Below are 121,896 nucleotides of genomic sequence, written 5' to 3' on the forward strand. Positions count from 1 at the left end.
GATTTTGTTTTTATTTTCATTTTTTTAATTTGGTGCATGCCTTGTCCATGTCAAAAGAAGTCCTTTTGCATAATTCGTTTTTCCTCACAAGACTCCATACAATTTTGGCTAGTCATACAAAATGGGCATGTAAATATGGGACCATTCATAAACCACGTGGACACTTTAGATGGGGGGGGGGGGGGGTATGGCGATTGTCCACGATCCATACAAAAAAGTTTTTTTTTGTATGGACAATTGTCCACGAAGGAGGGGGGGGGGGGTAACAGATTCCCAAAAAAGTGTCCACGTGGTTTATGGATGGTCCCTATATGAAATTTTGTTTAATGAGAATATATTTTTGATCGACTTGGTATCTTCGGCAAAGTTGTAGTTTATAATCAGGACTTTTCGAAAAAAAATCCGATCTTTTTTATTTAATTTTTTTCACTTAAGGTTGAATTCTCATAATAAGTATTTATCAATTTCGAATTTTGTTTTAGAGGACTAAACTGCCCATGTTCACATAAATGTCCCATATGCAAAAACAGCAAGCTGAGAAAAACGCATTTGGAGTTTTTCCCACACATAAGGCTACGTGTTAAGTTTTCACGAAAAAACTGGATTTCCTCCTGATTTCTAGAACAAAGAACTGGATGTTATAGGCTCTTCTGAAAGAGCACACGATTTTGAACCAAACTGCATCAATAACTTAAAAGTGATCAAAATGCATGTGGGACATTTATGCGATCATGGGCAGTAAAAAGACATCTCCTGAGGCATAGAGCGTGATGGTGCCAAATCTGGTTTAGAATGCGAACAAAAACATTAGTTAAAAATCATTTTTAAAGCAAAATCGAATTTGCAATCGAAAAGTATATGCACCGTTTTTAATGTTATATCTATTTTTAAGAATATTTTTTTTATAGATATTAGAGTTTAAAATTTTTTTTTGAGACCGTGTGTAGTTTATGGACACGTCCTTATTGTGTACATTCTGAAGAACAATACGAATGTGAACCTTTTGTGACGAATAAAGATCTGACGATCACTCTCTTCTTCATCCAGCCACCGTCCTAGACGGTTGGTCTGAAGTGTAGTGCAAGCTATTGTTTCATTTCTGCTGCTATCCGTTGGTCATCTGGGAACCTGCAATCAATCAACACAACGTGCTATGGGTCCTACTGCTTTGCGCGATCAAAAATAATTTAGAAAAAAAAACTTGTTTAAATAGCTAAAAATTTGAACTTTTGTAAAACTTTCTGATTTAAAAAAAAATTAAAAATCAAGCCATTTTTTGAAAAGTTCTAAAAACAAACAATGTTCAGAACAAATTCCGATTACAAAATCGGACCTGTCGTTTCCAATATTTCGTTAGTTGAAAACTAATTTTTATTTTGATACGATTTTTTTGTGTGGCTACAGTATGTAAAAAAAGTACTTACACCCCTTGGGCACTATGCACATTTTGTGATGAAACATGTAAAAAATTTAAAGTTTGACAGGAACCTAGTACTACGTTTTGTTCAGAAACTCATGCCAAACATTTTGCTACAAAAAGCTCATGAAAAGATGATTTATATAAAAAGTTATATAACAAATACTATTACGAAAATAAAAAAGGTGCAAAACAAGTTTGTACACCTTCCGAAAAATTAACATGAATAATGTTATTTGTTGACAAATCATAATAAATCCAGTCTCCCAACTCCAAATAGGGATCTTTGACTGATTAAAAAAATAATTTGGATTGAATATAAAGTTTACTAACTACTTAGTATAAAAGTTTATATAACTCTGGAAATTCTATATAAAACTTATCTAAACTTAATTTTGCAAACTTTTAATACAACTAAATGTCAATATATTACCATAGAATTGCTAAATAAACATTTTGGAGTGGGTATAACACCGTTTTGGGGGTATTAGTATCGATAGAATAGATTTTTCGTTGGAATTTCGTACCAACCCGGAATTACGTCGTAGGAAAATCCGCCGGCATCCGAACCGGTACACGATTTACAAGTCAACCTATGTGGAATCGGAAAGGGCATAAAATTTCCCTAAAAGAACACCCAGTTAGCAAAATCTAAACGTAGAAATATGTATCCTCCCTGCAAAGGCTTATGAATTGATCTCAGTTGAAAGGTTCTCCAAATCTCTGAATTGCAAATGTAACATCCTGGAGCAGAACTGTTAAATTCTAATAAAAACACAATTAATTAATTAAAACCTACGTTTTTAAATTCCTGGGCAAAAAGTAAGTTTGATCCACGAGAACAAAAATTACGAATTCCATACATTTTTGGCAGGTTGCTCAAACGAAACCATAACAACGTTTTTGCTTAGGTATTTAAAAACGTGGGTTTTATAGAAAACCTGGATGTATGGGTATCAAAAGATCGGAAATTTTATGCCCTTGCTGATGCCACATAGGTTGACTTGTGAATTGTGGACCGGTTCAGATGCCGGCGGATTTTCCGACGACGTAATTCCGGGTTGGTACGAAATTCCAACGAAAAATCTATTCTATCGATACAAATACCCCCAAAACGGTGTTATACCCACTTCAAAATGTTTATTTAGCAATTCTATGGTAATATATTGACATTTAGTTGAATTAAAAGTTTGCAAAATTAAGTTTAGATAAGTTTTATATAGAATTTCCAGAGTTACATAAACTTTTATACTAAGTAGTTAGTAAACTTTATCTTCAATCCAAATTATTTTTTTAATCAGTCAAGGATGCCTATTTGGAGTTGGGAGACTGGATTTATGGTGATTTGTCAACAAATAACATTATTTATGTTAATTTTTCGAAAGGTGTACAAACTTTTATGCACCTTTTTTATTTTCGTAATAGTCTTTGTTATATAACTTTTTATAGAAATCATCTTTTCATGAGCTTTTTGTAGCAAAATGTCTGGCATGAGTTTCTGAACAAAACGTAGTACTGGGTTTCTGTCAACATTAAATTGTTTAGATGTTTCATCACAATATGTGCATAGTGCCCAAGGGGTGTAAATACTTTTTTTACAAACTGTATACCGTAAACCGGGGTGACTTTGATAGGATTTCAATTTGTTTTTGGAATATTTTCCAAGAGGTAAGGTTTTTCTCAAGATTATTATTTTTAAAACATGTACTGGGGTAGGCCACACAAAGTCCATGCACTATTTTGGAAAAAAGTTTTTTCAATAGTGTTTAGAAAAATAGTTACATTAAAAATGTTCATTTTAAATTCCGGGGTGACTTTGATAGTCATAGTTTTTCTTGTTAAAATCATATGTAAGATGTTCAAACTTTATTTGTACGTTAAATGTACTATCACTAAAGTAGCTGATATAGTTTTTAAGAAAAAAAAAACAATGTTTAATATTTAGTTAACTTTGTTTATAAGCTTTTTAACAAAATACATATAAATTTTAGGTAAAATTGTTAAAATGTCGAAATTTTGCCTGAAATTTGTTAAAACTAGTTTTGTTTATAAAATTACCGATTTATATTGCATTTTATACTGAATTAGAAGCAAAGAATCACAAGTTTTCACATTTGACATGAAATTTGTTCAACTGGAATTGCCTATAAATTTGGAGATTTTTTTTAATTGTGTTTCAAAAACACATATTATTTATTATTTACAAACGTATTTAACCTTCTCCTAGTGGAAAATTGTCCAAATAATCCAAAAATGCATTCCGTTTTCCGATTCAAAATCATGTTCATTGAGAAAATTATGACACTTTGAGAAGTTTAAAATAATGGCTTTCATCAACATTTTCTCAATTATAGTTAACTAACTTTTCAAAAATTTCAAAATTTTATGAAAAGTTCTTTTTGGGTACTTTGAACACGTCTCTACCACGGTCAGTATGATTCCAAACCATTCCGTACGTATTTTAATTGTACTCTTCATTGTGCGGAAAAATCGCAAACCTATCAAAGTCACCCCGTTTTACGGTATGTCAGAAACTAATTTTCGATATTTAAAAAAAAAAACCCTAATTCATATAAAAAAAATCAAAATTTCAAATATACATTTTGGGAATTCAACTTTTAGTGATAAACAGCTAAATAAAAAAAAAATGTTCTTAAAATGAAAAAATGATTCTAATGATAAGCTACAACTTTGCAAAATTTTAATAGCTTGCCAGATTTTCAACATTTCAATGTAAAATGGCTTAAAAAATGCATTATTTAGCAGTACAAAAAAAATGAAATAGTTTTACCAAAATATTGTTTTTTTAGGTAAAAAAAATATTTTTTCTTGCGTTACTGTTCATTAAAAATCACATAATCACAAAATAATTTTAATTCAACCATGTTTAAAATTATTATAAACGCAAAGAAATGCATTTTAAGTAGTTTTAAGTTAATTGCACATAAAATAACATTAAAATTTTGAAGAAAAAAATTGCAACAGACTTACATCATTTCGTGAAGAAAAAGCACACCTACAAAAGATATTTTTGAAATGCGTAGAAAATTTCTTACAATTTTTGATCGGACTGCTGGTTGCTGAGATACATCATCCTTAAGTTTAAATTTTGTGTGATCTAAGCCCTCATTTTGCATTTCGAGATATCTCGGAAAATTTGATGTATTTTTTACGATATTTTCAGCTCTTTTTAATTTCTCACATTTCTATCTTGTATGCATAACAAATAGTTTCGATTCGAATTAGAAGTTAGATTTGATTAGCATAGAATAGCAAATAAATTTAATCCCGCTGCGCAAAATCCGGCAAAATCTCATCAATTTCGTACGCTTGCAATTCCACAATTTCCAGCCCTATCTCCGATAATAAATTTGCTTATCTTTTGTCTTCCTCCCTCTCTGCCTTCCCAAAAACCTGCACGTCAAATGCACAATCTGACCACGTGACATGGCCGCCTCCACCACGACGAACACAAACCGGGCTCGCTCGTCATCCAGACTGTCGGTCAAGCACTTCCTATCGGACGTGGACCCACCACCACCGAGCACCACGGCATCCAGCACAGTGACGACGACGTTCGTCCACGAGCAGGGTCGGATTTCGGAGGAAATCGCCCGCCGGTTGACCAGCGTGGACTCGCCGCTGTATGCGAGCTTTGTGTGTGTGTGCGGTCCGAAGCCGTTCAACGAGCTGTGCTGCCAGCATTTGGAGCACGCTGGCCACAACATGACCCATCTGCACAGCTTCCAGGGTTAAGGGCGGAGGACGGGCGGACATTGATTGCTGCTGGCTGGCCGGCGCACATGGTCTGTGATGATGATGGATCGAGGTTAGTAGGAATGAGGCAGGTTATTTCCATAGCGCAAACTGGCTTTTAGATTCTGAGAGGATGATGCTGAAAATAGAGCATGAAGCTCTGGGGGGAATGCAAATACCATACGCCAGATTCTCCGTAATGCACCCTTCGTTATTATAAACATTCTATACGGGTGCTCTGAATATTTTACATTTTATGGTAGTAGCACAGAACCACACTTCGTGTTCTTGACACCCTCTGGGTATCAATATGGTAGCGTTTCAAAAATGAGTTTTAATTTACAAATCAACTGAAAAATAAAAAAATGTGTGCACATTAGGGTGACAAAAAAAATTAAAATTTTGGAAAATCTCAAGAGATACCTCTTGGTTTGATTCTTTAGACAAAAGTAAGTAACTATCCCAATAGGTCGTTGAAATATGTATGGGAAAATTCGCATGCGCCCTTGGGTAAAGTTGTAAGGAAAAATGAGATGAATTCCTTACAAGAATCTAACACTTTGGTAATTTTGGGAGGGATCTGCGCCACCTGTCGGTGAAATCCCGAAGAGAGGTTTCCCCTCATACATTTTCTTGATTTGCCTCATTCAAACTTAAAATAAAGAACAAATTAAAAATTTGAGAATTAAAGTTTTTCGTATTATTTTGAGAATTCAAACTTTTGTAAATTTAAATATAAATTTTAATGATATTATTAATTTTAAGAATAAGAACCCAAGGTTTAACTTACTGAATCTTTTAAGAAAGTACAGTAAACTTGGGTGAATCTTATTGAAAACGAGGTGATAATCGGCAATTCAAGAGTAAATTGATTGAAGTTTATTGAAAATATAATGATTTATGAAGAAAACTATGACGAACGTTCTTAAATGATTAACAAACACATGTTTAGCCCATAAATAATATAAGTTTAAATATAAAATAAATGTTATTCATTAAAATCAAGTATTTTCTTTACTATTTGATCATTTTAGAAAGTAAGGCGTGATTTTCTTCATAGACAATGTATTTTCCATGAACATGAATCAATTTATTCTTTAATTACCTAGTTTCCAAGAGATTACGTGTACAATATAAATTGGAAAAAAAATTAAATTCAAACTGATATATCCAAAAATAGACAAGAAATGTAGATGGAAGTGTGTACTTTCAGATGCATTGTTCGGTTTTGCGCCAAAATGCGCCGCTTTGAAAACAAAAATACTTGAAAATAGGCTCAAAATCACTTAAAAATAGTTATAACTAGAGGTGGGCAAAACCGCTCTTTTTTAGGAGCCGCTCATTTTCGTTCGCTCATTAAAAAGAGCCGCTCTTTTGAACGGCTCTTTCGCTCTTTTTCAAAATATGGATGAAAATGATATTTTGTAGGTATGGTGCGATTTTAAAGCTATTTAACATTGGAATAATATAAATAATTTGGAAAAAATAACTAAAACGAGAAGATGCCCTTGAAAACCAAAGGGCTTAACGGTCTCATTGTCAACATTTCTACTCGAACCTAAACGTTTGAATAATTGAATGGCATCCAAAATTAAATTTGGAGAAATTGCTTTCAATTTTAAAATTGCGTTTATCTCTGCCAAAATTGAACTAATGCTGATATTTTATTTAGAGAAAAAAATCTGTTATCTCTTTTCTACATTTTGATTTGAACTACAAAGTCTATGAGTTTATTCGGGCAAGAGGATTTAGTTTATTTCCAAAATCTCTAAGCTATTTAGAAGACTTTTGGTATTAATTTACAAGGTAAGCTATTTGAAATGCTGAAATTTGTATTCGGGTAATACTTTAATATACGATAAGTAAAATGAAAAGTATCGTCATTTTGTTTATAATATCATTTCCTTTTGGAATTTAAAAAAATAGAAAGCTGAAAATATGAGCTTGAAAAGTGACGATTCAGCTCTGAAAATGACGGGAAATAGCCCCTCTTTAACCTGCCGATTTTTATCCTAAAGTACCGTCATCAGGGGTGACATTGGGTCTGGGGGGGTGAGATTGAGTCATACAAAAATGTCGAAATTTGTATAAACCAATTGCACCCTTCAGACCCAATGACCCTGATGACGGTACTCGAAAAAGTACACCAAGGAACAATGTTGGGATACTTTTTATTAGTATTGAAATATTTGAAATTATATTTTCAATGCTCAAAAACAAATTTAACACAACAATTTGTTGAAAATTCAATCAAACGGAACGGTTCTTTCAAAAGACCGGAGTTTAAAAAAGAACCGCGGATCTTTTTTTGTGAGCCGTGGTTCGTTCGCTCTTGTTAATGAGCCGGCTCTTTGAGCGGCTCGCTCTTTTTTTGCCCACCTCTAGTTATAACTCCTCAATAAAGGCTCAAAAACTTTTGCTGTTAAACTTTTAAGTTATCACCAAAAAAATGCCATATTCGATTTTTTTTTGCAAAAATTGCGTATATCTAGTGTAGATCATGAGCTAGAAATTTGGCGTCTTCTTCAAACTTTCATAAAATTGTCTCCTCTACAATCGAAGCCTTAAAACGTCATCCAACAAATTTGAGTAACTTCTATTTTTATATTTCATCCCGAATATATCATGCATCGTTGGCCCCCTAGTAAATTTTTGTTCAGCCCAGTTACCGAACAAGTACTGTAGTTTCTTCAGTCCCTCCAAACGGCATACTTGGATGCTCTTCTTTGCTCGATATTCTTTCTGGATGGATTAATTCCTCGAGTTTCATGTCTAAAGCTTTTTTTCTTGGTGTTTTTGAAATTCCTGACTCAAGGCGGTTTTAAAAAACACCCAAAAAGCGAAAATTGGAAATTTTGTTCATTAAACCTTTTCAAAAAAAATCTCTAGATTTGGTCCAAAAATACTTTTCAATTGTCAATTTACTCGCTTTCTCATGACTTGCCACGACATTTTTTTTTGCAAATCGAAGCTTTAGACAAGGAAGATGGATAAAAATGTTAGGTTACGCGGGTTTTCAAGCTGTCAAAAAAGTTATTGAAAAACGAATTTTATATGAAATTTTCCTGGAGGTTTGTTTACCATGCGAAAAACTGAATAACGCTTTTAACATTAAGATATTTTTTTCAAAAAATCTATTTCAACTAAAAGCGTTTTTCGGTTCAGTTTGATAACTTCACAACCCTACAGAATAAAATCTGGTTACATTTGCCTGGATAATGGTTAAATTTAATTTTTTTTTTTGATTTTTGATTTGTAATTTATGGAACGTTCTGTAAACTGATTTTTTTTGATGATCCCTTCGATATTCGACCAGAGAGTGGACTGTGGCAAAATGTTTGAAATACAGTAATCTAAAAATAAACCTTCATAACTAAATGAGATACCAAAACTAAATTTATTTTCTTCCACAGATACAATCATAAACAACCGGATAATAGAAAAAAAACCAAGATTATCCTGCCCTCCAACAACAACAACATCTACGCCAAAACCGAGGAGATTTCCCCTCTGAAACGAAAGTTATACTACAATTCCCATCACATCACACAGGCATATATCATTAATTACAGGAAAAGGTGAGCTTTCAGAAAGCTCGACAAAAAAAGTGGCGTGGAATCCGTTAGCCGAAAGTAGCTAGACAATATCGTGAACATTTACTTCGTCGAAAACAATTTGTTATGAAAGAGAAAAGCGATAAAAAACTTGCTGAACAGGAAATGAGAAAATCAGAAAATTACCAAGAAACGGGACGAAAAACCATTATCATCTTAATGGAACTTATAGCACCGTTAAAAGACACCCAAACCAGCAGCATCTTCACACCAATCAACATAATAGAAAAAAGTAGCAGCAACAGTTAAAAAAAACAATGTTGTAAAGTGCACATTTTCTGGTCAGCTTTAGGAAGAGAGAAAAACACAAGCAAAAAGTAGATGAGCACGCGAAAACACCGCCATCAATGTCGCACACACAACACACCAAAGTAGTTGAAACAATCTGAAACTTTGATTTTTGTAACCATGATAGAAGACCAAAAGTGACATTTTTGTTTCTGTTTCTCATTACGAAAAAAAAGATAACATTTTAAAATCGCGGAACAACAAGTAGTATACAGGACAAAAGTATAACAACAGACAAGTAGAGCAGAAAATATTGATATTTCAGTGAAATCATCATCAAATGGTTCATATTTAGCGTAATGTAATGTACAGTAGCGAGCAATGTTGTAAAAAGATGGAAAGTCGGAGAGATTAGTGGTGAAATAAATTTATTTATTTTGAAATATTTTTTTTCTATAACATTTTATTTATCTAATTGAGTAATCATGTGTGCAAACCATCTATCTGAATTTGGTAAGTGATTTTATTGCAGCAATTTTTATTTAACTAAAAGAGTTTAATTAATTTTGCTGTGACGATGACAACATTCAAATTCTAAGCTAGAAATAACAATTCAGGAACATTACCACTTTTAGCAATTATCTTGGAATTTGAAGCAGTCAACGACGTTAGCAGCAAAGTGATCCATCAAAGCGCCATCTTTTCCCAACCCATCCACAGCGTTCCCGATCCTATCATCAACTTGTTTACCTGACTAATTTGGCACTTTTCTAATATTTAGCGGTAATTAACGAAGGAAAGAAAACACCAAATAATCCACTTAATTAATTCGCCTCACGCAGCAGCAGCAACTTTAGTTCAGGTAGCACGACTCGTACGTCGGAACCATGTACTTGATGTTGATGAAGGCATCCTCGCCACCGTGCCGCTCAAGCACCTGCAGCGTCTCGTCGATCAGGTCGCCCACGTTCAGGTTGTTCTTCTGGCCGTAGTCGATGGCGTCGCCCGAGTTTACTGGAGAGAGGTGGTAAGAATGGATAAGAATTGAAGCTCAATTAATTGGACAAAGATTGGTTGGTTGTTGCATTGGCTTTGGGTCATCTTGACGAATTATTGGAACAATTAAGTTTGCTGATTTGGAATCAAAAGGAGACATAGCTTTTTTTAATAAAAATATACAAAAATACAATGTAAACTGTATTCCAAATAACGTACACTCGATTGTACTAAGCTATCTGGAAAAAAATGTAACTCCAATTTTAATACATCTATTCAAAAAGGATTTTTCTTATTATTAGTTGCTTTGCTTTGTTTTGCTTATTTTTAGTTGCTTTGCCGTTTTCAATTTATAAATATAATTTTCTGGGGTTGATTCAAAAAGTTTTCCTTTTCCATCCTTTTTCAAGATTCAAAACTGGAAAAAAAGATTTCATGATTTAAGAAGGATAGATAAAGTCAATAAGAGATTAGACATTAGTAATTTTTGAATTGATGGGTCTTTATTAATATCAAATTAAAATTTCAAACTAGATGTTGACATTATGGTACTATTTTTTTTCAATTTTAAAGATCAATTTGGCATCATACAAGTTAGTAACAAAGATTACAAACGATAAAAAGAACTGATTTTTCAAATAATTTTGTCGGCTTTTCTAGTAAAAAAGTGACGCTAGAAGACATTTTGCAGTTTTTTTGTGTGACAAGAAAAAAAAGGGTTGAATGTGAAAAGTATTATCATAACAAATACTACGCAGTTCACCTTATTTTGCCGAACTTATCAGATTGTAGCCTTAAAAGCACATTAATGGATAGATACAGTATGTAACAAAGTCTGTACACCCCTTGAGCACTATGCACATTTTGTGATGAAACATGTAAACAATTCAATGTTTGACAGAAACCTAATACTACGTTTTGTTGAGAAACTCGTGCCCAACATTTTTTCATGAGCTTTAGAAAAGTTGATTTCAATAAAAAGTTCCATAAGAAATACTTAAACAAAATGCAAGAACAGTTTGTACACATATTTAAAGTTATTTGTTGATAAATCATCATTAATCCAGTCTGCCAACCCCAAATCGGCATCTTTGACTGATAACAAAAATAATTTGGATTGCATATAAAGTTTACCAATTACTTAGTATAAAATTTCATACAACTCTGTAAATTTGCAAACTTTTTATTTATCTGAATGCCAATGTTTTACCATAGAGTTGCTAAATAAACATTTTGGAGCGGATATAACACCGATTTTGGGATCAAAGTGCATAACATTTCCGATCTTTTAAAACCCAAACATCTACGTTTATAATGTAAATAATTTGAAAAATATCAACAATATAAAAATATTTTTTTAAGTTTCAGGAGATTACGTCAAATGGACCCGAAGCAGACGGAAATAACGTGGGGATAACATTTTTTGATATTTGAAAATACCAGGCCAATAACATATTATGTTATTTATAACAAGATTTGTTATTCGTCGTTATGAAATTTTTGTAATTGGATAGTAATTGTAATAACAGACAAATAACACTTTAGTTATTCTTCTAACAAATCTTTGTTGTTATTTTTTGTTATTTTAAACAACTAATCCGATCATCACAATAACAGTTGTAGGTATTCTTCCCTAACAAAAAATGTTATTCCAAAGTTGTTTTTGCTTTTAACCAATATCAGACCGATAACAAATTTTGTTATTATAACACAAACTGTTATAAAACCCTTATGCAAAAATGTATTTTTCATGAAGAATCCATAACAATTTCTGTTATTTTAACAGTATTTGTTATTGAAATGGCATGAATTTTGTTATTATCGTCTGCCCGGGATCCGAAGTTAACTGCCTTTCCTGACTACCATTCTGGAAAGTGTTTCACAGTCTTTATCAGATTTAACTTTAAAAGTTTAAAAGGACAGTAATGGACAATCATTTTCGATAAAAAAAATACTTCGGAATATATATAATACTGCGGAAGGTTGAAAACATACGTGTTTTAAGCTACATGCCACGACAGTTCAGTTTCCATAATGGAGCGGACGAGTTGGATCTTGAAATTGTTCATATTTTGTTCAACTGGATCTACTATAGCACTGAACCCGATCTACTATCTCCCATCAGTTATTAAAAATTTGACAAAAGTCGAAACTGGCGTACCACACTTTGTGTTCTTTGAAACTTCTACAAAGGATCTCTTCGACATTGAACTAGAAAAAATGTTGAGTGCACCTGAGCTACAATTTGTTACAAAAACAGTTTTCACCAAGAGCAAAATAGCAAAAAGTATCGGGAACATTGCTGTACCAATGTTGGTCGTAATACAAGCAAGCGAAATTTTAACAGGAATTAAGGAAATCATCTAAGTTCTTTATGCATTCAATCCTAGAACCAAAATAATCGTTTTATTCAAGCAAAGAGACGATTTGATAGCAATGTATAAAATGCTGACAAAATTATCTTTCTACAAAGCGGTGTTTTTAGACGGATCAACAAATCGCTTGTTTCCAGCCTATAAGAGTAGTTTGTACCAGATTTCGAAAAGACGTTATCTACACGGAAAGCCGATAACTTTCGCGACAGAAGAAACATGTTTAATTTACGGGCTTTATCGGTAGTTTTCGGTGAAATTAAACTCACAAATTAGAAGAAAGAAATGAAACTGATAGGTGGATAGATGACTAGTGTCTTAGAAGAAGATTGAAAAGGACGGAAACTAAGTCAGCGAAAGGGCCATATGAGAAAGCGTACGTGTGTGATCAGGTCTTTTAACCTTCTAATTTGGCTGTGTACAAGTACTGAGTCGCAACCTCAGTAAGTTTACACAGACAAATCATCCCTGTGTGTCATCCAAATGACTCCAGGACGTTTGGATGACACACAGGGATGATTTGTCTGTGTACACTTACTGAGGTTGCGACTCAGTACTTGTACACAGCCAAATTAGAAGGTTAAAAGACCTGATCACACACGTACGCTTTCTCATATGGCCCTTTCGCTGACTTAGTTTCCGTCCTTTTCAATCTTCTTCTAAGACACTAGTCATCTATCCACCTATCAGTTTCATTTCTTTCTTCTAATTTGTGAGTTTAATTTCACCGAAAACTACCGATAAAGCCCGTAAATTAAACAATGCAAGGTGATTAAAACAATTTGGGTAAATTAACAATCAGTCCCAATACTGAGCAAAGAAGAAACATGTATGACAACTTTGCAGCCATGCGTTGGGTGAAGTAAACCGCACTTTTCTTAAACGCAACAACACTTGCTTCAGAGCACAATTGCCGAGGCACACAAGTAAAATTATACGATGAATGTTACACAAATTTTGTCCTCAAAAACAAGGTGGATGTCGATCTGACGGCATATGCCCTTAAAAATATCAACCTAATTCGTTTTCGCTATTTAGTAAGCGCAAAGATGTATGATATGGTCTTTTTGGTTCCTAAAACGCCACTGAATATTTTTCAACTTTTTACAAAGCCATTTAGCTGGCCGGTTTGGGCCACACTAGTAGTGTTACTAATCGCTGTTGAGGCTTTGCATCGGGCATTTCCATCAATGTTTCGTAATGATCCTCTATTAAATTTTCAATTTTCTCTAATCTGGAAAAGGTCCATAAAGCACTGATTAGTTTAAGGTTAAACTAATTTAAATATAAATATTGTTTCGAGTTCAACAAATTATTTTTTTTTTCTACATCTACTTTGTCTACAGTGGGCAACACTAACCCGAAAAATTACCGAAACATGGATTCTCGCAAATCATGGTATGCAATACACCAAATGCTTCATTTTTCCACCAGAAATAATAAATTCCACCTTAACCTTCGGGAAGTCGCGTGTTTTCGCCTTTCTTACAAGTGCCCTTACAAACTGTGTACAAAGTACACGTACGCGACCTCCGGTGGGTTAAATTTGGACAGATCCGAGGTGTATAATCATCAAAAATATTTACAGCGGCCAACATTTTAATGACAAAAAATACTAAAACTTAACTTAAAAGGTAATTGTTTGGTATAAAAAATGACAAAAAACACTAAATATTCAAAAAGTTATTGGACAATTATTCAAATCTGTAAATAGGCAAATGATAATGATTTGAGTTTGTAGGATAGACTTACAACTTTAAATAGAAAACAATGATAAAAATACTAAAAATCAAAGAAGAAAAACATAAAACAAAAGAAGTGATTTGCTTCGTAAAAATATGTATAAAAATCTAATCGAGTTTTTTCACTCTAATTACATGTTATTTTCGGTATTAATACAACCTATTCCAAAACAACAACCACTTTTGGGTCAACAAAAATCCCATTATACACTAATTCGGTTCCAAAAACCGATCCCTCAACTAATTAATAAAATTAATTATCATCACCGCAAACTCTCCCCATTTTCCCCTCGCCAACCAACATCCCACCCCCCAAACCCACAATTTAATCCCACCAGAAGAGCGATTATTGACGGTGGCACCAAAACGAGCCAGCCTGACTGGAGTCCTCCCAGCACCAAAAAAAATAGATTAGCTATCAAAGATCAATATTTAAATTAGAACCGACCACATCGTCATCAGCATCGAACCGGGTTTTTGTGGGCGGCGAGAATCGGAGGGAAGTTTCAATTCGACCCCTTTTCCGAACCAAATTAAAATGATTATCTTGTTTGGGTGGTGAATTTAATTTGGGAAAAGTTTGCTCAGCGAGTTTCTAGAAGTTTGGATAAATGTAATTTAAAAATTGTGTTTGTTTTCTTATAAGCTTCGATTATCAAATTGCTATTTTTGCCTTTTTAATTTTTTAAATATATTAGTGAAATGAATATTGAAACATATGTATAAAAAGTAAATCAGTCCAGAACAAATGAACTAAACTAGTCCAAATGTTTCCTTAAATAATTCAAGGCCAACTAAATAGACTGAAGCAAACTATCGAAATATATTACCCTGCCGAAGGAATAAACAAGCAGATACCATCCAAATGAACGGCACTGTCAGGGTCATCGAAAAAGAGAACCTTCGAAACTAATTGCCACTGACACGCGATTTTCCCAGAGGCAGTTCTAGACGTTTGTAGAAGATAAGTGGCTCCAATTCAGAACAAATGGGGTTGAATTTGTCTGTAGAGGAAAGGAGAGCTGGGATTCCAAAATATACAATTTATTTATTTTTTGTTTTGACAAATAGTAGCAATAAAAATTCTGGCAACCAACAAAAGTGACTGACAAGAACTTTGAAAAAAAAATGAAAAGATCTAAAGAAAAGGGCATAATAAAAATAATGTTAAGATAAAAATGGTCTAAATAAATTAAAATTTCCAAGATCTAACAGTAATAATTACTGAAAAAAAATGAAAAGTTGAAAGAAATTAAACAGATTCAAATCAATCAATTTTTTTTCAAACTATAGGATATTTAGTGCTTTACAATTACAAAGCATATAATTGATTTAATTTCTTTATAAATATTCTTCAAAAACGGTTAAAAATTCATTTAATTTTCAAAATTTTTTGAAACGTGAAATAAAAAAAAAGCAATCCAAACATTTTTTTATTGAATAAAATCTCGATAATATTCGATTTTTTTTTGTTTAAGATTGTTGTAAATGATAAAAAGAAGGGATTGTTTTAAATTAATTTTAAAATGTCCGTACCCCATACTCTGTTTGAGGTGCTCCAGTAACCCCATGCTCCCCTAAACCAACCCAAAGCCTCCACATCGATTACTGCTGCACAATACTCACTATTTTTCACTTTGTAGGCGTTGAACATGGGCAGCAGCTGCCGGTAGAAGGGCACCAGCGCCGGTCCGATCAGATCCGAGGCCATCACCAGCTGCTGGATGATCCGCAACGTGACACACATGACCTCGATGTGGCGTGTATTGAGCGCATCTACACGGAACAAGCCAAATAAATCAAAGTTTTTGAAAAACATTCAACATTAAACCCCGGTCGCGTGACTAACTTTTGATCGGAATAATTAGCTGCGGTATAACTGGGTAGATTTTGTCCCCACCGTGGGAAATGAGGTCCTGAACTCCCTGTCGGGCGTACGTTTTGTAGGGGTGGCGAATTTCCGAAAGGCCGTCGAAGAACAGCGGCAGGTACAGGCCATAGTCTAGCTTGTCGATGTCGACGGTCCAGGCGATTTTGTCCCCCCCGGTGAGGTACTCCATCTTGATGGGCAGGTCGCCCCGGTCGTAGTACATCCGGAACGAGGTGGCCTTCTGCTGGAGCAGGTGCTTGTCTGAAAGTGGGGGAAATGGAAGAAACAAGTTTTTAATAGACTTCAATCATTATTTAAATTTAGAAAATCGTCGTGTCGTGCTATCTTGTCGCACGCGCATTTTGAGCCAAATTGAGTTGAGAACTAAAATTCGATTTCAATCCTGAGATATTCAATAAAGACCGAAAAAACTCTGTACATTTTTGTCACTTTTCATATGAAAGAAGTAGTGCGTCCATCCCGGAAATTCTCGGGATAAAATTCCCGGGATTTTTCCTAAACCGGGATCCCGAATCCCCGATTTTTTTTATAATTTGTCCCTGGAATTCCCGAAACTGAAAAAAAAAAACAAATTTTTGTCTAGAAATTTAGATTTGGTTGCGGAAATCAATTAACAGTTGAATACTAGGGGAAATTCTCGTATGTTTGGCAGGTTAAGCTCTCGCTCCTAACTCCATCCAATTTGCTGATTTTCACTATTTAAACAACTAATTTTGCAAAACTTTTGATAGAAACTTGCTTGCTCACTTCTGATTGAGCTATTTATCACTCGATTTCAATTGAAAACGCTTTTAATTAGCTTTAATTGAATGTCAAAGTTCTGACCTGCCAACATTAGAGGCACGCTGGAATTAGATGCTGTTCCCCTAAATAATCGATAAGAAATTTAAAGCATTATAATTTGTATTCGGCATTTATCAGCACTAAATTGGATTTTTAGAGAAAATTGTTAAAATTTTAGCGTCTTAAATATTTTCTATTTAATTTTATACAATAAAAAAAAACTGGATAATAAGTACGTATATTTATGACCATAAATTGGAAAAAAATATCATATTAAATTATTTTTCATCAAACACCGGCATCTGGGGCAAATCAGGACAAATGTAACTATATTGACTAACATTTCAAAAGGGACAAACATTCAATATAACGCTCTTTTTAAATGTTAGTCTTGATTTTAAAAAAATGTTGTTTGGGAGCGTTCTTTTATTACGTAACGCAAAATTTGGGATTTTTGACCTCCCTTCCCTCCCCCCCCCCCCCCTACATAATAAATCGTAACAGATGAGCGATCCCCCCTACCCCCTGTAACGCGTAACACAAGGTCTTTTTGCAAATTTTTAAGAATGCTTATATGAAAATTTTGCGTTACGTAACATAATTTTTCATCACAACCCCCCTCCCCCAATTTTCGTAACATTTCGTAACAGACGCCGACACCTCCTCCCCCCACCCCCCCTAACTGCGTTACGTAATAAAAGAACGCTCCCTTTTCGAAAAGATCGCAAAATTTCACGAATGTTTCATATTTTAACATTGAAAATCGGACCATTATTGCTGAGATATCGACATTTGAAAATGGTGGGGTGTTTGGGTGAAACTTAGAAAACATAATATTTCCTGTTTTTTAATCTTTGCATGGCAATATCTCAGCAACTGAGGGTCGTATCAACAAAGGTCAAAAAAGCAAAATATAGAGAATTTTCTCAGCTTTTCAAAAAACAAATTTTTAGAGTGGGCAAACATGTGCACTAATTTAAAAAAAAATAACTGCGACTATTTTCAAAAAAGTTACCTAAAAATGGCTATAACTTGATAACGGTGCACTTTATCAAAATTTCACTGAAGTACTATGATTGCAAATTCTATTTTACATCGAAAATGAAGTTGAAAAATGTTTGCGACCAATATTTCGATTTTTTTTTGAAAAAATCAGTATTGATTCAAAAATTCATAACTCGGTCAAAGATTTTTTGCACATTCTGGAAATTTTTGAAAAGTTGGCATTTGATGTCTCCTAAAACATATCAGAAAATAAAAAAAATAAAAATAGTGTTTTTTGCAAATCAAGTTTTAGTGACAAAAAGTAAAATTAGAAATCACCAAAAAAAATTACTGAATGTCATTTTTTTCAGTGTAGTACTTATCCATACCTACAACTTTTCCGAAAACTCCAATTTGATCAAAAAAATTCTTCAAAAGATACCGATTTTTGAATTTTCATGTATCATTTTTTTATGGACAGCTGCCAAATTTGTATGGAAAATTATATGGACAAACTAATGACGCAAAATGGCTTCTTTGGACATACCAAAGACACCAAAAAAGTTTCAGGCAAATTAAAAAGTACAAAAAAAATCGAATTACCGAAATCTCAGAGAGTTGCACTGATTTTTAGTTGGCCAAAACTTTTGAGTTTGATTTTAAAATGACAATTTGTATAGTTTTATAGGTTTGCCTTAGTCTATAGTTGATTATGAATAATAATTGTTCTATTCAAGATCCTTACAAAATATGTTACCCCAATAAAAGATCCAAACATCCAAATGCTTTTTAAAGCTTGTGAAAACCTGTAACCATGACAATTCGTAAACTTTCAAACGTTTAACAAAACAAAATGGAAGAGCATAAGATTTATTTTGAAAACGTTTTTAAAACGTGCAAGTTACAAGCACTCTGATAGCAAAGTGAAATTTGAAAGCTGAAAGCTGTTAATACGACACAGTTTAAAATTTTTGAGTATCAAATTCCAAAGTTATCTAATTAATCCTTAAACAGTTTTTATTACATGAGGTCAAATTAGGTATCATGGATTTAAATTATTATGATAACCATAAAAATCAAAACAAAACAATTAAAAATCAAAGAGTGAAAATCTCTTTGATTAACTATGTAAATTTTGGAACAACTCATTTCTTTAGATTTAAATTGTACTGGAATTCACTTATTTTCATTTCGAATCTTCATATCAATGCCCTTGTGCCCTCTATTACTAAGCTTGCTGGGAATCATATTTAGTTAGTACAAGAAAGCACACGGGCATCGATATTTAGTGTGAATGAAAAACGGAATGTTCTGGAGTCTCTGGTCTAGAAAATTGATTGAGTGAACGATGAAGGACACTGTTTGGCCTTGTCTATTTATTTTGAGAGAACTGTAATCGATCCGATTCTAATAAAAACAAATCATAAAATAATAATCCTTACAAAAATCGTGAAAAAATATTGTATCAAATTACTCACCATGTTGACGATACTCACGTTTTTGCGCCTTGGGCGGACCCATCACCAGCGTGTTCTTCTGCAGGGACTCGATGGAGAACGCTGGCACGGGCCGCAACGACGGGGCACTTTTCACCGGCCTTCGAGCCACCAGCTTCGCCGAGGTCGCGAACGGCCGAGCTTCGATCGTGTACGAGGCCGAAGACGATTTTGTCGCCATTTCTTCTTCTTTTAGATGTTTTTCTTTGAAGAAGATTTAAACTCTTCCAGTCGATGAAACTCGTGGTTCGACTACCTTGAGGCGACTAATGTGATTTTTATCTTGATTTTCTTGACTTTTTAAAAGCAACTTGTTTCAACTTTGTTAAAAGTTTGCTCAAATTTCACCTAATCCAAGCAAGCCAGAGGGAAAAATGGGGAGTGAAGTAATTTTCCTTCCAGCTGCTCCCGATCCGAACTCGGTCGCGATAACAAACAAACAGCGAGTTTCGCCGTCGACGAGGAAAATGCTTTTACATCGAACTGCTTTCGCGCTTTTCGCGAATCCTTTCACTGTTTGGTACTAGGGATAAACGATTGAATGGCTTAACTTAATTCTGATTCAAAACTTGAAACATAAAAATGCATGTTCGAGGTTGATAAAGTTACCAAAAAATATTGTCATAAATATATTTTTTAGTAAAAGTCAATTAGAACTAACTAAATGTATAAGAAATATCACAAAGGACTGTTTTGCCACTACAGGATGGCACACCTAAACAGGCCAGGAAGGGAAGGAAAAGCCTACTCCGACAAGCTGAAACTGTTTTGTTTTTCGGCTCACCATGGTAACCCGGTTGCGCAAAAGGCTGCGATTTTCCTCGACCGAATTTTGTGCATCTACCGCGGGGGTTGTAATTTTGGAGCTTTAAATTATTTTAAGAAATTTTTTTATTAACAGATGTGACACAAAAAAAAACCTCATGATATTTAGAACAAATATATTTCAACATAACACATTTTATTACCGGAATTTGGTTCCATACGGTACTAATTTTAACAAATTGTAGCAGCGAAAGTTGACTGGCATTGATTCAAACGAACTTAGTAGGCCGGTTGTAATGCCAGAATCGATCGGGAACCAACACGGTATTGGCACAGCTCTATTTAGGACTGGTTGGTTGGCTAAAGAATAAGAAAGGAACAGCCTTGGCGGGCAAGGACGGCGTTGCAAGTTAGTCGACGTAAGGGTGGAGACGCAGCATGGTTTGTTAGAATTGTTGGAATTATAGAAATAATTTCTAGGGATCAGTTCTAGAGTAGAATAGCACTAGATTTTTATCATTTTGCAAAAATCATAAAGAATCAGAATGCAAAACAAACTGGTCTAAAATTTGCAAGAAAAATTCAAAGGAAACAAGTCCCATTTTAAAATAACAGTAATAATCTTTACAACTAAATAACTTATTTCTTAGAATTTATATCAAATAAACTTTGTCCACCAATTCATTTTTTCCAAAGAAAACATACAAATTAGAAGCCTGCTGAGATATTGCCATGCAAAGATTTAAAAGCAGGAATATTGATGTTTTCTAAGTCTCACCCAAACAATCCACCATTTTCTAATGTCGATATCTCAGCAACTCATTGTCCGATTTACAATGTTAAAATATGAAACATTCGTGAAATTTATCGTTATTTTCGAAAACAATATTTTTTAAATCTAGACTAACATTTCAAAAGAGCATAATATTGAATGTTTGGCCCTTTTGAAATGATAGTCTTGATTAAAAAATGAAAATATTGTTATCAAAAAGATCCGAAAATTTCACGAATGTTTCATATTTCAACATTGAAAATCGGACCATTAGTTGCTAAGATATCGACATTAGAAGTTGGTGGGTTGTTTGGGTGAGACTTAGAAAACATCAATTTTCCAGTTTTTAATTCTTTGCATGGCAATATCTCAGCAACTAAGGGTCGTATCAACTAAGTTCAAAAATGCAAAATGCAGAGACTTTTCTCAGCTTTTCAAAATTATTTTTTTTCAAAAGTGGGCAAACATGGGCACTAATTTAAAAAAAAATGATTACAGTCATCCCACATATTCGAAACACCCACAAATTCGGAACACTTTTATGATAATTTGTGAAAAGCATGCCAAATGCATCTTTTCTGTCGACCTTACTATTTTTAGGACCTTTTTTTGGACATTCTCTTGCTATTTCACTAGTAAAACCAGTTCTTTTTGAACAAAAAACTGCATTTCGAGACAATTTTATTCAGAGCAGAAAAACACTGCCTCCAAATTGCCTGTTCCATAATTGTGGGATGTTATTGTGCCTCCCAGAATTGTGGAACACCTGAATTGAACAGATATTTTCACAAAAAAAGTTATCAGACCATTCATAAAACATTACAAAGCTTTAGTTTCATCGGTTCCAGTGTGTGAAGTCCTTATTTTGTTGAAAATGTGTACTCCTGGAGAGATCCAAAGTTTGTTTACATCCGTAAGAAAAAAGCAAGCTTCCCTGCACCGTGCGGTACACGCGGTTCACTTGCAACTCGGGTTTGCTTTGCTCCTGCTTTGTTCGGTTTACACCCGTACCCGACTCACACGAACCGAGGGTATTTTGGTTCATCGTACCAGCGCACCACGACACTCTCGGTTCGCCGCGTCGGTTTTGTGTCTGGCACTCACCCATGGCATGAACCCGGTGTATGAGCCAAGGTGCTTCACTCGATACGAGCCGAGGTACGTGCCGTGGTACGCGCTGGCGGTACAAAACGGGTTCAATACCACGGCGCGTACCACGGCACGCTGGGTTCATGCCATGGGTGAGTGCCAGACACAAAACCGATGGGGCGAGCCGAGATTGTCGTGGTGCGCTGGTACGATGTACCAAGATACCAATACATAAATGGGTTCAGGCACGTACCGAAGCTAGAAAACCAAACCCGCGGTGTGCGTTGGCACTGGCGCATGGGAAGCTTGGAAAAAAGTGTTCCGAATTTGTGGATTTCAAGGGTCAATGTTTTTCTTTGAAAGCTTGATATAAAACGTAAAAAATTACAGTCGGTCAATACATCAATCGAAAGATCGCAAGAAAAGCTTTCACATGAAGGTAAAAGCATATCATTATGTTCAAATATCAATTTGCTTTGATTTTTTGAACATTGGCCGATCTGTAAACTGTTCCGAATATTAGGGATGACTTTATCAAAATTTCACTAAAGTACTTTTTGATTGCAAATTCGATTTTACATCGAAAACTGGAGTTGAAAATTTTTTGCGACCAATATTTCGATTTTATGAAATAATCAGTATTGATTTAAAAATTCATAACTCGGTCAAAGATATTTGCCCGCTCTGAAAATTTCTGAAAAGTTGGCATTTGATGTCCCCAAAATCATATCGGAAAATAAAAAAAAATAAAAATAGTTTTTTTTTCTTGCAAATCAAGTTTTAGTGCCAAAAAGTGAAATTAAAAATCACCAAAAAAGTTTTTACCGTATATCATTTTTTTCAGTGTAGTCCTTACCCATACCTACAACTTTGCCGAAGACACCAATTCGATCAAAAAATTCCTTGAAAAGATACAGATTTTTGAATTTTCATATATCATTTTTGTATGGACAGCTTCCGACAGCTTTTCAAAATCCTTCGTGACTCAACTCGGAGTGATGGAGAGCGATTGGTCTGTCTGAGACGAGCAGATAGAGAAAGAGCGAGCGAGAGAGTATTCATTAGTGACTGGCGTAGTAACGACGAACGGCGTGAATTCATCGGAGCAGATTTGCGTCAGGAACGATTTTTACTCACCAGCGAATTGAAGGGGCGGATTTGGTTTCCATGTTTATAAAACAAATTAAAAATCACTGCGAAGGGTTTCGGACAGATTAAAACAACCTTTTATTATTTAAATATATATATATATTTCTTGCAAGTCTCTAGATAGGTTAGTGTTGCCCTTCGGTACACACACAAACACACTGTACTGCTTACTTCCGGAGGGTACGAATTTTTATTCTTCCTTGTGTTCACTTTACCTTCCTTCCTCAGTAATACATGTTTATGTGTAGTGAGTTTTTTTTTTTTTTGCTTCAATAGGTTATGTGTGTTATATTACATAATTTTAATGTGGTACTTTTTAATCTGGTTGCTTCCAGTGTGTGTTTTATTGAATTTCTGTTTCTTTCGTTAAATGTTCTTGCTATTTTTTTTCGAGCAGGGTATTTGTTCCTATTAACTGTTTCTTTCCTGTTTTCATTCGTTTAAATTATAGTTAATAAAATCATCGGTAGTAAGTTGATTCCTATAAGCTCAATTAAGAAATTACATATTTATAAAGTTACAGCTAAAATTAGGTATAAATCGCATTGTTTCTTGTTCTCCTTCTTTACAAACGGGAAGCAAAGCATGGCAAAATATTAGTAATTCTATCGCTTACGCACAAACTCAGGAAATGCACCGTATAATACTATTTATATCGAACTATTGGGAGCTTGCCGTTCCGATCGGTTGAGGTTAAAGTATACAATACGTTAAGGTTTAATTTTTGCGTTTAAGTAGATCAGATCTAGCAGAGTTCTTTACTGAACCGCGCACTGGTAACCAATAATTAATACAATATTTTAGCGGAGTTATTACGAGGAGAAATAAGTAAAATATGGGAACCTTTTCTTTATTGTATTGGGGTTAGTTTCCGTTTCCGGTAGGTCTGTAGTGGTTATGATTTCAGTTGCTTACATACTATAAAAGCTACATTTTTTGCTTGCTTGCATTTGGAAGATTATTCAAAGTTTATTTTTTTCTTGTTTTGTCTCTACACGCTTGGTTTGCTATTTTAAGAATCTTACCAAATAAACGCTAAATTGTTTTACTTAAACAAGCATAATTTGCTATTTTCAACTCAGGCTGACTTAGGAAATAACTATAATTTAGCTGAATCGGCCCCGGTAAGTAAAGCTGCAAATTTCCCATCCAAATTAACCCACAAAACCAATCTCAAACCACATATTAAATAAACGTAATTTTATAAACGAATAATCACAGTTGGCCTACCACGGTGAATATCAATGTATGTGTGTCTGTGCCTCTCTGCGTCACCTGTTTTTTTTTGCCGTGCAACGCCTACTTTGCAGTAAGGTTGCACACTCAATAGTATTGGAATTTTCACGAATGACTTTGACTTTTTTCTCTAACATTACACTCAATAGTACAAAAACTATTTTGTTTTATTTAATTTTATCTTCGGGGATAATTTTTTAAGGGTATGAGCTTCGTGGTCAACACTAGCTCGTTTTGACTTATGATTTATTTTATTTACTTCTTATCTTTTTGTTTGCTTGTTTTCTCTGGGACTTTGAATAACAACAACAACAATTATCAAGGAGCCGCTACTACAGACGTGTTTCCTATTGCTTTGTTCGTTTTTTTGTGTGTGTGAATGATGGTTGCTTGCTTCCGGTAATGTTTATTTTCACTGTTATTTCTTACACAACGGTAGTAACTTTGCAGTATTGGTTGTTTCTGTATTAAGATTTCTCGTTCCAAGCGTTCAATATATTCTCTTTTTTCTTTGTAACTTTATTATGCTTTTGATTACTTTTTTTCAACACCATAAGTTATATTTTTGCTTTGAATCTCATTTAATGTAAGTTAGCTTGGGTTGCAGCTTCCCCGTCACTACCGACTAACAGCTTCTCCTTTTTCTTGTTTGCTAGCTTGAATGTGCAAATTAGGCTTACACACGCACACACTTAATTCACAGATTGCTTACAAATCCCGTTTATGGATGAATGAAAATGTGACAATGAGTTTATGCAGAAATGATTGTAAAATACAACGAAAAGATGCTCCCGAACAGCTCCATTCATATTCGGTACCGAAAGAGATGCCTGAAGATGTCCACGTGCGGTGGAGCCGAAACGTTGTTGATTTTTTGTTCGATGGAGGTGATTGTGGAGCGAGAACTAAATTTATACGAATACATCCAAAGCCAAACTTCTATACAGGTGCAATTTGGTTACAATTTATTCCGTTACAAACTGCCAACTAAATCTACATCCGTTTCAACAGCTTTTGTGTAAAACTTGATGTGAAATTGTCAAGTGTACAGAATATGTGAAAATAAACAGGAATGAATGAAAAAAAAAGAAAAAAAGGTGTTATAACATGATTAAATATTCGTTACGGAAATTCGCATCTATAAAAACAATCTGGAAAAGCAACATTTAAAAATTATAAATAAAAAAGCAGGAAAATGATTTCTAAACACTCAATGAAACGAAATGAAACAAAAAATAAGGTTTGATTACCAACTTATTGAAGTTATCAACAAAAATATGAATATTGAAGAAGGTTAATTAAAAAAAAACATTACACAAACAGACGTAAATACATAAACTAAATTTTACCGGTTGTCCGGATTTTATCCATACGGCACTGATATTTCAAGATTATAAGAATAAACTAAAGAAAAAGAACAAGCAATAACTGCTTAAAATACAATTTGGCTATTTCATATAATTATTGATTGAAACCAAAAATATGTTTATTTCTATTTAAAGATTTGAGATAGGCTTAAAAAATTTCAAATTAAAAATGGACTATTCGAGCGTTTGGTACGGTATGTCCACGCATCCGTCCTCCCCTGTTGATTGCGTGAAATATGGTTCCGTTCATCGAATTTATCTCATACGGTTAACCCTCTAAGATCCAATCCCGCCTCTAGAACCATAAAACCTTTGGAAAGGAGAACTCCAGAGTGTGACTGAAGGAGGTATTAGACTATGACAAACAAACAAACTCGCACTTTTTTGTGATTGACAGTTTGCCAAACCTGCAATTTTTTTTGCGGCAAACTCGCAAACAAACCAAAATAAATGCAGGCAAAAGTATCTGCAAAAAAAATGCAGACAAACAAATAAAGTAGGTAAACTCAAGGTAAACTGACAAACTGTCAAAAATGGCGAGATTATCAAGGTATGAAGATTAGTATGGTAAGGCGGGGTTTCCAGCTGTCAAAATAGTTTAAAATTAACATGAAACTTGGATTTTATATGGAGATTTTTAGAAAAGTGATAATTTGACCATTTTGCGGCCAAATTTTATCGGATTTTTTTCTTTAGAATTGTTAAGCATGCCATACTGAACCGAAATACGCTTTTAAAACAAAAATATTTAAAAAAAAAAGTTCAGCTAAACGCGTTTTTTGGTTAAGTTTGGCATGCCAAATCTTCACATTTATGAAAATCTCCATATAAAATCCAGGTTTCGTGCTTACTATTTTGACAGCTAACAAAACCCGCCTTGCGAGTTTGTTTGTTTGTTTGTCATAGTCTAATATCGCCTTAAAAAGATATTTAAAACAGTAAATAATTATAAGACTGAGGGTTGTAGAAAAGACCCAAAACTACCATCAATTTAAAAAAAATAAGCGAATGCAATAATACAAGAAAGTACAGTTTCTGGACGAAAAAAGTTGCATTAAACGCCCATAACTTTACACCGTTGCCGGATCTTTAATGTGGAGCAATTCCTACGAAATGATCTTTAATATCAAATTTTAATTTTTGTATTTTGTAATCTGGCTGAAACTTTTTTGGTGCCTTCCGATGTCCATTTTGCTTCATCAGTTTGAAAAAAATATGTTTGTTTGAAGTGACAATATGTAATCTTAGGTCATTTTAAAACGTTAGTCTAGGCTCCAAAATTTTAAAAATATTTAATTCGAGGAAATCAGGAAATTTCACAAGTATTTCAATATTTAATGATGAAACCCGGACCATTAGTTCCCAAGATATCGGTGATCAAAAAACGAAAGCTAATTGGACAACACTGAGAAAATCTAATTTTCCCTGTTTTTTTTTTTTTTTTGCCAAATACAAAACCAAATGCATCTTTGATGTTGGGTTTTTAACAAGATTGCAAAAAAAAATGATAACATTGATTTTAAGCAGTTTTATAAATGATCAAAATAAAGCTGATCGCCGACTATTTCGAGTCAGCATTGAGTGATAGAGCGCAATCGGTCTATCTGAGCCATTCGCTGTACTAGCCGATTGGAGTGAGAGGAAGAGCAAAGAGAGAGTATTCAGCAGCGATTGGTGTGGAAGTGACAAACGGTAGGAAACGATTTGTGATCGCGAGTGAATTAATATTACATTACAAAACGAGGCAAAAAAAATATTATTTTTTTGGGCAAACGGAAGCACCAACAAAATTGTTTCAGCAAGATTAAAAATACAAAAAAAAATCGAGTGGCCTATTTATTTTTTTAAATTAATTACAAAATCATTTTTTTGCAATTCCGTCGTTAAACTATTTATTTTTCCTGTCATTCTTGAACGACGAAATAGCCTGCTTTTCTGTACCAAAAATAACAAAATCGAAAAGCAACACTTTTCAAAATAAATGCTGAAAAGTTCTACTTTTCAGCACTGAAATAGGTGCTGAAAAGTTGAACTTTTCAGCACTTTTTTCGAAAAGTAACACTTTTCAGCATTTTTTTTGAAAAGTGTTGCTATTCGATTCTGTTATTTAAATCGTTTATTGACAAAATACATGAAAATTTGACCTAAAATTGCACTTAATGGATGTTTTTCGGAATTGCAAAAAATGTTGTATGGAACTCGTTGCAAAACTTGATTTTTTCAGCACTCTTCGTATTTATCCAACTCGGTGAACCTCGTTGGATAAATGTACGACTCGTGCTGAAAAAATCCTCTTTTTGCAACTTGTTGCATAAACTACTATTTCATCCAAGCACTCAGAAAAATGACCATTATTGTTGGGTGTAATAAAATTAGTAATTTTAACTTTATTTTGGTCCCCGTCCAAAACGTCCATATTCATTTAATACTGCGACATTCAGTATCATGTATCTAACAATAAATTTCCCAGGATTCACGTCTGTTTGTCGGTTAACAAAAAAAAAGAGAAAATACACAGTTATTAAAGGAGCTAAACATGGTTTCACAAGTGTCAACAATAAACAGCAAAGTTTCACGGTTAACGCTACGAACAAGTTCGATCCAAAACTTTTTTTTTTAGATAAACAACAGAAAAGTTGAACTGTTCAAATTTTCAAGTCGTTCGTAGCGCCAACCGCAAACCCAGGTGTAACAGTGTATTAGTAAGGGATGAGCACGTGGGGAACAACACTTGACTCTCAGTGTTAGTGTGATGTTAGCAAGCTGCTGACAAGTGTAGTAGTGTGCAGGGAGGGGCGTGGCCTGTATGTTATAGTACGGTCTTCTCGAAGGGGGTGGAGCCTAAGTTACCAACACGTTTACTCATTTTACACTATCCCACCTTCGCAGCCGCCGGCGGCTATGTTTGTCAGTATTTCTGTTGCGGTTGCTGATGCTGCTGTTGCTGAAACGGATGCAGATGCGGCTGGCGGCGCAGAATTTTGTGATGTGGCTGTTGGGTTGGCTGGGAGGACGGCGATGTTGGCTGGGACCGGGGACGCGGCGGAAGCTGCGGCTGTTCCGGGGCCAGCAACGTTGTTGGCAACTGTTGAAGATGCGATAAGATTATTTGCGGGCAGTCCACTACTGGCGGCATTGACGGTGGCCACTCCGGGACAGGTGCTGCTACTAGCGCTAGAACTGTTGCTGTTGCTGCCGACGGAGGGGGGAGCCGGGGACGGGGACAGTGAGCATGAGAGCGGAGAAGACAGTGATGATGATGAGGATGACGATGATATACTACTAGTACTGTTGACGGTGGCGGCGGCGGCGGCGACTATTTGGTGACTGTTCAGAAACGGAATACGGGACGAGGCGGCGGCGGCGGCCGTCGTGCCGGATAGTTTTGGCGGAATCTGGGGCTTGTTGGGCGGGATCGGCGGCGGAACGCCACGCCCACCGACCGGTGGAATTATTGTCTTCTTGACGGTGGCCGTCGATCCGGCTGCTCCGACGCTTCCTCCGAGCGCTGCCAGCGATGATCCGATCGCGGGACTTCCGGTTGCCGGCGACGAGGACGCCTTCCGCACGGTGGCCATCTGTATTGGTGCACGCCGTATACACAATGTCGTTGGTTGTTGGTTTTTTTTTGGTGGAAGAGACAAGAGATTTGCGGTGTCGAAGTTTTTAATGAAATAAATGGAATGATTTTTTTTTTTTGGTTTTTAATTTTTTGTGTGTTTGTTTTGAACAATAGATTTTTATTGGTTTTGCTTGTTTTAGAAGGCTTAATTTACGCTACAGTCCTCATATTAAGAAACCTTTTTCTATGTATGCAAAGCGAACGATTTGTTGTTATTTATCGGCGTCAATTGTTAGTATTTTTGGGGCGTTTTTATTTCGAGTTTCGGATTGGTAATTTTGGTTTTATTTTTAAATGGTTGGTTTTGAGACAAGATGATTGGAAATAAAACAGAGAGAAACAAAATTAGCTATCGCTAGCCGGCAGTTTGGCTACAAATGTTGGTATTTTTGAGGTTGTTTTTGGCACTGATACTTAGAATTAATTGGGGGCTCGCTACCATATCTTGGATGAATCGGACTAAAAATACGGGAGATGATAATGAAATGGTTGATCCAGTTGAAAATACTCAAAATGTATTGTTAGAATAGTTGATATAACAGCTGGATATTGTTAGAATACCCAATGAGAGATGAAAGTGACTAAAATTGAACTGAATAGAGAGTTAAAATGATACGAGACATTCCATACTGTTAAGCAGAAAATGTTTAGTTAGTTGAATATTTTACTCAAATTTATCAGGAGACCGGCCCGTGGCTTAATGGCTACGGCTCTCGCCTCATAAGCGGAAGGTTCCGTGTTCGATTCCCGACCGGTCTCCTTGAACTTATTCGACTATAATTGAACTTTGAATATGAACAAAAAACGCATGGAATCAGGTGGGATTCGAACTCACACCTTTGGATTGGTAGTCAGATGCTCTAGCCACTCGGCCACCGAAGGGTTGACACCCCTTGTGTGAATTAATCTGTAGTGGTGAAATAATGTCACAAGGTCATTTACTATATAAATACAACAATCCCTTTCATAACGATTCCCCTACACACACCACACACCATATTCTATAAATAATTCGAAGTGGTTGGTACGGTAAATCCCCACTTCTTCTTCTTCCCCTGATGATTCCATGAAATGTGGGTTCCGTTCATAGAATCTGTCTCTTGCGGTTAATGCAACGCAGTAGGCCGGGCCGCTTTAGTGAGTGTAATACATTTCGGGGGTTCTCGAAAGTACTGCAATCAATAATAATGACAAGAAAGAACTTGAGGCGTAATCTAACCATAAGTTCTTCCCGGATGCTTTCTTCGGACTGGCTGTGCTTGTGTTCGATTGGATTAGATTAGATTAGATTTACTCAAATTTATCAGAATTTATTAACACATTTTTTTTATTTCAATAAAAATAAATAACGAAATCTAATCAAACTTTTGAAAAGGTGACAACGCCTCAGGTTACGTCCTATTTTAAAGTTATTTTAGAAATAAAATTACTAAGTAAAGGTAATTACCATAATAACTATTAAACCTTTTTTTAACTTAAAAATGAATTGTTCAGCTATTGTTGACTTTTATCCTTCTTTATTTTTAATATCTAGTTTACATAAATCAGAAACGTTCAGTGTTCCGATTCATAAAAATATCTTAATAAAAATGGCTTAACAATTTACGACATCCAGCCAAGGAAAGGTCGCATAAACAACAGGAAAAAAGTGTGAATTGAATCACACGTAAAACATGTTATTACATATAATTCGTTACAAATTTACATCAATTGCATTTCAATTTAAATGTTTAATAACGTGCAATGAAGTGTTACATCATAAATAATGTAACATTCGGAAGTATTTTTTTTTTTGTGTTAACTTAAGATAAGTTGTTTTATTTCTTGACAGAGTTGCCAGACAATCTGAATTTATGGAATTTATGGATCAAAGGATTATAAATTCTACTTTTGTAAAGATATCTCACGACAGCAATACCATATAGCAATACCACATAAATTAAAATTACCTTATTTTACTCATTCGGACGGTCTTTCAAAACTATATTGAGCAAAGTAATGTTCGGTATAATTGAAGTAAACAATACGTGAATTTTACATATCTGGAGCAACATTTGAAAGGGGCGGCACGACATTGCTCTTATGGCCTATCATTACACGCGTTAATATGGGACGAAAGGCCGTAAGAGCAATGTCGTAGCGCCCCTTTCAAATGTTGCTCCAGATATGTGCTCACAATTCAAGAAAGAATGCCAGATCTTTAAAAAAAAATCTCCTTCCAAAAATTTGGATTTAAATTGAATTTTCAGGAACATTATTGTAAAAAGTATAATAAATTTAAATTATTTTCTCTTTTCCAAGTTAATGCCACTTTGTTAAAAAGGTTGTAATTATTTTTTGTTTTTGCCATTGTTGCACACATTTTTTAAAGAGATTTTTTAGAGAGATCTCAGTGACTTTTGGACAAATCGTGCTTGCCATTTCATTAGGGCACATAACTTTTTTAGACAAGAGTGTGTCCCTTTCACACCTTATGTAAACTGTCATTCGAGTGAAAGGGATACACTATTGTTTACAAAAGTTATGTGCCCTTTTGAAATGTTAGGCTCCAAATTTTCAATGTAAAAAATAGTTCCATTGTAAAATTGAGTCTTAATTTCTCAACGGTAGGACCGCCCTAATATAACCAATTAGGCTTACTAGGCCGAGCGAAAAAAAAAATTTAACCCAAAAATGACGAACTCCTCGTCACAGTGTCCTGATGCAAACAATGATCGAGCTCGAGCTGTCACCTGTCACAGCCCCACGAAATATGTTGGATGACATATCGGGCGGTCAGTCGCCTGACAAAAAACTTTTTCTAGAAAGAGATAGCAGATCTGATGCAAACAAATCCCCAGCAGCCATGTATACATGCTTTTAATGTGTTGGTAAATTCCTGTCTAGAAAGCCTTACTTTTTCTTATTTATATTTTTTTGTAATTAAAAAACTTTTTTTTATAATCAGCATGTAACTAAGCTGAATTTAACAAAATCTTTATAATGTACAAAATTGCATAAAATTTACTCTTATAGGATGAAATAAGTCTTTCGAGCAATTCCAGCCCAAAACAGAAAATTTTTGAAAACTTTTTCAATCGACCTTCTCCGATATCAATGAAACTTTGTAGACCTGTATCTTATGCTCATATCATATAAACCATTGGACTTGTAGGAAATAAGACGAGCCGTGAGAAAAAAATTATCAAAATTTATTTGATATTTTTAATTGATTTTTTATTTAAATGGAGATAAATAAAATTTTAGTAGTATTCAAAATATGATGTTAAAATTATTTCTGTAAAGCAGTATGGAATATCTCACAGTATGAATAATCGATTTGTCTTGGGAAATCTTTCAAATTCATTCAACTTATGCTTAAAACGAATGGATGATAGAACCTCAGTGCCAGCTCAAGATGGGATCCCTAACCAAAACACACTATCTATCCTCCAAATTTTGAATAGCCTCCCGGCCTAGCTTGGTACGAACCAAAAATCCAAACCTGAACAAACCGTGCCAATCGATAGGGACGTGTGCAGCACAAAAAGCCACGCAACGCGCACAAAGACAAATTAAAAGTGTTGTTAAATGTTTTCTTTTTAAACATAAACTATCAAACACAAAAATAAATTACCTTTATATCTAAACTAATAAAGTAAATAAGAAAGCAATCTACAGCGCACCTAAACCACGAAAGAAGCTCTAAACATAATTCAACGTGGTGTTATATATAGTTCAGACTAGCAAATTCGTTAGGTTAGGTTACACAAACTTGAGCTTCCTTCCTAACCTTGCAGCGGCGAACTTACCTTGCCCGGTGGCGTGTTGGCGTAGGTCTCGGGTGCGGGAGCGACCGGCGCTGGGTTCGAGCCCAGACCTAGCCCGATCGGGGGCGACGTGATCGACAGCTGGGAGATGGCCGTCTGGCGGATCAGCTGGCCGGGGGAAACCGAGCGCGCGATTCCGGTGGCTGTTCCACGAAAAAACAAAATCGGATATTGAAGAGATAAGGGTAAAGAGAAACGATGTTTAGCAAATTGGTGTTTGATCAAAGTTTGAGATTCCTGGAAACAAGCACACACACACACACAGCTTAAAACACAAATTGGTTGCAGCAAAGGCGATTGTTATATTTACACATGAATGAAACTTTGCAAGACGGTTAGCAATTTTGAAAGCATTCGTTCAGCGACAGAGGCAGTGAGTAGTATAATCACTTATTTATTCAGTTTCAAAAGCCGACAATTCTTACGAAACATTTGGAATTTGTTTCGTAAGTAGGGGAAAGTGGAGCAAGACGACTATATGAGGTAAAAATAAAATTGCACATATGGTCGTCTTGCTCCACTTTCCTCTATTGGACCAAATTTGGTGACGATTAGCAGCTAGCGCTTACGTATACTTTCAAAAATTCAGAGAAGTTTGCATAACTTTGACTCATATTTGAGTTTAAATTTTTTAAAGAAACATCAACTTTAAAAACACACACATAAAACCAGTTATTTTTTCGAACATTATTATTTAATAAAACAACAACAATTTGTGATGTAAAAAAAACTGAACAGGGTAAACAAGAATTCTCGGATTAGTTTCTGAAAGAACGTAAGACAAAAGGCCATTGGTCAACAAAGCCCTTTTTGCATCGGTATTTGACATTTGAGCAATTCTCTACTAAAACCAATTCGTGAAATTTTCCTATCTTTTCGAAAACAATATTTTTAAAAATTAAAAAATACATTTCATATTACGCCCTTTTGAAATGTTAGTTTTGATTCAAAAATTTTTAAAATATTGTTTCCAAAAACTTCGGAAAATTTCACGACTGTTTCATGATTTAACATTGAAAATCGGACCATTAGTTGCCGAGACATCGGCATTAGAAAATGGAGGGTTTGATGGGTTAGACTTCAATTCAACTTCAATTAAATTTATTTATTTCTATTTCGTTTTCAGCAACCAGAGGTCTAGGGCGTTCAATTTTCCCGGGTTTTGAATTTCCCGGGAAACGGGAAAAATATTTTTGAAATCCCGTGAATTCCCGGGATCCCGGGAAATTTTTGAAGCAGTCAAAAAATCTATGTTTTCATAATATTTGATATGCTTTCAAGCTTAAAATCATTGAATAAGCTTGATAATAATAATTGGTGACCATCTACACTTCAATCTAGACAAAGAAGGACAGTTTTGAAATAACTTAAAAGAAATCCATTTTTTTTTTATTTAGAAAAGTACAAATATCAATTTTAATGTCATTCAAATTAAATAAGTGTTTTATGAATATATTTCTTTCATATATTTTTATAAATACCATAACTAGAAAAGCTTGAAAAATTTCTTTAAAAATATCTACAAAAACGAGAAGCGACAACAAAACCAGAGTTTTCTTCAAAAAAAAAAGGTCCTATAAGCTATTGTCCTTCATATGTTTATAGGACCTTTAAAAAAAATCTGGAAATAAAATGATACCAGTCAATGCAAAATTTTAGATAAGTTTTCAATGTCTTATTTTATATAATACATATTTTACTAATTCTCTTAAAGTTAGTACCGTCAACTGGGGAAAATCAGGACTACAGGCTGAAAAGGTACAGGAGATTTCAGAGCAATACATTTCTAGACTTTTTTTTTTATTAGGTCTTTTAAAAATATGAAACACAATACTTTATTGGACCTTTTTTAAAAAAAAATCTAGATTTGGAAATTGGTGTACTAATTGTTTTTTCTGTTCCTGTTTTAACCGAAGTTATTCAAAACACGATGCATTTTTTTCTTAAATAGCAGTCTTAATTCGTTACTTGCCCCAGATTCCGGTGTTTGATGAAAAATATTTTAAGGTTAGATTTTTTTTCAAATTTAAAATCCTAAATATAAATATCATACCCAGTCTTTAAAAAAGCATAAAATTAAATAGAAAATATTTAAAGCGCCAGGCATTTTGCGGATCTGTGAACTAAATTTTAAACAATTTTCCCTAATAAGTCAAATTAAAGCTGATATATTCCGAATCTATGCTATGTATTCAACTGTTCATCTATTTCTACAACCAAATCAGAATTTCCCGACCAAAATTTGTTTTTTTTTTCAATTTCGGGAATTCCCGGGACAAATTATCAAAAATCCCGGGATTCGGGAATTCCCGGTTTTGGAAAAAATCCCGGGATTTTTGTCCCGGGAATTCCCGGGATGGACGCACTAAAGAGGTCCAACCTTCAATGCCTCTTAGAAAATTTTATAGCACATTTTCTGAACTTTAAAAAAAAATATTTTCAGAAATGGTAACTCATGGTCACTATTTTAAAAAATCGAAAAACTGCAAATATTTCGCTGAAGTCTTTTGGTGGCTATATCTTGGAAACGAGGCACTTTATCATAAAAATCTGTAAATTACTTTTTGATTGCAAATTAAAATTTACATAAAAAACCAAGGTCAAAAAAATTTAAAATAATTTAAATTTTATTTTTTTGCAAAAATCATTTTTTTTTTCAAAAAGAAAATCATAACTTGGCGGCAAAATTGTTGACCTTACTTCTCTATGGCTCATAAGTTGCGAGTTTTGGTCCCCTAAAACATATAAAAAATCCTGAAATTAAAAAAAAAATACCGATTTTGGGAAATTGAGTTCTTGTAACAACAAAAAAATTATTAAAGAAATCGGCAAGATTTTTTTCCGAGCCACGTAGCCCAGTGGTAACGCTTCCGCCTCGTAAGCGGTAGATCGGGGTTCAAATCCCGGCTCGGACCAACACAACTGGTGATCTTTTCCCTTCTGGAATCGATTGCTTAGTAAAGGGAAGGTAGTGTATCGTCACAAACTGGACCTTATCACGACACCTTAGGGAGGCGACCTATGGAATGTTAACATTAACCTTAACATGTTAACATTAAGTTGAGAATGAAACTGCCACTGAATCCGCTTTGTAAATGTCGGCCCCGATACTCTTCAAAGGGTGTTCCCCTCAGGAACTGGGAAAGATTTACTTTTTTTTACTTACAAGATTTTTTTTCCGTTTATCTTTTTTTCTGAATGGACCATCCATAAACCACGTGGACACTTTTTTGAAATCTCAGACCACCCCCTTCCCCCCTCATGGACAATTTCCATACAAAACTTCAAAAATCTTTTTTGTGGACAACCACGCAGGTAGGTTTGAAAAAAAAGCAAAATTTTCACAAAAAATCCAATTTTTTTTTCGACATTAAAAATCGGATTATTAGTTCCCAAGGTGATCAAAACGAGGGCTAATTGAGCAACACTGAGAAAAAATCATGTCTCCTGTTTTTTATTTTATGTTTGCATGATTATATCTCAGCAATCAAATGCCGTATCAACAAAGTTCAGAAAAGCAAAATTTAGGCCTAAAGGGAGTTTTCTTAATAATTCCAAAATAGTTTTTTTTTTCAAAAATGAACCATCTGTTGGAGATCTACTGCCGATGATTGAATTTGTTACCCTAGATATAAGAATTTTGGACTGTTCTAATGTAATCATGAATTGTTGCGTTCTCTCAATCAATCTCTTATCGCTCTCTGCGATCTTTTGCATTTCCGCCGACGATCGTCAGCACGATCGATCGGGTAGCCGATAGGGAGCTGCGGCTCATTAGTTTTAGTCTGTATTCGACAACGCTCGCAAGAATACATCGAGGAGGAACCTCTGCCAAGATCACATTTCGCTTTTTTCTTTGAATAAATGGCCCAAGTCTAAGCCGTATAGTCTTTCTTCGAAGGTTGTTTTAATTTTTGGCAAGTTCCCCACCGAAGCAAACCCCACGGAGAAGACGTCCTGCCGAGTAGCTGCCCAGTTTGCGTACATTTTTTGGTGCCGAAACCCGGGACTGCCTGGTCATCACCATCGTCGGCCGGCCTGAGGAGAACATCGTGGGAATCTTGGACTCCGGCAACAATCGTCGTCTGTCGGAGAGTAGCTGATTTCGTCCTACGAGGGATCTTCGGTCGGAACAATCTGCCCACGGCAGTCTTCTCGACCTGGACATTTGTACGAGGCAAGGACAGCGTTGGACTGTGCACGTGGTAACCGCGTGGACGAGGAAGCAGGTCTAGCCAAGCGAGCAAAGGTAACCTCACAGCAGCAGATAAGGTGAGTTACAAGTGAACCACAATTGCGACAAATAAAGTGTGAATTCACGGGGTTTTGAGGATTTTGCGCTCATCACTATGTCGAAGCAACTGAAGCAGCATTTGATTCGTCGGAACAACATTTTGGGTTCCCTAAAGTTGATTCACCATTACGACGATAATTTTGTGTTCGATAGGGATTTCCCCCAACTCAAATTTCGCCTCGAGAAACTGGATCATCTTTGGGATGAATTCAACGAGGTGCAAGCTGAAATTGAGTTTAGCCAACCCTTGACCGACGAGCCTGACGCTGTTAGGACTCAATTTGAAAACGACTACTTTGAGCTGAAGGGAGCTCTTTCGTCGAAATTGGAAATCGCCACCCAGAACACTCACGCACCTCCCTCCCCCATTGCTCCACCTGCATTTCATTCCTCCGTCCGGCTCCCCGAATTGAAAATCCCTGATTTCCACGGGGATTATGATGAGTGGTTGAACTTTCACGATCTGTTCAACTCACTTATTCATTCGAACCACCATTTGTCGTCGGTGCAGAAGTTTCAATATTTGAAATCTGTGCTGAAAGGGGATGCTGCGCGGCGCATCCAGAATTTGGATGTGAACACGGCTAACTACACGCTCGCGTGGAACATTGTGAAGAAAAAGTACGATGATAAGAATCTGCTCCTGAAACAGCACTACATGGCGCTGTTATCTATTCCTTCTGTTCACAAAGAGTCGTCGACAGCGCTCTCGGAACTTGCTGACGAATTTGAGAAGCGCGTTGGCGTGCTTAACAAGCTTGAAGAGTCCAAAGATCACTGGAACTCGTTCCTCGTCACCCTTCTCAGCATCAAGCTTGATCCTGGAACCCAGACGGCGTGGGAGCACAGCTTGGAGGACGACCAGAAATCTACTTACACTGATCTGATTGCATACATCCTCAAGCGCTCTCGCACGTTACAATCTCTAAAGCTCTCCCAAACTTCGCAACACGGCACAAAACCCGAACCCAAGGTCGAACACAAATCCACTCGCTCGAAGACCTCAGCGTACCACTCTACCAACACTAGTGATACGCTTTCCCAGTGCAAGCTGTGCAAGCAAGAGCACATGCTGCACCAGTGCGATGAATTTAAGAAGCTTTCGCCACAAAACCGCTTCGACGTTGCCAAAAAGCACGGTCTCTGCTTGAACTGCTTAAAGTCAAACCATATGATGAAAGCATGCACTGCGGGTTCGTGCCGAACGTGTAACAAACGCCACCACACACTGTTACACCTGAACACAGCTGCCGCCGACAAACCAACGGCCTCAGCTGTACAAGTTGCCCACTGTCAACAATCCTCACGATTGGCTTCGGTCGTCGAGTCTCCGTCGTCGGTTACGTACACTGCCGAGCAGTGTCACGTGGTCCCTCGGGAAATGGGATCGGCCCCGTCGCCGTCGGTTGGGCAATGTCTTTCGCGTTCGTTCGTTCCGTCGTCGGTCTCGCACGCAGTACCGTCAGGGTCTCACAACTCGCAAGTGACTCACAGCCAAGCAGTCACTCAAACCCACTCGTTCGTCTCGAAGGCTGGTCAAGCTGTCGTCTTTATGCTGACCGCCTACGTTAGGGTGATGTGTGCAGATGGCACACACATCCATGCTCGAGCCCTGTTGGATTGCGCCTCTGAAGCAAATTTCGTGACCGAATCTCTCGCGCAGGCTCTGCGGTCGAAACGCAAACCCGCAAACGTCGATGTGTACGGTATCAGTCAAACTGTCAAGAAAGTGAAGCACCAAACCACAATCACTGTTTCGTCTCGTGTGGGCCCGTACACTACAAGCATGGACTTTCTGATTCTGCCCTCCCTAACCAGAATCCTTCCCACTACCAACGTGGATGTTTCGAAGTGGGTCATTCCTCGCCACCTCCCACTTGCCGATCCAAAATTCAACATCGCTCATGACGTCGACATGATCATTGGCGTCAAGCACTTTTTCGCCATCCTGCAGGGTGAACAACTATCGATTGGATCTGGCCTACCAACACTACGCAACACTGTCTTTGGATACGTCGTCGCTGGCGACACGGATACACCCGCACAACAATCCGTAACTTGCAACGTTACTGCTGTCGAACGGCTGGAAGCTGCAGTTCGCAAGTTCTGGGAGGTGGAGAGCTTTGAGACAGGGAAGGCCCTGTCCCTCGAGGAACGGTATTGCGAGAATCATTTTGTAAAGACCCACACTAGAGCCCCTGACGGTCGGTACGTGGTTCGTCTGCCAATTCGTGAGGAGTTGCGATCTAGTTTGGGAGAGTCGATTGCGGTCGCTCAACGCAGATTCTTTAGTACTGAGAGGAAGTTCACGTCGAACCCGAAGCTGAACAAGGAGTACTCAAAGTTCATGGCGGAGTACGAACAGCTCGGGCATATGGAAGAGGTCACCCCAGATCTCAGCAAGCCTCACTTCTACCTTCCTCACCACGCGATCCAGCGACCAGAGAGCACAACAACAAAAACCAGAGTGGTCTTTGATGCTTCGTGTAGATCGTCAAACAACATCTCGCTCAACGATCTATGCTACATTGGACCTACGGTGCAACCACCACTCTTAGACACCATTCTGCGATTTCGTCTGCCAAAGTACGTCGTCACTGCCGACGCGGAGAAAATGTACAGGCAGGTACTCGTCCATCCAGACGATCGGCCGTTGCAGCAGATTCTATGGCGATCTACCCCGAACGAGGACCTGAAGACGTATCAGTTGAACACTGTTACCTACGGTACCGCCCCCGCGCCGTACCTCGCAACCCGCGTCCTGAACCAGCTGGCCGACGACGAGGCAGAAAACTACCCCCTCGCTGCTCCTCAAGTCAAGCGATCGTTTTACGTGGACGACTACCTATCGGGTGACAACGACGAGAACCGCTTGATGGAAACAAATCGTCAACTCATCGGACTTCTTGGATCTGGCGGTTTCACCATGCGCAAGTGGTGCAGCAACAGCTCTCGCGTTCTGTCTCACATTCCTGAGGAACTCCGAGATCCCCGAACCGAGTTGGAGCTCAGCGAATCCGGATCGATCAAGACGCTCGGCCTTCTGTGGCAGCCGGTGCCTGACCACCTCAGCTGCAAGGTTCCCGAATACAACTCGACGGAGCCAATCACGAAGGCACTCATTCTCTCGGAATTGTCGCAGCTGTTCGACCCAACTGGTATGGCAGGACCAGTCATTATTCGAGCAAAAATGTTTCTCCAATCGCTGTGGGAAAAGAACTTCGGGTGGACCCAAGAGCTGCCAGAGGAGTATCAAGAATGGTGGAAGCAGTACAGAATCGAAATTCGCGTCCTCAGCATGCTCAAAATCCCTCGCCGAGTTCTAATCGATCACTCAGTGGTCATCGAGCTGCATTGTTTCTCGGACGCGTCCGACAAGGCGTACGGCGCGTGTGTCTACGTGAAGTCAACCAACTCGTACGGCAGGTCGAAGGTCAACCTGCTCATATCGAAATCTCGCGTCTGCCCTAGGCGCAGATTAACGATCCCCCGTCTCGAGCTGTGCGCAGCTCTGCTGGGGGCCCAACTGACCGCAGCTGTCCTGGAAGCCACCAACCTGAGCTGTCCAGTGGTCTACTGGTCCGATTCTGCGATCGTCTTGCATTGGATTGCGTCGTGCTCATCAACCTGGAAGGTGTTCGTCTCGAACCGGATCGCAGAAATCCAACGCCTCACGCAGGGCATGCCCTGGCGTCACATCCCAACCCACCTGAATCCAGCAGATCTTATTTCTCGGGGACTTCTTCCTTCAGAGCTGGTTGGATGTGTATTGTGGGAGCACGGACCAGAGGTCATCGAGCTGCCCTCTTCGCATTGGCCCCAAAACTGCATTGAACTCTCACCATTACACATGCAGGCTCGTGACGACGAAGCACGCCAAACTGTGTCGGTGCTCACAACAAGCTCTCTCGAAGATCGCATCCAAATCGAAGATCATTCCGCACTCTTGCCCCTGCTCCGCTCAGTCTCTTGGATTCGGAGATTCACGGACAACTGTCGCAGCCGTCCCGAAGAACGACGAAATGGTTTTCTAAAGTTTCGAGAAATTGACGACACACTCAAGCTGCTCATCACACTGACGCAGCGCACCCACTTCGCTCAGGAGATCAAGCATCTTCTCAAAAACCCTGGCCCAGTCCGTAAAGACTTCGATTTCAAATCCCAAATCAAGACCTTGAATCCCTTCATCGACCCGGAGGGTCTGCTCAGAGTGCACGGCCGGTTGGAAAACAGCAGCTTACCGTTCGACACCAAGTACCCCATAATTTTGCCCGCAAAAGCACATCTGACACATCTGATCGCCAAAAACACCCACTGGGATACTCTACACTCGGGTCCACAACTGCTGCTATCGACGCTACGTCAGCGCTACTGGCCGGTCAGGGGGCGAGATGTTGCGAGGAGAGTCGTCAACGAGTGTCTGGACTGCTTCCACTGCAAGCCAAGAAGCATTGACCAGATGATGGGGCCTTTGCCAGCAGCTCGTCTCGTTCCGTCGCGCGCGTTCGCGAGCAGTGGTGTCGACTACTGCGGGCCGTTCGCCGTAAGGCCACCGAATCGTCGCGGCGCGTCCGTCAAAGTATTCGTCGCGATCGTCGTCTGTATGTGGTCGAAAGCGGTACACATCGACATGGTGTACGACCTCACGTCCGCGTCGTTCATAAACGTCCTAAAGCGCCTCGTTGGACGTCGCGGCCGCGTGACCGACCTCTACTGCGATAACGCCCGAACGTTCGTCGGGGCTAATCGCCACCTGGAGGAACTGCGCCGAGCATTCGATACGATGCACTCGTCGGATGCAGTCGCCGCTCACTGCGCAGAGAAGGGGATCACCTTCCACTTCAACCCTGCCCGATCGCCGCACCACGGAGGGCTGTGGGAGGCCGCTGTTAAAAGCTTCAAACATCACCTCTACCGCGTGATGAAGGATACGCTGCTCACCATTGACGATTTCAACACCCTGATCGTCCAAATCGAAGGCGTCCTTAATTCCCGTCCCCTTACTCCTCTTTCCTCCGATCCCACTGACGTGGTTGCCCTCACTCCTGGGCACTTCCTCGTCGGAGAACCGCTGTTCTCCATCCCTGAGCCCGATCTGTGCGACATTTCTATTAATCGGCTCAACTCTTTCCAGAAGATGCAACAAAAGCTCCAGCATTTCTGGAGAGCATGGTCGCGCGACTACATCGGCCACCTCCAAAACCGCAAGAAATGGCCCGTGGTCCGCCCAAACATCGAAGTCGGCACGATGGTTCTCCTAAAGCAGGACAACGCTCCTCCAATGCGCTGGAAGCTGGGCCGGATCGAGGCGGTGTTCCCCGGCAAAGATGGGCTCGTTCGTGTGGTGGATGTCCGCACGGCGCACGGCACGTATCGGCGTGCAATCACAGAGGTCTGTCCGCTGCCCATCGAGCAACCCAGCGAGGAACCATCCGAGCAGCCATCCGACCTACCAACCGACGCAGCTGTCCAACCATCCCACTGAGCCTGGAGGCGCTTGGTGGTTTCTTGAAAGTGCCTTTCAACGGGGCCGGCATGTTGGAGATCTACTGCCGATGATTGAATTTGTTACCCTAGATATAAGAATTTTGGACTGTTCTAATGTAATCATGAATTGTTGCGTTCTCTCAATCAATCTCTTATCGCTCTCTGCGATCTTTTGCATTTCCGCCGACGATCGTCAGCACGATCGATCGGGTAGCCGATAGGGAGCTGCGGCTCATTAGTTTTAGTCTGTATTCGACAACGCTCGCAAGAATACATCGAGGAGGAACCTCTGCCAAGATCACATTTCGCTTTTTTCTTTGAATAAATGGCCCAAGTCTAAGCCGTATAGTCTTTCTTCGAAGGTTGTTTTAATTTTTGGCAAGTTCCCCACCGAAGCAAACCCCACGGAGAAGACGTCCTGCCGAGTAGCTGCCCAGTTTGCGTACACCATCATAAACACTTTAAAAAAATAAAAAACTGCGGCTTTTTAAAAAAAAAAGTTACGCAAATATCAGTAAAATTTAAAACGACGCACTTTATCAAAATTTCACTAAAGCACCTAACTTTATTATTGAAAATGTAATATTTAAAAAAAATAAGCATTTTTTTGAACCTATTTTTTTTAAACCTTGGTCAAAAATGTTTTGCCCGGAGAAACAAATACCAAAAAAATAGATTTTAAAAGGCAAATTTCTTAGCGAATAGCTCGTTTTGAACAGAGCTTGAATATTCAGATGGAATTTTTTAAAACCTTGTCAACTTGATAGAATTGTAACGTTTATCTTAAGGATGCATTTTTGAAGTGATTTTTAGATCTGCACATTAAATTTCATTACAAATAAACATTATATTGATGCAAATATCATTAAAATTTTAATTCTTAAATTAAAGACTATGATTGTTCTATGACACATCTCTCCATTTGGGAAGTCATTTTTGCTGTGAATTTCTTGTCACGTTCTGTATGAATTGGACTTCCTGAACATGTTCCAATCCACAGAATAACATACAAAACAAGTTTCGGTTAATTCTAAGAGAGGGAGATTTAATGAAGGCATTTGGTTTCTTAGAAAAGAGCAACTGAAATGTTATTCTGTTGATTAGCACATGTTCAATCATTGGAAAAAATAACTTTCAAAATGTAGAGTATTGTAATAACACGATCGAGATATTGTTTTATAGAAAATATATTTTGTTAAACCTTTTAAATGTATTTGTTAGATTAATTTTACGTAATACCTGATTATTTTAGTTGCTGTTGTTAGCATTAATTATATAAAGCATTACTACGACTACGTAAAAAGGATTTTAAATGAAAAATTACCACAAAAAGCAAAACACACAAAGGGGCAACAGAAAAGAAGGCAGGATAGTTCAGTGCCACACGGTGAAGACACGCTCAAACACACACACACAGAAAGCGTTCGCACGAGTTTTAACAAAAAATAATCTGCTTCTAGTGACACAAAAAAAACACAACAAAAGCAACGTGGCAGGTCAGATGTTTGTTCTTTGCTAATTACTTGGTCCGGACACGGGCACACTGGACACGGTCGCGGTCGGCTGGACCACCTTGGTGGCCACACTACTAATCATAGCGGCGCCTGGCGGCAAAATCCCAACACCCGCGGCGGAAGAAGCAGAACCAGCTGCAGCGGCGGCGGCGGCCATGGAAGCGGAAGAAGATGCCAGGATGCTGTCTACGCCTGGACGAACCGGTGGGTTTTGCGAGGTGTGAAGGGGTTTTTTTTTGTGGTTGGGTTATGTCAGAAATTGAAAGAATTGTTTGTGAAGAAAATGTGAAAGAAATGAAAAGTAAAACAGTTTGAGAAAGGTTGACCGGCAATTTTGATACTTGAGGTGTTATTTCCATTTTACCATCATTACTAATATACCAAAAGGAAAGATTAACGAAAAATGTCGTTTATATATTTCTTGAAAAGCTTAAAACATTCTACACTTTGCTATCAGTTTTTCAAAGCAATTAGAAAATGTACAATTTTCTATGTAATTAATAGCAAAATTACGTGAGTTAAGCCAAAACCTGAATCGGAATGTAAACAACCGTCACTTTGTCTCTCGTTATTTTCCAGCTTTGGAACAGGACTCACCCGGAACGATTGAGGCTCCGCCAATCGAGGGCCGCGACGGCATCAGGCCGCCCGGTTTGGTCGGCAGCTGCGGAGCCACCGTAGGATGACGGATTCCGGTCTGCTTCCGCAGCAGATCAAGTTCCGCCCGCAGCTGTTGAATCTCCAGCTCCTGCTCTTTAATCCTAAAAAGAAGCACAAAATTGAAATACTTTCCCTCAAACGTCACTCTCCCAACTTACCTCTTCTCCTCCTTGGCCAAACTCTGGTGCAGCATCTTGCGCTCGACCTCGTACGCCGCCGTCTGCTCCTCGAGGTCGGCCTCCATCCGCAGACACTTTTTACTCTCCTCCTCCAGGCCCTCGGCGATCGTGTCCACGCGCATCTTCTCCTCGGACAGAATCTGCGCCAAGTCCTCGCTCCGTTTGCGTTCCTCAATGTACTTAATGATGATCTTTTTCCGCTCGGCCAACAGCAACAGCACGATCTGCTTCTGGCGGTTCTTTTCCGCCTCGAACTGCTCCTGAATCTTCTGCAGCTCCATCTCCAACGCCTTGTGCGTCTCCTTTTCGTGCTCCAGCTCCTGCTTCAGCCGCGACCGCTCAATCTCCAACCCGTACGTAATGTCGTCGCCCTGCGCCGTAGTATGTTCGTGCTTCCGCCGCTCATCCTCCAGCTCCTGAACGACCTGCTTGTACCGGTCCTCGGCATCCTTCAGCACCTCCACCATCTTGCCCTGCGTTTGCCGTTGTTGCATCACCAGAGCCGCCAGCGAATCCATCTGCTCCTTCACCCCAACTCGCTGGTCGTTCAGAAGCCTCATCTCGTGCTCGGAATACGCCGCCTGAATCGACGACTGCCGGCTGGCAATGTTCCCGCTCGAGGCCAGATTGTCCCGGTAGAGTGCCGCGTGCGGGTCGTTCAAATTGGCCGACTTGCTGTAGCGGGACGTGTTGAGCAGCTGTTTGACCTTTTCCGTTTTTAGCACGGCGATGACCACGTCCCGAGCTTGCAGTTCGCCCTCCAGGTAACTCAGCAGCTTCAGGAGATCGGTTTTGCTAAAGTCCATCTTTGGGTTGCGCTGGAATGAAAGAATAAAAAAAAGGGTTAAAAAAATGCAACATCGGACTTCATGTACCCTGTTCAAGTTCATGTACAAATATCCTTTGTAAATTCCTGTATTTGTGAGATTCCATGTTAAAAAAAAAATCTACAATATGAGCCACAAAATTACCATAATAACAAAAATTACCAAAATTACCAAAATGATCAAAATTGCCAAATGACCAAAACTCGCAATTCGCATTTTTTCACAAAATTACCAAATGACCAAAACGACCAAAAAACCCAAATCGATCATTATGACCAAAACGATGAAAATTACCAAAACCACCAAAATGACCAATAGACCAATCGAATCAAATTAACCAAAATAGTCAAATCGACCAAACTAACCAAAATTACCAAATTTACCAAAATGCCCAAAACGACTAAAAAAACAAGTCGACAAAAATTGCCAAAACGATAAAAATGATCAAAATGGTCGAATCGACCAAAATGACAAACACGGACAAAATACCGAAATAACCAAAACGGTTAAAATTACCAAAATTACAAAATCGACCAAAACGACCAAAATGGCCAAAATGATCAAAATGACCAAAACAATCAAATTAACCAAAATGGTTAAAACGGCAAAAATAACGAAACTGATCAAAATCATCAAAATGCCCAAAACGACAAAAATAACCAAATCGACCAAAATGGTCAAAACGACCAAATTAACTAAAATGATTATCCGGGTTTTTAAGCGAAGATGGCGTTCGAATGATGAACGTCCGATATGTCAAAATCGCGCAGTAGCGCCAACATTAGACAAAAAATGTGGTTGTCATGCCATGGCACACTTTTTTCGCAACGTTGGTACCACTGCGCGATTTTGACATTTCGGGCGTTCACCATTCGAACGCCATTTTCGCTTAAAAAGCTGGATATCGGCCAAAATAACCAAACTGATCAAAGTCACCAAAATGCCCAAAACGACAAAAATAACCAAAACGCTTAAAATAACCAAATCGACCAAAATGGCCAAAACGATCAAAATGGTCAAATCGACCAAATTGCCCCAATATGACCAAAATAACAAAACCGACCAATATGACCAAATCGACAAAATTAACAAAACAACCATAATGACCAAAATGCAGGGTTGTTACGAAAAACTCGAAAAAAAATCCGCGCCAGATCCGCGCCGACCCCAAAACCCAATCCGCGCGAAATCCGCGCCATATAAAAAAATCGCGACAAACATAGAAGAGAGTAACATAATGAATAAAATTTTAAACGAAAAAAGAATAATACAGAAAGCATTACTGGTCCGTTGATCAGTTGTGGATTCATATCCCACCTGCACCAAGTGGAACCTTTTCTGCCATTTCTGAAACAATATTAGCATTTTTTGTAACACTTTAAATATCGTTGCTTTAAAAACAAATTTAGGAAAAAAATTAAATTCAGACATTTAAAAAAATTAAAACCCTAAAATAAATTACCAAATTATAAAATCTAGGGACTTGATAATTTTCACCAAATTTTCTTCTCTAACTTTCTCTAAACTAAAATATGACTCCGAAAATGATTCGAACTAAGAAAATGGCAAAAAAACAATTATTTAATAATTTAATGATCAAATAATAAAATAATTAAATAATTAAATAACTAAATAATTAAATAATTAAATAATTAAATAATTCAATAATTTAATAATTAAATTGTTAAATAATTAAATAATTAAATAATTAAATAATTAAATAATTAAATAATTAAATTATTAAATATTTAAATAATTTAATAATTTAATAATTTAATCATTTAATAATAATTTAATAATTTAATAATTTAATAATTTAATAATTTAATAATTTAATAATTTAATAATTTAATAATTTAATAATTTAATAATTTAATAATTTAATAATTTAATAATTTAATAATTTAATAATTTAATAATTTAATAATTTAATAATTTAATAATTTAATAATTTAATAATTTAATAATTTAATAATTTAATAATTTAATAATTTAATAATTTAATAATTTAATAATTTAATAATTTATTAATTTAATAATTTAATAATTTAATAATTTAATAATTTAATAAGAACTTTCTTTTTTTTTTTTTTTTTTTTTTTTTTTTTGGGAGGGTGATCCAGCCGCACATCGTTGATGTTGAAACCTCTAAACTGGGCCCTCGTCCTGTCACGTCCGTCAGTAGTCTTGTCGTACACTACAACTAGAATCAGATCTGCCAATGAATTAGTACACTTCGACCAAATAAACACTGACGCTGTATGGATCTGACTCTAGAATAAATGCACAGTTGTGTGTTATTCATAAGTCCAACTTATTCAATTATTCATTTAAGTCCAAATATTCATTTGCTAACTACTTTGGATCGAAAATCTAAATTTTAATCTAAAATCCTCTAAACTTAATGTTCAAAACTAAACGTTCCTTTAACCGTTGTAGTACTACTTCTATCAAAAACAATAAAAAATTATGAACTGATATACAAATAGGATAGAAATCGCGGTTTGAAAAATAAATGACAATTTACGTCAAAAGATCCGTAGTTCCTCGATTCGCAACAATGGTCGATACAGCCATAATCCGAAAACCGTTAGTTCAACAGGTCAACGAATTTTGTCCGATATCATTACATTATTGATTGATCGAGACTCTATGGACAATTTGACATAAAAGAATGCCTTGTATTCTACATCAATCAAAGTTTATTGACAGCATTACTCTAACTTAACAATTGCAACTAAATTTATCATCAAATAGATTTGGAAAGCATACAGATTTATTTAAATGCTAATGCTAAGCAACAAATCAATTGTACTATCCTAAAGTCCCACCTAAATCCCACATTGTGATAGTGAAAAAGTCACAGAAGCAGCGGTGTCTTGTGCAATTGTGATATTTTCACTATCGGAGAACTTCCTAGTTCACGAAGACAGCTTAACGGTCAACGCTTAAGCCCTGGGGCTGCGACAAAGCGAGTTCTCGTAGCATGAAGTGGTGTCCATAGTGCTTATAAAAAAGAATTTATACCCAAATTTTAACTAATGCGCTAGGATCAAATCATGCCCCTTGACTTTACAAGGCCCAGGGAATAATTTAATAAGAACTTTCTTGAAACATTAAAAAATTAAGAATTAAAAAAATCCATGGTATTTTTTTTTGTTTAATTGAATATGTAAATTCTGAAATTTTCAATTTTAGACGGAGATTTTAGCAGATTGCTAAGTGGATTCCGTCATGTTTTGATAATTGGGAGTAGAACCAATTCTACACAAATCAGAGTGGCAACAGAATCTTTCAATTTTTAATATAACACAAATTTCAAAATTTAAAATTCAGTTTGAAAAAACTTAAAAAATCTAAAAAGATCTTAAGCTTTTTGAAATTCTGTAATTTTTCGAATTTTGTAATTTTGAAATTGTAATTAATATGCTCGCTCAATATTTATTGTATGCTAAATTAAAAAATGCCTTGGAAACTTTGGAACCCTGTATCGATCAAAAAAAAATCTAAGGGTTAAATCATCCGGAACATACCCTAAGAATCATTTATGTACATCCTTATGTCTAAATCTTTGGAAAAAGTTTAAAATATGAGTCAGAAGATAAAATTTAAATGTATCATGTGAATAATTATAAAAAAATATTTAAACCAGGTAAGCAAATGTTAACAAAAATTATGAGTTGTAATGTTATGTAAAATTTATATAAGAAATCTCAATACATTTTGAAAAATAAACGCTCCTTGAAGATTATTTTGAAGATTCGTATTAAGAAAAAAACAATGAATAATTTTCAGAAGAAAATTTTCTTCATTAACAACTTCTTAGAAATTGATGTTTTTGCACTCAAAGAAAAAGATTGAATTTATTTAATTGCTTATAATATTTTCCTTTGTAACTTGAAGAAATTCTATCGTTCTAAATTATTTTATTTATGAAAATTGCTATCCGCGCGAAATCCGCGCCTGAACAAAATTAGCCAGCAAATCCGCGCCAGATCCGCGCGATACGCGCCATCCGCGCCATCCGCGCGATCCGCGCCGTCCGTAACAACCCTGAAAATGGCCAAAACGATAAAAAATATCAAAATGGTCAAATCGACCAAAATGACAAACACGGCTAAAAGACCAAAATATTCAAAACGTCAAAATAACCAAAATAAACAAATCTATAGATATAGATATAGATATAGATATTAAAATTACCAAAATCGTCAAATATGACCAAAACGGCAAAAATACCGAAATAACCAAAACGATTAAATTGCCAAAATTACCAAATCGACCAAAACGTCCCAAACGACCAAAATGACCAAAATAACCAAAACGATCAAATTAACCAAAATGGTTAAAACGGCCAAAATAACCAAACTGATCAAAATCACCAAAATGCCCAAAACGACAAAAATAACAAAATCGACCAAAATGGCCAGAACGATCGAAATGGACAAAACGATAAAAAACGATCAAAATGATAAATCGACCAATATGACCAAAACGGCTAAAATTACCAAAATAACCAAATCGACCAAAACGATCAAAATGATCAAATCAACCAAAATGCCCAATATGACCAAAATAACAAAATCGACCAAAATGACAAAATCGACAAATGGCCAAAACGATCAAAATTACCAAAATGGAAAAAAATACCAAAATAACCAAAACGGTCAAAATTCACAAAAGGGCCAAAATTACCAAAATAACAAAATCGACCAAAATGACAAAATCGACAAATGGCCAAAACGATCAAAATAGTCAAAATCGCCAAATCGATCAAAATAACCCAAATGGTCAAATCGACCATTATGACCAAAACGACAAAAAATACCAAAATAACTAAAACGATCAAAATGACCAAATCACCCAAAATTACCAAATCGACCAAAATTGTCAGATTAACCAAAATGGAAAAATCGACCAAAATAACCAAATTGATAAAAATCACCAAAATGCCCGAAACTACCTAAATAACCAAATCGACCAAAATGGCCAAAACAATCATAATGGACAAATCGATAAAAACGATCAAAATGATAAAATCGACCAAAATGACCAAAACAGCCAAAACTACCAAAATAACCAAATCGACCAAAATGGCCAAAACGATCAAAATGGTTAACTCGACCAAAATCGACCAATATGACCAAATTAACAAAACAGCCAAAATTACCAAAATGGCTAAAAGACCAAAATAATCAAAACGGTCAAAATTACAAAAATAAACAAATCAAAATCGTCAAATCGACCAATATGACCAAAACGGCAAAAATAGTGAAATAACCAAAACGATTAAAATTACCAAAAATACCAAATCGACCAAAACGACCAAAATGGCAAAAATTGCCAAAATGATCAAAATGACCAAAACGATCAAATTAACCAAAATGATTAAAACGGCCAAAATAACCAAACTAATCAAAATCACCAAAATGCTCAAAACTACCAAAATGGCCAAAACCAAAATAACCAAAACGGTCAAAATTCACAAAAGGGCTAAAACGATCAAAATAATCAAAACGACCAAAATGGTCAAAACAATCAAAATGACCCAAATGGTCAAATCGACCAATATGACCAAAACGGCAAAAATACCAAAATAATCAAAACGATCAAAATTGCCAAAATTACTAAATCAACCAAAATGACCAAATCGACCAAAACGACCAAAATGATCAAAATTACCGAAATGATCAAAATTGCCAAATCGACCAAAATGTTGAACAACCAATATGGTAAATATCGACCAAAATAATCAAACATGATAAACATGCCCGAAACTACCTAAATAACCAAATCGACCAAAATGGCTTAAACGATCAAAATGGACAAAACGATCAAAATGGTAAAATCTTCCAATATGACCAAAACGGCTAAAACTACCAAAATTACCAAATCGACCAATATGACCAAAGAGGTTAAAAAAAAAAACAAAATAACCAAAACGGTCAAAACGATCAAAACGACAAAAAACCAAGACGGTCATAATTACCAAAAATGGACCAAACTACCAAAATTACCAGATCGACCAAAACAATGGCAAAAAATGACCAAGATGGTAAAATATACAAATATGACGGAAGAAATTAAAAAAAAATCAAAGCTATAAAAATTACCAAAATTTGCAAAAAGCTAGAACGAAATGAATGACCAAATCGACCAGATACAAAGCAATACAGTGTGTCGTTTTTTCATAAACCTAAATCATGAATGGCCAAATTTCAGAATTGAAAAAATATAAAATCTACCGATAGTCAAGGTCCATTCCGTCCAAAAAGGGCGTGTGTTGTTGACTACTCTGCTCATATCGACCGCATCGCCAAAACCAAAAGGGCACAAACAGCAGCAGCAGCAGCAGGTTCGTTACCCCGTTCTCCAAAAGAAAAGTGCGCTAGATTTTCCACCACTTGCCTCCATCCCTGTGCTGCACACATGTGGGTAGTCCCGTACATAATTTTCTGTGCTTTTTTTTTGCTTCTGCTTCCCTCTATTTGCCCCGCGTGCCGTGCCAAGAGCAACGAAGCCAGCGGTGCTAACGACACTAAAATAAATATTGATTTTCCCCTCTTAGTGGTGCCTCACATCATCAGCAGCACGTACACGGGGCGCACAGACAGACAGGTACCTACTACTAACAAGCTCATCTCCCGACCGACTATCGTTCTTGGAATCAGCCAAGCCGGAGAAATTGAGCTGACTTGTTTGTTTTACTTTTCGGGACTTTCCCCTGATTTATGAGGATTCTGAGTCAGCCGCGACGCGGCTTGAAAGATGAAGTTCATTTCCACCCTTCCGCCCACTCGCACACGCCCAAGGGGGTGGGACGACGGAAAATCTCGCCGAAATCAATAAAAAAGAGTGCCTCCCCCGCGTCCTCTCACCTTCAACGTGTCGCTGGTCAGTTTGATGGCTTGCAGGTCGGCTTCGGAGAACTTGGTCGGCGGCGCCCCAGATTCCGAGGATGGAGCCGGTGAAGGGGGGACGGGTTCTTCGCCGTCGGGTGGTGCCCCAGCGACGGCTGCCGCGGGTTCGGCCATACTGTCGGAAGGGGGCAGCGGCGGCGGTTCCTCGCTGTCCTCCGGTTTGGCTTTCTTCGAGGGGGACGACGACTGGAGCTTCCGCGAGGACGTGTACACTAGACGGGGTGGCCTAGCACTACTCATTACCACCGGTCAAGGTTCCAGAGGGCCCCGCAGCATCGGTTCTCGGTCGTTGCCGGCAGGAACTCTGCTTTCCGCTTATCAGCGCTCACGTCGATTCAACTCGAAATGTTGACTCTTAATTTGCTGTCTGATAGTGCCAATTTGTGCACAAGGTTGGTCACGAACAGAGAGGCTGGACCGTGAAGGTCGATCGACCGGACTTTTTTCCTCCTTTGTCAAAATGTTGACTTTTTAACTTTGATATTTCAAGCGATTTTCGCACACTTTTCGCACAACTTTAATCAACATTAAACTTGTATGCTTATTCTACACTTTAAACCACTTTCAAGCCGCCCCTTCGCAGGAATCTACCCCGAAAACTCCCGGACTAAAAATCTGGAACCATTTCCTGTTTTCTTCTCCACCTAACTTCACGTCACTCCAGAGCTGCTGAGAGAAAGTCGGTTTGACAGTTCTCTCTGTTTTGCTTTCTGCTGCTGATGACGCGACCACTCTCCTCTCTTGCACTTCTTTGATGTCCCACACTCACGCACACACTCTCACCAACGAGAAGAAAAAAAACCTGCTCCAGAAGTCCTGAATGAAAAACGTACCTCCCGAAGGAGGGCCCTCGAAAATTGAACTTTTCCGGTCCTCGCCGATGGCACTTCTGAGGTTCTTCTCGGTTGTGGATCGCAGGGCACTTGCCGGAACGGGTTGCACAAGTTTTTAGCCGGAACGAGTACCGTAAAATACCGCAAACAAAGGTTTTTTTACGAGGAGCAGCGCGACGACGACTTTGACACGGAGGGAACTCATTCAACACTCTTGAAGAGAGGGTCACTCACTGCTTTGCATCATCGATCATTAATGGGGAATAGGGTTGGGTAACTTTAGTTTATGAGAAGATTTTGAAATTATAGTGAAAATATGTATTAAACAATGTTTTTAAAAGGGGAAATAATCAGTTGATATGAAACTAAAAAGCCAATTGCAAATAATTATAGACTATTTATTAAAATCTTTTTGAAGACCTTTTCGTATGTTTTCATCAATTTCGAACCAAACCGGAGTTGTATAGTAACTTTGAACAGTAACTTTAATCATGTAGGTTCGGCAATTTGTGATAAGTTCTGCTTCAAAAATTGACAAAAATCAGAAAATCACTTTTTTACGTTTTGGGTGTTTTGAATACCCCTAACTGAAGGCGGTTTAAAAAACACCTAAAAAGCAAATAAAAATACAATTTTTGCCTTCCTCACCTCACTGAGGCAAGGCTATAAAATCACTCGAACTTCTTTAATACGACTTTTAGATATACCTTCACGTATACCTATCGACTCAGAATCAAATTCTGAACAAATGTCTGTGGGGATGTGTGTAGACATGATTTTTTTTCCACACGATTATCTCAGAACTGGCTGAACCGATTTTGGCCGGATCCGCCTTATTCTGTTCGTTTTGGGGTCCCCTAAGACCCTATTAAATTTTATTCTGTTTAATGAAGTACTTTTAAAGTTATGCCAAGAAAAAGTTTTTTTGTAGCTGCAAAAAAGGGTGATTTTTGCATAACCTCAAAGGCCGGATCTTTTTGCTTACGCGCGAGAGTCGCGCAGCATGCGTAGGGATTTTGGTCCACGCGGGGGATTGGCAGCCACACCCCCTTGCATGCGTATCGCCCGGTTGCCACATTGCTTAAGCAGTAACTGCGTCTCTTCTGGAAAAAATCTGTATTGATTATGTTGCTGCATCATTTTGTCTCGACAAAGATTTACACGAACTTTTTAATTATTTTTTTTATAACTCATGAGACTCTTCTGCTTTATTTTGGAGAGTTGGTAAAAAATTAATTGAAAATTGCTGTTCAAGTAAAATCAATAATTATAAAAAGAAATGAAAAAAAAAATAAAAAAAACTCTTAAATTAATTTGTAAATAAAACCTAAAATACAACATGAATGCGAGGAAGGCACCAACCACTTAAGGTGGATTAAGTAACGTTTTTTTTTAAGCAAGGTGGAAATCAAAATTGAAAATTAAATTTACTTTTTGTGTTTCATAGGCCCTTTGGTATTTTGAACTTCCATTTTTAAAAAGTCATTGCACTTTCTGCTGGGAACTCAACCACTCGCGCACTCACTGAAGAAGGACCATTGATTTTTCGTTCGCTTTTGTTGTTTGGTTTTGGTTTGAATGAAATGTTTCATTGATGGTTGTTAGACGCTCGAATGTCAGAAGGAAATATTTCTCACTAATGGGGTTCTTTGTGCCGGATTTTTGGATTTGTAAATCATGAATGGTTGACATAAAATACAAATTTAAAGCGTGCAATTTTTAAATATATTTAAAAATCTAATGACATGAACAATTACAACCTTGGATACAAAAGAAAATATTGGTTGTGTTTTATTTGTGTTTGCATTATTATAATATTTAAAAAAAATGTTCTGGCGATTTCAGAGGCACTGGAGACTATATTCAGAGGCACTGGAGACCATAGTCAATTCTAATGAGACTATAAAAATCCATCCAAAAACATTGTGGATACTTTTGAAGAAATTATAGACGCCACCCCTACACGCAGAAAAATATGTTGTAGAATCAGCCTGTACGAGATTTGATTCAACATTTTTTTTGTTGAATATAATCAACACCGATTTTGCGTTGAAACAAACCTTGATTTTCTCAATTTTACAAAAATCTTTTGTTGTTTTGGAAATGTTGCTTTGACGTTTAGCGTTGATTCAACAAAAATCTTGATTTTCAAATCAACAAAACGTTTTGTTGATTCAAATATGCCTTATTTTTCTGCGTGTACCTCTCTTGTGAGCAATTTATTATACAAAAAAAAATCATATATAAAAAATCCCAATCTAAAATTTTCAAGCCTGGTTAATGAATGGCCCCATTACACACATCTTGTCTGACATATTATTTGTCTCATGAACATACATATTTTTTGTTTCGAATTAATTTCAGAAATATTTTTTCTTGAATTGTATTCTTTTCTTTTCAAATCAAATAATATGCAGAATTAATAATTTGATTTAAAAATTACACAAGAAAACTTTTTTTTGATTTTTTCTGAATTGTAAATCATATGAATATGACTTTCATAATCTTTAATGTTGTCTACAAATGTACAACTGAAAACAAAATTAAAATATGGTAAAGTTTATGCCCCTCCCCCTTCTCTTTAAATTAAGCTCAAAAAATTAGGGGACATTTAACTTCTAAATTTTAATGGCAATAGAAGCCTAGATTTTTTTTTTTGAAAATGTGATATAAGCTATTCTCTTTCGTATGTTTATATAGAACCTTTATAAATAAAACTTTTGAAGTCTTCAACAGAAAATAATGTCGGATTAATCTGATACTCATTTTTTCTTGCATTTTTTGCATTAAAAATCTAATTTAGCATGTTTTGAACTCGATAAAAAATATTAAGATTATTTGTGATAATCTGACTCGATTATCCAGACTCGATTATCCGAACCCTCGATTATACGAAGTTATCTCTTTTTTTTTAACTTTTAACATCAAATTCAAAAAAAAATGCATTTTTTCAATATTTCATCCCTTCCGTTTTGACCGCCATCTTGGTTTTAAAAAAATCATAAAAAAAATTTCTCGTTTATTTACTTTTAACATCAAATTAATGAAAATGCATTATTTCAATATTTCATCCCCTCCATTTTGGCCGCCATCTTGGTTTAAAAAAATCTAAATCACTTTAGGGTCATATTTAAGCTCGGTAATCAAAACTCAAAGTAACACAGAGCGCGCAGTCCGAATAAATGTCATTCTGTGATCAAAAGTTAGACAACGATTTTTTTGTGATGTGATTACGAGCCCTGGTTTTAAACTTTCTAAGAAAAGAGCGTTTTAAAATGCATTATACAACTATTTCACCAATATAAAAAATATTTTTTAAACAGCCCAATAGTGCTGAATATAGTTATTAATGTTGAGAAATGCATTTTAGTTTGGTTTATGTTGATTAAATTTCTACTTTCATTTAAATTTTGAAGTTTTTCGAGAATAAAATTTTGCCCTTCAATTTTTCGGACCAATTTTGAAAGAGAGTGAGGGTGGGGTCGACATAAACTTTTAAAAAATATTTGCAGTGGCCACAATTTAATTGTGTTTGCTATAAATTAAATACTTAAAAAAAATTTACTTCATATCACATACTATAATATAACAATTTCTTTATAAAACTTACTATGAGACAGCGAGTGTTTATCACAGGCAAATAAATACAGCACGAATTCTTTAACTGAAATATTTTCATAAATAATTTCAATCTGTATCACCCTATCGAAAGGAGAAAGTCGATTGTTGTCGATTTCGCCCTTTTCATTCATCCTTTTTCGACCTGTCCGGCTTGTCAAGAAAACAGCCATCTCGTTTTTTCTCTCTCTCTCTCATCCGTACAGAACGAGTGAGAGCCAAAAGAGTGATGTTTCTTCTTCGGTGCCAGTCGCTCGAATCGAAGGTCCGACTTTTCGCTGCCAGAATCGTGTAAAAAGTGGTGCCGCGCCGGTCCAAACCTGTTCCGCCGTGTTCGTGACGTGCCGCGGAACACGCGTGTAGTGAAGATTGCCGGTTCCGTGCGGCCGGAAGTGGCGAAAAGTGACCGTGAAAAGCGGAATTCCAGCTCGGTTCCAGGGCCGAAAAGTGTGCGTGTGTGAGTGTCAAGTCGAGGAAAGCGCGAGAGAGCGAGAAGGTGGGAGAGGAGAGAGCGGATTTTCGGTGAGTTTGTGTTGTGATTTCTTGCGAGCAGGTGCTGTCTCGTTTTCGCTTGTGGGAAGGATGGCGAACGAGGAACGTTTTGATTTATTAATGAACGAGTGGTGGGCGCTCATTCTCTCGGAGTTTGGGTGCCCGAGCAGAGAGAGAGGTGCGGTGGGTTCGTTCATTCACGTGAATCGAGGTTTGGTTTTGAGTTGTTGCACGGAAATAAATTTAGCTTGCATTTTTAGTTTTTATCGATTGAAAAGATATTTGGCGTTTTAAGCTGAAAAGGCACTTACTTTGACAGGTCCAGGATTAAGTCATATTAAATTTTTATTTTTCGATTCATTGTTGATCCGTATGAAATATTTATTACTTGATTTCGATTTAAAACATTTTTCAGAAGCCAAACTCATGATTGAAAAATTGCTCTTAGATATGCAAAAAGAGAAAGACGTAATATGGGATAAACCGGTAAAAAGGGAGGAGCTTACATCTCCATTTGAAGCGCTTAAAACTGGGTTGGTAAGTCTAGAAAATTCATTCAATCCCTGGACATCGAGGAGAGAACATCGTAGAGCCCTCTAATTTGTTCAAGGTAACCCGATTCTCATAATCACAACTATCCAGTGACCTTCCACCATCATTAGCCGTAGCATCCGTGTTGGACAAGAATAAACTTCGAACGTTTTAACCGCAACAATTTTAATACACGCTAGTGGAGCTGGAATTCCCGTGGCTGCTGGCACCTGACTCACCGTCAACTTGATCCTTGCCGATGGACTTATGCTCGATTCATTCCAATTATAAAACATCATAAAAGAGTCTTATATCAGTATTTCTCGTCACTACCTCCCGAATTGCTGGATTGCAGAGCTCTTCTTGATTCTGGTGGATCAGCTTGCAGATTTGTCACAGATCCTAGGCAGATTTGTCTCAACTTCCTCGGCAGAGGTCATAATCCGATAGCATCCCTCAAGGAACCTGCTGGAAAGAATCAACGAGGACCTAGAAGCCATTACATGAACTGTCTTAATCCGAATCCCAAGAAAACTCAAGCAATCTTCTCAGTTATCGTCTTCAGCGGATTTAAGCTATAGATGTCCGGTACAGTAACGAATCTGGATACCAGCCACATCATTCTTCCCGTGCATGTTCAGCAAGCCACTCGATTCTACAAACCTCGTCCACAGCGGTACCACTCCGGGTGTGTTCATCCGCGCGAGTTCCGAGGAGGGATTGGCATTTTGCGTGCCGTCGGAGAGCGCGACGAAAGAGAGCGGGAGGCCCACGGACAACTCGGAGTGAGGGCGCTGCTGCGGTTGACAGTGGTGCTGCTGGCAAGCCAACGACGACGACGACGGTGAAGAAGCTGAAGGGAACGCGAAACATCAGCAAAACTTGAACGACGACGACGACTACGGAGAGTAGCAAGAGGTGCAGCAGCAGCAGAAAAAGGCACACACTCTTTGACACAAAACGCGAATGCAAGTCCTACCCCTAAGTAGCTGCTACTATCGAGTAGACTGTTGGGTGTTGAACGCGACGTCGCGACGGACACACCACTCTGCTTGCTGCTGGAATCAATCGCGGTGCTCGTGAAGAAGTGTTTGATGTCTGGTCCTGTCGGACGTGGCCAAGTGCACCACCGCCGAAGTGAATGACGGCAAAAATTTAGGTGTGTTCCGAGTGCTGCGTGTGTGTGAGGAACCAGTCTTGTACTACGGCGACGACGAGCACGACGAACGGAAGAAGAACTCTCCGGATTTGGGGCGACGACGTCAGAGGAAAAGTTTTGCCCCTCCGCTTCCGGGAAGCGACGACGCAAAAGTGGATTATGATTGATTTTTCCTCTTCCGGTTCGCCGCCGTGGCAGGACAGGATCAAAGCCGTCGACGAGTCCTGACGAGGGGGGGTTCGCTGCCAGTGACGCAGAGTGACAGGTCCAACGCAATTTAAAGATCTCGGCGACGGGGCGTGTTGTGAAGAAAGTGAAGTTTTTCTTTTTCGTCCACCTCCTCAACTCGGGGGGCGAGTGCATACATTTTTAAATCACTGCTGATACCGCTGGCTGGCTGGCTGGCTGAAGTTCTCTCAGCTCAGCTTTTGCATCGCTGAAGAAGTGAAGCTGTGCTGTGCACGCAGAGGGCGCGAGGGGCATCATCATCGTCATCGCGTGGTCTCTACCGACCAGAAGAGAGGTGGGCTCGGGAAGTGAGGTGGCCATAGCCAACATCAGCAGTGTTGGTGAACGTGTGTGGAAGAGCAGCGCACCGTGTGTGTGTGTGTGTGAGTGAGTGAGTCCGAGGGATCTGGGTTACGCTACTCTGGGATAAGAGGCAGAGTGCAAAAGGATCAATGTGAAACGGGTGTGGGTGTTGTGTGTGCGAGAGAGTGGCATTTCGATTCACTTCATATTAGCCGGATATGCGGCGCGTGGTGCGGCGCTGCCGAATGGGATGATGCTACACAGGGAGGAGTGACGACGGCGAGGAGGTGATTTTACGCTACAGAAGGTATGCGACTGTTACGAGCTACGGGCTGCACTGTACAGCAACAGCAGCAGCAAGCAGATCATCAATTAGGATTGGTTCAATAATGGCTGGGGAATGGCGCGACACTAGCGTGTGTGTTGTGATGAGGACGGGACATGCAAGAAATCGTGAATGGTTTATTTTGGTCTAGGGTTTGAGGGCCAGAAGGGTAATTTCAGATTCGATTTCTACTTGAATGTTAGAGCCAATCAAAAATTGAAATTTTATATTGGAAAAAATACCACATATTTCGATAATTTTGTGAGCCAAAAGTTATGGAATAAAGTTTGTTTATACAGTTAGAATCAATCAAAATTTGAATACCAATCTGATAATTTTCACGATTTCACACAACTATAATCCTGCTCGAAAAATGAACTTATTATAATAACTTCGTAAAGTGGCCAAAAACAGACTCAAATACCATCATATTTCACATCGTAGGATAATTAAAAGACTTAAGAAAGTTTTAACGAGTAAAAAACCTTGAAGATCTGGCAACCTTGGCTCAAGTTATGACCACTTCAGTGATATATATTTATGTTCGGATCTTTCATCCAAATCATTTTTTAATACACAGAAAAAGTTTTATAAATAAATTGAGAAGGTGTTAACGGTGCACATCAAACAGAGCTTTTGCACCAAGATTTTTGTTACAGACATTTTAGTATTTTCAAAACTACGAGAACTATCGATATATTTTTGACTTCATCCCCTAAAGTACAGTCTACCAAAAAATTTACAACAAAGTTTGACTATTTTTACAATCAGATTTTTGCAGGTTTGGGTCCGTAAGTTTGACAATTTTGGTATAAGAAGACAACAACTTCCTTGGTTGCTGTGCACCCTTAAATTGGATTTGAAAATTTTACGTTAGCTTATCAAGAAACTTGGTGAAGACTTTCCAATAACATTATATTTATTATCAATCGGAGCATTTGATAAGGTTTGTCCACGCATCCATCCTCCCCTGCAGATTCTGTGAAATGTGATCCGTTCTCAGATTCCTCTTTACGGTACACAACGCAAGTAGGGCTGGCCGCTTTTAATTTCATAATATATTTTTAGGTGTTCTCGGATGACTGCAATTATTATTAATGACAAAAAAGTGCTTGAGCGGAATTACGAGACTTTTAGCATGCTTTCATAGGACTGTGTTAGATTAGATTAGATTTAGAATTTTAGATTTAAGAATTTAAGAAATGGTGAATCTTTGCATTCTAGAATTTCGAGAAATTTGTGGAATTTCTCATTTTTTTTTGTTTTCTTTTAATTCTTTTATTTCTTAAATTTGTTGATTTTTTTTATTTCTTTAGCTTTTTGAATTTCTTAATTTTTTTGCATTTCTTGGATTTCTTGAATTTCTGGAATTTCTCGAATTTCTTGCATTCCTAAAATTTCTTAAATTTCTTCAATTTATTAAATTTCTTGAATTTATTGATTTTTTGATTCTCATGAAATTCCTGAATTAAATTTCTTAAATTTCCTGAATATTTTTAACTTCTTGAATTTCTTGATTGTTCAAATATCTTTAATTTCTTCAACTTCTTCAATTTCTCGATTTTTTTTTATTTCTTCAATTTATTGAATTTCTTGACGTTATTGAATTTCTTGAATTTCTGGATTTTTTTAAATTTCCCTAATTTCTTTATTTTTTTTTCAATTTGTTGAATTTTTAAAATGTCTAAACTTTTTTGACTTTTTCGATTTTTTTTTTTGAATTTCTTCAATTCAATATAATTCTTGATTTTTTTTAATTTCTTGAATAACTGAAATTAAAAAAAAGAGTGTAAAGCGGTTTGCAATTGCCTCAATAATCATCCCTCGGACACCTAGTTTCAAACAGGAATCTCGCAATCGAGAACGCCAACTTAAATTCTTATATTCTTAAATTCATGAATTTCTTGAATTTGTTGAACTTGTTGAATTTATTGAATTTGTTGAATTTGTTTAATTTGTTGCATTTCTTAAATTTGTTGAATTTCATGGTTTTTTGATTTTCTTGAATTTTATGAATTTCTTAAATTTCTTAAATTTCTTGAATTTCTTCTCTTGAAATTCTTGCATTTCTTAATTTCCTGAATTTCTTGAATTCTTTTGAATTTCTTGAATTTCTTCTATTGAAATTCTTTAATTAAATTTCTCAAATTTCTAAATTTTTTTAAATATCTTTAACTTTTTTAATTTCTTTAATTTCTCGATTTTTTTTAATTTCACCAATTTATTGTTTTTTTCTAAATTTCCTTAATTTCTTAATTTTTTTCAATTTGTTAAATTTAGTTGAAATTTTAATTTTTTTTTGAATTTCTTGTTTTTTTCAATTTCTTGATTTTTTCAATTTCTCGATTTTTTAAAAACCTTCAATTTCTTTAATAACTTGAAGTTTTTGAATTCCTTGAATTTTTTTAATTTCTTGAATTTCCAACATTTCCCAAATATCTTAAACTTCTTAAATTTCTTGAATTTCTTCAATTTCTCGTTTTTTTTTAATTTCTCCAATTTATTGAATTTCTTGATTTTGGTTTTTTGAAGTTCTTGAATAACTGGAATTTTAAATTTCCTTTATTTCTCAATTTCTTAAATGTCTTAATTTTTTTGATTTTTCTAAATTTCTTAAATCTTTTGAACTTCTTAAATTTTTTGTATTTTTCGAATTTCTTAAATTTTTTGAATTTCTTAAATTTCTATACTTTTTGAATTTCTTGAGTTTATTTAATTTCTTGAATTTCTTAAGTGTCCCATTTTTTTTTAAATTTTTGAAATTCTAATTTTCTTGAATTTTTGAATATTTTCTGAATTTCCTGGAATTCTTATACTAAATTTTCAAATTTTGTTAATTTTGTGGTAGAAACTAAAACCGTAACTCCCAAAGGTCCTTCTATCTCCCAAAAACATTGCAGATTAGCAAATTGGTAGTCTAGCATACTCACTGAAGGTAAGCGAGTATGTTTCTTGGTTAAATAATTATATTAATACGCCAAAACAGGGTTTTCAACACTGAAGAAATCGTAAAAATTGCGGCCTAATTCACACCGAACAAGTTATGCCCCAAACCAATACACTAGATTTTTTAACAGAATTCGGTAAAGTTCACCGATTTTTCAACTGCTGAACAGTTCGGTAAACTGAAAATTATCGAATTCGGTAAAAAATTACAGAAATTCGGTAAAGAAGTTCTTAACTGTTCATCGTACAACCGAAATTCGGTATAATTTTGTTCATTTTGACAGATTACCAGGTTACCGATCTAAAACTTTACCGATTTTTCAACTACCGAATTCGCAATTCGCAATTCGCAATTTTCAGTGTAAGAACGGGCCTTGACCGATCTTATGCACCAGGTTCCCGACGAACACGCACTGCCCTTACACCTACATCTCACCCTTGCTCTGAGTCAGTACGAGCAGCACGCTAGAACACGCTTTGAGTGTTCGTGCCAGGCATGCACACCTTCTTTTCCGGTTACGCATTTTAACTCGGCCGGGGGTGGTACATTACGTAGGGTTTGATGTAAGTATAAGCGCCTAACCATTTATAGTGTGCCTATCAACTTTCATTAAATCAAAAACTGTTATATTTTTAGTTTGAATTCAAAAACTAATTGTTAATTTACTGTGTATTGTTTTCCCCTGAAATCTTCCCTATTGTTGAGTCGTGTTTATCTGTTGCTATTTCTTTTGTCGCGGTGTTTTGTTACAATATTTTGGTCCTAAGCATTTTAGAAAAGTTTTTCAAAAATACAATAGTAATATTTGTGTTAATCCTTTAATCATTCCATAAATTGAGTAAAGACTCGAACCTCACTTGCTTAAGAAAAAGGTGAAGTTTCGAAACAATGAACAGTGAAGGAAATATACTATGTAAAGAATCAATAGTAAAAGAAAGATAGTAATTTATGAAGTAGATAAAGAAATTAACAATAGTTAATAAATAGAGGTAACAAACAAGCTTAGATTGTATTAAGGGCAATTTACAGGGAAGATGAGAAATTATTCAAATAGATAAATAAAGAAAAGGCACATGATAAACAAAATTGACATCGCTGCCAAATTGAGGGAAAGCAGACAGTTTGTTACAGCAGAATCAATTGGTAAAATAGAGTGGAAAAGCGTTGATAAATAAGAGAATCAAATAAGTAAAATCAAAATCAAATGGAGGATAGTAAACAGACGCCGTTTTAGAAAATCAGTGAAACAAAATAAACAGAAGATAGGTGTTAGCTGAAATGGAAAGAAGAGAAACCCCGTTCTGCGATGCTCAGGTACATCCACAGCAGTTGACTCAACATACTGCGAATCAAAACAATACCGTCTACAATCACAAATTACTTCACTTTCCTACATTGTCGTGCCCCTTTCTTTTAGCCGTCTCGACTCTGACCCGCGGTAGTCAAAGGTTTACGATCCGTTTCCACAGGCCACCAGCTAGGTCATCATGAAAACCAAGCCAACGTGGAGGTAAGAAAATAGGACACTCGCAAGGAACCAAAGCTATACTGTTCTGATCAAGATAATTCGGATGATCTAACAGAACTACGGATGTAGTTAGTTACGCTCCTTCCAGAATGTTCCTTACGTGGACGTCAACCGAAGAGCACGCAACAAGGTCAGTGCCATTGCATGCTCTTAGGTATCAATCCTTGGCCTGCATTTTTCAACTACCGAATTCGGTAAAGAAATTTAATTGTGAACTCTATAACAATTGGAAAATATTTCTTCAATCTTTTGTTTTTGAACATTTAAAATTGTCTGAAAAAAATTTTAGTCATTTTAAATCATTTGGTGGTGAAGTCTTCATATAAAAGACACCTAAAACATATGATATCAAAAACACTTGAAAACATGTAGTTGATCTTAATGTTTTTACTGATACTTCAAAAAACAGCAAGATTTTTATCAGAAAAAAATCAGAACCAAACATCGATCCAATCTCGAGCATGAAAGCTCACTAAAGTCGCTCGCAAGTGAAAATGAAAACGGATAAGCTGCTTTCCTTGATTGGCGCCTTACTTCCACACTGCAGAGATCCTCATTGTCGTCTAGGCCTGCTCGCCTGCGTGTGTGTTGGGTTGTGACAGTATTTCGTTCGCGCGCAAATACGTGCAAATGTTTGTTGTTTACCTTTCGCGCCAATCTGGAGGATCTGGAGCTGCTGCTGCCGAAACCAATCAACCAATCTGCTTGAAGCCTTCTGGAATTGCTCGTTCGCCAAGGAGAGAGAGCGCGCCTTATTACGCCCGCGGGTTCCGGGTCATTAAAAGCGTCGCACTCCTCCGGGTCTGGGACTGTTGGAGAAATGCGAAAAGCAATTTTGTATCGCTTGGGAGAGAGAGGGATTAGTTGGTTGAAGTTCTTTGGAAAATTACGATTCTTCACTAAGTTTTTAGTGTTAATTTTTCAATTTTAGTTAAAAATTTCCAAACATTGTTAATTTTTGTTGGTTCCTTTAAATTTGGTAACTTGGCTCTTCAATAATTAAAGTTATTAAGTTGTGAGTTCACAAAGGAATGGCTGACGAATTACTCATCCGATGAGAGACAGACTTCACTCTGAAGGACATCAGCGAAGAAAGTGCCGTGTCGCGCGCGCCGATAACCTCAATTTTCTCCGTCGCAATCTGGGTTCGTTCGATCCGCTTCTGTTTATTCACAGTAAAAATAAGATTAATGCTATTGAAAGAAGAAGACTTGTTCTTTTAATTTAAAAAAATGAACAAAATGAGTTGATTTAAATTTAATATTGATTAAAAGTTTTAAAAAACAATTTTGTACTGTGCATTACTAGCCGGGGAAGCCCCACAAAGATTGAGTGCCACCTAATCCACCTGTGATTTGTACCTTCCTACTACTACTCGTCATCGTCTTCTTCCTTTTTTTGTTCGAGCTTTTTCTTGTTGTCGTAGTCGCGTGTGCCAGAGCCGGGGTAATGGCAAGAATCGGAAAGTCACGTTGTCGCGATTTTTCAATCGCGATACCAAATGGAGAAAAAAAAAGTGTTCACGGTATTAGGGGAAGGTGGCCAACAGTTGGTATCCAGGTTGGCAGGAGAGTGTGGGTGTCGAGAGCGGATTTAATTGGACTTGTTTCCGGTATGGTGAAGTTACTGCACGGATCATTATCAGCAGCAGCAAATAGAAGAGAAAAGGTAAAACCGCACACGAGCTGTTCTGGGGTGTACTAATAGAGTCTCAATTACGTGCCACACCATGGCATAAGGCTTGAGGGAACTAGACTAGAAAGGCAGACCGTGCAATGGGTGTGGTTTCAAATCTTACGACAATTTAAAGATAATCCTTTTGAAATTCTATTGTTTTTTGTACTCAACTAAATAAAAACATTTGAAGATCTAGAAACCTAGTCGGAACCACGGCTCTGATCAAGGTCAAGGAAAGAGAAGAAAAAAAAACTAAATTTTAAATTCCTAGCTCATTTTTCATAATTTAGAAGCAAAAACTATCACAAGCTTTATACATTACTACAGTTATATGCTACTATCGAAAAATTTCAAAATATCAATGAATTTATTCATGATTTTTTTTCCTAAAGTTGTTCCTAAAGTCGATCTGTGCCACAAAATTCCAAATTTGAAAAAGTCCAAAAGCGCCTTATTTTGTTAAAATACAAAAAAAAAACTTTATACAATACATTTAAAATAGTTAACAATCAAGTTTGACAAGTTGACAAGTTTTTGCAATGAAAATTTAAATTTTCAGCTATAAATTTTTGCTTACAGACTATTTGGGTAGGAGGGATAAACTTGATATAAAATTTGCAATGGACTAAATTATCTTCACTGACGAAGACATTTTTTTAACTTTTATAGCCGACTGTTGCAATTGATAATAGAAAAATCACATTTTTTTTAATTATTTTACATCCAAGCAACCTGCACCCATCCCAAGAGAAAATCCTCAAACTACAAGTTAAAAGGTACAGTGAACAGACCACGAAACGGCCGAGAGCATTTTACTCTTATTCTTTAAAAATAAAAAATAAAGTACAGATGAGATGAAAATGATAAAAAGGTCAATATTGGGATTCGATTCCAAGATCTTTGACCTAATATTTCATCGCCTTTACAGCATTGGCCACTCGACGAGTTGAACTATTTGATTTATGTTGAGTATTTTTAAAACCACTATAAAAACAAGCAGCAGAAAATAAAAAAAAAATGTTTTATTGAACCTTTTTTTTAACAAAAACTACAGGTATACCGATTTATGACACTAAGTGAAAATAAATTTTTAAGCCCTATTAAGCTCAATTGTGACACCCAAAATTCCACCGTCTCTCAGTCTTAGCTATTCTTTACGAAAAAGGTCTTTTTTTATTTTAATTTTTTAAATTTTGATAAGGCTGAAACTTTTTTGGTGCCTTCTGTATGCTCAAAGAAGCCATTTTGTATTATTAGTTTGTCCATACAATTTTCCATACAAATTTGGCAGCAATGATATATGAATGATATATAAAAATTAAAAAATCTGTTTCTTTTGAAGGAATTTTTTGATCGATTTGATGTCTTCGACAATGTTGTAGGTGTGGATAAGGACTACACTGAAAATTGTACACTAATGGTCCGATTTTCAATGCTAAAATATGAAACATTCGTGGAATATTGCGATCTTTTCGAAAACAATATTTAAATTTATTTTTTAAATCAAGACTAACATTTTAAAAGGGCCAAGCATTCAATATTAGGCCCTTTTGAAATGTTAGTCTTGATTTAATTTTTTTTAAATATTGTTTTCGAAAAGATCGGAAAATTTCACGAATGTTTCATATTTCAACATTGAAAATTAGACCATTAGTTGCTGAGATATCGACATTAGAAAATAGTGGGTTGTTTGGGTGAGATTTAGAAACATAAATTTTCATGTTTTTAAATCTTTTCATGTGCAACTAAGGGTCTTATTAAAAAAGTTCAAAAAAGCAAAATATAGAGAATTTTCTCATATTTTTTTCAAATGTGGGCAAACATGTGCACTAATTTTTAAAAATGAATAACTGCGACTATTTTCAAAAAAAGTTATCTAAATAGCTTTAACTTGAAAACTCTGCACTTTATCAAAATTTCACTGAAGTACTTTTTGTTTGAAAATTCATAACTCGGTCAAAGATTTTTTGCACAATTTCTGGAAATTTCTGAAAAGTTGGCATTTAATGTCCCCTAAAACATATAGAAAATAGTGTTTTTTGGCTAACCAAGTTTTAGTGACCCAAAGTGAAATCAATAATCACAAAAAAAAAAATTACCGCGTATAATTTGTTTTTCAGTGCAGTCCTTATCTATACCTACAACTTTGCCAAAGACATCAAATCGATCAAAATATTCCTTGAAAAGATACAGATTTCTGAATTTTCATATATAATTTTTGTATGGACAGCTGTCAAATTTGTATGGAAAATCATATGGACAAACTAATGATGCAAAATGGCTTCTTTGGGCATACTAAAGGCACCAAAAAAATTTCAAATGGATTTAAAGATACAAAAAAAAATCGAATGATCGAAATCTTAATCGAAAATTTAGTTTGAAATGTTCAAATACGTACCTTAACGTAAATTTCAAGAATTAAAAAAAATCTGAAATTCGAGAATTCAAAAATTGAACAAATATTAGAAAATCAAGAAATTTTTAAAATTAAAAAAAAAGAATTTCAAAAAATTTTATAAAATTTAAGAAATTCAAATAAAAATCAAGAAATTGAAAAATAAAACAAGAGAAAAATGGTTACACACATGTAAATCGAAAAAAAAAGTCAGGGGTTGGTATGAGCACACTTTCTACCTGGTTCCCGTTTTCATGAACGCTTGTTCACGATTTTCGAACTTATTTTTCGAATTTTTTTCATTGAGTTAAAAACATGTACAAATTATTTTGGAGAGAATATTCACATCACTCTACAGTTAAAATGTGGTGACCCAGAGAAAGAAAAAAAAAATCACTCAGGCAGTCGGTGCAGTTCCACCGTGTTACAAGCCTTTCCCCCCGACTCCACCTAGAAGAAATATTTGCCCGGAAAAATTGGACCGGTCCGGTGCGACACTTGATCCTTAATTAAAAACTCCTTGCCGGGATGTATCTAGTATCATATCCAGCACATGTGAAGATGGGCGAGTCGTACCGCAAAAAGGGGGGCGCCCCTTATGTTAAGCTTGGCGAGAACTTAAGAATTACTTAGTTTTGCCTGGTTAAATGAGGGGACACGGAGGTGAAATAATCAAGTCTTGTTTTGTAGCCCACTTTACAAATGGGCCACGACATCACTCCTGGTGCTAGTGTGGAAAATTGTGACCATGGGCGTAGGAGGTTTCAGTGTCTTTTTTGTAAAATTTTCAAGTTTATTTGAAGAGACACCAATGCAGTTGCAGCGCTGCTACCAAAGACATCGAGTCGATTTGGCACATGGCAGCAACGGCCAAAAACATAACATAAACATAAAGTGCGATATCAAATTTCTGCATTTTTGTCGATGCAGCTACTGCAAAACTGTGCATCTCGTGTGACTTATGGAAGGTAGTTAGCTAACTCGCAGAAAAGAGACAGAATTAAATGGAACCAGAATCCAGTTTCACACAAGTGGAGCACAGAACGCAACGACACAACACAGAAAAAAGAACTTCTTGACTTTCCTGGCATCAGGGGAAAGCGAACACAAGAAATCCAGCGAAGAAACTGCCAGCGTGATAACGGATAACAACTGCAAGACTTCATCCGCGCCGGCACAGACATCGACTCCTTGCTGGGAGCACTGGGAGGAAAGAAAGCAGCTGGCAAAAAAAAAGAAAAGTGTTGGAAGCAATTTTTGCCGCTATTCGCAAAGGGGGTTGACATCAATTTGGTACACATGCCAGCCATAAGCTTATTTACCAACACATTAAAAGTGCACTTTTTCGCCCCCTCGCTCGTGCTCTTCCATGTGTTGGTTGGTTGCTGGTTGGGGCGATATCAGTCTATGTCTTCCGCCGGTGAATCACTGCCAGTCTATGGCCATTTTTGTTCACCTTTCTATGGTTTGAATTCAACGAGTGAAAGAAGGAGTAAATCTGTTCTGAAAGCAATCAGACTGGTTCCAAATACATAACAGTTTAAATTATATAAACTGGAGTAAAAATCCTAGAAAAAATAGCCAAAACCATTAAATTATTCAAAATTAGTTAGACACAGTCTAAACAAAGACTAAACAACACACACACATACACAATGCACCCCTCCTTCCTCAGTTCCCTGTGGTGCAACACATAATTGCATGAGGTGAAGAAAGTAACTCGACAAAAAAAATGCTGACGTTCACGTCTTTCTTTTTTTGTGTGCTGCACTCTCGTCATCGTGCTTGCACATAAGAATGCACGCTTTAGTCTCGAGACAAAAAGCAGCGTCGCGACGCCTCCTACAAAAGTGACGACGTCAGTGAAGTGTGCACCGGGCAAGAGGATGTATTGATTGGTGGGAAGTGGCTGGCTAGTTATCTGGATCTGGAAGAAAATATTTAATAACTTTTTTTTTTGCAAGGAAAGTATAAAAAAATATTCTGCATTTTCTTGTTTTATGATCTACCTGAAACTTTTGGATAACTGTCTTGATCAGTGGTTCTCAACCTTTTTCAATCCATTCCCACTATGCTAATTTTTCAGAACTTTATTTCCCCCTTTTATTTTCAACTGATGTGTATACATTTTCATTTAGATTTTTGCAATATGATTAATTTTTCACAGCATAAATTATGTTGTGCTATTGCAATAAAAGACAAACATATGAAGAATTGTTTTGAAACTTTTTTTTTATCATCTTATAAAATGTAATGCAAAACATCACGAAAAATATTTGTTGGACACCCGATTTGATGGCGTACTCAAAATTCCGAAAAAAAAGTTTTTTTCATGGAATAAAAAAATATATAAAAATAGTTTTAAAAATTCTGATATTTTCCGTTAGTTACTTGTTAAGGGAAATTTAATGTAGTCTTCGAATCTGCAATAACCCAGAAGAGTTATTTTTAATTTAGAACCATTTTTCTTCATCTTAAAATTTCGTGTTTTTTGTAACTTTGCAGGATAACTTTATAATGTGTAACAATGTTCTACAAAGTTGTAGCTGACAATTACAAAAATGTTAATATGTAAACATAACAGGTTTGCTTGTTGTCACGATACAGTCCAGACTCGATTATCCGAAGGCCATGGTACAATTTCACTTCGGATAATCGAAACTTCGGATAATCGAATCACGATTTTTTTTTCGTTGTCTAATTTTTGATTTTTGAGCTTTAGTATGACCCCTAAACTACTCTGAAGTGATTTAGAATTTTTATATCCAAGATGGCGGCCAAACCGCGGTAACTCGAGATTTTTTTTTTAAACGGTAACTCGAGATTGTTACAGTCAAAACCTCTACCAAAACCGGAAATAGATTTTATTTGTATTTTTTATTTGGCTCAAACTTTGTCGGGGCCTTCCCTAAGACCAAAGAAGCCATTTTGTGACCTTGGTTCACCCATACAAGTCTCCATACAATTTTGGCCGCTGTCCATATTTTTCCAATTGTTTTCAAGATATAGCCACTTAAAGATTTATTTTTACTGAAAAAAAAAATTTCGATGTTTTATAATAGTGTCCATGTTTATTTATTCCTGAAAATGTTTTTTTAAGTTCAGAAAATTTCCAATAAAATTGCCTAAAAGATATTGAAGTTATTTAAGTCTCATCCAAACATTCCTACATGCCGTGTTGGAATTCGAATGAGAAGAAAGAAAGCATTGCTCGCGAGCGAGAGAGGGAGAGAACTTGTAGTACTTTTCTCTTCTCGCTCGCGGTCGCATTTTCGTTCGCGTTCTCCTTCTCGCCGCGAACGCTCGCGAGCGTCTCGTGCTAGCCGTTCGTCCCAAGCTAGCAAATTTGTTTATCAGGTTTATGAATGCGAACCCAGTCGGCCTGGGTTCGATCCCAGACGGTCCCGGTGGTATTTTTCGAGACGAGATTTGTCTGATCACGCCTTCCGTCGGAAGGGAAGTAAATGTTGGTCCCGGACTAACCTAAAAAAGGTTAGGTCGTTAGCTCAGTCCAGGTTTAGGAGTCGTCTCCCTGGGTCCTGCCTCGGTGGAGTCGCTGGTAGGTAGTTGGACTAACAATCCAAAGGTCGTCAGTTTGAATCCCGGGGTGGATGGAAGCTAAGGTGTAAAAAGAGGTTTGCAATTGCCTCAACAATCAAGCCTTCGAACACCTAGTTTCGAGTAGGAATCTCGCAATCGAGATCGCCAAGGCAATGTTGTCGAGCGAATAATTTGATTTTTGATTTTTTTGAATGCGAACCAGGCGATGGTATAGAGGTGTAACTTCAATCGCTGTGTTGTTTTTTTCGTTTCTAACACGTTTTACTTCTCTCTCGCGGGCAATTCTGGCTCGCGAGCTAGCCTGTTCGCGAACGGAGGAGAGCACGGGCAATCGGTGAGTTTCTCTCGGCCGCTCGGGACTAGCGGCGAGAACTCGAGAGTGACGAATTTTTCTCGCGAGAGCGCGAGAATACCAACACTGCTACATGTTCTAATGCCAATATCTCAACAACTAATGGTCCAATTTTCAATGTTAAAAAATACAACATTTGTGAAATTTAATGATCTTTTGGAAAAAATATTTATAAATATAATATAAAATATGGGGCTACATAAACTTTGAAAATAATTTGATTACAAATGCAAAAAAAAAAAATTCAATGTATTTAAAATTATTAATAATTGATTGTACATGGGTTTTCTATGAAATTATAAATGGAATGCAATAATTCCTCCGCCCACCCTCCCCTTATTTTGGAAAATGTTTGTTTTAGATATAAAGTGAAATTTGCATTCGAAGGGATTTTTTTTTTTAGCATGCTGCATGACAATTATCTTTAAAAAATGTTTAAAAATCATTTTGACAAAATTGCCTACAGATATTTGAATATTTTTCAGCTTTCGTCTCCTCACTAGAAAAATCATGGGATAGAATTTGCCAATTTTTTAGAGTTGGAACACTTTATAACTATCTCAATATCATGATTTTTCGATAATTGACAATAAATAATCTGAAACAAATATTTGTTCATAAATCTGTGGTTTTCAGAAATTACGAACTGCGATTCGTAGCTTAGCCCTTGGGGAGCTGATGATGAAGTACGTTGGAGCAAAGCTTTTTTGGGATAACCTTCGACGCTTAGAGTGACCTCGGTAGTATTTTATTTTAGATATTTAAAGTTATTTTTCCCATGAACCATAAAAAGCATCGGGGCCGCATTTATAAAGCAGATTCAGTGACAATTTCTTAACTAAATGTTAAAATGTTAAGATTAATGTTAACGTTCCATATGTCGCCTTCCCTATAAGGTGTCCTTATCACGACATGATGATAAATGCTTGTGGTGATAAACTACACCTTCTTTTTACTAATAATAATATAGAAGGGAGATGGTGAGTTGTGTTGGTCCGAGCCAGGATTTGAACCCCGATCTACTACTTACACGATGGAAGCGTTACCACTAGGAGGAAACGTGGCGATCGATCAGATATATAGTGGATATTAAAGACGGTAATGGATATTTAAGACCGGAGTCTGTTGTAAAGAGATTTGGGTTTTAACATTATTATTATTTGTTTATTCAAATAAGTAACGTAAGACATCATGTCTTTTTTTTTGTTGCTCTTTAAGGTTAGGTTAATTAGTCTACACGTTTGAGTTATTCTAATAAGCTCTTTATACCTCCAAAACTTCAGGAACGTTCAAACATTTTAAATTTCATACGATGAAACATCGTATGTTACATGATTGTACAGCTCATTTCCTACCAAAATAAACGTTAAACATTAAAATTCCCCAGAAACACCATGTCCACAACATTTTCTCAATTTCCCCGTGTACCAGACGCCCTTTTCCACCAAATAATACCACCGGACCCATAATCGTTAGCAATTTCGCCCCCAAACGGTTCCCGGAATGAAAGCGATATGCCCGGCCATGGCATTTCCTTTGATATTGTGTGTGTGTTACTATGCTGTGGCAGTTCAATTAGGAGAAATTTGTTCGCACATCCGATATAGTCGGGGCCAAAATTTCGCTCGAAAAGAAATCTCCGGAATTGCATTCAGCCCGCGTTGTTTCTTATCAGTTTCGGCACACATACCTTGCGCAGCAAACTCACTTCCGGCGTTGGGTTGGTCTTTGTTTGTTTTTTTTTACTTTGATACACACGAATCCATCACTATCGGGGTGGAGCAATTTTCCTATTTTTGCAACGTGTGTTTCTTATCGCAGGGGGAAAAAAGTGTCCATTTATCTAAACTGTGCACGCGACACGTCAGTCTGTGTGTTGATTCTAGTGCAAACATTAGGGATGCTCAAATTTCTTGCATGGTTCGTATCTGAAATTTGAAATCTTGGAGTAAATGAAAGTTATTCTAGTTACAAAATTCCACAAATTTTTTCGCTATAATTAAATTTAAAATTAAATCTAAATCATCCCAACAACCTCCAGCTAGATGCCGTGATGACACGAAACAGGTGGATCTCGGCAGCAAATCGCAACGACACGCGAGAGACCTGGTGAAAGCGCCTTCCTTTAACCGTCATCATACCACGATGACGGCGGAAAATTTCATCGTCAGAAATTGGCTGCTTTCGGGGAATCCTCATCCCGTGTAGCAGCAGCACTTCTTGTGCCAGTAAAGCTGCTTACTGGCAATTTTTTGCGCCGCTTTACAACACCCAATTCGACGGCGGTGGAATTTACCTTTTTTTGCGCTGGATGTGCCGTGTAGACGTGAGACGTGAATGTGGGTCTTGGAAATTGAGAGAAGATTGGTGGAAAATTCTAAGAGCTGAATTATTTTAGAATTGTCGCATGAAAAGAAGTCTTAACGTGATTTTTTTTTTAGTTTTCTGTTGTGCGTTTTCTCTGCAAAAAAACAAAACAGCAAAAAAAGTAATTATCTAGCTGCATGTAAAAGGCTTGGGGGTAAATTTTTGTTTAATGAAATTGTATGTAATTTTACACACTGAAATATGTAGCCACTCAGTATGGGAAACCTTCTTGAAATATGCGTTTATCCTTTCCATTCTTCAACGGTCTGATGGTCGAACGAGCTAAGGCGCGGTCCTTACTGTTGGTGCTGGGTTTGAATCCCGTCGGTTGCAACTTTTTTTTTTGTTTAAAAAAATTGTACATGGGTCATTCCAGGTCAACTGAGTACACTTTTGGACTCGACCTTCACCGATTTGTTCATCTATCGATAGTTAACAGAAATCCCAAGTTTGGTACTCATTGGACCATCCCTCTATTTTTGGCACCGCCCTCTTTTTTGGCGATTTTCAAAAAAAAATTTTTTTCTTTTAATCATATTTTTTAACTTTTTGAGCAAAAGACTTTCTACAGGTTGCATTTTATAGAAATTTGTCCAAGGAACTCGATAAAAATACAATTTTAACCCTTAAATGCCCACTAATATTATATTTTAACGTTTTAAGTATTAAAATTCAGTTTTGACCAATTTCTTATATTTTTATTTGTTTTATTTTATCACCATCGTGTTCCCCGGACAATTTTACATAATAATCAATGTAGACCTCAAACTAAAATGAACTATTGGCGAGATACAGCGATTTTACTGAAAAAAGTTTGATTTTGCGCTGCACTCTGTCCTATAAATTCTCGATTAAATTTTCAAAAGGCCCTATCTGCATAGGAAACCCATGAGGGATAGGTTGTTTTGAAAATTTAATCTAGAATTCAAATCCGACATAAGTTACTCACATATAAAAACCGAACTATGCCGGATTCATCCCTTTTTGTTGAAAAGTACACCATGTACTTCCAAGTGCTGCGCAAAATCAAACTTTTTTCAGTAAAATCGCTGTATCTCGCCAATAGTTCATTTTAGTTTGAGGTCTACATTGATTATTATGTAAAATTGTCCGGGGAACACGATGGTGATAAAATAAAACAAATAAAAATATAAGGAATTGGTCAAAACTGAATTTTAATACTTAAAACGTTAAAATATAATATTAGTGGGCATTTAAGGGTTAAAATTTTATTTTTATCGAGTTCCTTGGACAATTTTCTATAAAATGAAACCTGTAGGAAGTCTTTTGCTCAAATAGTTAAAAAGTTATGATTAAAAGAAAAAAAAGTTTTTTAGAAAATCGTCAAAAAAGAGGGCGGTGCCAAAAATAGAGGGATGGTCCAATCAGCACCAAACTTGGGATTTCTGTTAACTATCGATAGATGAACGTTCCCTCCAAGTTTGGTCCAAATCGGTGAAGGTCGAGTCCAAAAGTGTACTCAGTTGACCTGGAATGACCCACATGCAGTTTGTAATATTAAGTGTCTTTTTCAGAAAAGTGATGTGCATGCTTTTGCTATTTAAATGTTTTTTTTACGATATAAACTATAATGGTACCATTATAGAGCAATTATTTTGAAAAACAAGCAAAAAATTGAAAAAGTAACTGTAAAAACATGAAAAAATTAGACAGGCAAAATGTAATGATAGGAGGTGGTAAAAAGGCCAAATACTACCAAAAACAAACATAAACTAAACAAGAAAAATGAAAATAAAACAACAAAAACATAAAAAAAAAACAGATGTAATGTTTTTCGTAGAATTTAGTTGGTCAAAATGACCTCAAGGACACGGGAAAAATGAAAAAAATCGAAAAAAAATTGGGCAGAAGAGGGTAAAACTATCAAATTGTCAACCTTCCAAAATTTCCTTTTTTTTTCAGTGTAAGAAGAAAAAAATATGATAATTGTTTTGAAAAACCTGCAAAATTGATTTTTAGCTGATTAAAACATTTTCTTTTTATGCTATTTACATAAAATAATGTGTAAAAAGAGAAAATTCCAGCTCCTGATGTAAAATAACACCTTTTATTGACACAAATCCATGGATAATTTTGTGACATTCAAGATTTTGTGTCAAATTTCATATTATAAACTGGTGAAATTATTTTTTTAATTTTTTTTTTACAAATTATTGTTGGTAAAATTACACAAAAAAGAGGGAATATTCAACCATAAAATTTACAACCTTCCAAAATAAACTTCATTAATTCCACTTTGGTATCTAAATTGTTTGTCTGGGTTGCCAGATCCTCAATAACACTTAAAGGTGAGCAATTCCTACGAATTCGGCCAATTTCGACGATATTTGGCTGCAACTAGCCATACAAATTTGTCCAGACATGTCCATATGCAAGTTTGACACCTAACCTTACAATCAATATTTCAGGATTCCAAAATAGGAAGGAAAAAGGATTTCAATATAAAAAAAGTGCTTTATACCTAATATACAAGCTTGCACGTGACCCTTTCTCCCCCATCTAACCTCGAATCTCGAGAAAACTTTCTTGACCACTCACGTTCTCAGCAGCATCCAGGACTTCGGAATACCTACGGGAGTACGTACCGGCTTCTGCGTGTTCGCCACATTCTGATTAAGACTTGCTTCACCCGCGGCACAGCTGGTCAACCCTCCTCGTACAAGCGGGGTCTGGGGCGTGGATTGGTGGACTGGATTGGGAGAAACTCCGCAGGTGGCTCGACCCCAGGATTCGTTAATCCGAACCTCGTCGTACGTTTGCCAAGACATGCAAAGGGGAACCCTCGAACATTTCGACACGATGTTTTATGAATATTGAACAGCTTTCTGGAGAACTTTCGTGGTTAGTTTACAGTTTCGCAAGGATTCGTATACACGTCCCCTGCAACGGCTCACGTATTCCGGCCAAGTTATGACTTGGATTTTATGGACGTGTGCACGACGAAGACCGCCAAGTCCATGTCCTGACCAGCAAGGTTTTTTTTCTCTTCCTTCGTTGAAACTCCTTAGGGCCTGTCAACCGTTCTCTGCGAGAGAGAGCCAATACGGAGAAGGGTCGCAGTCCGGCAGAAGATGCATCATACATCAGCGTACGGGGACCCCAGAACAGGAAAATGGTCCTTGCGTGCGAACATGGTCAGGGCAAGCGATGGCCAAGGTGGATACACCGTCGTAATGGCGCGGCAGTACCAGGGGAAAACCTCATGTACTGTAACGGAAGCCATGCTGGAATGAAGAAGAAAAAAAGTGAAAGGAAGTTAGCACTGCCGGGACCGGAAAAGGAGTAGACGCAGAAAAAGGGATTTTGAGGGGGAGTTTGGGGTGAAATGAGTGTCTTCGCTTGGAGACTCCCTTTTTAAAAGGACAAGGGAAATTCTCCACGATATTTTTCGATAGTTTGGTCGAGATTTAGCTAGAATTTTACCAACCTGGGAGTCCATCTTACACTGATTGTCCCTTAAGTCCCAAAATATTGCGAAAATGAAAAAGTTCAGGCAAAAGGGCTGAACAAAAAAGGAGCAACGACGCAACCCCATCAGCAGCCCATATCGGGAATGGAGGTTAGGTTGGCCGTCGTCGACGGAACAGAGAAATGTTATTTCCCTGTTAGCTGACTTTTGTAATAACGTGTTGTACTACATGCTTGTCTACAAACTGGCGATGGCTCTGAGTGGCCTGAGTGCTGGTGTGAGGTCGATTAGGGTAATTGGAGCAATGTTTAGCCATTTGTTCCCTCAATCCTTTCTGCTTGGAGAGCTTTTTGCTCCATCACTGAGAGTATTTTGCTCTCAATGTCATCAAGCTGTATCTTACTTTGACATTCCATTGCTCAAATTCGACCCTTTTACCCTACCTCACAATACCGGTGGCGACTACATTAAGGGGCATATCGTGCGCAAGAAAAGGCACTTCGGCTCTTTTTGTACGCCGGCGGCGGCGCCGCCTGTTGTCGCAGAACCGGGAGTGAATATTGTAATTTGATTGAAATGACACTATTATCATATTTCTTTCACCGATTTTCGCTCACTCACTCGGAAGCTGCACAAATGTTGTCAACATTATGTAAACACCACTCACGTAGTTTAGGAGGAGGAGCAGGAGCAGCTCTCTATTAGGGTCTCTCGCACTCGAGTGCATGGAAATTGAAACATGAAACTGATAACTAACTTTTACGATTCTCGCCCGCCTCTCGAGCTCAACGAGACAACGCTTTACTACAATGTGTATTGTGTACGTACTGTGTGTGTGTGTGATCGCTTTCGGTTGTTGAAGAGCAAAACTTAATTTTTATGTCTATCTTCGCTAACAAGCTTCATAGTTTTGCGCTCAATGAAGAAGGAGGTTTATGGAATTGTATGTACGTCCGCCCACCCGACCGACGATTTCCGACCCGCCTCTCCCCCCGCGTTCCGTCATGATCGTTTTGTTGTACGGTTTTGCCAGACGTTCAACGTAATAGTCCCATATTTGCCTCTCTTTGAGATGTGCAGTTATGGTTAATGGGTTGAGATGATGTGTCTCTGGAAGAATTTAAATTGAATACATTTTTTAAGGGACGATTTTTTCAGTCTACGTCCTTTGTCTGCTTGGCTGCATGATTTCATTGTTTTAAATGTAAAATTATAAATAAAATCACATAGAAACACATTTGCAGCAAAAAAAAATCTTTGTGATTAATTTTTAGGTTTTTTTCGATTGTGCAATTTGACTTCGTAGCATCTTAGCTCGGAAGGCATCATAACTTTTGTTAATTTGTTTTGCTCTTTTCATTAAAAATCATTTAGATAATTTTAAAACCAAGGCTAGCAAAAGATTCATTTTTTAACATTTAAAAACAAACCAATAATTTTCGAGATATTGAATATTTTCTTATTTTTTTTCAATTTTTCAACAACAATAAAAATGGAAATTATTATATTTTCCTCGTATCTATTTGGAAAAGTCCTAATCATAACCTACAAACTTGCCGAAGTCATCAAATCGATCAGAAAATCCCTTCTCAAAATACAGGTTTCGAATACCCACATATCAGCTTTAAAAGTGTATGAAAAAACTAGGCAATGCCTAGACAAAGTTTCAACCAAATGGAAATATACTGTATTAACAAAAAAAAGATTATTTTTTATCTAATCTAATCTAATCAGACCCTAGCGCAGCCAATCTTTCGAAGGGATCCTGGAGAGTGCCTTAGGTTAGATGACGCCTAGCACTCTTCTTGTCATTTATTAACATTTGTAGTGCGCCATTGCATTAGAATGCATTGAAACATCACAAGCGTTAAAGCGGCCAGGCCTACTGCGTAAAGCCGTATCGCAGAGATGATTTGTAATTGGGTTGAGTTTGAGCACTGAGTGTTCGAACAACAACACAATTTTGAATCGACAGGGGAGGAAGAAGCGTGGGGACACACCACCATACGCTCCGAGATTTTTGGTTGTATTCGTTGGGAGCACCATGCTAAGAAGGTTTGGTACTCCGGGACCCTCTGGGATGGGACATTGTATTTCCACGAATGCCCTGGACACAATTTTCCGTGGTTATAGCGCCACAACTCGCTCCAAAAAAAAAAAAAAAGGTTATTTTTTATGTTGAAAAAAAAAAGAAAGATAATAATTTTAAATGACTTTAAAACAATCTGAATATTATTTTTCTTTTGAAACATTGCTCTTGTTTGAAGACTTTAAATATATAATAAGATATTTAAATTCCTTTGAATTCTTTTTATTTTATATTTTTTTTAAGCAAAATTGAAGGAAATTGAAAAACATTCTAAAAATAACATCCTAACAAAAATAATGTTCAAAACTGTATTGCAAAAATACAGTTTAGCGACTATTCATAAACCACGTGGACACTTTTTGAAAATCTCATTTATTGTACAATTTTAAAGACAGCTTATAAAAGTAAAAAAAAATCATAAGGTTGATTTATTTTTAACATACAGTTAAGCAATTAACCGAACCTCACGCTTATTTTAATCGTTAAAGTCTTGTAATATATTTATTAGAACCATGATCAGAACAATTATAAAAAAATAAATTAAAATTTCCCGTTCCCGGGATTTTTGTAACCGCGGGAAATTTGACGCTCTAGTTTCCTCCTCTTCTCTTAAAATTTTCCCAAACAATCAGGGGACAAAAAAAACTATAAATATACTTATTTCCATCGAGAAGAAATTTCAGAACGATTCACAATAAAAAAAAGTCATGGTAATATACAACCGGGTGCATCTTTAATGTCAGAAAACATGTTTAATTTTACCTCTGAAAATGTGTCATTTTACCACTTTTCTGGTGTAATGCCACTTTTTCAATCTAAATTGAGGTTATATAAAAAAAATCAAAAACAAAACTTTTAAGTTTGAAATATCGGAATGTACACCCAAAGTTAAAGAACGAGAGGATAGTCCTCACGAAAAGAAACGTGAGGAAAGTGCTATTTTGCGAGAGTATAGTCCTCTCGCGTGTACATTCGTTCATTGGAACAGTTCATCCTATTGAGTGGCTTATATGGACAAATGACCGCCACTTAGTCACCGAACCATGGTGGCCCATACGGCAAAGGCACGGTTTAATATACCGAAGGTCTTGGGTTCGAGTCTCGGTGCCGGTACTTTTTTTTTTGACGGATGAACTTTTTTTGAAGATGAACCCATGAGTAAAGTACTCTCGGTAATTTCGGGATTTATCCTCTCCGTCCGCACACAGTACCATTTCACTACCGAATCGTGCGCTTTATCCTCTCGTATGACGATGCCCAGTTCTGGGTGTATGTAAAATTTAAAACGTTTTATTCGGAATGTCTGTGGGATTCGATTTTGTATGAAAACATGATGGATATAAATATTCAACGTATCAAAACAAATCTTTCAAATAAATGTATCCACATCACCCAAAGGAAATATATAACTCAAAATCTGCAACAGTGGATTTGCTGCAGAAAATGATACATTTTATAACAGTTTTTGCAGCAAGCTCATAGCTCAATTTTGCCCGCGTGTAAACATGTCAGCGATCTGCAGTTCTCACCAACACATATAATGCTGGCGCGTCCCCGAGCAACACTCCAGGGAGAACAATATGTTCGCGCTCTGTCCCTCTCAATTCAACAAGCGTCCATGGCGCGGTGGTAGCGTGTCGGATCAGCAACCTAGAAGTTGTTGGTTCAATCCTCGTTCTGTTAAGATTTTTTTTCTGCAATACAATCAATCAGCCGTCGGTAATGTCGATAATTGTCGGTAACGGGCAAAAATGTCATAGGGTAGGGTAGTCATCAATGAGACACTTTTGGTTTTTAACTTTCAACGAATTTTGTATTTTTTTCATCAGCATGTTTTAATGAGCTTTTTGTTGCATTTTCTTTCTTTCTTTTAAGGTGTTCTAACATTGATCAAAATATGAGAAAGATCTGACGTCTACAGCCAGAGTTATTCTACTGTCTCAATGTAGACGCACTTGGCAGGAACAATGAGACAGCTGGGGAACAATGAGACACTCTACAAAAATCAATACTTTTCTAGTTAAACATCATGTTTTTATATTGTTCCATTGCAGGTGACTTACTTTGAACATTTTCAAGCAATTTTGTCAACATGAAACTTCAATTAACAAAAGTTATGCTAAAAAGTATTTAAATTTTGTAAAATCCATATATTTAACCAAATAACTTTATATTTTTGGTGAAATGAAGTTCAAACTCAATAAATATGCCAAAAATCACTTCCAATTCATGTTTTGAAAGATTTCCATAGATTTTGAAAAGTTTAATGAAGAAAAATCAAAGTGTCTCATTGTTACCCATGGGCCGAATAGAGTGGGGAACAATGAGACAGCCCTGGATTCTGGGTATATTCTAAATTTTGGTCAAACCTAATAAAATGGCATTGTAGCCCAACTCTTGCCCTGTGAAATGACGAAATAAATGTGGAGAAATATTACTTTTTGTGTTAATGGCAGCCTATGAGCGAAAATTTTTTATTAATCATAATTAACTTTTACACCCCAGAAACAAACATGTATGAATAACTTTGCAAGGGAGCGTCCATAACTAAAGCCACTATTATGGCAGACGAGTATCTAGTAGACACACATTTTCCCCAAATATGAGCCTGATTGGTTGAAACTACGTCTTGTGAGAGCCATTTTATCATTGTTCCCCGTGTCTCATTGATGACTACTCTACCCTACTCCTATATCGCAAAAAATGCATGAGGACAGATTTCATGCAGATTCTGATGTACTTTCATGCCGCCATGTATCACAATCATGCGACCGCTGGTTGGGTGCAGTCATTTGGTTCCAGTCGCTGCTGGATCAAAGCAGGATTTAAACAAACTTTAGCCTGCTAATGAAAGCGAACATTTAATACCCATATTTCATTCTCGATCATGCTCCCAATTGGCCTCTTCGAGTTTATCGCCAGACGTCCAAATGAATCCGTTGCCCCGTCGCTCATTGATTTCTTCAACAAAAAGAACGCCAGAGAGAGTGAGCGGGGGAGACAACTGCAAATCCATCGCAAATGATGCATATAAAGCAAAGTCTCCCAAAATCCTGCACCCTAATCCCCAACCCCACGACAAATTGCCTCCACACGAGAATGACTGACTTTCTATCGCCTGCGAAAGGAAAACTCTCCGTATCAGGCCCCCGACAATCAGCTCGAAAACCATAATCGGTCCCCGAAATTCGAGTTTTATCGAGCAAATCCCTCGATTTCCCTGGTGCGCGCGCGACTTGCCCCAATCCGGCCCCGTTCTCCAATTAGCTTCAGATTAAGGCAAAGAAGAAGAATGCGAAGAGGAGGTCTTCGATTTTCTGCCCCACGACTTCCGCTCGAATTCGGGGCGGGGTTCCGGGGGGAGGGGAAAGATTTTAATGTCTGTGCGGTGGCCACTTTCCTTCTTCTCTCTCGCAATCTGATTTCGCTTTTCTCCGGTGGAGTTTTCCGAGCTTTTCCGTCACTGTGGGAGGAACCAATTTTGTTGCCTATAGAGGTGTAGTGTGTGCGATTCAGGAAAAGAGGAAAACTCATCCGGAGTGGATCTCTACTATCTCTGCTACCATTAAGGTACGGCCCCAGCAGCAGCAGAGGAATGAGATTCTGATAATAGATAATCTATTGCGAAGTATGTCGTTCCGTCGTTTCAATATGGCCGGCATTTTGACCTCGGCCATCGTGCCAGCCTGGATTGGCCAGCCTAGCAGGTACGAGGAGGGCGGAGAAAGAACATAAAATAAGTCGGAAACGAACCAACAAAATAAAGATTATCTTATTATCAGGTGGTTTGCCCCATCGTGTCCTAGTCGACGGCGTCGTTTCAATCTCCAGCTCTATACGTCCAGGAAGGATTTCGTTAACCGGGGTTGGTGGGTGGAGGGATAAGAAGGGTCCTTGGGTCAGGACGGTGGGATTTTTATTTTGTTCAAGTGGACAAACGGGATTGGGAGCACCAGCGTGTGTTTTGATAACAGCGAAAAGGGTGATGTTTACTGGAATTATGTCCCATTGAAAACGGATTTGAGCTCGAGCAACAGGTCCGAGGGGTTTCAGTTTGAGGTACACAGAAATGAGGGAATTCTTGTCATAAACCTTTTTTAAAAAAAAATTCAACAATTACTTTTTTCTATATTTCGCAGTTTTTTTTTATAGAAGCATAACTGTTGTCATGAGTTATTATTTTTTCAAAGAAAATGCTCGAAATTAGTTTTTTTTTTTATTTATTTTTTTAACTTTATTTATGTGATCCAAATATTCCTAAAATTACATCGATTCAATTCAATTCGGTTACAATACAATAGTTACAATAATTTCGTTTAGAGTACATAACAGAGTTTTGGAGTTCATTCAGCTGCGTGTTTCATCTCAATTAATGTTGGAACAATTATTGCTTGTAATTAAGAGATTACCAAAATTACACCTAAGAAGAGCAATTACCTATTCAACCATTTTTGTCTAAATCTTTTTGGAACACTTACTTTGTGTAATAAATAAATAATTTGCGCAAAACTACAATTTTTGCTCTTTTTTCCTACAATTTTTGGAAAGTAAGAAATTATTTTTTTTGAAAAAATATACAACCCACAATTGGGCATCAGCAAGTCAGAGTGAGAGGGTAAAGAGCACGGTTCGGTAGTAAAAAGGTACTGTAAACGGACGGAGAGAATAAATCCCGAAATAGCCGAGAGTATTATCATTTTCCAAAAAGTTCACCCATTTAAAAAAAATCGCTACCTAGAATCGAACCCGAGACCATTGACATATCGACCGCGCCTTTGCCGTATCGGCTACCATGGTTCGATGACTGAGCAACGATCGTTTGTCTATATAAGCCACTCAATCGGATGAACTATTTCGATGAGCGAATGAACACAATTTGTTGTTGTAAGCGCGAGAGGTAGATACTCTCGCAAAATAGTACTTTCCTCTCGGTTAAATTTGGAAGGACTACCTGCTCGATCTTTAACTGTGGGTGTATCCTTTGATAGAAAATGTTGACGATTTCTCAAACACGGCATACTATTTTGCAATCTTTTTGAAGAAAATATGTTTGTCTTGTTCCAATCTACAAAAAGCTTCAAAAAGATTGCAAAAATATTATATTTTATGATCATTCCGATAAAAATATTTTATTTTTTTAGGTCAGGTCTATTCAAAAGGTCAAAGTGTGTTTTTTGAGACCTCACAGTGTAGGTTTTGAGGCAAATGAAATGTTAAATTTTGTCAAAATGACTTACAGCAGATGAGCCTTCTTGGAAACGTCCAATTTATTATTGTTTAATTTCCACTTAATTAGTCGAGGACATTCCGCCGGGTACCGGCGTTTCTACGAAGGATTTCCCAAAACTCAGATTTTGAAGAACAAAAAAATCCTAACGCGATGTCCACGTGTCCTCGCGATTGTTGCTTCCATTCCGCCAACCAGCCAACCATCTGTCATTATATATGTGCCACGGCCAACAAACCGTGTCCACGCGACCGAAGATCCTTGGAATCTTTCCCCCGAAAATGCGTCTCTGTGACCACTCCTCTGGTGATGATGCATCTTCATCAGGCTCCGTCGAGCGCAAAAACGCCTTGACCGGACATGAATAATTCACACAAATTGAAGAGCGCGGGTACAAACAAACCAACGAACGACCGGCGGCGCGGGAAAGGTTTTTGGTTGGTTGGTCACCGCCGCCGCAGGCCAACAAAAGACACTCGATGTGGACCGTCCCCAAACTCTACGTCGGCGGAGGCGCAAATTGAGTTGTGTGTGTGTTCGGTAATTTTGTAAAACAAATTGATCTCAATCGCGTATGAGACGGGGGTTCCAGGAGGAGTTCTCTGAGAAAATGTGAATTTTCTTGAATTGGTTGGCTTTCCCTTGAATTTTATATGGTCCTGTTAAAAAGTACAAATTTGATTATAGATTTTTTATTTATTTTTCCCTTGTAACTTTAAGGATTTCTGCCAAATTTTGTTTTATCACACTTTCAATGAATACTCTTTTCGGTCAACTTCACGCAGTAGGCCTGTCCTGAGAAGAGTGAGAGGAGAGTAACCGATCTAGAATTCTCCCAAGCTTATTTCAGAGACCGACTGAGTTAAGTTTAGTTCAGATTGAGTTATAATTTTTTTTTTGGTTTTAAAGATTAGTGAATTCTAATGTTTTTTTAGAGATCAATCACTTTTTTAAATAAAATTTGAAAATAAATTAAAAAAATTGCTACAGTTTTTACTGAGAATTTTTCCAAGTAAAATAGTGACAAAGAAGCTTTTCGTTCAAAGATTTTTCGATCAATAGCGAGCAAGTCAAGCAGATAAAAACATTTCAGGCAAAATTAGTCAGGCACATTTTCCCCCAAATATGAGTGAGAGGTTTACACACACTCGAGTTGTGTTCCAAAGTGGGACCAGATTTGCCACGGTCGATGGGGGCGTGGAACGGGGTCGATTTTCCGCGTTGTTTTCATGCTCATTGTAACAATGCCCGGAATTAGCAACAACAAACAACGACAACCAGTCGTCACCACCATTCTGCTGTAAACAACACGCCGCGGCTGCCGTTCTGTGTGTCAAATTGCAATAATTTACGGTTGACATCATTTCTCAATTTCTTCATTGTTGTCGCGTGTGTGGCGTGGCGGCCGCGTTGACGCGTCCGGAGATGGTCATAACGGCTTTATTAGTACGCCCGAGGGGGATCGGTTGAAATTTTGGGGAGTAACATTCGAAAAGGGCGTATGGATTTCTTTAAAAAAAAATCAAATTAAAAGAATAAGATATTTTTAATATATTTTGATACGTCTTTTCCAAAAAGTCAGACGCGTGTCTGATGTTCTGTGAGCTCTCTAGAACAATGCATTGTAGCTTGAATTGCATTGATACATGTGCGCGGTTGGTGTGTGTTTTGTGTTTTTGGTGGGCAAACGGAACCGGTTAATTTGAAAGATGGATTGCGATGCGTCGTATACCTAATTGTGAGGGATACTGAAATTGTAGCTAATATCTGGTGACATGTAGCAATTAATTGTTTCAATTCAAACTCACTAACGTATTGTGTTTTCTTTTCTTTCATCTTTTTCAGGATTACACTAATTGAACGAGATTAACGTGGATATACGAGTATACGTGAGTATTTTTATTGTTATTACTAAAACTGTTTATCCCTTTCCTTCCCAATTTAATTAAATAACAAACGTCGCAAATCTGTTAGAAGTTCAATTGATAATTTTCATTTCTTTTAACTTATCACGTGACTCAAAATCGCAATAAAAAAAAACATCGAAGAGTTCGTTCCAGTTTCGCACCAACGGCGTTAGAAAAAGCATTCCGACACTTGATATCGTCCTTCGCGCGAGATGTGTCCTCACGGTTGAAGCCTCATGCGGCAGCCAGCAGCAGCACTCCAATAATAAATAAACAGTCAATAAAGTGAAAATAAATACAAATAATCATTCCCGGCCTCCCCTTGTGCCCCCCGTAAAAAACTTGGTGAAAATGGGCAGCCCATTTTCGCCGAAAATCGAGCCAGGAAAATGGAGCCGGCGAACAATTACAACTCTCTCTCTATTTTCAAACACACACACAAACAATCTCACAATTTTCACTCACAGTTTTCCCGACCAAAACATCGCAGCCTCGGCTGCTGCTGCTGTTTTCAGCCGGAATGATTGGAATAAATTTGCTAAACCAAAATGTGATACCGCAAAACGACTGCCACATTGAGAATTCGAACCATAAAATGTGTGCGAATTGGACGGCAGGATTCGATTTGAGAGAGAGCGAGAAAGAGGGGAGATTTGTTCGATTGTGGCGGGATCTGTTTTAGCGTGTGTATGTGGTGGCCATCCCTGTTAGTGGTTGTGTACTGTCACGAGACGTACCGTTTCGAAACGAACAAAAACAAGAATGGAAATGAAATAAATTCTAATTGTTGTTCAGAGTTGCTGCATTATCTTCTGTAATTATAAATACAAAACGAATTTCAAATGGGAAAAACGATTTCAAATGGGTAAAAACATTTTCAATTGACATATAATCAATGTTTAATATTCAAATAACATCAAATGATTTTAAAATGAAAATTCAGCCAGTTTTAGACCAAATTTAAATTTCGAGCAGTTGACAATTTATTGTTAAATATACAATCACTTGAAAATTCTACCATTTTACATTCAACCCCATTATTTTTTAATTAAAAAAATGCTTCAAAAATAGCCAAATCACTGAAATGTCGAGTTTTTTTTTTCGTAGATACGTAGTTTTCTTTAAAAAAATTGAGTATTTCACAAAAAATATTGTTACTATCGAAATATTCGAAACATTTCTAAAAATCTGATAACTATATTGTAAAATACTTGAATTTTTAGTATATTTTTGAAAATACGTAGTTTGGTGAAAATTTTGAGTATTGAAAAAAATATGTTATTACTTTCGAATGTATGAAAAAATGCCGATCATTTGATACCCATATTGTAAAATACTGAAATTTTGAGTATTTTTTTTTTCGAAAATACGTAGTTTTGTGAAAATTTTGAGAATTTAAAAAATGTGTTTTATTTTCGAAATGTATGAAACAATTCCGATCATTTGACATCCAGATTCCAAAAACTATAATTATGAGTAAATTTTCGAAAAACTTTGAATTTTCAAAATACAATAAAAATACGCATTTTTGTGAAAATTTTCATGTGATTTTAATTGCAATGGATAGCTGACATCATCCCTATTCAAAAACACTATAATTTTTTGAAGTTTGGATGACTTTTCATAGGATTATAGCCAATGTCTCTCATACAGCCTCAATCCAATAAGCTCTATGCTTACTCGAGAATCAGGACCCTTGCTCGAAAACAAATTTAAAACTGGATTAGATAGCTACTAATTTAATATTTGGAAAATTTCAAATTCAAATCTTTCCTCTCGAAGGGCCGAGTATTTTTTAATATTTATTGAAATTTCTGAAATATTTTTTTCGAGGATATCAGAAAATTTAACAAATGTTTCATTTTTTTTATCATACAAAATTAGACCACTAGTTGTTGTCAATGATAGAAAACAGGGGGACTGTTTCCAAACTTTTCGATAAAAATATTTCAGATGCGGACACTCATGGACACAATTTTTAAAAATTGAAAAACCGATTTTTGTTTAGTTGAAATCAATCTTTAAACGACGCACTTTTTTTAAATTTATGTATGGTACTTTTCGGTTACAAATTTGATTTTACATTAAAGATCCCTGGGCTTTGTCATAATGAGTGTCATAGGTTTGATGCTTGTTTGGCAAAGAGTATGATTTGATTCGATGTGGAATTAAAATCGAAGTGTTCAGTATATTGCTGAAGCTTCCATTTTTACACATGGACACCACTTCATGCTGCGAGAACCCACTTTGGCGCAGTCTCAGGGCTTAATCGATGGCCGGTAAGCTGTCATCGAGACAAGGAGGTTCTCCGATAGTGGAAATATCACATTTGTACAATGAACATATGTGATTTTTCCCTATCTTAATGTGGGTGTCAGGTTAGGATGCGGGTTTTAAAAATTTAGTTTTTGTAGGTTTTATACTTTTTATACTTTGCCTTTAGTTATTTAGGGACAAAATTAGTAATAGTGAATTTAGTAATTCTATCAGAATCGGTGATTTTAATTCAAGTAGCATAAAACCATTCTGATTTGTCAAAATTTCCATAGAGTCTCGATCAATCAATAGTGAAATGATATCGGACTAAATTCGTTGATCTGTTGAACTAACGGTTGTCGGATTATGATTGTATCGACCATTGTTGCGAATCGAGGATCTACTGGAATTCTGACGATCAAATGGTCGTCTCTTTTTCAATTAGCGACTTGAAAATATGAACTGTTAATCTATTTTTTTTTTTTTTTAAAGAAGCTAGACAGGTTTTAAAAGAAACATACTAGAATGTTTGGCTATTAATTAAAAGTTCGGGGATTTGAGATAAAAGTAGCTTTCGGATAGGTTACTTTTAATCTAGTATTCAATTCAAGTTAGGTAGTTTTCCGCAAACGAATATTTGGACTTATATGAATAATTGAACATTTTGGACTTATGAATAACACACAATTGTGCATTTATTCTAGAGTCAGATCCATACAGCGTCAGTGTTTATTTGGTCGAAGTGTACTAATTCATTGGCAGATCTGATTCTAGTTGTAATGTACGACAAGACTACCGACGGACGTGACAGGACGAGGGCCCAGTTTAGAGGTTTCGACATCAACGATGTGCGGCTGGATCACCCTCCCAAAAAAAAAAAAAAAAAAATGATTTTACATTAAAGACGAATGTCTAAAAATTGTTTTGAATAAGATTACTATTCTTTACAAAAAACATATTTTTTTCAAAAAATCATATCATTTTTGTACAACACTTCTCTATGGCTCAAAAGTTGCGGGTTTCTTTCACTTAAAACTAAACAATCTAAAAAAAAAAAAAAAGCGGGGTTTTGGAAAATAGTTTTTTTTTAGAAATAAATAAGTTCAGCAAACTTTTTTACGTTTACCTATTTTTTTCTGAATAGTCCTTATGAATGTTTACAACTTTGCCGAATAAACCAAATCGATCAGAGAGCAGAATTTTTTTTATAATTGTTAGGTTATGGGCAAACCAATAACACCAAGTTTGAGCCAAATAAAAAAATACAAAAATAAATCATAAGATATTTCAAAAGAATTCAAATTTTTGTGTACTATTTTTGATACCTTAAGAACTCAAAATAAAGAGAACCTAAGGAAGTAAATTTTCTGCCCAAAAACTCCCAAAAGTGAAGAAAAAGTTTATCACAATTTATTGGACGTGCCGCCAGCAAAAGCCCCAGAGCAGCTTCGAGCAGTCAACCAGCCAGGCCGGAATGTGTTTGTGCGTTTTTTGTCTGGCAAGGACGAACGATACCATCCGACAACCGCATTACACACAGTCACTTTCCACCGGAATTATTCCGGTACATACCAATAACAGAGCGGGGGAAAAAGGGAAGGAACGGGACGGGGTACGAACGTGATGCCCCCGAATCACACGTTGTCAATGCGGGAATTCTAATGCCGAGTTATGGTCCCAGGACAAGCGATTTTTTGGGGTTTGTACTTTGACGTTTGCGTCAGTGAAGGCGCAGGGTGGCGACCTGATTTAGAAAATTAATTATATTTCAATTTAGATCAATTGCTAAGCAATGTTTATTTATTTTAAGATTAATTAAATCTTTCATGAATTTAATTTAAAAAAAATGCTGAACTTGACACCAGAACCCATTTTTCAACGACAAACGAAAGCCGTTTACCGAACTACTATAAAACAAGCCCCGATATGTTTCCTCTCACACAAGTGCCCTCGTTGAACGCCACCAGAGCCCACTCGCTGCCAGCTTCGAGTCCTGTCATTAACATTCCAACGCCCAAGGCTCCAAAAAAGTTGGAACGGTAACTTCAACTCAATGGTTCTCTGTCATAACTCAACCAATCAAGATGATTCTTCTTTCCAGTGATTTGTTAGGATGTCTAGATGATTCTAGACTTTTGCAGAACTTAATTTGATCAAATCTGTAATTTTTGCGATCAAAAACATCGTTCCAACTTTTTTTTTCGCGTGTAAAAAAAAAATCGCCAAAAATTCCGCGGAGGCAGTTGTTTTAAAAAAGGTGGAACGATGTTTTTGATCGCAAAAATTACAGATTTGATCAAATTAAGTTCTGCAAAGTTCTAGAATCATCTAGACATTCTTACAAATCAGTGGGAACAAGAATCATCCTGATTGGTTGAGTAATGCCCGAGAACCAGCGAGTTGAAGTTACCGTTCCAACTTTTTTGGGAGGCTTGGGCGTCCGTGTAAGTTGGACATGCGTTGGGCGTTCCAGTGTTAAGGATTATACAAATTTCCAAACACGTTTTTGCCAACATACGTCCATCAAAACTGCGCGAAAATTCTACATATCACCCGTGGGGCTTGGCCCCTCAAAAAAGAACAAAAAAGGTTCACGAGGTGAGAGAGATGATTCCGGGTGCAAAAAGTTGCCCCCCTCGAACTGGCATCACTGGCAAAAGGGGTTGTAGTTGTAGTCACTAAATATTAAGGGTGTGAGAGCGCACAACCAAAACGTTGATTTCGCACACCCAAAAACATTTCTGTTTGCTGAGGGAATTAGGCATTGGCTTATCACCTCAGTCTTTGTTGATACCTTTTGAGGATTATTGATAGATTTTTGAGGTTGTATCATGATATCTGATGTAGTTTATGTTGCTGGTTAGTCTTCTATTTTGTTAACTTTCATTCTACTTTTTCTATAAACGAAGAAACTGCTAAGGCCATTTTCGTACTGATTATAATCTCAGACGAAGTTAGCTAAAAAGTTGTACAATTTACTAAAATGTTGGCTGAACTTAACAACTTTTGAGTTGATTTAGCCATATTTTGTTAGATTAAAGAAATCAAATGAAAAAATAGTAATTAAAAATGATCGTCATATCGAAATTGGCAACCAAGGGATACCGCAAAACAACGCAAATGAACGCAACCCCCTCTACTAAGTCTATCGAACAAAAGTTTATCGAAAAGCTCCCATATTTACATTTCAAACTATACACGGTATCAGCATGTTCTTGTTCCAACTTTGCGCCACAAGTACCTATAACTACTCCACAATCTCCCGTCTGAAGAAGACCCTCCCTCCCGTAATAGGAAGTGATAACTATTATGCTACTTAAAACTCGCAAGTCTGCGTCTCCGTCGTCGAGGTGGTGCTGATTCCAGCCCAACACTTGTTGAACTTTTTTTGTTCCTGATGTTATTTCGAACAAGAAAAGATGGGAGAAAAATTGGCACACGAAAACAAGATAAAACTATTTAAATACAAATGTTGGCTGACTTTCGTCTGGCGAAGAGAGGTGGAATTTGAAAAGCAAAGAGAAGTTTCAAAAGGACGCACAGGTCGATTGCTCGGTGACGATAGTGAGTGCTTTCTGAAGTAAAAGTAGCTCTTGAGGAAGTAGAGAATCTACGACTGGAAAATTGATATTATCGAGGTGGCTGGCGAATATTTATCTTCTCTCTGATTTTGTAATTTGGTATGCATTGAGGAAGTGTTTTAAATTCAGTTATGAAACTTACCTGAGGTAAAAGTTGAATTATTTTTGAAAGTTCGCTATTACTCAGTAGAAGAAATAGATAACAAAAAATAAAAACGTTACATTACTCGACATTTTTGAATTTTTGAAATTTACAATTTTAAGTATTGACAGTGAATACACTAAAGTTCAATTCTGTCGATTGAAGCGTGTTTGGAGAACCCAAATCTATTATACCTTGACGAAACTGAACCGTTTACTGACCTCAATTTCAAAAAATTCGTGTTTTGTTTTGCATAACTTAATTATTGTTTAGACTACACAGAAAAAAAACGTTGAATTTTGGAATCTTTTTTTGAGAAATATTACATAAAAAATGTATAAAAATGTTAACCTGATGAATATTCATCAAAAAATTAGGAAAATTCATGATTTTTTGAGGTAAAATTAATCATTTTTATTGACACAAAATCTGTTACCATTTCCTGATGAATATTACCATAATTTTTTTTTCTGTGTAGCAAAATTTAGAATAACTCTAAAAACTGATTGGTTAAATTTGAATTTTTCAGAATTATTTTCATAAACAAATTTTCAGAGTGTTGATTTTGAATTGATTTAAAGTCTGAACATTTTACTTTCAAAATTATGTAAAGTTAAAGTTACCCTAGAAAACAAGAACTGCAAGCCACTCCAAACCCGTTTACCGTCAATTGATCCAATTATCACTAGTCCATCGTCCCATCGTGTAACTATTCGTGTTCGAAAAAAAGAGGTAAAGAGTTTCCCGCGTCGGAAATCTGCCTTTCAACGCCACTAAATTGACATCGAAATTTCCATTCCGGGTTTGACAGCCGCCGGAGATGCGAACCAGAAATTTCCCAACGCTTCCTTCCTTTCCCCCTGCCCCAAAGTGTAGCAAATAATCATGCTCACACGGACACAGACACGCAAAATTCCTCAAGGAATCAGGCAAAAAGTGATTCTCCTCAAAAGGAAAAAAAAAAACTCACCCCATTCCTAAAAAAAAGTGGGCTGGCTTTGTTGGTGGTGGTGGTGTACGATAACAAATAAGAGTGTACGGTCGGGTTGGTTTGCACAATAGAGAAGAAGCTTTGGGTGTGTGTGAGCTGTTCCGGGTGGGGTGAGAGTGAGCCAGGTCCAGGACAAATAGCACAACTCACCGACCACTTTATGTTGCTTTTTCCCTCATATGGGTTGTTTTGTGGGTGGGTGAGTTGGGGGAGGGTTCCGGCGGTCGTGCTAAGCTTGTTTTGGGTTCCGAAAAAAGGGCACAAATTGTGTGTGAGAGTTTGTGTGTGTGTGTGTTTTTTGTCTGTGACTATGACTATGTGAATGTTCTGGGAGTGTTACCCATCCATGTTTTAATTCAGATGGACACACGATATGAGAATGAACAAGTGTGATTTTATTTTTGCTCGGGTAAACTTATGTCCTAGGGTGACTTCTGTATTGTTAGGATTCTTCGGAAGATTTTTTTTTTCATTTTGGTTTGATTTCAAATATTTATTTTGTTATTCATATTGTTAAATATTGATGAAGTAATTGATAAAGTAAAGTTTTACAAAGTTCGTCAATTTGCTTTGTTTTCGGCAGGAAAATTATATTTAAAAAAAAAACTGTCCATACTCGATTATCTGCAGTTTTGATTTATCCGAAATTCAAATCAAAGAAATTCACATAATTCAAAGAAAAATCGATATTTTTATTTTCCCATTCTTAACATCAATTTTGAGATTAGTCAAATTTAATTGGTTGTTTGCCTGTTAAGGGTGCACAGCAACCAAGGAAGTTGTTGTCTTCAAATTCCAAAATTGACAAACTTACGAACCCAATCCTGCAACAATCTGATTGTAAAAAAAAGGCAAATTTTGTTGACAGTTCTTTAGGGGATGAATAAAAAATCATATCGATAGTTCCCGTAGTTTTGAAAATATTAAAATATCTGTAACAAAAATCTTGATGCAAAAGCTCTGGTTGATGTGCCCCGTTAAGTCAAATTTATTTGTATTTATTTAGTTTTGTTGGTCGCCATTTTTAATTACAAATTCGCATTTTTTTCAATTAGTAATTGTGCATAACGATCCCCTACAGCGTGTTACAGGTCCGTTATGCTATGCTATGCTATGCTATTTTCTGTGATCAATGATCATTTCAAGTAAATAAGCAATTATCTAAAAAAAAAAACTTGAAATGAATCACACTTGTAATTTTTATTCGCATGAAACTTTGTAATGGCTTCTCTATGACCAAAGAGGAAATTTTACATCATTGGTTCATCCATTCAAGTCTCCATACAATTTTGGTAGCGGCGGTCCATACAAAAAGGTTGTGGAAATATTCAAAAATCTGTATCTTGGGAAGTGATCTTCTGATCGATTTGGTGTCTTCAGCAAAGTTGTAGGACAGTAAAAATATGAAAAAATAACCCATATTTTCACTAACATTTTATCACAAAAAAAAAGTTTCAAAAATCTTATTCATTTATACCTATTTTAAGTAAGTTGGCATCGTTCCCAGCAAGATTGTTAAAAAAACAGCCAAAAATCCCATTTGAAAAATATTGAAGGAGTGCTAGAAAAAATAACAGAAACTTTTTTTAAACTAAAGCCAAATTTGGAATTGAACTATACTTTTTTTCGTTTGCATTTGCCTTATCGTTTTCATGTTATTTCTATTTATTTGAAAGTTGATAAAAAAAATATTTTTTTTAAATTTTAATTCAATTCTAAAAAAATTGCATTGCACACAATAGATTTTTTTTCAAATTGTTAGAAAATTAATTCTTGTGAAGTTTTTCAATAAATAATAAATACGTTCTTTGGTCTCTTTTAAGTAAAATTTATTTGTACAGCAAATTGTAATTAAAAATATGAGTTATTTTTTTTGTAACTATTTTTTTCTGAATTCTTCTTTTCACCACCTACAACTCCGCTGAAGACACAATATCGATCATACAATCCCTTGCCAATATATTGATTTTCGAATATTTTTATACTATTTTTGTGCTGCCAGAATTGTATGGAGACTTGTATGGACGAGCTAATGAAGCAAAATGTCTTCTTTTGTAATGATGAATCCCCCCATTACAAAAGAATCTGCCAAATCAAAAAATAAAATTTTGTTTATAATCGGTCGATTTTGTAGAAAATTTAATTTTGAAATTTGAAGTTTTGTAAACAAATTTTGAACCTTTTGGTTTTCTTAAATTATATTTATGCATATCAAAGTCGAACAAAATTGGTAACTTCACTGATGATTTCATGTATCTGCTTTTTTTTTTTTATTTAATTTTCTAAATTTCTCATTTTTTTTGAATTTGTCACCCTACCAGAAAACCCCGCGCTGAGTGTCCTTTGCTGTCAGCCAGACAGTTTCGCCGGGTTCCGTGGAAATTATTTGCAAGGATGGTTGGTTGGTTGGCTGGTGTGACGACAAAAACAAGCGGAAAGGGGTTGTGATTGTCACAGGAAACGAAAGACCACCACCACCACCCTGCGTCGGTTCAGCTGAGGGATGCTGTGCAAATTCTACTATATATGGCTTCAAGTTTTCAGGACCCACACGGTGTGTGCGTGGGTGGCCACGGGGTGAACATTGTTGAAATTGCAAAATTCTTCCACTTTTTGCCTCTGCCCACTCCCTTTATGCCGCGGTTGTAAGGTTGCCTGGAAATGTTCTTCTTTTTTCAATTTGCTCTCGTGGTTGTAATTTTCCATGTTCAAAGGCGACTTTAAACAAACCGACTAGTTTCGGCGCGGCAAAGCAGTGCACTCCCCTCGATTCACGAATATTTTATTCAGGCTGATTTCTCACCGGGCTTTTTTATTGTTGGCAGGGCGGTGTAACGCGATAGTGTCAGCCTGGTACCGTTGGTGGGAGTTTTTCGGAAAAAAATCAGCTCAATATAGAGAAAATCACAGAACCTCAAAGTCACCCCACCGAACGGTTCTTTCGACAGCGGAGAGTTATTAACAATAATGCTTTATTATTAAATATTGCGGCTTGCTTAATAATGTAAAATATGTCTGATTGAAGTGGGTTTGCTGGGGCTGGAAGGTGTGGTTCTCCTGGAATTGGATTACCCACTCCTGGGCAAAGTTGATTGTGGCATTTTTGTGGCTTACAGATATGCGACAGGTTATTTTGGTATTTTTCAGTACTGAAAGCCGTGAAATGTCTTCCAATTCATGCTTTTCTATGTTTTTTTTTTGTTGAAAATGTTTATTTTGGTACTGCAACGTTTATGGTAAAGTTATTTATTTAGTTTTTTTTGTGGCAAACTTTTTAAAAATAACTATCACATTGAACTCTACTTAAAATGTGTCGTTCAAACATTTTATTTTATTTTTTAAAATGACAATGCATATTTTATTCAATGTGTTGAATGTTTCTTCCTTAAATTTTTTACCAAAAATCTGAAATTTTATTATATCACTTGTTAGGCCGATGCAAATATTTTTCAAAGCGTTTAGCGGAGCGTTTAAAAATGCATTTTACACTAATTCAGTTGTTTTGCAATCATTAGTTTTCAAAAAAGGTAAGATTTGACGAAAACAAAAATTTTAGTCAAAAAATACTTTTTGCGATAATAAACATCACAATTTTCAAATATTTAAAAGATTTTTAAATCAACCCAAACATGCTTTAAATGATACTAAACGCAGAGGATTGCATTTTAAATTGATTTCAGCTGATAACACTAAAATATCAATTGAAATTTTGAAGTTTAAAACAAAAATTTTTTTTTGCCTCCTAATTTTTCGGGCCAACATTGAAGGGGGGTGACAAAAACTTTCAAATAAAATTTGTACCAGCCTTATTGGAAAAAAAATATGTATATATATTTTCCCATTTAAAATTTGGAGTCTTTATAAAGAAAAAAAGAAAATTAAGAATGAAATGAATTAATTTTAAAAATATAATATGTTCATAACTCGTCAGATATGACGCAAATCTTTGGTCGCAATATAATTGTAATCATAACTTGAGCATTGTCAGACATTTTTTGGTTCAATAGGGGAAGGTGGGGCAAGCAGAACAATCGTTCGTACGGTTGTAATTTTTACAATTTTGATTATTTCCAGTATGAGGAATTGTTGCTAGCAGTGCAATTAGCTGATTCTACTACCACAGAACCGCCAAAACGACGTAAACGCCACGGGCCATAAGATTTAATGAAGTTTTTTTCAAAACCTTTGTTTTCTTATAATATTTGGAATGTACAAAATAAGGCTTAGGGTTCGTTTTTAGACTCATTTTATCAAAATGCTATTTTTCCTAGATTGGTAGTGTCCCTACCAATGACTTCCAACTATTATAAAGTATGATTTGACTTTTGGTTATTTTGTTGAGAGCTTTAAAAAAATCTTGTTCAGGTGGGGCAAGTTTACCATATGGATTTTTTGTATGGAAAAAATTACAAAATGCTGCAACAACATATTTTATTGGGAAGTAAATGCATGAAAGTTCTTGAAAACTGATAAAAAATTGTTAGAAAAAATTGTCCATACAAAATATAGTGATATTATGAAAATTTACTATTTATCATCTAAGTAATTTTTTTTTTCGTAAAAAGGATCAAATTTTTAGTAAAATATTCTTATTTAATCTAAAATGAAAGAAACGTTTCAAATGTAACATGTTGTTTCATGCACTGTTCCTCTTGCCCCAGCGGGTTGTTCGTCTTGCCCCACTAGTTGAGTAAAACGTACAGAAAATAAAAAAAAAATAAAATCAATTTTTGACATTAGAAAACAGGATTTTTTTAAAACTTGTTTTATTAAAGTCTTAGTCAAAACCTGGAATAAGATGATTATATAAAAATCCGACAGATTTTTTAATGTTTTTAATGGGTTATAACGAGCATTTCCTTAGCTTGTTACACTTGCCCTACTTTCCTCTACTACTCTTTTCATTAAAAAATATATTTTAATCAAACCTGATTTAAAATTCCAAAATATTCTTTTTATAAAGTAATACTAAATTCCACATCCGTTTAACTTGTTTATTTTAAAATCTAACCAATAATTCCAGAGTAATCGTTGGTTAAAAATCAGATTAAATAAGAACAACGAGAAAAAATCATTTTCTACAAAAACAAACTTAAGGAGGATGTATCTCAACAATCAACATAAAATTAAAGGATATTTAAAAAAAAAATTTACCTGCATGATTTTTTTTTATTGAAAAAATAACATCTTCTGTGAATATCCTCCTAAAAAGACTATCAACTTGAAAATAGTGAACTTTTTGAAAAAAAATTCTATTACAAATTTTACATCTAAAAATGAATTTAAAATTTTTAAAGAATGTTCGACAGATTTAATGACATTTTTTTTTAGATAAATCATAAAAATACAGCAATGCATTTTTTTTTGTTTTAATCTCTCCAGCTTCGATTTTTTTTAAATTCGGGGTCAATAAAATTACTTTAAATTGTCTTTGGAATCAGTCGTTAACTATTACGAATATATCGTATATTATTTATTTTTTATTAATGAAATTTTTTAATGAGAAATTTCAAGCCTTTCTATATAAAAATCAAAACTTTTGGAAATCAAAGATTTTGTAAATTCATTGATACTTTTAAAGTTTTTTAAACAGTGTCATAACTGTAATTATATAGAAAGCATTTACGTTACGAAACTTCCTTGATCAAACTTCAATGTTTTCGATACTGGACGTGACAATTTTTATTTATTTTCAATCTTCTTTGTCATACTGGTCATGTCAGTAACATATGTACCAGCACCTTTTTCACTTTAACAGGTCTTTTTAGTTTGATGTTTTATGAATTTGATTTGCACATTTCAACTTTAAAAAATTGAGACAAAAATGAAAAGGTTGGTTCAGTTAAACTTTTGTTTTACAAAATATGTAAAAATAAACTCACATTTCCCGGTGGCTCCCCCAAAATAATGAGCCTCCAGATGACAAATGGTCCCAACGTTCGGCTGTTTATCTTTATTAAGCCACCATTTGCCTCCGTCACTCGGAAACTGACGTAGCTCGGCCATGAATACAAATCAGCTAGTTATTTACAGAAGCGATATTTGAGGCGTATGATGGTTAAAGGTTAAAAATGGTTTAAAATTCCGCTTTAAAGTTCTTCAAAATAATCAATTTACAGAGCGATAATGATTCACACCACGGGGGTCACATCAGGCAGAAAATTGTATCCTTTTTTGTATCGCATTTATCGTCACCGCGTATTATCCTGTCGCGTAAAACCAGTCGCGGTGCCATCATGTGTCGACAATAATAACGAATTTTCCCCCTTTCTGCTTGAAGGTTTGAGTCAACTGGGGGGTCGAAAACGGACGCAGAATTGAAAAATTATAAATACAATATCTGATTGGCAATGTATCGGGAAGTTTCGCCCACCGCCCTGGCCAGTCAGTCAGCCACGCCAGACATAAAAGTAATAATGATAATAAATTAATCATAATAAACAGAGCTTCGATTTCCTTCGCCCCCGGGCCCACCCCAAAATGGGGCCCCGCAAAGAATGACGACGATGATGATGATACACCCCATATAATAATTGTGGCGATCGGCCGGAGGGGGTGAAGTTCAGGGGGAAGGGATTCTACGAAGGATTTCTTCGTCCTGCAGAATGGTTGCGGTTTAGTTTGTGGTGTGGTCGATTCTCGTTTTGCTCTCACTATACATAGTGCTACGCGGAGACTCTGTCTATTATAGTAAAGGACGTATAAAAGGACAAGATGAAGTGTATTACTTTTTGCGAAAAATGAGGAGAGAAAAAAAAACCTTATCCAAACAATGGTCACTGAGGGGAAGCTGGGAAGACTTGAGCTGAAGGGGGAGTTCCTTACAGGACATTCCAGGGTGAAGACTCAGGAATGAACACGATTTGGAAACTCAAAAGAAAGTGAATTCGACACTTTTCGACGACGTGCCACCCGAGGAACGATGTCAAGCAATTTTTTCAAAATAAGTTGACAAAAGCTAAAGAAAACATGCTTTTTGCACTTTTCGTCGACGTGCCTCTTGAGCTACGATGTCAAAGTGTGAACTCGATTCAAAATCGAGTTGCCACCATGGCCAAATACCTAAGTAAATTGTAGTAGTTGACGATGGTAGTGATGGGGTGGTGGTGACGGTGCTAGACAAGGACAAACTCCCGGCAGACATATTGATGCTTATTGTTGGCAAAACCAGGCCGGCAGCGGAGGAGAGCGCGCACTTGTCCACGGCAGAAGCCAGATGACAAAGTCCTCTCCTCTCCAGGACTGGTTGGGAAGGGCTTGAAGGTTCTTGACTGTATTTTATATATATTTGCGGTGCAGATAGTCCTTCTTCATCGCGTCGTCTTCTACTTCTGCCTGTTCTACTGACAAAGTTGAAAAGTCGACGATGGGAGATTGTGTTTCTTGATTCGATTTTCCTGCTCATCTGGCTTCGTCCTTTTTATTGCAATTCCTTCGGGAGGGAAGCCTGTTTTTTTTGCTTTTATTTTTGCAGGGAATTCAATTAATATTTATAATATTTGACAGAAATTGTTTTGCATAACAGCATGAAGCGTCTTTCGTCTCAATTGAACAAACTTTCCAGGAATCAATCCTAAAGAGAAACCCAAATTCTCCATAATTTTGACAAATATTTGCTGCGGAAAAAACCACCCAAATGGCAATGTAAATCTTCCAAACTGCGCCACGGATCGATCCCCGCGTGAAGCCACCTTGCGTCACACGTGCGTCACGTCACTCGGTCACATGTGAGTAAAGGAGGTTTCGCTTTAATATTTGAAGGTAAGGCTGAATTTATTCGCCCTCTGGGACGTCACTCCAAGGGCGACTGACTTTATTGGATTGCCTGCCGGCTGGCTGCAACATTCTGCTCTGATGTTATTCAAGCTGATTAAATCGCGTCCTAAATGGTCCGGACGCGTGTGGATGAGTGTGGAGCAGGATTTTATGGAAATTTGATAGTTGACCCAAATTTTCCGGCGTAACTGGCGCTTAAATAGAGCGGAAATGGGACTTATTGATTTCTGGACGAGATAATTTGGCTTTTTTGCTGATGACAGTCCAGATGGAAAAAGGTGGTTATGGTTTGAGCTATAAAAAGACGTTTTAACCTCAATCATTAACCCTTGGATGTTCTAAGTTTTCGGTTCATTTAATTATTTCTTATATTGAGAGCGTATCCTAGTCCAAATACCTACCCAAAAACCGTCCAACTCTAAACGAAACTTAGTTGGGGATACCGTGGAGATTTTCCCTTATCCCATTAAAAAAGTGGAACAGACGATTTTTGTTATTTTTTGCAGTAAAAAACTTGTATGATTATTTTGTATAAGTTCCCAAATTTCTATAAAGTTTCTGCTATCTACACAGAAAAACAAAATCATGGTAATATCACATCTGGGAAGGGGTACATCTTAAATGTCAGAAAAAAGGTGTAGTTTTACCTCTGGAAATGTGTAATTTTACAATTTTTCTGGTGTAATGCCACTTTTTCAGTCTAAATTGAGGTAAAATTACATCATAAAAGAGGTAATATTCAATCTTCTAAAATTACAGCTTCCAAATTTACATTATTTTTTACTGTGTACCATTTCGGCCAACATTTCACCGTGAAAAATTTCCGTTTCGAACTCTATCCATCTCAGCTGTATCCTTCCTAGCCTAGTTAGCGCTTTCATCCCACAATGTTGAAGTTTCAGCAAAAGCAAAGCTTAGCAGCAGCTGGTCTACGATTTGGCAGAGCAGTCTCCAGCACCGTCAACCAACCGACACCATCATTATCGTTATCGTCGTTTAGATAAATATTGTGCCAGCAGGAGTAGAAGATGTATATTTCTTGAAATTCTTAGAAAAAAGGGGTTATTGGGGCTAATTAGTCAATCTTGATTTTTTTTGGTAGGTAAAATCTACTTTTAAAAATTAATTAAACCGCCAGAAATCAATTTCTTAAATTTTTGAAAACTAGCTCGATTTACCCCAATCACCCCACCTTCATCTTCAAGAGCCAATGGAAACGTTCTCTGATGAATTGTGGCGAAGATACGATCGACAGTGCGGTGTCAGATTTTGAAATTCTGAACCAAGTTCTGAGACGACGTCCTTCCCATTTTCCCCACTCCCTCTCGTGAGACTGTTTTCTCAGTAGTATCGTTGGCAAATAAAAGCCGACGCAAATCGAAATCAAATATCAAATGTTAACTTAGTCGTACGAAGGCGCGCTACCCCTGAGTTTTCCAGTTGTTACCAACGCGAAGTGTGGAAAGTTTCCAGTGAAAATTGAGGGTCTGAAATTGAAATGAATTTTTATTATTTTTAAACTTAAATTCCTCAACACCCCAATCATTTGCTATAATTAGATCCCATATGACTCGTGGCCATCGTCAAACAAAATTTGCATTCCACAGAGTAAACATCATTCACTGTTATCAGTGTTGAATTAGCAAATATCAAATCAAATCAAATTATTCGCTCTACAGCATTGCCTTGGCGTTCTCGATTGCGAGATTCCTACTCGAAACTAGGTGTTCGAAGGCTTGATTGTTGAGGCAATTGCAAACCTCTTTTTACACCTTAGCTTCCATCCACCCCGGGATTCGAACTGACGACCTTTGGATTGTTAGTCCAACTGCCTACCAGCGACTCCACCGAGGCAGGACCCAGGGAGACAACTCCTACACCTGGACTGAGCTAACGACCTAACCTTTTTAGGTTAGTCCAAAGCCAACATTTACTTCCCGTCCGACGGAAGGCGTGATCAGACAAATCTCGTCTCGAAAAATGCCACCGGGACCGTCTGGGCTCGAACCCAGGCCGACTGGATGAGAGGCAATCACGCTTGCCCCTACCCCACGGTTCCCGGAATTAGCAAATATATAATCAATAATTGTCAACTGATTGAGACTCCCCATCGCTGAGCTGCCCTTGAGGCCGCACCACGGAAACTGCACGTTTGATAACAATGTTGTTGATACCGGCAGTACACAGTACGCAAAAAGTAAGCCTGCCCCCTCACTATTATCATACTAAAACTGAATCGTTTCAACAGTGTGTGCATTGTGTGGTGGTCCGCCCCATGTGCCGTCTGGCGTTCAAAGTTGCTCTGCCAAGTGAGTTACTGGCCGAACCTGGCCGGGCCATCGGACCATGGAACTCCTCCTACTGCTTATTGACCTATTGGCCCCGGAGCTATTTGTGGCTGATAAAATGTGAAGTTGAGCGTGCCCTCACTCCCTCTATGGTGGCAGATGCGTTGGAATTAGGGTGATTGGTGTGTTGTTTGTTCAATAAATTGAGATATAGTTAATTTTCAAGAAATTCCATGAAGTTACAATGGTATTTTTGTATTTTCGTTTTAATTTAATTGCTTATATAACAACACTATGTTACTACACTAAACACACCCTACACAACACCAATGCATTTATAAATCAGAGCGTTTGGTACGGTATGTCCTCGCATTCCTCCTTCTCTGTAGATTCTATGAAATTTGATTTGTTCGCAGAATCCTCTCTTCCATAAACACAGTGCAGTAGGGCTGGCCACTTTAATTTTTGTTATACTTTTTCGGGTGTTCTCGGATGTACTGCAATTATTAAAAAAGTGCTTGCGGCACAATCTAACCCCAAGACTTCATCTGATTTCATCGGACTAGCTGAATTCATTCCGACTTTGAAGGGGGAGGGAGGGGCTTAGAATATTTTTTATCATGTTTGGGCTTACTTTAAAATCCTTTGAATTTTTGAAAATTTTCTTGCCGCATTATTTTTTTTGCACTATTTTTAATGTTTTCGTAAAATCTTACATTTTGAAAACTAAAAAAAATGCATTTAAAAATCCTTTTTTTATTCACCTGTTAAAACTATGGCTTGTTATTTAAATGTTTAGCAAATCTGGTCCTAAGAATAAAAAAATTTAAAAAAAATCTGCTCGTGCTTTATGCCAACAACCGTTAGCGAAAAATACTAAATTTCAAATTTGTTTTTTTTTTGTTTTTGGTCTTTGTCAAAACCAATCTTTGATACTGTTTTTAAATATTTAGTCTAACAACTACAACATCTGGGAAGGGGTACATCTTTTAAGTCAGGAAAAATGTGTAATTTTACCACTATTATGATGTAATGTCACTTTTAAGTCTGAATTGAGGTAAAATTACATCATACAAGAGGCAGTATTCAATTTTCAAAAGTCACACCTTCTAATGTTACAAAATTTTTTACTGTGTATCAATTAATTTTATTTTTCTATTTTTTTTCTTTTATTTTTTATGTGGGCATTCCTTTTTACCAAAGAAGTAATTTTGCAGTAAATTCATACAAAGTTGACAGCTTACCATGCAAAAATGGTTTATAATTCTATGAAATCTGAATCTTTATGATCCCGACTCGGTTATCCGAAGATTCGATTATCCGAAGTTCCGATTTTGGGCAAATTTTGTTCTTCCTGTTTTATATTTTTCTTGCTTTATATTTAGTATTTTTATTTGCATTTTTCTTGTCTAGTTTATGTTTGTTTTTGATAGTATTTGGCTTATACCAGGCCTGCCCAACCTTTTCGGCTCAATTTTCACATTTTTGATCGTCAAAATTACAATTGTTCATTTTTTCATGATTTCTTTGATGGAATCGGTTCTCAGATGACCAGTGAACATAAATTTTCCAAAAGTGTGAAAAAATATTTATACAAGCCGTTTTTATCTACATTTTACGGCAAAAATCAATCCGGTTTGCGGGCCGGACCAATTTTTCACTTAAAACTTACATAAAAACAACCTGCAAATATATTTTTTCAAACTTTTATCAAAGTTATGTTCACTGGTCATCTGAGAACCGATTCAATCAAAGAAACCATGAAAAAATTAACAATTGTAATTTTGACGATCAAAAATGTGAAAATTGAGCCGAAAAGGTTGGGCAGGCCTGGCTTAAACTAATACCTCCTATCATTACGTTTTGTCTTTTTTGTTTTTTCATGTTTTTACCGCCACTTTTTAATTCTTTTTTTTTTTGCATGTTTTTCACATTTTTTACTCAAGAATGAAACCCTTATCATTTAATATTTTTTTAAATGCTCAGGGCCATAGTCTGGGACAATTCAAAAATAACTGATGTATACTTATTTTTACACATAATGTAGACAATATTAGTGAAAAAACAGCCAAAGTTGAGCCCAGAAAATACATTTTTTTAAACATTGGCAAAGTCACATAAAACAAGTCACACTTCTCACTTTGGAAGTTCCAATGCTCTTTAAAGATGTTGACAAATTGATTTTCGGAGAAATTTTTGGATCGAAGCCCGCCTAGAGGCGGGGTTGGGTTGTAGAGAGTTAAGAGTAGTTTAGGGGTCATACTTAACCTCAACAAACAAAAATAAGACAACAACGAAACATTTTTCGTTGAATATTTGTTTTGCTAAAATAACATTCAAATGAGCCTAAATGCATAAATATTGAAAAACAGCTATGAAAAGGTCTCTTGAAAGGGTTTCAGTATTACTAGTGTAGGGCGTCCAATTTTCCCGGGTTTTGAAATTCCCGGGAAACGGGAAAAATATTTTAGGAATCCCGGGATTTCCCGGGATTCCGGGAAATTTTTGAAGTAATAATAAAATCTATGTTTTCATTATATTTGTTATGTTTTTCAAGCCTAAAATTACAGAATTAGCTCAATACTGTTAATTGGTGATAATTCACACTTCAATCTTAACAAGGACAGCAGTTTTAAAGATAGCTTAAAATACATTTGAAAAATCGCTCTTTGGTGTGCTTGGAATTTAAATGAACCGCAATTTTTAATATATTTCTCTTTTTTTATTTATTTATATAACATGACCACAAAAGCTTAAACAATTTCATTGAAACTGTCTAAAACAACAAAATATAAAAAAACAACAACACTTTGGAAAGTTTCGAATTTTATATTTTGTATTAAAACATATTTTAAAAAATATCCCTAAGTCACTACCGCCAACTGGAGATAATCGGGACTGCAGTCTGATACAGGAGATTTTAGAGCAATAAATTTGGAAATGTGTGTATTAATTGTTTTGTTCTATTCTTGTTGTAACTAAAATCAATCAAAACAATCAGAACATTATGTTAAAAAAAATGGCTAAAACAGCTGTCAAAATACCTTACTTTTGTCCTGATTTGCTACAGATGCCGGTTTTTGATGAAAAATAATTAAATATGATTTTTTTTTTCAAGTTTGAAGCCATGAATATACGACAATATAATACCAATTCTTTTTTAAATAAATAAAATTTAATGGAAAATATTGAAAGCGCAAGGTATTTTGCGGATCTGTAAACTCAAATTTCAGCAATTTTCCCTAACAAGCCAAATTAATGCTGATACATGCCGATTACAAATTTTAATGCTTTAAAATTCTTATCGAGTACTAAGTATTCAACTATTCATATATTTCCACAACCAATCTGAATTTCCAAGCCAAAATTTGATTTTTTTTAATTTCTGGAATTCCCGGGACAAAATTTAAAAAATCCCGGGATTCGGGAATTCCCGGTTTTGAAAAAATCCCGGGATTTTTGTCCCGGGAATTCCCGGGGTGGACGCACTATACTAGTGTGATGTTACTATCCTAAGCTGAGATGTTAACTACCTTTCAAAGCTGATTAATTCAAAGTTCGAGTAAATCTACTGAAGGAAAAAAGTTACAAAAAACCTTCGATTTAGGTTTCAGTTTAGTTAATTTCTATTTCCATTAAAATTTATAGGTTTTTTGAAAAAAAAAATGCCCCTGGTTTTTAAAGACATTTTTGACATTTTTTAATGGTGGGAAACATAAACTAAAATAAAATATTTTAGAGGTCGGATTTTTTAAATTAGTAATGATGAGAAGAGAAAACTTGCATAATATTTAAAAAATCAGACTCTTTATCTGTTTTTGGAACTGCTTATGTTTGAAAGAATGAAAAAGTCCATGAAAAAATCCATAAATATGAAATGAATTCTCATCAATTTTCTAATTTAGACTTTCGTTGGCAGTAGCATTGCAAAGAATACAAATTTAGAAAATTTAAATTTTCTATTTTGTTTCATATTTAAATAGACAAGATAATTCTCAGTTTTGAAATAAAATTTCATTATGTTGACAAATTTGGTATAGATTTGATCTGCGTAAAAGTAGAATTTTATAATCTGCAGAATGACTGTCTAGTTTTTGATTCCAGTTCAAACTTTAGATCAAATAATTGACCTCTGCAACGATGACGTTGGAAACCCCTACCCTCGTGTCGAAAACCAGCCGCCGCCGCAATGATGAAGTTTTATTTACTTACACTCGCTCGCTCACTCAGGCAGCAGCTCATACTCTGCTCTGGTCAATTCGGGCATCAATTTGAATACAATAGGCCACCAGGCCAGCTTGACCCCGCTGCTGCTGCCACCAACTGATGGTGATATGCCATAGGTTGCCACCCGAAAAACTGGTCGGTCCAAATCATCAACAGCACAGGCTCAGTTTGAGTTTGAGCTGTGTATAGGTACTCAGGAAGAGAATGAATAACAATAGCCGGTGGTGATTTATGAATTTGTTCTAGTTTTTTTTTTTGGTTTCTGGAATGAATGGAATGGAATTGCTTGAAAATTTTGGAAGGTCATTGTACGGTTTCAATTGTGCTGGCTTGGGGCCATTGAAACTCACTTACTTCATTGTAGCATCTTGTCCCATTTTTTCAATTTATTTCGGACCAAAGTTATGATTTGACTGTTCTCAATCAAAGCCTTTACGAAACCAATCTATTTGAAAATCCAAACCGCCCATTACGACGATATTCAAATTTCCGAATCCTTGGGAAGGATATCGAAAACGGCTGCAAAAAGGGCCATCATCTTGAGCGAAATGTATGCAGTTTTCCCTGCCCCCTCCTCCTCCACTAATCCAATTTCCTTCCCAAAGGACCTTCATTTGCTGCTATCATCTCCAACCCCCCAACACCCTAAAGATCGAAAAGAAGCAAAAGAAAAACCCTTATTCTAAATATATTCAACCGTACACTTATACGAGCCATTTTTCTCTTCTCTCTTTTTTCACGCCACCCTCCCACCAGATGCAAAACCGCAGGACCAAAAAAAAAAGGACGACAACTTGGAGTTGTGCTGAAGTGTCTCTGAATTGAAAGAAAAAAAAGAAGAAGAAGGTCCCCACCGGCTTCCGCGTGGAACGAGGGGAAGAAGTAAAACTGCAGTCAGCAGCCTTGCTCAACACACAACGGCTCGACCTCCCCCACAAGTCGACGACATTGCTCAGCTGAAGACCGAAGCAAGTTTTCACGATTGTGTCACGACGCCCGAAAGCGCCACCACCCTCTGCGTCTTGCTCTCATCTAATCTATGCGGTTGAGAGATTCTACCACGAAAAGAAGAAAAAGGAAGTGAGGACGACGAAAAGAGTCCTTTTCGTGAAGACACGTTCCGGGGACTCTTTTAAGGATATCGACCGGCCTGACCCGGCGACGACGACGGTAGACACCGCCGCGAACTACCCCTTTTGAATAATAAAGAAGCGGAATAGCGGCTTCAACGGGAAGTGATAGGTTAATTATAGTGGCATTTATTTATCCCGGAAGCGGTGTTTTTTGCTGTTGGGTTCTTATCAAGTGTAAGGCGAAATTGTCAATTGAGATAAAGTGAATAGGTGGGACGAAGAAGAAGAAGTTTTATTGATACGACGACACATACTATCAGTATTAGAGGAATAAAGTGAAACACATATTGGGCAAGTGTTTTGTGTTCTTGTTTTTGTTTCTACCCCGTTTTATGATGTAACATAAAAAAGAGAACGAGAAAAAGGGAGAAAGTTTAGTGATTGTGATGATTGGTGTTTGGATGGACACCAACTAGAGAGAAGATTGAGTTTATTACATGTGCAATACCGCAAGAGCTTTAGTGTGTAACGCGAGTGTGTAGCGAAAAATAAAAGCGACTCATCAATGCAACGTGAGGATGAACTAATTGCCCGTACTCACAAGCAGCAAACGACGCAGCAAATCACGACCGTAACGAAGGTCGTGCGCGAGGTGAAGCAGTTGGGACCGGATGGGCAGCCGTTTGACTATGTAGCAGCGATGCCACTGGAAATGGGACCCGATGGACAGCCGCTCGACTACGTGTCGATGCCGATGGGAATCTACACGACACGGTCGCAGTACATGAACTACAACCACCTGGACCAGCAGGAGCAGATGGCGGCGGCGGCTGCAGCGGCCGCCTCCCAGTCGCAGCATCTGCCCCCGGGCTCCAAAGGTGGTCCCGGTGGACAGCCGCACTACCAGGACTATGAACACTACTCGCAGTACGCCGACTCCGGGTACGATCCGACCGGAGCGATCCACCATCCGCCCCATCCACAGTCCTACCTCGGTGAGTACCAGATCAACGACCGGTCAACGCCCCACAACTCGAGCGAAGCCAGCGAATCCTCCATTCCGCTCCCGATGAACGTTCCTCAGATGGGCAATCCGTCAGCGAGTCTGCTTCCGCCAGGCTACCTGCAAGGTCAGTACGACGAAATGGGGGAGTACGTCATAGCCCCTTCCCCAGGCGGACCCGTCGACCCACGACTCTACCCGGACAACCCATCGGCGATGGTGTACGGATACGTGTCGACCCCTCCGTACGGCACCATCAGCTCACACGGACACCTCGATCCATCCGGTGTGAACGAGCCAACGTACGCCACGAAACAACTTGCCTACGAAGCCGCGGCCAGTGCCAGCCAACGGGGCGGAGTCCAGGACGGCGGCGCTTGCTACTACGACGGCGATGACGACCTACCCCAGCACATGTCGAACCTGCAAATCCACAACCATGTCTTTCTGCAGCATCACATCATCACCTCGCCCGGTGGCAACAATCGACCCTCCGGCGTAAACGGCCCCGAAGGACCCGTAGACCTGGAAGACCAACGCCAGATGAAGTGGCGAGACCCCAACCTAACCGAAGTGATCGGTTTCCTCAGTCATCCCAACAACGCCATCAAGGCCAACGCAGCCGCCTACCTGCAGCATCTCTGCTACATGGACGACCCCAACAAGCAGCGAACGCGAACCCTCGGCGGAATCCCCCCACTCGTCAAACTGCTCGGCCACGAACACACCGACGTGTACCGGAACGCCTGCGGTGCCCTCCGCAATCTCTCCTACGGCCGGCAAAACGACGAAAACAAACGTGCAATCAACAGTGCCGGAGGCATCCAAGCCCTGATCCACCTGCTCCGACGAACGTCCGAGTCCGACATCAAGGAACTCGTCACCGGCATCATCTGGAACATGTCCTCCTGCGAAGATCTGAAGCGGTTCATCATCGACGACGCCATCGTCGTGATCGTCTCGTACATCATCATCCCCCACTCGGGCTGGGACCCCACGAACCCCGGCGAAACCTGCTGGAGCACCGTGTTCCGGAACGCGTCCGGCATCCTGCGCAACGTCAGCTCCGCAGGCGAGTACGCGCGGAAAAAGCTGCGCGAATGTGAAGGCCTCGTCGATTCGCTTCTCTACGTTATCCGGATAGCGATCGAAAAGTCCAACATCGGCAACAAAATCGTGGAAAACTGCGTCTGCATCCTGCGGAACCTCTCGTACCGCTGCCAAGAGGTCGAGGATCCAAACTACGACAAGAACCCCATCCCGCACCACAGTAGCACCGGAGGGGTGGACGGTGCCGGGGCTTCGTCGTCGTCCTCGGTGATTGTGAGTGCGGCCTCGTCGAAGGGCGAGAACCTGGGCTGCTTTGGGGCGAGCAAGAAGAAGAAGGAACAGCAGCAGGCGGCGGCGGCAGCGGCCCAGCACGCCGCGGACGCCAAGGATCACTCGAGTGCGAACGGGGATCCGGCGCGGATGGCGTATAAGAACACGGCGCATTATAAGGGTGAGTAGGGGGGGTGTTTTGGCTATTTGTAAAACTAAACAAAAACTGTATAGTACTTGTTCGGTAACTGCGTGTTATTTAACTGAGCTGCTTATTAACGTGGCGCTCGATAACTGGGCTGTAGCCTAGTCAAAAAGCAGACAAACGTCGGAAAACAATAACAAAACAAAATGTTCTGGGGGTCAGTGGATGCAAAAATTGATATCATCAAATCGAAAATAAATGGATATTTTCATGAAATTTCATGTAATATTGTACGGAAATTGAAATGGTATGCTCTGGACATATTTTTGAGTTACTTTTATTAGTAAAATATAATGCATCGACTTTCTTTCGATAAGCCAAGATAGCGAGCAGCATTCGATAACTGGGTTACTACAGTCATGCATCGATTTAGCACCGCATATGGGGAATGCAAAACCGAGGCGTGCATAACTGAAGCACAGAGCTTATGGGATTTTGGCTATATGCGAGACATTGCGATGCCTCTGTGCTCTCTTGTACTAAGATTGCTGGTTTTCCTATCAAGTTAGCATAAGAGAGCACAGAGGCATCGATTGGCTATAATGCTATGAAAAATCATCCAAATTTTGAAAAATAAAAAATTCAAACATTTGAATAGTAATATTTTTTCTGTGAAATACTCCAAATTTCACAAAACTACGTATTTTTAAACAAATACTATTTTTTTTTTGTTTTTTACAAAATGGGTATTAGATTGGAAAATTTTCATACATTTCGATGGATTTTTTTTAAATACTCCCAATTTTTACAAATGGTCGGAAAGTTATAATATTTTTTCTTAGAGTACTCAAAATTTTCCATAACGAAAAAATAATCAAAATTTGGTTTTCTGCAATATGGGTATCAAATGACTGGAATTTTCTTTATACTTTCGGTATTATTGTTTTGTTTTGAAAATACTTAAAATTTTCACAAAACTACGTATTTTTGAAATTATATTCAAAATTTCAGTTATCACAAATCTAGGTATCTTCTAGAAAAGACTAGGTTTCATGAACATTTAATTTGATCATTTGATATTGTAAAAAACTGAATGTTTAAGTATTTTTTTTTCGAAAATGCGTAGTTTTGTGAAAAGTTTAAGTATTAAAAAAGTGTTATAACTTTCAAATGTATGAAAAAAATCCCCAAGATTTGATACCAATATTTTAAAATACACAAAATTTGAATATTTTTTTTTCGAAATTACGTACCTTTGTAAAAATTTAGAGTGTTTCACAAAAAAAAAATTATTACTGTCGAAATGTTTTAAAAAATCCCTTCAATAAATCGTTTCAAATGATCTGGATTATTTCTAATTTTAAATTTGATGTTAAAAGTAAGAAAATAAAAAAACACGAAAGAAAATGTTCAAACAACCTTCAGATAACTATGTATTGTCGAAAAAAAAAACTAAAAATTTCAGCATTTGGTACAGTTCAGACCGCGGTAAATCAAAATAACTTCAACAATAAAAGTAGAAAATTGTATACCATCCTAAATTGTATTTACTCTTTCCTCAGTGAAGAAGGCAATAATTTGTTAGTTTGTTTTGTGTACATAGGGGCAGGGGAGGCAGAATGGTCCACCTAAGTAAAATGTACCGAAAATCATAAAAAAAACATACAAATTTATGAATCCAGTGTAGTAGGCTTATGCTTTGGAATGTTCCCTTTAATGTTGATGAATTTTTATTTTATTGAAACTATTTTTGAGTCACTTTAAAAAAAAGTTTTTTTCGACTAACTTTCCAGGGTGCAGAAAGGACCACCCTGCGGGGCAGAATGGGCCACTAGGGTGTAATATGGTTGTATGGAAAAAATTAAAGTTGTCCAAATTTAGCGAGCACAACAATTATTCGGTTCCTTTTGGGGTCCTAAACAACTCCCCAAAGTTTGGGAACGATTGGTTTAGTCCTCACTTTGCGCAAAGCGATTCAATTTTCCATATAAATTTGTATGGGAAAAACCATTTTTTTGGATTTCGATATTTATAAAATCCACGTTTTACGCTGTACTAAAACCGGAGTCATATTCGGATGCTCTGGAATGTGCTCTACAACTTTCCCGAAGAGAGTAAGGTGCTAACTTGCTCCTATAAAAAGATACAGCGTGTTCAAAACTCGTCTAAAACGTGTTTTTTGCTCGAAAATCACGTTTTAGACGAGTTTTGAGGACGCTGTATCTTCTTACAGGGACAAGCTAGCACCATACTCTCTTCGGGAAAATTGTAGAGCACATTCCAGAGCATCCGAATATGAATCCGGTTTTAGTACAGCGTGGAACGTGGATTTTATAAATATCAAAACTCAAAAAAATGGGTTTTCCCATACAAATTTATATGGAAAATTGAATCGCTTTGCGCAAAGTGAGGACTGAACCAATCGTTCCCAAACTTTGGGGAGTTGTTTAGGACCCCAAAAGGAACTGAAAAATTGCTGTGCTCGCTAAATTTGGATAACTTTATTTTTTTCCATACAACCATATTACACCCTAAGGGTTCAACTCTTGAGTCACCTCATTTTAGAATTTCAAAAAAATGAATAGAAGCCAAGCAAAACTGCTCAGAAGTTTGAACTGCTGTACAATGCTACTCGGCTCGGGTTTTTTTTTGTTGACAAGTTCCTGATGGAGGGAATTCTAAAAACCTTAAACTCCATGTTTCCACATGACTCGCCTTGAACCGAAAATTAGTATTGCACGATGTAAAATTTCATGTAAAAATCTTTAAATATCATTTTCAATATCTGAAGTAAATTATTTAAACAATCTGAACTAAGTGATATAGACGAGCAGACAGTCCAAGTTCAAAGCAAATAAACAAACTTTACAAAAAATGTGATTTTCCAGGAAAATTAAATGTTGGCAAGGCAAAGGTAGAGTAAAACAGCACAGTAGTCAAATTTCTTGAGAAGTCATCATCCACTGTATCTCCTAATGGTATTCAGGGAATTTCAGCATAAATTTCCATCACTTCTTCGTTCGATTTCATGGAACCGTGTCTGTTTCTTCTTTCTTTTTCCTCCCCCTGCAGGTGCGGAGCAACTGTGGCAGCCCGACGTTGTACATTCCTATCTTGCCTTACTGCAGAGCTGCTCGAACCCGGAAACGCTGGAGGCCGCGGCCGGGGCGCTGCAGAATCTGGCCGCCTGCTACTGGCAGCCGAGCATAGAGATCCGGGCGACGGTGCGGAAGGAGAAGGGCCTGCCGATCCTGGTGGAGCTGCTCCGCATGGAGGTGGACCGGGTGGTGTGTGCCGTGGCCACCGCCCTGCGAAACCTCGCAATCGACCAAAGAAACAAGGAGCTGATCGGGAAGTACGCGATGCGTGATCTGGTCCAGAAGCTGCCCTCGGGCAACCCGCAGTGTGACCAGGGCACCTCAGACGACACCATCGCGGCGGTGTTGGCCACATTGAATGAGGTGATTAAGAAGAATGCCGAGTTTGCGCGGTCTCTGCTGGAGGCGGGTGGCGTCGAGCGGCTCATGAACATGACCCGGCAACGGCTCAAGTACACGCCGCGGGTGCTCAAGTTCGCCGGGCAGCTGCTGTTTACGATGTGGCAGCACCAGGAGCTGCGGGACATGTACAAAAAGCACGGCTGGAAGGAGCAGGACTTTGTGACGAAGACGATCGCCTCGCGGAACGTCAACAGCAGCAACGGCGGCGGCAGCTACAGCGACAACTCGCCCAACTCGCCGAACAACACGCTGAACCGTCCGATGGCGTCGCAGGGCGGCACGCGGTACGAGGACCGCACGATGAAGCGCCAGCAGGCGTCCTCGAACAACGGCGGGCAGGCGATGTCGCTGCCACCGAGCGACGGCGCGGCCAAGATGGGTAAGAACTTTTTGGTTTAAGTAGGTTTTAGGGCGATCTCTTTTTCTCTTGGTTTACTGTTTGCACATACACATTCCAAGCAAAATTCCAATTTTAAAATTTCAAAATTATGTTTAAAAACCATCGGAGACACACATATTAGGAATCCTAGTAGAATTCGATAAGACTTTCGTACGACACGACATCAGCCTCTCTTCAGTAACTGGAACAACTCAAGTGGCTGCGTGCTTTTTGTACTCCTCTTATGTTGGATGTCTGTCAGACTTCTAACCGACTTCTGTTATTATTCGACTATGATTTAATAATTCTGCATGCAATAATAGTTTTGTAGCAACTGTTTTACAACTTTTTACATTATTTTCAAGTAGCAATCTTGAGTTTAAGTATGAACGCAATTTTAAAGGCCACCTTCAGCTGCTAACGCGCTACTCTTGTTCCAATTGTAGGCAGATGAATCTACCAGGCACAATCCGACTTATCAGGGTAGCCACCGCGGACAGTAGTGAGCAACAACACAACTCAACAACAATTGCAACACTGAAGCAGGTACACACACAGAATACATTCAGATGCCACCCGGTGGAGTTCGTTTTACACTCTTACACAAACAAACAAACAACACACGTCTATTATAGTGGCCAGCGAGGAGGAAGGAAGAGGACGACGACGACGCCCTTTTAAAACACAGGGAAGAGAAATTTTTGCTCACGTGCAAGCAAACAACAATATAATGACTCAAGGAGTAACAAAACCATCAAAAAAATGGAACAAAAATCATGCTATAAAAGGGGAAATGTGTGCGAGGAGTTACGCAAAACAAAAAAAAAGGAAACGTAGTGTAGCTTACAAAGTAATATATTAATATCTAACCATCAAACAATCTTATTCGACAGACAGCTCAGCTCAAAAGAGAATGGTGGGGAAGGGTGGGAGAGCATTGAAGCAGCAAAACTTATCGATTCATACCCACATGCACGCGCCTCTTCACGAGCACACTACACCACACGCCCACTTCAAACCGAACACAAGTTCTCTCTACCCAGTCCCTAGAAACAACACACGAAAAAAAAGTACGATAATCTGTAACGTAACACAACAAAAAAACGACAACTTCACCTAACCTATCTGTCACGTTCATCTAAAACAAAAAAAAAATCACACACTCACTCACGAAAAACAAACCTTCACGCACGCAAGCATTTGCCCTATAATTATGACAAACAAGAACTACTCGTTGGACTCCCCCTCCCTTTGAAAAAAAAACAACTTACGTTTCGTTAAACGAAAGCTTAAGGTCCTGCCCAAAAACTGCATCTGAAAAAATAGGTTTCATGCATAAAAATTGTGCAATTTTTGCACAATTCCTTGATTTTTTTTAATTACATTGCAAAACATGTAATTTTGCAGGGTTTTTGTTTTACTTTAAATTGGAAACGTTGATCATTTCCCACATTTCCTAAAAAATAACAAGTTGAAGCAAATTCTTCCACTTCTGGCTGCAAACTGATAAATCCGTACGCAGCCGAAAGCGCGTTGGTTGCTCGATAATCTGTCATTGGTTGTCACACTTTTCTCGGCACTGCTTTGGGTGTACCAAACTTAATTCGCAATTTACGTGATGTTCTTTGCCCAATTCCGAATCTCTTGGTAAATGTTTTCAAAATTTTCCCCTGTCGCAAACCCACTCAAAACGTCGAACCTTGCTCTTGATGTAGATGAAAAACTCTGGCCAAGCCGTCAAAAAAAACGAGAGGTACCCGTTTTGTGCGTAATTTGCAGCTAATTTTTACTTACGCTGGCAGCTTTCACGGCAAAGCACGGAGTACATACTAGGTGTATCTATAAATTAGCAAATTCATAGGAGACAGCCTCATTAAATTAATCGAATATTCACCACACCCAAAAAAAAACACATACAAATGTTTTGCAAAAAAAAAAATGGGAGCTATTAAAGGAATTAGCTCAACAGACGAACCGGTGTATAAAATAAAGTTAAGTAATTACGGGGTACACTTACAAGTCAAACTTACGGGAAATGGTGTTGATTGGAACGGTGTTTTTCATTTTAATTTTCGTTCCGATGTAAAAATCAACGATTGAGATCGACACAAGTGCGTAGAATTTTAAAGTGCTCGCAAAACAAACAAAAAATCGTAACTAAAACTTAATGCAGGCAGCGTAAATTTAAGGATCTAAGCAAAATTCACAACAACAAAAAAAGAAACACAGGAACAGCAACAAATTTTTATCCCTCGCTACTGTCTAAAAAAAAACAAAAATAGGAGTAATGGAAGCTGTGTGGAGCCACTTATTAATAGTCCAACGTCAAAATAGTGAAAAAACATTTGAACGAGTCGGGTTGAGGACGGCCATAAGGAATTACACAAAAATTACACAAACAGCAGCAGCAACATGAAAATGGCGATAAAACCACAAACACAGAAACACATAAAAACAACATAAGTGTGAACCTTTACGTTTGTAACTGTATCCAGGAGAACGAAAAAACACGAATAACAAGTAAGGAAAATTCAAAACCGTAGATTAGAGCAAATTAAAATAATTGATAACAACACACACAAACCAGTACATACAAAACAACTATGAAAACAATTTAGTATCTAATCGTAGCGCGCGGAAACACGTGGAGTAAAAACAATGATGGGAAAAAAGTAATACTTTTATGGTCAATTTTATCATACTAAACAAGTTGCAAACTCGATATACAAGTCACCAAATTCACTTTCACACACACTTAACGAACAACAACAATCCAAGAAACCATACAAGCACGCATTTAAAGGATCATGCAGTTATAGGGAAAGATGAAGAAAAATCAGATAGAATCACCGTCATTCACACACACGTCACTCCCATACAGCCACATTTACAAAATATCAACGGTATTTTCGTATGTATAGTCGTACTCTTCATACTCTCGACAGAATAAACCTGGCGAACTTAAACTTACAACAGCAACAAAAATAATACGAAGCCTATCGCACTTCAGTTTGGACTGTTGTTTTGGCCGAAATTTGTTTGCTGCCAAGACGAAACACACTAATTTTTTTTTTAAATTGTTTAAAATTTTTTAATTTGATGCTCAATCGATTTCTTTCTTTACCTCGTCAAAAATTATAAATTTTCCACTAAAAAATAATTCAGACCCGTAAAATTACAGGATTGTCACACAGTTTAAAAGCAGTTAAAATACGGCGAGTTGAAAATTTAAATGTGTAAATTTACATGTTATTGTATGTAATTTTACCTACTTATTAATGTAGAAGCATTACATTACATTGAAAAGATGAAAATTTCACCAGTTTTTGATGTGAATAAAAAAATTCTGACGCAAAATCTAACTTGAAAATTGTGTAATTTTACATCAGAAACCTGGTAAGATTACATCAGCGATGTAAAATTTTTCACGTAAAATTACAAATAAAGAGGTAAATTTACAGCGTCTGATTTTCAACTCACTGTATATTTTACTATTTTTATACTGCGCAAAGAGAGCGATTAGAACTCTAACAAGGTTAAACGGTTATCAAATTTCTCAAAAGAGATTTTTTCTCACTCGAAACAGCCTTGTTTTTTTCCTCTACACATCCACATTCGCCATGCGGCACGCACTAATTCAATTACAAGTAGCGGCGCGTTTCGGAACAACAAACAGCAAAAAAAAAATCCCCGCAAAACTGATCTAATTCGGGATCGAAAAAAGACACGATTGTTGTGCTTTTGCTGAATCAAAAAAAAAAAACGCAGCAGCACGAGTCGCGAGCAGTTAGTTGATAATTTAGTCTCTACCAAACCAATTCTGCGACAGACAGACAGACAAAAAAAGTGGCCGTTAGCAGTGATAAATTCGTTTATGTTTAGCGCGTAGATTTACAAAACACCGCCATTGATCACATGGGGATGCTCACAGACACACACATGGAACCGGAAGAGGGGAAACGAAATTTAAGTAAACATCAAACAAAAAATCAACTAAGACACGCCGCAGACACAGACACACATACACTGGGTATTCTGAAGTAATTATTACGATTATTCGAAATTATATTATTATGAAAAAACAAGCAAAACAAAAAAATATTCTATCGATAGAGGACAAAAAACAGGAACGTGCAAAAAACAGTGGTTAGAAAAGCGAAGTATGTCAAAATATGGTGAAGAGCACAACCGGGAGAGCTAAAAGCTTTTCCCGGAGGTGCAAGTAAAGAGCTGCATGAGAAACGTGGTGAAATTGTTTGATTAAAATTACTTAAACTAAAAAAGTATATACAACAATTAAAACAACAAAAAAAACAAGTAAATGTATGTATTCCAGGACAACAAAAAAACACACACACACACACTCATGACTAAAGGATAAAGGGAATGTGCAGGCGAATTAATTACAGAAGTATAGATGACATTGGATTCCATTCATATATACTCATTATATTAGATTCAAGAAAAAAAAAAAACAACAGACAAAATCATATTATGTATTGCTATTAGAACGCCTTTATTTAGTTTTATATATTTACATTATTTTATTGTATTATTTTTCCTTTCTTATGAAATTTACACTCGGATTCATTAGTAAAAGTTAAGGAAAGCAAACAAAAAATATTTTAAAACTGATAAGCATACATAATTTTTGAAATGCAATAAAAAGTAAATAAATTATTGATATTCAAAAATACCGAACAGTGTTTTAATGTTCCTATATCACAGTCCTGCATACAGAAATATAATTCTCAAAATTATGGGGTCGCATAAAAACGAATTCTTGGGTATATGCACGTATCTTTGACTGGCGCTGGTCCAATTTCTATCCAATTCGCCGATTTTTATTATATAAATTTTTTAGTTTGATATTTCAGCACAAGTCGTACACTCTCGCTACAGATGCTGAAAATTTGAACTTTTCAGTCAGCACTGAAACGGATGCTAAAATAATAGTTTTTTCGTACATGTGTCCAACGATGCTCACCGAGTTGGATTAAAACGACGAGTGCCGTAAAAATCAGCTTTTAAATGGGTTGCATTCATTTTTTTTATAATTCCGGAAAACACCCTTTGGATGAAACATTAGGTCAATTTGGTATGCTCAATTCACAGTTCAAACCAAAACAATAGTTAAAAGTATTACTTTTCGATACAAGTACTGAAAAAACAACATTCAGGTGCTAAAAAGTAGAACATTTCAGCCAACATTTCAAAAAAGTATTATTTTTTGATTCTGTTATTTTTGGTAGAGCATAGTAGGCTGTTTCGTCGTTC

At 37.0% G+C, this 121,896-nt stretch overlaps 5 protein-coding genes across 14 annotated transcripts in view; 2 read left to right on the forward strand and 3 right to left on the reverse strand.

The window, feature by feature from the left end:
- Positions 1-35, reverse strand: part of LOC120432580 (membrane-bound alkaline phosphatase-like) — a 3,066-nt gene extending 3,031 nt beyond the window's left edge. Inside the window, exon 1 of the mRNA XM_039597815.2 lies at positions 1-35. This exon is cut by the window's left edge and continues 1,907 nt beyond it. The gene's annotated coding sequence lies outside the window, so the exon portion shown is untranslated.
- The window catches only part of LOC120432578 (cytochrome b5 reductase 4), a 98,685-nt gene extending 89,227 nt beyond the window's left edge, over positions 1-9,458 (forward strand). For all 3 annotated transcript variants that reach the window (XM_039597813.2, XM_039597812.2, XM_039597811.2), the window contains exons 6-7: positions 4,915-5,246; positions 8,587-9,458. In XM_039597813.2, the coding sequence (XP_039453747.1) occupies positions 4,915-5,173 (259 nt within the window). In that variant the 3' untranslated portion in view covers positions 5,174-5,246; positions 8,587-9,458. The remainder of the gene's footprint in view (positions 1-4,914; positions 5,247-8,586) is intronic.
- On the reverse strand, positions 9,075-19,792 carry LOC120432581 (parkin coregulated gene protein homolog). Of its 2 annotated transcripts, none has more exons than XM_039597816.2 (4): positions 19,262-19,792; positions 15,975-16,256; positions 15,752-15,901; positions 9,075-10,029 (listed from the first exon to the last, which is right to left on the reverse strand). In XM_039597816.2, exons 1-4 carry the CDS (start codon positions 19,458-19,460, stop codon positions 9,869-9,871), a joined length of 792 nt encoding a protein of 263 aa, XP_039453750.1. In that variant the 5' UTR covers positions 19,461-19,792; the 3' UTR covers positions 9,075-9,868. The 2 variants fall into 2 exon arrangements, with proteins under 2 accessions (XP_039453750.1, XP_039453751.1); XM_039597817.2 differs by having other exon boundaries at positions 19,280-19,790.
- Positions 19,793-28,238: 8,446 nt separating this feature from the next.
- Positions 28,239-54,013, reverse strand: LOC120432549 (CTTNBP2 N-terminal-like protein). 3 transcript variants are annotated; one of them, XM_039597777.2, is made up of 6 exons: positions 52,928-54,013; positions 45,202-46,040; positions 44,981-45,144; positions 44,393-44,569; positions 33,071-33,231; positions 28,239-29,235 (listed from the first exon to the last, which is right to left on the reverse strand). In XM_039597777.2, exons 1-6 carry the CDS (start codon positions 53,207-53,209, stop codon positions 28,525-28,527), a joined length of 2,334 nt encoding a protein of 777 aa, XP_039453711.1. In that variant the 5' UTR covers positions 53,210-54,013; the 3' UTR covers positions 28,239-28,524. The 3 variants fall into 3 exon arrangements, with proteins under 3 accessions (XP_039453711.1, XP_039453710.1, XP_039453712.1); XM_039597776.2 differs by having other exon boundaries at positions 28,240-29,235; positions 44,393-44,575; XM_039597778.2 differs by lacking the exon at positions 44,393-44,569 and having other exon boundaries at positions 28,241-29,235.
- Positions 54,014-57,632: 3,619 nt separating this feature from the next.
- Positions 57,633-120,968, forward strand: LOC120432576 (catenin delta-2). 5 transcript variants are annotated; one of them, XM_039597808.2, is made up of 5 exons: positions 57,633-57,942; positions 87,877-87,920; positions 109,956-112,776; positions 115,813-116,619; positions 117,066-120,968. In XM_039597808.2, exons 3-5 carry the CDS (start codon positions 110,838-110,840, stop codon positions 117,071-117,073), a joined length of 2,754 nt encoding a protein of 917 aa, XP_039453742.1. In that variant the 5' UTR covers positions 57,633-57,942; positions 87,877-87,920; positions 109,956-110,837; the 3' UTR covers positions 117,074-120,968. The 5 variants fall into 5 exon arrangements, with proteins under 5 accessions (XP_039453742.1, XP_039453739.1, XP_039453741.1 ...); XM_039597805.2 differs by lacking the exon at positions 117,066-120,968 and having other exon boundaries at positions 115,813-116,932; XM_039597806.2 differs by lacking the exons at positions 57,633-57,942; positions 117,066-120,968 and adding an exon at positions 59,617-60,440 and having other exon boundaries at positions 115,813-116,932.
- Positions 120,969-121,896: the final 928 nt, after the last annotated feature.

This window comes from Culex pipiens, chromosome 2, assembly GCF_016801865.2.
Source record: "Culex pipiens pallens isolate TS chromosome 2, TS_CPP_V2, whole genome shotgun sequence".
NCBI classification, from domain to species: Eukaryota; Metazoa; Arthropoda; class Insecta; order Diptera; family Culicidae; genus Culex; species Culex pipiens.

Bases quoted from the DNA above. Each gene is read 5' to 3' on its own strand.
- LOC120432581 (XM_039597816.2), bottom strand. From the start codon at position 19,460: ATGGCGACAAAATCGTCTTCGGCCTCGTACACGATCGAAGCTCGGCCG. The intron at 15,902-15,974 runs GTTAGTCACGCG...TGTTCCGTGTAG, and splicing joins GCTAATTATTCCGATCAAAA to ATGCGCTCAATACACGCCAC. The intron at 10,030-15,751 runs GTGAGTATTGTG...ACCTCTCTCCAG, and splicing joins CGCCTACAAAGTGAAAAATA to TAAACTCGGGCGACGCCATC.
- LOC120432549 (XM_039597776.2), bottom strand. From the start codon at position 53,209: ATGAGTAGTGCTAGGCCACCCCGTCTAGTGTACACGTCCTCGCGGAAG. The intron at 46,041-52,927 runs GTGAGAGGACGC...CTTTCATTCCAG, and splicing joins TGACCAGCGACACGTTGAAG to CGCAACCCAAAGATGGACTT. The intron at 45,145-45,201 runs GTAAGTTGGGAG...GCTTCTTTTTAG, and splicing joins TTGGCCAAGGAGGAGAAGAG to GATTAAAGAGCAGGAGCTGG.
- LOC120432576 (XM_039597805.2), top strand. From the start codon at position 110,838: ATGCAACGTGAGGATGAACTAATTGCCCGTACTCACAAGCAGCAAACG. The intron at 112,777-115,812 runs GTGAGTAGGGGG...CTCCCCCTGCAG, and splicing joins GAACACGGCGCATTATAAGG to GTGCGGAGCAACTGTGGCAG.